Source organism: Ipomoea nil, unplaced genomic scaffold, assembly GCF_001879475.1.
Source record: "Ipomoea nil cultivar Tokyo-kokei standard unplaced genomic scaffold, Asagao_1.1 scaffold1043, whole genome shotgun sequence".
Classification (NCBI taxonomy): domain Eukaryota; kingdom Viridiplantae; phylum Streptophyta; class Magnoliopsida; order Solanales; family Convolvulaceae; genus Ipomoea; species Ipomoea nil.
Window position 1 is genome coordinate 4,423,051 of NW_017617471.1, and position 116,109 is coordinate 4,539,159.

General features: G+C 36.0%; 17 protein-coding genes across 29 annotated transcripts; 9 read left to right on the plus strand and 8 right to left on the minus strand.

The window, feature by feature from the left end:
- Positions 1-5,626: 5,626 nt before the first annotated feature.
- On the plus strand, positions 5,627-6,283 carry LOC109181159 (uncharacterized mitochondrial protein AtMg00810-like). The gene has a single exon (XM_019330913.1). It carries the CDS (start codon positions 5,627-5,629, stop codon positions 6,281-6,283), a length of 657 nt encoding a protein of 218 aa, XP_019186458.1.
- A 4,881-nt stretch (positions 6,284-11,164) lies between these two features.
- Positions 11,165-12,984, minus strand: LOC109180921 (F-box protein At3g07870-like). Its single transcript, XM_019330640.1, has one exon. It carries the CDS (start codon positions 12,699-12,701, stop codon positions 11,400-11,402), a length of 1,302 nt encoding a protein of 433 aa, XP_019186185.1. The 5' UTR covers positions 12,702-12,984; the 3' UTR covers positions 11,165-11,399.
- Positions 12,985-20,285: 7,301 nt separating this feature from the next.
- Positions 20,286-21,980, plus strand: LOC109181160. The gene is made up of 3 exons (XM_019330914.1): positions 20,286-20,463; positions 20,562-20,668; positions 20,902-21,980. Exons 1-3 carry the CDS (start codon positions 20,286-20,288, stop codon positions 21,955-21,957), a joined length of 1,341 nt encoding a protein of 446 aa, XP_019186459.1. The 3' UTR covers positions 21,958-21,980.
- An 883-nt stretch (positions 21,981-22,863) lies between these two features.
- Positions 22,864-25,962, plus strand: LOC109181355. Of its 2 annotated transcripts, none has more exons than XM_019331104.1 (6): positions 22,864-23,334; positions 23,595-23,765; positions 23,939-24,079; positions 24,257-24,460; positions 24,828-24,992; positions 25,306-25,962. In XM_019331104.1, the coding sequence occupies exons 1-6, from the start codon at positions 23,128-23,130 to the stop codon at positions 25,720-25,722; spliced, it is 1,305 nt and encodes a 434-aa protein (XP_019186649.1). In that variant the 5' UTR covers positions 22,864-23,127; the 3' UTR covers positions 25,723-25,962. The 2 variants fall into 2 exon arrangements, with proteins under 2 accessions (XP_019186649.1, XP_019186650.1); XM_019331105.1 differs by having other exon boundaries at positions 23,604-23,765.
- Positions 25,963-26,351: 389 nt separating this feature from the next.
- On the minus strand, positions 26,352-31,271 carry LOC109182154 (RING finger and transmembrane domain-containing protein 1). Of its 3 annotated transcripts, XR_002054337.1 has the most exons (11): positions 31,003-31,271; positions 30,760-30,913; positions 29,876-30,573; positions 29,090-29,166; positions 28,728-28,896; positions 28,527-28,615; positions 28,229-28,393; positions 28,034-28,111; positions 27,397-27,500; positions 26,614-26,770; positions 26,352-26,583 (listed from the first exon to the last, which is right to left on the minus strand). XR_002054337.1 is itself a non-coding variant. In XM_019332239.1 (10 exons), exons 3-10 carry the CDS (start codon positions 30,540-30,542, stop codon positions 26,665-26,667), a joined length of 1,455 nt encoding a protein of 484 aa, XP_019187784.1. In that variant the 5' UTR covers positions 30,543-30,573; positions 30,760-30,913; positions 31,003-31,271; the 3' UTR covers positions 26,352-26,664. The 3 variants fall into 3 exon arrangements, 2 of the variants coding, with proteins under 2 accessions (XP_019187784.1, XP_019187785.1); XM_019332239.1 differs by having other exon boundaries at positions 26,352-26,770; XM_019332240.1 differs by having other exon boundaries at positions 26,352-26,770; positions 30,997-31,271.
- A 2,275-nt stretch (positions 31,272-33,546) lies between these two features.
- On the plus strand, positions 33,547-35,036 carry LOC109182092 (protein RETICULATA-RELATED 3, chloroplastic-like). The gene is made up of 2 exons (XM_019332140.1): positions 33,547-33,658; positions 33,757-35,036. The coding sequence occupies exon 2, from the start codon at positions 33,810-33,812 to the stop codon at positions 34,866-34,868; it is 1,059 nt and encodes a 352-aa protein (XP_019187685.1). The 5' UTR covers positions 33,547-33,658; positions 33,757-33,809; the 3' UTR covers positions 34,869-35,036.
- Positions 35,037-36,184: 1,148 nt separating this feature from the next.
- Positions 36,185-39,211, minus strand: LOC109182093 (serotonin N-acetyltransferase 1, chloroplastic). The gene is made up of 8 exons (XM_019332141.1): positions 39,050-39,211; positions 38,847-38,935; positions 38,369-38,432; positions 37,744-37,927; positions 37,379-37,478; positions 36,982-37,082; positions 36,788-36,881; positions 36,185-36,612 (listed from the first exon to the last, which is right to left on the minus strand). Exons 1-8 carry the CDS (start codon positions 39,112-39,114, stop codon positions 36,533-36,535), a joined length of 777 nt encoding a protein of 258 aa, XP_019187686.1. The 5' UTR covers positions 39,115-39,211; the 3' UTR covers positions 36,185-36,532.
- Positions 39,212-43,603: 4,392 nt separating this feature from the next.
- LOC109180883 (BTB/POZ domain-containing protein At3g08570) lies at positions 43,604-46,571 on the plus strand. The gene is made up of 5 exons (XM_019330587.1): positions 43,604-43,709; positions 43,839-44,057; positions 44,548-44,614; positions 44,710-45,861; positions 45,947-46,571. The coding sequence occupies exons 1-5, from the start codon at positions 43,657-43,659 to the stop codon at positions 46,469-46,471; spliced, it is 2,016 nt and encodes a 671-aa protein (XP_019186132.1). The 5' UTR covers positions 43,604-43,656; the 3' UTR covers positions 46,472-46,571.
- A 51-nt stretch (positions 46,572-46,622) lies between these two features.
- Positions 46,623-48,440, minus strand: LOC109180884 (V-type proton ATPase subunit E-like). Of its 2 annotated transcripts, XM_019330589.1 has the most exons (7): positions 48,289-48,437; positions 48,066-48,208; positions 47,713-47,813; positions 47,482-47,638; positions 47,157-47,353; positions 46,962-47,061; positions 46,623-46,824 (listed from the first exon to the last, which is right to left on the minus strand). In XM_019330589.1, the coding sequence occupies exons 2-7, from the start codon at positions 48,165-48,167 to the stop codon at positions 46,789-46,791; spliced, it is 693 nt and encodes a 230-aa protein (XP_019186134.1). In that variant the 5' UTR covers positions 48,168-48,208; positions 48,289-48,437; the 3' UTR covers positions 46,623-46,788. The 2 variants fall into 2 exon arrangements, with proteins under 2 accessions (XP_019186134.1, XP_019186133.1); XM_019330588.1 differs by lacking the exon at positions 46,623-46,824 and having other exon boundaries at positions 46,833-47,061; positions 48,289-48,440.
- A 1,271-nt stretch (positions 48,441-49,711) lies between these two features.
- LOC109181051 (acid phosphatase 1) lies at positions 49,712-52,418 on the minus strand. The gene is made up of 3 exons (XM_019330809.1): positions 51,938-52,418; positions 50,771-50,983; positions 49,712-50,077 (listed from the first exon to the last, which is right to left on the minus strand). The coding sequence occupies exons 1-3, from the start codon at positions 52,333-52,335 to the stop codon at positions 49,900-49,902; spliced, it is 789 nt and encodes a 262-aa protein (XP_019186354.1). The 5' UTR covers positions 52,336-52,418; the 3' UTR covers positions 49,712-49,899.
- A 17,310-nt stretch (positions 52,419-69,728) lies between these two features.
- Positions 69,729-73,520, plus strand: LOC109181593 (mucin-5AC-like). The gene is made up of 6 exons (XM_019331439.1): positions 69,729-69,786; positions 69,871-70,173; positions 70,501-70,606; positions 71,441-71,564; positions 71,705-72,601; positions 72,989-73,520. Exons 2-6 carry the CDS (start codon positions 69,993-69,995, stop codon positions 73,379-73,381), a joined length of 1,701 nt encoding a protein of 566 aa, XP_019186984.1. The 5' UTR covers positions 69,729-69,786; positions 69,871-69,992; the 3' UTR covers positions 73,382-73,520.
- A 5,263-nt stretch (positions 73,521-78,783) lies between these two features.
- On the plus strand, positions 78,784-82,715 carry LOC109181592 (probable inactive receptor kinase At5g58300). 4 transcript variants are annotated; one of them, XM_019331434.1, is made up of 3 exons: positions 78,784-79,315; positions 80,295-81,802; positions 81,906-82,715. In XM_019331434.1, exons 2-3 carry the CDS (start codon positions 80,425-80,427, stop codon positions 82,532-82,534), a joined length of 2,007 nt encoding a protein of 668 aa, XP_019186979.1. In that variant the 5' UTR covers positions 78,784-79,315; positions 80,295-80,424; the 3' UTR covers positions 82,535-82,715. The 4 variants fall into 4 exon arrangements, with proteins under 4 accessions (XP_019186979.1, XP_019186982.1, XP_019186983.1 ...); XM_019331437.1 differs by having other exon boundaries at positions 80,314-81,802; XM_019331438.1 differs by lacking the exon at positions 78,784-79,315 and adding an exon at positions 79,973-80,058 and having other exon boundaries at positions 80,314-81,802.
- Positions 82,716-82,985: 270 nt separating this feature from the next.
- LOC109181594 (golgin subfamily A member 6-like protein 22) lies at positions 82,986-89,634 on the minus strand. Of its 6 annotated transcripts, none has more exons than XM_019331442.1 (14): positions 89,415-89,634; positions 88,762-89,017; positions 88,594-88,638; positions 88,412-88,474; positions 88,184-88,246; positions 87,994-88,056; positions 87,841-87,903; positions 87,601-87,663; positions 85,780-85,842; positions 84,919-84,981; positions 84,731-84,790; positions 84,382-84,516; positions 83,870-83,959; positions 82,986-83,750 (listed from the first exon to the last, which is right to left on the minus strand). In XM_019331442.1, the coding sequence occupies exons 2-14, from the start codon at positions 88,975-88,977 to the stop codon at positions 83,223-83,225; spliced, it is 1,515 nt and encodes a 504-aa protein (XP_019186987.1). In that variant the 5' UTR covers positions 88,978-89,017; positions 89,415-89,634; the 3' UTR covers positions 82,986-83,222. The 6 variants fall into 6 exon arrangements, with proteins under 6 accessions (XP_019186987.1, XP_019186985.1, XP_019186988.1 ...); XM_019331440.1 differs by having other exon boundaries at positions 88,762-89,036; XM_019331443.1 differs by having other exon boundaries at positions 88,762-89,039.
- Positions 89,635-96,288: 6,654 nt separating this feature from the next.
- Positions 96,289-98,834, plus strand: LOC109181597 (thioredoxin H9-like). The gene is made up of 5 exons (XM_019331447.1): positions 96,289-96,320; positions 96,636-96,763; positions 97,576-97,725; positions 97,975-98,097; positions 98,302-98,834. Exons 2-5 carry the CDS (start codon positions 96,722-96,724, stop codon positions 98,446-98,448), a joined length of 462 nt encoding a protein of 153 aa, XP_019186992.1. The 5' UTR covers positions 96,289-96,320; positions 96,636-96,721; the 3' UTR covers positions 98,449-98,834.
- Positions 98,835-99,434: 600 nt separating this feature from the next.
- Positions 99,435-101,039, plus strand: LOC109181161. Its single transcript, XM_019330915.1, has one exon. It carries the CDS (start codon positions 99,435-99,437, stop codon positions 101,037-101,039), a length of 1,605 nt encoding a protein of 534 aa, XP_019186460.1.
- A 318-nt stretch (positions 101,040-101,357) lies between these two features.
- On the minus strand, positions 101,358-104,995 carry LOC109181591 (receptor-like protein kinase FERONIA). The gene is made up of 2 exons (XM_019331432.1): positions 104,780-104,995; positions 101,358-104,440 (listed from the first exon to the last, which is right to left on the minus strand). The coding sequence occupies exon 2, from the start codon at positions 104,403-104,405 to the stop codon at positions 101,760-101,762; it is 2,646 nt and encodes an 881-aa protein (XP_019186977.1). The 5' UTR covers positions 104,406-104,440; positions 104,780-104,995; the 3' UTR covers positions 101,358-101,759.
- Positions 104,996-110,291: 5,296 nt separating this feature from the next.
- LOC109181596 (serine/threonine-protein kinase STN8, chloroplastic) lies at positions 110,292-113,722 on the minus strand. The gene is made up of 5 exons (XM_019331446.1): positions 113,667-113,722; positions 111,991-113,458; positions 111,737-111,910; positions 111,261-111,665; positions 110,292-110,996 (listed from the first exon to the last, which is right to left on the minus strand). Exons 2-5 carry the CDS (start codon positions 112,564-112,566, stop codon positions 110,649-110,651), a joined length of 1,503 nt encoding a protein of 500 aa, XP_019186991.1. The 5' UTR covers positions 112,567-113,458; positions 113,667-113,722; the 3' UTR covers positions 110,292-110,648.
- Positions 113,723-116,109: the final 2,387 nt, after the last annotated feature.

Sequence of the window (116,109 nt, forward strand, 5' to 3'; positions counted from 1 at the left end):
GGTTATTCATACTCTTTGCATGTTGGTTATTTAGTTATCGTGATCTTATTATTATGTTTCTGTATTCTAGAGTCTAGACACTAGAATTTATTCTCCAATCATCATGAATTGATCAATAATAAGATTATTTTCAAATTATTATTCTCATATGGTATTAGAACCAGACGCACCTATATTGTTGCGCGCTATGGTGGGGTCCTCAAGGGGTGCACGTGTTGACGACGGCTCCACCTCGGTGGTCTGTAGGAGCTGGCTGCCAACTTAGTCGGATTGCTTTGCAGGAGCGGTCTTGGCGATGCGGCGCGTAGGTAGTATAGTACAACGATCCTTGAGCCGAGTCCTTCTCCCCTAGTACGAGGACGTGATATATTTTAGATGGCGGAGAATGTCATAGACTGTTTTGTGTGACTTGCCAAATGGGTAAAAGGGGCAACAATAGCATTAAGGATTGTTTTGTCTTAAACGCTAAGACATGATCGAGTTAGACATTCTATCCTAATTGAGACTCTTTGTATTATTATAAATGCATCTCCTAATTGAGACTCTTTGTATTATTATAAATGCATCTCTTCATCCTGTACTTCAAATCATCATAGATTAATGGCACAAGTGTCAAATAGGCCTATCTACTACTGTGAAGTGCTCAATTTCCACCACGAACTAAATTAAGTGTCAAATAGGTCCATCTACGAGTTAAATTTGTTCAATTGACTTTTTTTACAGGTTAATAACAGGTTACCTATTTAATTATTAAAATAAATAAAATAAAATAAAATAAAATAAAACAATACAGCCACCGGTTGTCCTCGCTGGACAGCCACGGCTGTCTTTGAAATGGCAGTCATCGGCTGTCCGGCGAGGACAGTCGATGGCTGCATTCTTTTTTTTTTTTCTTTTTTTTTTCTTTTTAAATAATTTTGAAATTATTTTTTAAATAATTGAATTGGTAACCTGCAAAAAAAAAGTCAATTACCTGCAAACAAAGTTAATTGAACAAATTTAGTAGGTAAGTGTGGTTAATTAGCCTTTAATTTAGTTCATGGTGGGAATTAAGCACTTGACAATAGTACATGAGCCTATTTAACACTTCTCCCTAGATTAATTAATAATAGGATTATTTCTAGAACTATTGTTCTCATCGTTATTGCAATCATTAAGCTTGCGATTACAAAAATTTAATGGATCAAGATATACTTTGGAGTTCAACATTACTATTTTTTGTTTTCATAATGTTGCGTGATCAACTACGAAGTTCTATTTTATTTTGATGTGATTGTGGTATATATATATATATATATATATATATATATAGAGGGCCAGGTGCAACACTTATATCAAGGTGAAACTGGATTCAAAATACACAATTTATATACTGAATGTTCATAATTAAAATTGTGAACATTTAGTATGTAAAATTGTGAACATTCAATATGTAAATTGTGAACATTCAGTATATAAATTGTTTATTTTTAGATTTGGGTCCATCTTGCAAAGTGGACACGGATCCACAGAATAATTTGTCGTTTAGGTGTGGACCACATCCTAGGTGTAGACGTCTAGATGAATTTGGTCCGTCCATCTAAATAAGACCAAAGGTTGAAAATCAATGAAAGGGAAAAAATGCGGTGACATTTTGTAATTTTCACCATCAAATTCATCCTCATGTCATTACGATTGTGTATTTAGAAATGTCTGGCAGTGCATTTGGAAATACTTGACAGTGCACGAAAGTCACCACTTGATTTTTATTAGGACTATATTATTCATATTAGACTAGGACTATATTATTCATATTAGACTAGGACTATATTATTTGTGTTAGACTAGGACTATATTATTCGTGTTAGACTAGGACATTATCTAGTATCTATATATTTGTTCTCTGTACTCTCAGACATTATGATAGAATACAATACTTTTACATACATTCTCATCTGGTATCAACTTCCAGGTTTTCTCTAATGGAAGGTCTCGGTCTCCCTGATGATGGCTCTGTTCGATCTTCTGAACGGACCATTACCGAGACTTCCCCTATGCCCACCGGGAATAGCCTCTCATCGGCTCATTACTTTGTTTCCTTGAAACTGACCTCCCGTAATTATCTTTTTTTGGCGGACGCAGATGTTACCGTTTCTAGAAGGGTCAAGGTCTTTTCGGCTTCATCGATGGTAGTATACCGTACCCGGTCACAGTGCCGGTCGCTGTCGCCGACGCCGTTGCTTTGACTGCCGACAGTCTAGCGGTGGCGGGTGAACTCGTGGCTCGGCAAGTGGCTTGGAGGAGGCAAATGGACAAACCGGCTTCATCGATGCGGTCCGCCGTTGGTCGTTCTACTTCACGGTAGGGGTGACCGCGGTTCCGATTCCGCAAATGGATAAACCGGAACCGAAACCTTATAGTAAGGAACCTTATAGTAAGGTTCCGGTTCCGGTTCAGAACCGACGGTTCTGGTTGGAACCGCCGGTTCTAACCGGATTTATTTTAAAAAATAATAAAAAAGAACTATAATTTTTAATTTTTTTCGATTTGGAACTGGAACTGCCAGTTCCGGTTCCTTGTCATCTCGAACCTTAACCCGGAACCATATTGGTTCCGATTAGGATCCGGAACCAGAACCGGAACCGTATGGACGGTTCGGTTCCGATTCCGGTCAACAATGTACAGTTTCGTTCGAACCGTGGTCATGCCTACTCCACGGCAACTCTGGCTCATCATCGAACCATCTCTCGCCTCTTCCTCGCGTTCTCGGGCGTTGCGGTTATTCGGTGAGTTGCAGGCCCTTCCGCACGGTGATTCCTCCATCACAGATTATATTGATCGTGCACAGTTGTTGATTGATGATCTAGCTCTTGCCGGTCACGATGTTATGTTAGACGATCAGAACTTATACGTCATTCGTGGCTTGCGGTCTAAGTTTCGTCCGCTTGTGGCAACCCTGGCTCGGGGTGCTGCGGTCCCGCTTGCAGAGGTGGCGGATTTCTTGGTGTCACAGGAGTGGATTTGTGCTGGCGATGGAGTCGGCGGCGTCCCGTCGGTTGCGATGGCTGCTGGCTGAGGCGGTGCGGCCCCTAGTCATGGTGACCGTGGCAACGTGACACAGCAGCAAGGTCGCGGTCGAGGCTCAGGCGGCGGCAGACGTGGTCGCTGCCGTGGCTCGGGCACGGGTTCTCGGTGCCAAATCTGCAACAAACAAGAACACGGGGCTCTCTCGTGTTGGCATCGTTTCTCAACCCCCCTGGCTCCTCAGGCGAATGTAGCTGTCTCTAGTGAGAATAGTGACCATAGCGGTCCTCATGAGTGGTTCCCGGACACTGGTGCTACGAATCATGGTACCCTTGATTCATCCTTGATGGCTTCCGCGACAAGTTATGATGGCCCAGAAACTCTGCGAGTCGGCAGTGGTACAGGTTTGCCTATTGTTAATGTTGGTTCCGCTTCGTTAGCCACTGATTCTAGGTCGCTTAAGTTGCATGATGTTTTGCATGTCCCTGGTATCTCTTCTTCTTTATTATCTGTTCAGCGTTGCGAAAGACAATAATGTTTTCTTTGAGTTTCACCCTCTTTGTTTCTATGTGAAAGACATTTTGACCAAGAAGGTTCTTTTTAAGGGACATGCGTCTGGAGTTCTCTACACATGGCCTGCGTCTTCTGCCTCCCCTGCTGCGTTTGTTGCTACGCGATCCTCTTACGTTTGACACATGCGATTGGGGCATCCTCATTCTCGAGTCTTGTGTCAAATTCTAGCATCTTCGTCTGTTAGTACATTTGATTCTAGTGATCTTCCCAATGTATGTTCCTCTTGTTAATTGAAAAAATCTTCTCGTTTTCCTTTATCTCATGTTGAAACTACTAGTACGCATCATTTGGAATTAATATATTTAGATATATGGGGCCCTGCGCCATTACTTTCTGCGACTGGGTTTAAATATTTTGTATTGTTTGTGGATGATTACACTCGTTATATGTGGTATTATCCAATGTGTGCAAAGTCTGATTTGTATGCTATATTTGATAAGTTTCGGTCACTTGTTGAACGTTCTTTTTCTCGCAAGATTATTTCTTTTCAGTCTGATTTAGGGGGAGAATATAAAAAGCTTGGTTCCACTCTTGCTTCGCTAGATATTCATCACAGGCAATCCTGTTCGTATACTCACGAGCAGAATGGTCGAGTGGAACGCAGGCATCGTCATGTTGTTAAGACAGAGCTGTTTGCTCAAGCATCTGTACCGTCTCGTTTTTGGGACTATGCTTTTGAAACTGTTGTGTATCTAATTAATAAAATGCCTACTCGTGTTCTGTCTGATGAGTCTCCTCATTTTCGTTTGCACCCCCCGTCCTACTCTTACTTGCAAGTATTTGGTTGTTTGTGCTTTCATGTCCTTCGTCCATATAATCGCAATAAACTCTAGTTTTGTTCATCTCCCTGTGTTTTTCTAGGTTATCCTCCGTTTTATCGTCGCTACCGCTGTTTGGATACTAACACTAACAAGGTTTTTATTTGTCGCCACGTGCGATTCGATGAGACTGTGTTTCCCTTTGTTTCTCCTGTTGCCTCGCAGGTTGTTAGACCATGATCCGAACCTTGGGCTGCTGCACCGGTTGTGACGTGCCGAGGTAGTGGTGTCTTGGCCACGGTTATTGATGGCACTCGGCTGTCGAATGAGCCCCTGTAGGCTTCTGGCGATGGTAACGATAATGGTCCCGAGTAGTCCGCATCGAGTGAGCAGACTGTCTCGGACCAGCAGGTTGAGCAGTGCGGACGTCCTCAGCGAGCCACTCCTCCTCCTCGGTCGCATGCTATGAACACTCGTAGCTCGGGTCCGCATCAACATGTCGCCTTAACCACTATTTCTACCATAGCACCTGAGCCTACTTGTTACTCTCAGGCGGTCAAGTTTCCTGAGTGACGTGATGCGATGGACGCGGAGTTCAATGCCTTGGTCCATAATCATACGTGGCGTCTTGTTCTGTTTCAACCAGGTATGAATGTTGTTGGTTGCAAGTGGGTTTTCAGAACCAAACGGAATTGAAGCATGTGCTCCATCTCAACTAAAAGCCTAAGCTAACAGTTATGGGTAGCGGTGAGATTCGAACCCATGACCTTTGTTCTGGCTCTGATACCAAATTGAAGCATGTGCTCAATCTCAACTAAAAGCCTAAGTTGATAGTTGGATTGCACATTAATGGCTCAACAAACGGAAGGCCGATGGTTCAATAGAATGTCACAAAGCTAGGTTGGTGGCCAAGGGTTTTAATCAGGTTGCTGGAGAAGACTTTTTTAAGACCTTTAGTCCTATGGTTAAGCCCACTACGGGACGCCTTCTCTTATCTTTAGCCGTATCTCATGGGTGGACTATTCGCTAGTTGGATATTCACAACATTTTTTTTAAATGGTAAGCTAGTTGAGACTGTTTGTATGCGACAACCGCCTGGTTATGAGGACAAGTCGTTAACTGATCATGTGTGTTTGCTTAAAAAATCTCTATACGGGCTCAAGTAGGCTCCCGCGTGCTTGGTTCCTGTCTCTGTGGGCTTCTCGCCTTCAAAGACGGATGTGTCTCTCTTTATCTATTCTCGTGACAATATTCGTCTTTATTTCTTGGTGTATGTTGATGACATTTTGATTATGGGTCCTGACTCAGATCGTGTTACTGTTCTTATTGATAAATTAGCCATTGAGTTTAAGGTTCGTGATATGGGTGTGCCTCCTTTCTTTTTGGGTATTGAAACTGTCCGGTTATCTGGCGGTATGCTTTTATCACAACAACGGTACACGAAGGATATTCTCAAACGTGCTGGCATGGTGGACTGCAAGCCAATAGTCACGCCCGTCACTGATAAAGTTGCCGTTCTCTATGCCGATCCTACACAGTACAGGAGTCTTGCAGGTGCTCTCCAGTATCTTATGGTAACTCGTCCTGATTTATCTTATGCTGTTAATCTCTTGTGTCAACACATGCATTCTCCCACTACTACAGACTGGGCCTTTCTAAAAAGAGTCCTGCGGTATGTCAAAGGCACCCTGAATCTTGGTTTGCGTATTTCTCGGTCTACATCTATGGATATTCACGCTTATTCTGACTTAGATTGGGTTGGTGATCTGAATGATCGCAAGTCTACTAGTGGCTTTGTTGTGTTATTGGGCAGTAATCTTATATCTTGGGTTTGTCGGAAGCAACGGACTGTTGCGCGTTCCTCAACTGAAGCAGAATACAAGGGACTAGCTTGTGTCGTTAGGATTGTACATTTAGAAATTTTTGATAGTGCATTTAGAAATGTTTGACTGTGCATTTTAAAATGCTTGACAATGCACAGAATGCACTGCCTAATTCTCATCATCTTCCTCCCCTGGGTCATTAAGATTGTGCATTTAGAAATGTTTGACAATGCATTTGGAAATGCTTTGAGTGCACAGAAGGCACTACCTGTAATAGGATAATATTTAGGTTTGAGTATTTGTGTCTCATTAGGACTCTCTCTCCTAGATATATCCTATCAGTATTTCTATCGTTGTATTGTGATTCACTATTATCTTGAATACACATTATCGATTCACTCATCTAGTATCATACGCCAAATACGATCCCCGGTGATGGCGTCAATTGTTCCCCAGACCTCTGAAGCTTCCTCCGAACGTACGACCACCGTAGGGTCGCCATCTTCCACCTTGCCGGCAGTGGCTCCTTTGTCTCTCTCGTCGGCACACCACTTCGTGTTGATCAAGCTCACCTCCAGGAACTATTAGTTCTGGCACACCCAAATGGTTCATTTCCTTCATGGCCAGGGCTTACTTGGTTTCGTCGACGGTACACACCTTTGCCCTTCGCCGATGGTGGAGGTCTTGCCCAACGGCGCCTCCGTGATGACAAAAAATCCGGCGGCTCTCTCCTGGGTTCAGCAAGACCAGACCATCCTATCATTGCTAGTGGCGTAGCTGTCGGAAGAGGTCATGTACCTCGCAGTCGGGCACTCCACGTCGCGGTTGGTTTGGCAGGCTATCTAGGGGGCGTTCGGTTCGTCCACTCATGCTCGCACGCTAGGTCTTCTCAGCCAATTGCAGGGGTTGTGTCAAGGAGATAGCACGACGGCAGATTATCTAGGGCGTGCGAAAGTGATCGTGGAGGAACTTGCGATGGCCGGCCGTCTGGTCTCGTTAGACGAGCAAAATCTATATGTATTCTGGGGGTTGCGCCCGGAGTTTCGCATCATGGCCTCTTTGCTGGTCACTACAGGTACGCCGGTGACTATATCTCAATTGTCGGATTTCCTCTTGGCCTAACAGTTCATTTGCAACGACGACTTTTTGCCGGCGGCGGATTCCCAGCCGGCTGCGATGGTGTTGCAGCGAGGAGGTGGTGGTCGCGGGAATGCGAGGAATTGTGGCGGCCGGTCTACCCGTGGGGGTGGCCGTGGTCATCGCTGTCAAATTTGCCAGAGTCACGGCCATTCTGCCGTGCACTGCTACCGGAGTTATTCTGATCCTCCTTCGCAGGCTAACATGGCGGCGTCATCAACAGGTGGTGGTGAGTCAGTGTCCTCGCTCTCATGGTTTCCAAACACTGGGGCATCGCATCACGCTATGCCGTCGGAAGCTGGTTTGACCGAGACCGAGCTGTACCACGGTTCTAACATGCTGCGAGTTGGCAGTAGCGAAGTTTGTCTATTACCCATATTGGGCATGCACTAGTTCCGTCTTCTTATTCTAAACCTCTTAAAATGTCTGATGTTCTAGTTGTGCCTGGGTTATCTAATTCCTTAATGTCATCCTCATCACCCTCCCTTATGTCATCACAAGAGTTTCTAATTGCATCATAAAGCATTTTCAAATGCACAATCGTAACTACAGAAAATTATAAAAATACCATCGTATTTTCCTCCTTTTCATTGATTTTCAGCTCCTCCTGTAAAAAGTGATGACTGATCCCAGTTGTCCATCGAAGTTTATCAATGGTTGAAGGTTTTAATAAAAAAAAATACGGGGTCAATTTTATATTATTGAAAACTTTTAAGAGCGGGATTCATTTTATAATTATTGCGAACTTAGATCCTAGTCTTTGATTTTTCAAGATGAAGGGTGTGATGCGTCCATACTTTTTATGGGGTCAGTACATTTTTTTTTTTAATTACTTAAGAACTTTTAGATCTTTTCAAATGAACAGTTATGATTGCGTTTTAGTTCTCTCACAGAGAGTGGTCATCACGTGAGCAACTAAGCACGCTCCTCTATATATATGTGTGTGTGTCGTAGGGTTTTTTCCTTATACTTTTTCCTGAGCGCCGCTGCCCCCTTCCAAACTCCAATTTCCCCTTTTGCTCTTTTCCTTCGCTAGATTGTTGTACTCGTTCTTGCTCACTGGCAACGACATCACAACATTGTGGTAAATTTTATTCTTTAATTGTTTTAGACGAACTGGTAAATCGTAAATTTCGTAGTTTTATTTGTGTAATCTAATTCATTTCCCTTCTATGTTTCCCTGATCGTCGCACATCCCTTTCCAGGCATCGATTTCCCATTTTGCTATTTTCCTATTGTTGCATCCTCCCCTTTGTTTCCCTTTCGCCAATTTGTTGGATCATCACGCCCTTTCTTGCTCACGCCTCTCACCGGTAGATCGGTGACTGCGTCACAACACTCGGGTAATTTTTATTCATTATTTATTTTTATTTTTCAAATGAGTTGGTAAATGGTGAATTCCATAATTTTGTTTGTGCAATTGTTCTAGCATTTGTGTTAATTTAGATTTTAGTTTATTTTCCATGTGGCTTCCATTTTGATGTGTGAATTCATTTTAGATTGGGGGTGGAGGGGGGGTTAGTATTTGGATTTGTGTTGTGTTTTATATATATTGTACCAAACTGGTTTTACCATGTCATGGGCTCTGATAACTGCAATGACTCCCGACTAGTTGTGCCCTTCGAATTGCTTTGGCCTCCTTCATAATCAAGTCCAGGACTAGTGACAAGCTCCCTTACGGGTCAGTATACCTAACTCTGCTAGACCTTAGCATCTAAGACCCACTGACCTTGACACTATTGTCTCCCCCTACCCATTTTATGACAAGCTAACCAATTGACCCGTCCATTCATTAGGTCTAACACAGTAACACAATTTGTATGTGACACCATGGTTACATAACTCTTAAATGTCAAACTTGATTTTGATATTATTCTTGCCAAATTGGAGGGGTATGCTCAATTATAAATATTGAGATTTGAGAATAGATAACCCTCTCTAAGAATTCTCTATCCCTAATAAAATTTATGCCAAGACGAAGATGAGAAGAAGGATTGGGGTGAGTGGTTAAGGTCAAGCCCTCAAGGGTAGAGAATATGTGTTCATTGCTCCATAACCATCCTTATAAATTTATGAAAATGAAGAATTTATTTAAAAGATATTTACTTTTCTTTAAAATTAAATTAAAGAAAATAAACAGGGTGGTTGAGATGGAACCATTGGTTCCAAAGTTGCCCTTGCCCTGTACCTATTAATCACTTTCTAATACTCCCGATCCGGTATGGGAAAAAAGGGAGACACAAATTTCACTTGGTCCAAACACTTCCACTCCAATTTTATCGTCATTACTGCAATCTCACCTCTCTCAAATAAAGCCTTAGCCACTATTGTAATTTTACCACTTTCCTAAATGAAGCCTTACACCTACGAGCACATTGATCCTTCTTCTAGTGTACATTGTCTCTTCTTCCACTACATATTGTCCCTCCTTCTAGTGCATAGTTTCCTTCTTCTAGTTTATATTGTTCTCCCTTCCATCCAAGAACCAATGTTCATCTTGGACACAATAACCAAACATTTATCAAATTATAATTTCATTCAATTACATTAGAAATTGGTATTGTGATCCAACTCTAAATATTATTCTTTAATCATTCTAGTTTATTACAAGATATGCAATACATATAATTCCTTGTGCATATATATGTGCAGTAAAGGTTAAAGTGGATATTGTTCCTTCTTCAAGTACTCATTGTTCATTTTTCCAGTGCACATTGTTCCTTTTTTCCAGTGCACATTGTTCCTTCTTCGAGTGCATATTGTCCTTTCTTTCAATACACATTGTCCCTTCTTTCAGTTCAAAACCCCCTTGATTAGCTCAAGATCTCTGATGAACGCTATAGGCATTGGATCCATCCATACAAAACAATTTTTACATACACAAGATCATTGAATTGAATTGAATTTTGGAATATGATGGAATTCACAGTAGAATTGAATGAGAACGGGCTGGGAATGATCGCGCAGAGAATGATCGCACAAAGAGATTGAAGGAGAATGGGCTTGGCTGAGAATGATTAGATTGAAGCTTATATCAATTTTTTATTTTAGATGTCTAGATCAACGACTTAAGTCTCACCCCATTTTTTACCTAGAAAGTCTTTTGCACCAGATCTTAAGCCTATATATATATATATATATATATATATATATATATATATATATATATATATATATATCGAACATTGTGTTCAGTTTCTTTACCCAAACCCAATAAACTCAAAGACTGATTTCCCCCATTTTTTTCAATGTTGCCTCATTTCCTCTCATTGATTTCTCTAGAGGTTTTTGGTTGAAGGATGGATGTGGATCCACTGTCTCATTGATTCATTACCTTCGAGTTCTGCTGTTCAAGATTCCCTAATTTTTCTTCTCAGATGAAACCCTAATTTCATGTTTTGTTAGTTTTCCAAGGCGTGTTTAATTTGGATTCTACGGAATTTTTCAGTCTATTGTAATCTCACCACTCTCTCAAATGAAGTCTTACATCCCCGAGCCACTAGTGTAATCTTACCACTCTTCTAAATGAAGCCTTACACCTCCGGCCAATATCGATCACACCATATATAATAGGAGCAGCAACAGCTGCAAGAACCATTTTCCTCTAGCCATGGCATCAAGAGATCTCTGGAATTATTATGATTCCACATCAAAATATCTTCTGAAGTGGCAAAAACCATGTCTTTTCCATTTCATTTTTCCTGTCCTATAGAAAACACTTGAGATTAAGTGAAAATTTTCAGCTAGTGTGTCACCAACACCTGTGACCAAAAGTTACCATTACTCAACACATTTTGTCATCATGTTAAAGATGAAACTTTATGTAGCAAACAGAAGCAAAGATTTTGCAGGTAGTGAAATCAACATCCATTTGGATAAAAGATGAAAATCTTATAATGTAATATCTGTTTCACAACAACAAAGTCTTGGAATTCAAGACCAACCAAACTTCCTATTTCTTTCTCTAGTATCCAAGACGTTAGAAGATTTAGTACATAGGATTAGAATGCTACACTATCAGACATTCGCAACTAGTGCAAGAACTCAATATGTAGGATAGACATATATCATCCACTGCCATGGCATCAGTTAACCAAGCAGAATATCATTCAATATTATCTTCATCTTCAGTATCACTTTCTCTTTCACTTCCACTTGATTCCTCAGTATCACTTTCTCTTTCAATTTCAATTGATTGCTCAGAATCACTCTTGCCCGAGTGCTCGGCATCACTCACAGCCCTGATTAAAAGCAACAATTCTTGCCGAGAGACACTATTGTTGGTGGCAGAATCATTAAACTCACGACCCTTGTCCAAAAAAACAAGGGACTCCACATAAGGAGTTCCATAGAAAGAAGACCGTAAAAGATAGGAGCTTGTGAAACGGCGCAATTCAAGAAATTTGGATTTTAGGGTTGTAGGGTTAAAAGAATCCCAGCGTCCGTATGCCTTCATAACCTGAATGTGACCATTTTCCCTATATCCAAAATGCCACCCGGAGTTCTCATGATGCCCAAAAGATACTTGCTTCGTCCATGACTCTTTCAATATCCATATACAACTCTCCCACGACCCAACCACAATAACAGCAAGTGATCCCATGTATATACCAACAGAAACATTACTACCTGTAAAATTCCCCCTCCATGCCATGTTCTCTGGCAAATCCATTTCCCCAAACCTCTCCTTGCTCAAGTCAAATGATACGATCTTTCTCTCCTTGGTGTCATCAATCTTTCCAAGCCAATACACCATCCCATCTAGATATGCTTGTTCAGGTTTTAGAAAATTGTATTTTGCAATGGTGCTATCACTAATGTTCTCCCACATATGTGTGCTTAACCTAAAAATCTCAGCACAACAGCCTCCATCCACCATTCTCACAACTCTCACAACCTTATAGTCCTCACTAACCGGGTCAAATCCAAACCCTAACGAGTGTTTCCCGTTTCCACAAGAACTCCTAAGATTTGCCCTGGGTAGGCACACAGATTTTCTCACAGATGGGTTCCAAAGAATCACGTTACACCCACACCTGCGGTCCTCATCAGAGAGGCACAACAACCCATTACAAGTACCAACAATTTCAAAATGCTTGTCCAACACAGAGAAAGGAGATTCAATCTCACAAAATTTAACCAAAGAATTCCGATCATCATGATAAAATTCATACATCTCCTTCCTCGGATCAATACAATCACGTACCAAAAAACATGAATTCTGCGATTCATCCTCGCGCTTAAAACGCAGTTGCGCGGCGATGAAATACGGGCTTTTGATGAGAGCCTTCCAGGACCGGCAAACGGCAGTGCAACATACGAGGGACGTCACTGGGAGCCGGACCAACACATGAAGCCACAACTCTTCAGGCAGATAGTCAGACATCTTTTGCTTTGCTGCACCCATCTATCGGTATAGGGTTTTGTATATCTACAATTTCAGAGAAAACAAGAAACTATAGACCAGTAAACCCTGTAGAATCCAAATTAAACACCCCTTGGAAAACTACCAAAACATGAAATTAGGGTTCATTTGAGAAGAAAAAAATTAGGGAAGCTTGAACACAGAGGTAATGCATCAATGAGACGATGGATCTATATCCATTTCTCAACGAAAAACCTCTAGAGAAAAAGATTAATTCAAGGAAATGAGGCAACATTCAGTTTCATTGGGTTTGGGTAATGAAACTGAAAAAAAAAGTATATACACTTTTAACCAGTATGAACAGAATACCCCTAATGTGAAACCGTTTTATTACAAAATGGATTATATGATGTAATGATATTATATATATATTAGTATAGTATGTCTAATGTGATATTATTTTTGGAAGCGTTTTATTAGTTTCTTGGTTTTAGACTTTTAGTATTTGTGTAATTTGTCGGCTAGATTCACAATATAATATTTACCTAATGCATACCTTCTAATAGCGCAATTACGAATTTCTCTCGTCACTTAAAAAATATTATATAATCTAATGATATTAATATTATAAATTTTTATAAAAATGTTTACGATGGCTTTTGTTATATATCCCATCCGTCTCATTTTAGATGTCTTGTTTACTATTCTTTTTTCTTGTTTAATTTCAGTCAAGTCTCATTAATATAACCAAAAACATAAAATGAGATAGAGGAGATATATTATTTTGGTTGCATCGAATATTATTGACACTTCTCTATTTCAATTGGTGTAATCAAACATATTGTGCATGGTGAATTTTATATTCAGTATAATTTTAAATAAAAATTTATACTTTTTTTTCAACCACATATTTTCCCTAGCAACTATACATGTGCCATCTCATCCTCATCAGAAGAATTTATAATTTTAATTGTTTTTAAATTACTTCCAAAAATATATAAATCTAATGAAAATTTCCTTTGATCAAGATAAACAAATTAGAGATATTAAACTTTAGTATTACTGAGATTTTATTACAATTATTTCATAAAATTGTAATAAAATCTTCCTAAAAAATATATGAAGGATGCCGAATATTTTTTAGTCTGGTGACATTAACATGTAACTTTATTAGAGATTATAAGTCTGAATTTTTATTTAACATGTCTTTTATAGATATAATATAAAATAACAAAAGTAACAAAAAAATTTAAACGGTAAATCGATTATAATCATTACTATTCCAAAGTAAATGAAATCTTTGATTCATATCGAATACAGAGTCAACATTATTCTTATACTTTTTAACGTTAAATTTGTAATTATTCCTATATTTTTTAACGTTAAATTTATCGGAAAGTAACATAAGAGATATATATTCTATATATATATATATATATATATATATATATATATATATATATATATATATATATATATATATATATATATATTTATATTTTGGAAAGAAGAGCTTAATTCATTCTATATTTCTATGTAACTTATTTTTATATTCCTTTATATTAGTTTGGTTTGAAATTTGACTTTTGTGAACGTTATGTTGAAAAAGGAATTGAAGTTACTAGAATTTGGACTGAATTTGCCGCAGCCACTATTGGGTATTGGGGTGTTAGTTGTGTGGGTTGACAAATGGGGTAAAGGGAAGGTAGTTATGATTACAAAATAGAAAAAGAAAAATCAAAGGAAAATATAAAATTTTAATAAACATATTTATATGGAAGATGGAAAAATATCGAGTAGTTAAAATAGAAACACATTGTTGGGTTTGTTTCTTGTTTCTAAATGTGAAAAATACTTCCTTAAAAAAAATGTGAAAAATATATATGAACAATATCGTGTGTGTACTACACCCATATAATGCACATTAGTTCCTTAATTTCAACCGTTGATTTTATTATTCACTTGATATGAAGTATCAATCTAATTTTTATTTTCTCAATCAATCAACGATTGAGATTGAAGGAATAACAATTGTCAACTATATTTGCTCTATCTTCATGTGAAACCTAGATATAGAAATAAAATGAGAATGAATAATCAAATTAATTGTTTTGATATATTTATTATATATGTCGATCTCATCATGTCAAGTAAAATTTATATTTCATAAATAGAAATAATTTAATTTTTTTTAGGGATAATATTGATATAATTATATTGTCACGTTATCTTAATCAATAAGTAAATAACAACGGTCAATTTCAATTTTTTATTTTTTACATTTGTGTAATTTGGATTTTGATTTGGTATTTTAATAAATGAATGAATTATATATTTGGTAAGTCATGATACATGAGATTCCTCGCCTCGTTTTTTTTTTTTTTTAAAGAGTCAAATAAGTCCTTGAACTTTTTTCAAAAGAGCAATTAGGCCCTTGACTTTTACAAAAGTGCAATTACACATTCGAATTTGTGAAAATTAATCAAATAAGTTCAATTTACGGGTAACCAACAGGTTACCGATAAATTATTAACGTTGACTGCCGTTAACCTTCGCTAATTACTGTTCACCGTCGTTAAAAAAAAAATTAGGACGACTATTTCTACTGGAGAAGGCGACCAATCTGGTCGCCTTCTCTATTAGGAGGACGACGTGCTAGTGGACTTCTCCATTGGAGAAGGCGACCAGATCCCTCTGGTCGCTTTCTCCACCGGAGAAGAGGATTGGTCGGTCGTCTTCTCCGGTTACCATATGATTTTTTTTTAAAAATTTTTGTACTTTTCGAAATTTTTATTTGTCAGAATCTTGAATGGCTGGTTATTCCAGGTGAATAATTAGTCACTGGGGTTATATGTCTCAAAATGATAAGTTTCAATGTGTAATTGTAATTTTGTAAAGTTCAAAGGCCTAATTGCCTTTTTAAAGAAAGTTCAAATGTTTATTTGACCCTTTTCTTAAAAAAAAAAAAAAAAAAAAAAAGCGAGGAATTTCATGTATAATGACTTACCAAATATATAATTCATTCATTTATTAAAATACCAAATCAAGATCCAATTACATAAATGTAAAAAAAAAAAATTGAAATTGACAGTTGTTATTTACTTATTGATTAAGATAACGTGACAATATATTATATCAATATTATCCCTGAAAAAAATTAAATTATTTCTATTTATGAAGTATAAATTTTATGACATGATGAGATCAATATATATTAAATATATATTAGGAATAATAAGGGTCAAATAGGTCATCAAACTGCACACAATAATTTAATTAGGCCTCTGAACCTAAAAAGTCAACAATTGGGTCCCTAAACTAAACAATTTCAAACAATTCTTCCAATTTAAAAGTTTCCAACAGGTCATCCTTCCAAATAAATTATTTTTTAAAAAACAAATTTTTAAAATTAATTATTAAAAAAAAAAAAAAAAACAGGACCTGCCGGAGACGACTGGTTTCTTCGTCTCCGGCCGGAGTATGTTTTTTTTTTTTTTTTTTTTTTTTAATTTAAAAATAATTATTTTTTAAAAAATAATTAATTTGAGAGGATGACGTGTTGGAAACCTTGAAATTGGAGAATTGTTTGAAATTGGTTAGTTTAGGGACCTAATTGTTGGTTTTTCGGTTCAGTGGCCTAATTGCATTATCGTGTGCAGTTCGATGGCCTATTTGACACTTATTCCTATATATTAAAACAATTAATTTGATTATTCATTCTCATTTCATTTCTATATCTAGGTTTTACATGATAGAGCAAATATAGTTGACAATTGTTATTCCTTCAATCTCAACCGTTGATTGATTGATAAAATAAAAATTAGATTGATCATACCAAGTGAATAATAAAAATTAGATTGTAAAGTTCAAGGGCCTAATCTTTTTTTTTTTTTTTTTTTTTGTATTTTGTATTTTTATTTTTTTGAGTACTATTAACTCTGTTACAATGCAGTATCTGTTCATAACTACTTAGTACTACGACTCTGTTATCGCCTCCACTGAAGCTTGAACCTATGACCAGGGCCGTTCCAATAAAAATAGGGGCCATGTGCGACATCGTAATTCAAGTCCATTTTCAACTATTTCATATATATAAATAATATATAGTTGTTCAATTGTATAAATACGTTGCACTACTCTAAAGGATCGAATCTCTTACTTTGCCACAACTATTTGCAATATCACCATAATCGGTGGTCTAGGCGGCCGACTAGGCCGCCTAAGTGCCACCTCGGCCTCCTAGGCGCCGACAAAACCGCCTAATCGGCCAATTAGCTATTATTTCATTCTTTTTAAATTAGTTATTTCACTCACAACGACATCATTTTGAGAGAAATAACCCTAAATTGTTCAAACTCATCTTTTTAAGTTAATATTTAATATTTTAGTATTAACTATTAAAGTATTAAATAGTTTATAATTATCAAGTTTTAAAAAAATTAAAAAATTAAAAAATTTTAAACAAATTTTTAAAAAATAAAATAAAAAATACATAAACAACGAGGTGCCGTAGACGCTAGGCTCCCCCGAGTGCTCGAGGATTGCCTAGCGATTTTTTCAATCATGTATATAAGTATACACTTTTTTTTATTCTTTTATTATTTTTTTTAACATTTGTGCTCTCAATTGAAAAAAAATTATATATATAACTCATATAATATATGTATATAAGTAATTTTTTTTCTTTTTATAATTGTGCCCCAAATTTGGGGGCCAATTGTAAAAAAAAAAAATAAATAAATAAATAAAAATTAATATATATACACATACTATACAGCAGGCAGCACTGCCTGGTGTATAGTATATGTATATATGTTTTAGTATATGTATATATGTTTTGTAATTGGGATATGGGGCCCCCAAATTATGGGGGCCCTGTGCAAGGTCCCTGGGCAAACATGCCCAGGGATGGCCCTGCCTATGACCTTTTAGGAGAGTCACTTCGTGTCACTAGACCACAAGGTCATTGACACGAATAGTAAGTTGATATATATATTTTTCATGTCAAGTATATAAGGGCAAAATTGATAGAATAGACTGCCAATTTTTATTTTTATTTTTTTGCCATTTCTTTATTGTGTATAACATATGTATATATGCAATATGTATGTATAGACACATAACCAATGATGAACTTGAGGCCCTAATCTTGAAATTAAAGTTAATATTTGTATGGAGACCAATTCTGTGCGATATAAATTTTAGTTTATATTTAGGGAATTTAACATTAAAATTACACTTGAATCGAATATGTATTGACTAATTAGAATGAAACAAATAATGGTACGTACACTAATAATAGTTATTGCAACCATAGGGTGTGATGAAATGAGTTGGTTTCGGATTTGCTACCTTTTAGGTTTTACCTGACATAAATATGATTAGTCTTAGTGTGTAGTTGCTAGTCTACTGGCTAAGAAAATCTGCCGTCAAACAAAAAAACAAAAAAAAACTATTGCAACCATGAAAGTTTGGATGAGAACAAGGTCTCTTCTAGTTTATCCAGAAGTCTTGGGTTTACCATCCTTGGGATCCTATTTAGCATGAATAGGATTAGTCTTATGATCAGAGGTCATGAGTTTACCACCCTTGGGATCCTACCTAACATGAACATGATTGGTTTTAGTGTGTGATTACTAGTTCACTGACTAAGGAAACCTATAGTTAGACCAAAAAGTAATAGTTATTGCAACCCATGAGGTATGGATGAGTCGATGAGATGAGTGATCTCTTCTAATTTAACCGAGAGGTCTCGAGTTTGTCACCTTTGAAGTCCTACCCAGTATGAATATAATTAGTCTCAGTGTGTAGTTGCTAGTCAACTAGTTGAGGAATCCTGCAGTTAAACAAAAAGTAATTGCTATAGCAATTCGGAACCCATAGGAGTGTGGATGGGATAGCGTGTCTCTTCCAGTTTAACCAACTTGAGTTTGTCACTCTTAAAATCCTACCTAGCATCAATAGGATTAGTCTTACTAAGAGGTTATTAGTTCATTGACGGAAGAAACCTATAGTTAGACCCAAAAAATAGCTATTATTACAACTCATGGAAGTGCAAACGACGTGCGTCTCTTCTAGTTTAACCAGAGGTTTTGGATTTGATACCCTTGAAATCCTACCCAATAGAAATAGAATTAGTCTCAGCGTGTGATTGCTAGTCGACTGGGCCTAGAAACATATAGTCAGACCAAAAAAATAATAGCTATTGCAACTCTTTTGCTCATATCTATCATGCATAATAATGATGCCAATTCCTGATCTGGAAACTAATGATCTCCTTGCTCCAAATTAAGAAAATGAACCATACAAAACTCATCCAAACCAAAGATTATCACAACCCATATCTCTCTTTTCAATTTGTTTCCTCTTATCATTATACACATTCTCTCATGCCTTTTGCAGAACATTAAACAGGACCAAACCAGCACTTAAATACACAGTATCTGTTTTCGATATGAGGATTGAAGCTGTTGTGCTAGGTGAAAGTGGGGGGCAAATGTATGGGCAGAGCAAAAACCAGGTAAGGAGAAACAGCCCCCGGCTTTCGGCCTTAAACGCGAGCAAGGAAACACGGCAGAAGAAAGCAGCTTCTGAGGGAGCATCTGAGAAGGAAGAATGCCATGGGGAGAAAAAGCAAGGGCAGTCCTCCAAGACAAGGGTAGGGGTCAAGAGAAAGTTCTCCAGCTTAGCAGCCAAACATGTTTCTGAGGTTGGGTTTAACAAAAAACCAGACAGTTTTATGTGCAAAGTTAGTGCAAGCTCAGTGTACCTTTCAAGTTTCTGTCCTTTTCCTATGATTCTGTGTTTTTCTCTTTGGTTGGCAGGGTAGTAGCAGCCGGCAGCAGCCCGGAGATCAGCCCACGAATAACGGTCAGTCTTTCGTTCGTTCATTTCTCAAAGACCAAAAATGTTTATGCACATTCTTGAAATCTCCACTATTTGCAACTGTCTTTCAGGTATACCAACAAAATTGCCAGAAAAACGCATACTCGAGCTGATTCTAGACATACTGCAAAGGTAGTTTACACAGAATAACCATATACAGATCGTGTTACAGATGTTTCTGTGTTTGACAATTCGCGTTTGGTTGACAGGAGAGATGCCTATGAAATATTCGCCGAGCCAGTAGACCCCAATGAGGTTTTAATCTTATTATAGACTTCAATTCAGTTCTTCACCACTACAAATTTTGACAATGTTTTTGTTTGTGAAGGTTAAGGATTACTATGAAATCATCAAAAACCCTATGGATTTTGGCACCATGAGGGCTAAACTTCATGAAGGGATGTATGAGAATCTTGAACAGTTTGAGGTATCAAGAATCTATCTGGTCTCCATCGTTTCGTCTTAACTAAAAGTCTAAACAGATAATCGGAACTTGGAATTTTTTTCATATGCAGCATGATGCATTCTTGATCCCAGATAATGCAATGAACTTCAACTCCCCTGGCACCATTTATTTCAGACAGGTATTTTGAGTTTCACTTCTTTATGCTAATATATATATATATGTTCTTGTATAACAGTTAGCTAAGAAGCTGCTCCGGGGTTTTGCAGGCTCGTGGCATATATGATCTTGCCAAGAAAATTTTCCATGTCCTGAAAACTGATCCTGAGAATTTTGAGATGGAGTTCGCAGGGACAAAACGAAGATCCATAAGGAAACTGCAAAACGAACCCAAGGAATCATCAAAAGCCCAGAAAGATGCCAAACCTGATAATATTGCTGCAAACAGTTCACTGTTCTGCCTGGGTTCTCCATCAACACTCGCGAGGAGCAGCAAAGGGAGCCCGCGATTTGGTGGTATGGTTTCCAGGGAACTGCGTTTACTTCAATTCTCCAGTTTTTCATTTCTCGAAGTGTTTCTGAATCCACTTCTTGGCCTCATTGTTTGGCTGCAGGTAATGGAGATGCTCCCAGGTCTCCTTCTGCTGAAGTTAGTCGTCGTTCTACATACACAAATTGGAAGTCCTCCCTCGAAAACGAGTGCCCCAAACCATCAATTCCGGTGAGTTTTCTCATCTGCAAATTGAAACATGTGCTCCATCTCAACTAAAAGCCGAAGCTGATAGTTAGGCTCTAATACCAAATTGAAGCATGTGCTCCATCTCAACTAAAAGCCTAAGCTTATAGTTGGATTGAGCATTAATAGCTATATACTCAACACTGCAGATTTTAGTCCTCCTTTCTTGCTGTGCACCAGAAAAGACCAAACTGATTGTGGGTTTTTCTCGTCTCTAGATTAACGAGCTGAACATAAGCTACAGAGAGAGCCTGACAAGATTCATGGAAGGCTTAGGACCGACAGCGATAAGGGTTGCCAACAGGAAACTACAAGCTCTCGAGGCGAACAATGCCCCAGTAATCCAGACACCATCATTTCAAGTTCCAACAGCCTATGCCACATTCCAAATGCCCTCCATTTCTTCAGCTGCCCCGGCCTCTGATCAGACCCTGCCTGATTCGCTAACCGGATTTGGCCCTCCCATGAATCTGCCCATCATTGCAGAAGAGGCCAACAAGCAGAAAAGCTCGAACAAGACTGCCCCGGGATCAGTTGTGCAGTACAAGAGGAACACCAGAAAAGCGTCTGAAGCAGAGAAGAGAGCTCAAAATCGAGGTAAAATTTGTGAAAAGCAGCCCGAAGATGCAGCATCCAAGAAGATGAGCAGCAATTCTAAGCAGCAGCCTGCAGGGTCATCAGTGATAGTGGACACCAGAAAACCAGATGACAGCAAATTCCGCCCAATCGTCTTGGCTCTCGAGCAATCCTCCCATGCCAATCCACCCCCCGAGCTGAAGACGAGGAACAGGAGAAGTACTAATAGTAATAATCCATCAACATTCCCCCCGAAATCTCACAACAAGTCCACCCCCGCCACGCCTTCCTGCAAGGCAGATAAAGGCGGCAGCAGCAGCAAGGCCGCCCTGCAGCCGCCTCCTGAAACACAGCCAACGCCGCCAAGCCTTCCATTGCTCTCGGGCTCGGCCTTCATGTTCAATATGCCATTCCTGAAAGCACAGCTAAACCAGATGAATAATCCATCTGGATCTGCTGCTGCTCACACATGGGACACAACACCCAGAATTGCTCCCACAGATTATCTCAGGTTTGGTAGTGTGAGTTCTAGTGCTCTGAACCTTGCCCCCCACCTAGATGAACATCAACAAATCCCACCACCACCAAGGCCTTGCCTTTACGGTAACAATACTACTGCTAACAATGCTCAATCATCTTCCTGGCAGTCCTTGGACCCTCCATTAGACTCTGATTTGTCCCTTCACCTATATAAGTAAATTGCATTTTGCATGCTATGAATTGAAAACAACATTCTTTTGAGGATTTATTGTTGGGTTCATGTTTCTTTGCATTTACAAATTTGGCCTACTATTTGCATTTGATAGGATTGGTATACTACTTCTTAACTGGTGTGTGCAGTACACGTGCAAGTTGTGTGCTTAACTACTTCTTAACTGGTGTGTGCAGTACACGTGCAAGTTGTGTGCAAATGATGCAAATGATGTGACGAGTTCTGATAAGCTATTGTTGTTATGTGGGCCTCAATACAAGTGTCTACATCAAGATTTTGTGTGCGAATACAAGTTAAGAATAGAAAATGAGAGTACATATAGCATTTTCCGCCTCTCTTGATGGACCTCACAAAAATTCACACTCATCGGACGGACCCAATTTTCTAAAACCTCTTCCTCCTTTCGTCCCCTTACTAATGGTCCCACCAAATAAAAAATGAATAAATTTCGAAGTTAATTTCATTTTAGTTTTAAATTTATAGGTGACAGTTCATTAAAAAAATCAAAATGTCCTTGTATTTAACGATATTTCAATAATTTTATTGGCGGAAGATAAAAATGATTATAATATTACAATCAAATAGAAATGTTCTGAAAAAGAATGACTAAAAGTAAACTGTCACTTATAAATATAAGACCAAAAATAGAATTAACTCTAAATTTCATTTTGTAAAAGATTAAATAGTTAATAATACTCACGTTAACAATTAAAAGAGTAAAATCAAGATTTGAAGTAAATATAGGAAAGGAAAACAATATATTTTGTCTAAAATAAAATAGAGTAAATAAAAAACGACCATATAACGGAATTTTGGAAGAGACAAGAGAGTAACTGTACTGAAAAGGAGGAGAGTTCGTTAAAAATGCGCGCTTTGCCAATTTGCCCCTCTCTCTCATTCTCTCTCTTTCTCTCTCTTTCTCTCTCTCTCGTGGCGAATGAGAAACGAATTCGAACGCGATCGTATTGATAGTGGTGGTTTACGGCCGCGGACGGTGGATTGCCGGTGGTTCTGTTGTCTCTGTGACTCCGTTTTTCTGCTTCCGAAGTGCAGCGATTGCGTGAGGATCGAATAGAATTGATTGATTCAAAAAAAAAAAAAAAAAAAATAGAAGAAGAAGAAGAAGAAGAAGAAGAAGAAAAAGCGGACGGAAAGGATGGCGTGCAGGCGTAGACACGGGATCACGAGGGCAGCCACATTCAAGGAAGAGATGTACCGGCCATCTATGGACGATGACGACGGCGAGTCGCTCTCCTCCGCGTCGCAGTCGCTGGCCGCTCAGGCCATTAGAGCCTCCGCCGCTCACCGAGACTCCTCCCTCTCCTCCGCTTACGCTCAGCAACCCCTCCGAGATCGACCTAAGGTTCTCCTTCTCTATCTCTGCTCATTTCTGCGCGTAAAATGTTCTGCAGCGTTTGTATCATCCACGATGCCTAATCGATTTTGCTTTCCGTAATTAAAGGACTTCTGTTTTCAGCATATCAATTTTCCCTAAATTATGAGTAGACTGATACAATTGTCATTTTTTAATACACTGAATTTGTCAATGACTGGTTTAATCATCGAGAGAGAGCAATGTCCGAAATGTGAATTAATATCGAAGGTGACGTTTGCTTTTATTAGGCGCTGCAGAATCAGGGAGGTCCTACCTATGACTATACATCGATGAAGAGTACAAATGAAGCAGGCGGTTTCTGGGGTGTTCTAGCTAGGAAAGCTAAAGCGATTCTCGATGATGATAACATGTCCAGGCAGTTTGAAACTCCAACAGTCAGTCCTCCAAAAGCCAGCCAGGTGATTATCAGGCTCCCCAAGCTTAATTTGTTACATAACTATGCATAAACCTCCTGATTCTACACATTGTAGTTGTGAAATGAAAATTTTCAAGTTTGGAAAAGGTACATTATATGTTTATGGATTGGCCATTGCTGCTTCTAATTGTGTACCCTTTGTTTCTTACTTCTCAGACTTCCCAATACCATGATTTCCATAAGCCATTTCAACCCTCTGATGGTAGAAAAATGGAGAATCCTGCAATTCGTAAGGGTTTGGATGCACTCACATCTTCACTTAACCAATTTGGTGGTAGCCTTGGAACTGCTTTTGAGGTACACCTGTCTCTTCAATTAAGTGCCTTTTGTTGTTTCTTCCTTTGTATTCTTCTTATTCATTTAATTCTCAGAATGATTCCATAAAGTATAGATTGGCTGAAGATCTTGGGTGGTTCTGACATGATTAAGTTGAATATACTAGTTCAATAAACATATCTTTATTTTACTTTTTAGGAGGGGCGTAATATTATTGAGAACAAGACTTCAGACATAATTCAAGAAACACGAAAAGTGCAGATCAGGAGAAAGGGGTCCGATCTCGATGAGGAAAATCAGGTCTATAGTGTACGTAGCCAGTGGCAGCAAGTTTCACCACAGCCAAGTCATCAGATGCAGATACAAACTAATCCAGAAGATCAACTCAAGGCATCTCGCGACGTAAGGTGCCAACTTGTGTGATAGGCATATTTTGGATTATGCCCCCATGATGATTTTGAATTTTCATTTGAGGGATTTCTGAAATTCTTAATCTAGCTGAAAAGTAATGAAACCACTTAAACCAAGATTAATTTCTGCAAGGAGCTCAAATTTGGTCAGTGTGGACCATTATCCAGGCTCCACTAAATAACATATACTAGCAATAATGATAATATAAACGTGACTGCAAGGATGGCCATGAAGGTAACCATGGCAAAAAAAAAGAGTCTTTTGCAGCATTTACATATTTGGTTTTAATTTGATTTTATTGTTTATTTGTATCTCCTTGCTGGTGAAGTGCATGTTTGTCCTTTGGTTGTGCCTGCAGGTGGCAATGGCAACAGCTGCCAAAGCTAAACTTCTTGTGCGAGAACTGAAAACAGTTAAAGCAGATCTGACATTTGCAAAACAACGGTGCTCCCAATTGGAAGATGAAAATAGGATCCTTCGAGAGGCTCGTGAAAAGGGAGGCAACCCTGCAGATGATGACATGGTAATCTCCTACATCTGTGTTTGTTTGTAAGCTTTGAAGAGTAATGTGGAGGTAGTTGTGTATTAAATTAAAATTTAAAGGGGAAAAGAAGAAAAAAGGTATTGAAGTTCACAGTAACAATGAGTAAATGACTAATGAGATAATGTACATCCAAAACTTCTTTCAAGTTTCACATCTTCCTAGCTACACTAAGGCAAGATGAAGTCAAGAAAGTTTATCTACCTAGTGTCCAGAAGTGCACAATAGAATGACCATGCTAGCTTTAGTGTGCAAAAACACAGTATCCATTCTCATATAACTTTGTCTTGTGCAGATACGCCTTCAACTTGAAACCTTACTAGCTGAGAAGGCTCGGTTAGCAAACGAGAATGCTGTGTATGCTCGGGAGAATCACTTCTTGAGAGAAATTGTTGAATACCACCAACTCACAATGCAAGATGTTGTGTATTTGGATGAAGGCATTGAAGAGGTGACAGAAGTTTACCCCATTCCAGGAGTCTCGGTGCTGTCTAGTTCCCCGCCATCGCCTGCATCCCCACGGTCACTACCTGATATTTCATCACTATCCACATGGACCACATCCTCCTCTGTGACCAACACGTTCCCAATAAGGAGAAGCTCTTCTGTGTCCAAGTTTCCAGTTCCACTTTCACCGCAAGTAGTAACAGATTTTCACAAGCTTGAAGCCCCACCAATTTTCAAAGCCGAAGGTTCAAGAAAAAATGACTAACTTATACCCTCTCCCTTTTTATTTGTTTCCCAGAAGCTACACTCACTTGTTATTCCCTTTCAGGGCTTTTTTTGTTCTTTTTAACTGGAAAAGTAGTAGGTTAAAAGAAAAGGTGTTTTTTGTGATTAATTAATTACTTTTCCCTGTATTATGTAAATTTTCATGCTTAGCTTTTTGGTTTAGTACTTTAATAAAAAGCAGAATGTTTGAGCAACTCTAGTTAAATTAGTCAGACTATTAATTTGGTAATTGCAATGTTACAAGTGAGGGCAGCCTATTGACTTTCTTAGTTTGAGACAATCAGCAATGAACAATGTTTTATTTTAAGTAGCGGCTGCAGGTTTCCCTCATCGCTAAAAACCTCTCTTACTCAAAAGAAATCAATTATTGATTGAAGTCTCTGACTGACTTGTAGCTGAACTGAAAGTGCAAACATTTTACTCCTGGGTACTTGAAAGAAACAGGTTTCTTCATTTAAAAAATAACTAAATTCTCTGAATCAATGGCATTGGAGAAGATGAATTCAAATTTATTCCTCGAGAAAAAGATGAATATTATTTGGAAATTTAGAAGTGGGGGCACTTAAAACAGTTCAGTGGGGTGTGGAGGAATGAAGGAAATGGTTGGTACAATTTGCAAGGCTTCTTTTATGTATACAATATATTATATATATGGAAAATGTGGTGTTTAATACATTGTCAGACCTTAGTAATTCTGTAACATCATACACCTTTTCAGTTACAAAACTATGAACAATGGCTAGAGTAGTTTGTATTACATCATTTTTGCAATTATATTTTCCGGCAGTAACAAATGAGAGAAGTGAATTGAGTGTTGAATCTTTTTGTGGATCAGGTTACCAGCAAGCAGAGCTGCTCTTGGGGAGGATTGCAATTTTGACAGCAGGAACCTCCTCCTCGTGTGTCAACAATGGTGGCTGATTTAGAATAACTGGAAAAACAGACTAGTTGATCCGTCCCCAAATGACTTGAGATCAGCCGGTTTTACTAAAGCCCTGCATAATGGGCATGTCCTTTCCCTCTCAAACCTGGAAATAAAATAGATTAAGTGATCCACTAGCGAATATTGACACAATAATACTCTCAAGGAACTATTTATCATGAAATTGCAACTATTTCCCGTACATTTTCTCCTCTTTTTTTTTCTGGGTAACGAGGAAAACCCGCAGCCACTACCAGAGGGTGTGCACTCTGTAAATCCCATCACGTCTTGTGGCCCTAGCTGGAAAAGGACCACAAGGAGGTAAAACTAACCTAAGTTGCCCAAAGCCAACCGGCTCAGACCAAGAAGGCCAATAGGCCACTCGCATTGGAAGTCGAGCTTGTAACCTTGTGGTTACCAAGTCAACAATCTGACAACTTGATTGGGGTTGCTCCCTTGGCATGCTAGTTTGAAGGAGAGGGCATTTTCTCTAGAAGAGCAAACAAGCAACAAAGCACGGGCTTTTTTTCCTCCTGGAACACCCAATATTGACAGGCAATATTAATCACATAACTCCATTGTTTCGACCTTCTAATGGCTTTTTTCCCCTCTAATTGGTGCTTAGGGTGTATAACATTAAGTTTAACTACTAGATAGGAACACAATCAATGATCAATCTGAATCTGGAAAGTGCACAAGCAAGTATAATATGTTGAATAGGGATAAACTAACCATTCAGACACACAATCTTCGCAAAATATGTGTTTACAGCGTAGCAAAATTGGTGCATGCATCTTTTCCTGGCAAATAGCGCACAAATCCCCTGCTGCAATCACCTGCAAAATATAGCATCTTCCTTTGAGATTAAATGTTTGATGATGGCTTCATCTACATATTGGACTATGTCACCTGGACTTGCATATCAATGTTGAATGCAAGGAGATGTTCAACACAATATACAAAATGTGTGGTAATTTTCAAATATATTTTGAGGTATCCAGATGCAGCACTCATGCCATGCCAGACATGGGACTATGGGAGTATTATGGTATAACGAAGGGTCCAGCTGTCCAGGCAACAGTTTTTGTAAACACAAAGTCCAAGGTTCAAATATATATAACTATTAACGTAACTGTAAGTTTCACACACTAAGCTTAAGTACACTCATATACAAAAGATTTGCAAATACTATTCTGCATTTTCTGGCATTTGGTATAAATAAAACTTTGGCAACAGAGAAAATTTTGCCAATGAACTAGCTTTGCAATACCTAGAGGAAGAGCCCTAATAAGACCACCTTGACATCATACAACTCAAAGCCTTTTCAGGTAAAGAGGGTGAAGAATTATTTTTTTAAAAATCCCATTACCTGTTCAGATGTTGCATAAGCTCCATAATGGATCTCTCTACGCGAGAGAGCCTTCAAAGCACTGAAAAATGATTGCACCTAACAGAGAGTAACAGATACCCAGGAAGGAGGACAAAATGTGGAAACAATTTAGATTAATGATGATGTCAAATTTTAAACTTAGAAAGAGATTACTGGTTATGTGGAAAAGCATACCTTCTCAACAACAGAAGTGAGCTTGAAAGTTAAATACAACCCAGTCATTAATGACGAAAAGAGACTTCCATATTCCTTGTTCAGAAAGAAACGGTACCAAACTGGAGCGGGCAGCAACACGCGATAGAGCAGCACAAGATACTCAACCAAAGTTAACATTTGTCCCTATAAACAAATAAGCATCCATTATTTTGTCATGGAACAGTATGAAAGGTAATGGGTCATTACTAGTGGCTATCCAAAGAATCTTGCAAACTATGAGTTCAAATGGACATGTAGTTTCTATATAATTCTTCACCTGCTTCCGATAGTTTCTTCCCTTGCTATTCTTGTAATATATTAATAGAAAACACTTGGGAACCATTGCTGCTTGACGAACCAAAGTATCTACATATTTTTTTTTTAAAAAAACATAACTTTGAATGAAATAAAGATAACATATGTAAACACCAATATATATGATTAGGTATATTTATGTTACATCATAACAAGAACACACCATTCACCATGATTATAAAGATAGCATGCCAAAATGGTGGTATGGCATTTGGTGGAAGCATCACCAATGGGTATAGAAGTTCATCTTTCTGAAACCACCAATAAAACCCAACTACATGAACTGTAAACAGAATAGAGACACCAGCAAGAACAGATATTTTCCTCTCACCCTGCAGGAATAAAGAGAGATAATCATTACTTGCATTTCAACAATAATAAGGTTACAAACAAGAGTAAAGAAGGAGCTGTAGGATATATATTACTTCCATAACTAACTTGATTCCACTTTTTTTTTTTCTTTTGGGGCAGTTAGTGTTATTGTTGGAGGGATGGGGTGGGTTTGTACATGGCACTTTGTGTTACCTTAAGAGCTGTTTGCTTTCGAACAATATCATTAGACTTGAACATAACAGCAGCAAGGAAAATTGTAACAAAAAACCCTGCACATTATTACATAAGACCATGAACAATATTTAGAAACACTCAAAAGTTCAATAAAATTGAAAGGAAAAAAAGTACTGCAACAAAAAGCAATACTTAGAATTCCAAAATATGCAGAAACCAAAGAATAGAAAACTAGAACACCTCCTGAACACAAGCAATCTTACTGTAGGAGAAGGAAAAAACAGAAACAAAAGCTCAGTTGGAGAGAGACCAACAGAATAACATTGGGGGAAAACAAGCCCTCCTTATTGTATTCGACATTCCATCATGTAAATGAAACAGCATTGTTCACTACAGCAAACCCATTATATATGTTTCCCACATTAAAACTCCGAGGCAAGAAACCCAATAAGCAAAACAAGAAGACAATCCTTGAGAAGAAATGGCAATCAGCACACTAGCTCAGATCTAAGCCATGAGCATGATGATGATTTCCAATATATAATGAAGTTGATATATAGTAACCAGTTTACAACCAATACATATTTGGGTTACTAAAGACTCATTGACACAAAACATCTACTCTTTGTAAAAAGATACAATTGCTTCAATTAAATAGCTAGTCCTCTACATCATAAGATCTGCAGAGAGTGTTGCATCAACAGCATCTTAAATAGTGTATGAGTGTGACATGAAATCAATAACAAGGTTTGGCAAAAGTCTAAATAGCCCAATTAATACACAAAGGCAAGAAGAAGATAATACCTTGCAAGTGCTGTCGAATGAAAACAACCAAAAGCAGCAAGGAGAAAGGAAGAACTTGTTCAATCCACCGAGCAGCTTGCTGTATATCATATCTTTGGTAAGAAGAATCCCTGTTGGAAGCACCAGCTCCATCACTAGCGCCCATTTCGGGGCTGCCATTTGTAGCTTGATTGAACCCCTCTCCTCCTCTATCACTTCTCAAGTCAGTCTGACTCTCAAAAGCTGATGCCATGGAAGATGCAGAACCTGACCTTGAAATTGGCTGCACAAAGACCTCATTTTGCCCACTTAGCTCCCTTAATGGTCCAACAGTCGGTGTAGACAAAACTGTCCCAACCCTATCCTGCTCTTGCTCACCTGCACCAATGATCCGAATTGAGACCTCCTCTGCATTACCAAGATGGGTGGTGGATGCTACAGAATCATCAGGTCTTGACTGAAAATGTTCTCGATATCCGACAGATGCTCCATGATTAATCAAACTATCTGTCTCTGATTGACTGGACCTTGTTCTTAAGAGACCAGCGTATTCCAACAAGCTAGACACTGGGGATCGAAACAAATTAGAGGCTGAAAACTGCATTCCATATCTCCTAGAATGAGCACTAGTACTAGTGGAAGATGAAATCCCTCTTTGAGCGTCCGAGTTTCCACCGGACGCGTCCATCCTTGAGGATGACCCAACTCTAAACCTAACCCTGAACAATAATGCATTTTCATTCGTTCGTTCAGCAAACCAATTATTTAAAAAGAAGTAGAAGCAGCAGCCAGGAAAAAAATGATATATTCCATACAAGAGAGTCCATCGTCTCTATTAAATTTTTTAAAAATAAAAAATAAAAATAAAAATAAATAAATAAAAAGAATGTTAAATATGAGAAAACCTGCGAGATCGAAAATCCGTCGAAGACCCCTTGCGATGATGATGACGACGACAAAGACGATGACGACTCCCTTCGAAAAATCAAAACCCTAAAACGAATCCATGAAGGGGAGGCGAAATGTCAAACGGAAGAAAATGACCATAGCAATCGGATCCTGCACCGCGTAAATCAATCCCGAGTCAAAACAAAACACGAATCGATACCATACACAAAATTAATTCATTCATTCACGCATACACATACTCATACGGCGGGCGGAGAATAGCCAAGGCCGGAGACGGAAGGCAGAAGCGGCGGTGGACGTGATCGGCGAGCGGCGAAACCGTGAAAGGGAATGGGGAAAATTGTGTACGGATTGTTTGCGTTTATGCAGTGCGGTTTCCCTTTCTTGGTTTCTGGCTACCTCCGTGGGAGAGAGCGAGGAAAACAAAGAGGAGGGAAGGGAGAGGGAGAGGGAGAGGGAGAGGGAGAGGGAGATGGAGGCGGAGAGAGAAAGCCAATACGACCGTGACATCTATCTTTTGCTACTCTTTTTCAATGCCACTCTTATTTTCCTACTCTCCCTTTTTCTATTTTTTCTTTTATTTTTTGTATGGTAGACTTTTTTTTTTTTTTTTTTTTCTAAATACTACTAACTCTATTATAAAGTAGTACTCCGTATTTGTTATATATTTTTTTTTTTTTTACAATTCAAAGAATTAATATTCTAAATATAGACAGCATCAGGGTTTAATCTTATGACATTCTATCAACTACAAAAATATCATATGAGAACAAGGTATTTGCGTATGACAGACTAAATGCTCGTGTGTTATTATACACTTTTATAATAATAATTTTTATACATCAACCTCGTGCTTGCTTACCATCATCCAACCTTCATACCCAAATTTAAATAATTATATATAAAAATATCCCTTTCAAAAAGATATAAAAAATATCAAACGTTATAATTTATGGATAATAGGTCAATTTGTAGTTATGTTTTTGGTGAGGCACATGAGTTAGCCCGGGAAGAATCATCACTTATGAAATCAAATTCATATTATTTCAAAATTATTTTTTACAAAGAGAATTTATTTGTCACTTGAACTACCCTGTTAGGTTGTAATTTTTGTTCAGTCTGTATGGTAATCTAAATAAATAAAAACATAATAAGCGTGGATGAAGGTTATATCCTTCATTTATGTCCGTTTTTTCCATTAAGTTTTATGATACATTATGCTATAAATGTTGTACTATACAATATTTTGAACAAACGTACACATACCGTTATAACTTCTGTTATCTTTTCCACTATTGCTACCATGCACATGCATCCACCATATATTTTCTTATTTTCAATAATAATAATAATAATAATAATAATAATAATAATAATAATAATAACAATATACCACATTATATATTGAGGTTATATGTTAGTTATTTCTTAAAATATAAATATTAAATTTATAGAAATGTTTTAAACATCATTATTATTATTATTATTATTATTATTATTATTATTATTATTATTTACAATAATTTAAATATCTAAAATCTAAATAAATTTAAAATTTTAATATAAAATATTAATATTTGGCACATATTTTTTTGCGCATAGCGCATAAGAAATACTAGTAAAAGTATATATAATGTACTTCAGCAATTGATTTGTGAAATTGAAAATGCAGGTAAATAACTATTTTATGCTAAAAAATCATGCAACTAAAATAATTAACCAGTTGAAAGCATTTGTTATTGCTTATTTGTAAGGTTGATATAGTATTACTAAAATTTTTCTCATCATACATTGTTAACGTGACACATTTATCTTTTAAGTTATGGCAAAAAAAAGAAAGGAAAAACAAAATTAAATGTCTTCTTGTCAATAAAGGAGACAACAACCATAACGATAAATCAAAAATGAATATAACCATCAAATTTGGATGCAAGTGGCAAGTGGGGCAACAACGAAGTGTAAAATAGACATTTGAATTCCATGCATAAATATGTTTTAAACTTGTCAATTATCAATTATTTACCTATTATATTCCATGATTTTATTTTTTTTCTAATATGTTTGTTTTGGATTCCTCTTTTGTTTGGTTTTGTATTTTTTTTTTTTTTTAAAAAAATTTTGCCTCCCTTTGTACTAAATCAATGAAAATGTATGAGATGTGGCTTAGTTGATTAATTAAACAATGTGAAATTTGTAGTAAAATGACTAAATCACAATAAAAATATAACAATAATTTTTAATACTAAATTCTAGAGCGGTCAAAACAAGAATGCCATTTAACCCGCATTTGAGAAGAGTTGGGTTAGAAAATTATAACCCGTCTAGAAATACAGGTTATACGAGTTGGTCCATGAATTATACGTGATAACAAACGACTCATAGATAAGCCTATTAAAGGCTAAAGATGGTAGGGTTGACAAGTTGACAACCGACCAAGTGAGAGGAGTTGAACAGCATTTGAATAAGTGGATCCTTTATCCTTAACATTCAAATTAATGAACACATCTAAAATTTAGAATGTTAGTTGTTTGTTGATAACAATAAATAAATTAGAATATTGGTCGGGTTGATGGGCCAGAAATAATGGGCCTTAATTGTACTTGTTCAGAATTGGGCTGGGTAGTAAGAAAAGTGCTAAGAGTCCAAATCCAATGAATCTCGGCCTTTCCGGGCCCACTTAGAATTGATGCTGAAAGAGAAAGAAAATAATGCGTTCAACGGCATCCCTGTCCCCCTCACCTAACCCCTTTTTTAATTAGGGTTTAAACTTTTATAAGCATTGGAAAACCTCCAAAAAAAATTACGGCGTCGTTTTTTCTGATGGTCACTTCTTCGTATTTGCTTCTTCTACGCTAACTTTGATGTTTACTCCATTTTGCGTAGCTGATAGAGATCGTGAGTTCTCACATTTTCATCTTTTCTGCGATTTCTTTTTGTTGATCGTGCTGTTTTTTTCCAACTTTTTGTTGTTTTTTTTGGTTGTGTTTTGCCAGTTTAGAGAAGGAAAGATCGCGGCTTGTTGTGTTGGATCGCCGGAGTTGTTAAGATGGCGGCGATGTCGCAGCTTCATTTCTATACTACTGCTGGCTTGAATCGGACGCAGAACTCTCGTTTGAGCCCTCCGAGTCGGCATCTTTTTTCTGGTCATGGTTCAGTGTTTTCCGGTGATTATACGGTTTCCATTTCTTCGAAGAAATGGGAGTCGGATTCGCTTCTGAAGTTGCCTTCCCTTTGTGCCGGCGGCGGCGGGAGCGGCGTGGGACGAGGTGGCGGCGGCGGCGGAGGAGGAGATGGGGATTGGAATGCAGGTGGTGATTCCGGATCTTCCGGGGACAGTTTCGGTCCGATCGGAGCTTTTCTCAGTGGGTGGAGATCTAGGGTTGCTGCGGATCCGCAGTTCCCTTTCAAGGTTCTTATGGAGGAGTTGGTGGGCGTTTCCGCCTGCGTCCTCGGCGACATGGCTTCCCGGCCTAACTTCGGCCTCAACGAGCTCGATTTCGTCTTCTCGACTCTGGTCGTCGGCTCCATTTTGAACTTCGTGCTCATGTATCTCTTGGCGCCAACCGCTTCCTCTGTAAGCCAGGGTTTACCTTCCATTTTCGCGAGCTGTCCCACAAGCCACATGTTTGAGCCCGGTCCTTACGGTCTGATCAGCAGGCTTGGCACTTTCGTGTACAAGGGCACTCTGTTTGCTGCGGTTGGATTCGCCGCAGGGCTGGTGGGAACCGCCCTCTCGAATGGACTGATCAAGATCAGGAAGAAGATGGATCCAAGTTTCGAAACACCAAACAAGGCTCCACCCACCATCCTGAATGCAGCTACCTGGGCAATCCACATGGGTGTTAGCAGTAATCTGCGCTACCAAACGCTGAACGGGATCGAGTTCTTGCTGGACAAGACGGTTTCTCCCTTCGTGTTCAAGAGCTCGGTTATCGTGTTGCGATGCCTGAATAATGTCCTCGGGGGAGTGTCGTTCGTGGTGTTGGCAAGAATGACAGGCGCTCAGAGCGTAGCTGCAGTAGAAGAAGATGAATTGGCTGCAGAAAGAGTGAAGTTGGTGAATCAAAGTGAGAATTTGCAGAATGAGTCTGCTGTCTCTAAGTGATTTGGGTTGTAAGCTATATTGTCTAGTTTGTTTTCCTCTTTCTTATCCTTTGAGCTCTGAATAAAATGGAAACAAATTCTGTTGCTTTCAAGGGACAACTAGTTTAACCCTTTCTGGTAATGCAGGGAACCAACATCTCTCTACTTCTAATGCCTTCACTTTCATTCCTCTTATTGCATTTGTCCAATATTGTTTTGGAACGTTTTAGCTAACAAAAGTTTGTTTTAAGACTGTCTAAGATTCACATCTTAAACATATAACTTTTCAGCAATATAATATTTGAGACAGGAGTTAATATCCCAAAAGTTATCGACTATAATGGTTTTTCTCAATTTCGCTGTTTTTCTCAATTTCGTTTTCGTTCTAAGCGACTCACCAAATGTATTCCCAAACTTTTATGTTTTTGTTCAATTTAGTTCTCTGTTTGTTATTTCGTAATCTCAATAGTGGCTTCTCTTTACTCACCTGCGAAGTGCGAAAGAGGGATGTTGCACACCAAATGGACGGGATAGGGATGTTGCACACCAAATGGACCGGATAACTACATTGAGCAAAAACAGCAAAAACACATGGACAGGATAACTACTACATTGAGCAAAAACAGCAAAGAGGGATGTTGCACACCAAATGGACGGGATAACTACATTGAGCAAAAACAGCAAAACACATGGACAGGATAACTACTACATTGAGCAAAAACAGCAAAAACACATGGATGGGGTAACTACATTGAGCAAAAACAGCAAAAACACATGGACGGGATAACTACATTGAGCAAAAACACATGGACGGGATAACTACATTGAGCGAGCAAAAACACATGGACGGGATAACTACATTGAGCAAAAACACAAAAGTACAGGACTACATTAGGTCACCAAAGTCGTCCTAATGAGAAAACCATTATAGTCAATGATCATTTTGGATATTAACTCTATGAGACAGTCTTGTACTACACCTAACTATTTAGCAATACATACATATTTCAGTGATGATGAATAAGTTGCGTGAGACTAAAAAAATACAAAAATGAGAAAACCATTATAGTCCAGGATCATTTTGGATATTAATCTATGAGATAGTCTTGTACAACACATACTCTGTACTAATTTTAACTAAAAAGTATTACACTGAAACGGTCTCACAAAAAAATTGCAATTTCAATGATATGAGAATAACTAGATAAAAAAAATCAAAGAAAAACTCCTAATATTTGATGAGAAGGCTGAAAGTGTGCACTGCATACCATTAAAACTTGAGTGACTAACTCTGTGCAATTGAAATTTATGACTAAAAGTGAGATAAATAAAATAAAATTAACTCCCACAAAAAATTATGGTAAACTATCTTTGATTTGAATATCTGAAACATGAGAGTATGACAATGGTCACAAAACAATACTTGATGCCACCAAAAATATGGAGGATAACAGAAAATATCAACTGAGAAATTTTTGTTGACTGCCTCCAAAAGATTTAAAGATTTAATCTGGAAATAATATACAACTTTGTCTGCACCTAATGATGTACATTTCTGTTACAATGGGACCTTTGAAAACCATTGGATAATCATGTATATAATCTCAGAATTCCCATGCCACTTGGACTATGAAATGCCATACAATTGTTGCAGAGCTGCAAGATGATTGATCCAACCATAGACAATTAATACCTCGGGTACCAGAACATACCTTTGATGCCCTCAGGGTCAGGTTCAAAACCTAGATTCTGATAAAATTCAACAACTGCAATCACAACGCAAGGAAATATACGGATTAGCAACATAAGGCAGTTCTCTGTATAGTCCATAATATTTGTGCCCTATCAAGAGATGTGTCACTTTTTTTTTTTTTTTTTTTTTTTTAAATTCCTAATCTTTCATTTACAAACAAAAATTCTCTGATCATTTAGTCCCAGTACCTTGACTATCAGCAAACAATGAAATATTTCCAATGTCCCTTTGCAAAAGTGTCCTTATGAGCTTTTCAATAAGTGCTTTCCCAAGCCCTTGGCCCTACATCAGAAGATCCATGAATACTATGAGGATAACGAAAATCAACTTTAAGAATTTCAAATGCTCCAACAATATTCTAAGGTTTATGAGAAGGGCTAACTTGATAGGAAGGATCTACTAGAACATCCCAAATAGTAGCATTGAAAGCATGATCTGATGTTGCACGAGCCATACCAATCAGCTTCTTTTGGACATTCACCTCTGCCAAGTAACTAACCCAAGTACATTATGCCGTTTGTCACTTTCTTTAGAAAGATAAAGGAAAAACTTAGTAAAAAAAAAAAAGATTGAAACATGAAAAGGATTTTAAAAATGTGCAAAAACTTTCAAGTGCCTTCTATCTTTGCCATCAAGCTCACGGATAAAATTAATAAAATGTCTTTGTTTAAACATTAGCTATCCACCTCTTTTTATTCTAACCTTCTATTAGCTCTAATTCATAAAAAGAAACACATGCAATAGTTCAGACATGCAAATATTGTTGTTTTAAAAAATACCTTCTTCAGATGATACTATTCTAGAATGCAAAGTTGCTACAATGTAGCTATTCTTTAGAGCTGCAGCAAGCTTAGTCAGTGGCCTTCGAGGCCAACCAACCTGTTGAATGAAAAAAAAAACACAGATTAATTCCAGGAGGCCATTGATATTGCTATATGCTTTTCAAATTAAACATCTCGAGAATGCAAAGTTGCAGCAAAGTTTAACACAGTACTGGACCAACCCATGAGCACATTACACACAACCTGTTGGATTAATGGAATGAACACAGATGAATTTAAGAATAATAGTATTCCACATGGAATGAAATAAAGGAAATAGAACAGGACTACTATTCCCTAAGGACATGGACAAACATAATCACCTTATCACATAAGGCCTGAAGATCATATATGTCCACATCTCCTCCTGAAGAAAAGACGATTTGTTCAACTGCTCCATCAGATAGTGGCTTTTCAACTAGAACAAATTCTTCAGGCAATGGATCTTCCTCTTCTTGGATGGAAGATGGGGGTTCAACAATCTGCAAACTATTATCCTTTGCAAACCTGAAACATTTGAAGTTATTATAGCAACAATTTCATACTTAATGAAGGTGAGACCAAAATTTTGGTCAAACTCCTCTCTTGTTATAACCAAACATTGGGCCCTCTCATTTCTTTTGGTCAACTTAAGCCTACTTTCAATTTCTTCAACTAAAACCTGCTAACACAATTCACTAGGAGAACTTACCCCAAACAAGCCAATTTCATAGACTAAAATATACTCTAGAGCAAAATCTATAGCTTGAAAGTACTAACTAACGAAATTATATTAAAGCATTCCAGCCGATTTAGTACTAAAGTCCATAGCTTGATAGTACTAAAATGCACTCAGGATCAGGCACGAATAAATTTTGCATAAACAAACTACGAGTTGGTCTATAAAAGCACATGAGTAGACATGCTGGAATTTTTTCATCAGTCAGACAATAGTAAGGTGTAGTGTACCCGGATCTAATTGCATCCCAGAAGCCACCAGCCCTCAACCGAGAGACCTTGACATTCCTGCTACCTGTAAAAATGGTAGAAGCCAATGACTTAAGCTAAGTAGAGAGTGTTCCTTTTTTTCTCTTTGTTCCATGAAATATCAGCAAGTATATCTCGTATTCATCATTTATATAAGTTGCTTGAATGTAAACTGCAGATTGACTTCTGAGTAAAAAGCATTCTAATAAAGAAAACTCTAAGAACCAGAAAAGCATACCTAACAAGAAGAGTTTAACTTGTAATCAAACCAAGGCAGTAGAATTAAAAGATTTAGAGATATATAATCTTCAATTGACACTGTATTTAAAATGAACTTATCCAAACCAGCACCCAACTAACATTTACTTATACAAACCGGCATATTTTCTTAATCTTTTCAATTTCTGCTAGCACAATTAAGTTCTATATTTAAATCAATGGAAGAGCCAAAGCAACCAACCTCTGACAAACTCAGAGTTGAGTTTGCAAGGAAATGAAATCTCGTTTCGTACTTGAAAACGGGAGCAAGCGATAGAAACACCAGAATATCTGCAGCAACACAATAATCAAAGCATCAAATGCAAGAGCTAAAGGGGAAGGGGCAAAGCTGAAAATCCAAAGTATAAACCACTGAGTTGAGAATCAGAAAGTGGTAAACCCTACAAGGAAGACGAATACGAAGACGAAGAAGAAGTTGTCATAGAGGAAAGCAGAGCTCCGGTTTCCATCTCTTTTGAGTTTTCGGAGCCTTTTCCAGTAAATCTGATATCAAGATTTTGCGATCTTCAACGGAAGAACAGATGAATGGTCGATATTCTGCAATGATCTCCGGTTTGAAATCGGTCGGGTTACTACAAGCCCAGTCTTCAAATTTGGGCCATTTCAAAATAGCTTCTGGGCTTATGAAAGGGCTCTTTTGGGCTCTTATAAGAGCCCATTCTTTTGAGTTCAAATGCTTTTGTGCTTTTTTAATTTACGGAATATTTATTTTTTGAATGATGAGGAAAATTGGCAACTTTATCATAAGTGTACACGAGATAAACATTGTTCATGTGTAATTCACAGTATGTTTGGTTCACATAATGAATTTGAGGGAATAGGAATGCTATTTCACATTGAATGGAATAGGTAAGGAATAGAATAGGAATTGTATTTTATTGTTTGGTTGGCTGAAGGAATAGACTTTATAATTTTATTTCAGTGTTTGGTTGGTTAAATGAATAGAAATGGAATAGGTTTTAAAGACATAAATACCCTTATACAAAATAATAATAATAATAATAATAATAATAATAATGAATATGATTATGATATACTGAATGTTATATACATACATATATATATATATATATATATATATATATATATATTTATTTATTTATTTATATTTATATACATGTATATGCATATCTGTGTAAGAGAGAGAATAACAACAACATCGATTGGAGAAGTGAAGAATGGAGCCTTGAGGCTCCTATAAAAGGAGCATCAAGGCTCCATAATTTCAATTGCAATGCTCATCCGCTAGGCAAACTTGCAATGCCCATCCGCTAAGCATGCAGATGGATAGGCTACTTAATTTAGGAGCTAAGGCTCCATAATTAAGGAGTCTGACACAGTTAATTATATATATATATATATATATATATATATATATATATATATATATATATATATATTTATTGATAGATTGATAGATAAAAATTAATTAAATATATATAAATATATATAATACATTATATTTATTAAATAAATATAAATATGTTATAACGTGCAAAGAGTATTTTTGATATTTGTGACATAGGAATATATAGCTAATACCAAGTCTCCGCCCCCCCCCCCCCCCCCCTCCCCCTTCCCCTCTAGGAATGACTATTCCCCTTGCGGAGGTAATAGCTCATTTCTAGAAATGTTACTCCCATGACAAAATGATCCAACCAAACGTTCAGTGTATACGAGATAAACATTGTTCATGTGTAACTCATGATTTACTGGTACGAGAATTATACTTCATCAACTTAGCCATCCCTTTTCATATGATTTTTTAAAAAAAACACTATTAACTCTATTACAAAGTAGTATCTATTATATACTTTCTCTATCTGTTGCAGTTCAAAGAGTCAATATCTCACCACCTCGTTTCTATTCTATACTTTCTTTATATGTTGCAGTCCAATGAGTCAATATCCACCACCGGAGTTCGATCTTGTAATCTTCCCTCAATGAGTCACAGAGGTGTTATATGAGTATATGGTATTTCGCATCTTATCACTAATTTTAATTATTCTTGATTTTAATGATACAATAATTATTCATAATTATCTAACTATACTAATTATATCCAAATAAAGGTAAGTCCCAAATTAAAATATGATCTTGTAATTATTTCACACATTTTGCAATCCTTTTAGATCGTATCACTTTGCTTGTCACCTGTCGTTGTTGTTATGGCTACCACCACCATTGTTGACCATCACCATCTTCCATTGCTAACGCTACACCACCTCTTCTCTAATTCATTCATCATCATTGTGGTTCATCCATTGATATCTTTATATATGGGAAAAACTCCAAAAAGTATAACTTTATGATTAAAAAGCAATTTTTAATGATTGGTTTTGCATATTGGATGCTCTTGAAATTGATATTCATTCGCTTAATTCAGTTAATTTAGTACTCTGTACATTTTAATTTTTTAAAAATCGATAACTGATTATTTTTTAAAATTTGAAATTGTTCGCCGAAATTGATATAATTACGTTATCAACTAAAATTGTTTAATTAATTTAAAAAATTAATACAAGGACAGATGTATTGTTTAAGCACTTTTAGTTGAGAGGGACAAATTAAGTTCATTTTATACGCTTTCAAAAAAAAAAAGTTCATTTTATACTTGCATTTATCACTTATAAATAATCACTTCCCGATATAATAGTTAGGGTGACATTTTACCATATAGATAAACATTTATTTATATGATAATTATATAAGTGTTTAGTATTTTTGGGGAGGATAAATGAAAAACTGAAAATAACCCAAAAGAAAAAGTGAGAGTCATTAGTGATGGAGGGTGGTTTGGACTTTGACTAGCAGTCGGCCACCCAAATAAATGGGCATTGGAGCTTTCGTTACAGATCAGCCGACACAAAAGCTCCTCAGGAAAAGATTATAATATTTCTTATCCTTTCAATTTACTCAACATGTGTGTCTATTAAACACAATGCTTGTATGTTGGTACCGATCTGATTTATGGATTATTTTATTATTTATAAGTGTGATTTAATTAGTGCATTGTATCTAATAATAACACTAAAGTTTATTCCCGAACAATATTTTGGATCTAGTTAGGATTCTCTAGACTAGAGTTTATGTCTTTGGACTCTTCAAGTTGGCGGGAGAGTGGAGATGGATTCTTTGTGCACAAAGTCAATGACATAGAATAATTGTGAGGTTGTTTAGACGACTTGTGATTTAAATCATTCACCGACTTTTGAACAAGGGTTATGGGGCATAAAGTTAATAAAACACAAGTTGGGAAACTTGATGTATAAAAAATATTACTAGATTATAATTTTTTAATTTTAAAAAAATTATTACAATACTCAATATAATAAACAAAAAATTATTCATTCTTGATTCCATCAGGGTGAGAATCGAGTTTCTCCATCAAATTTAAATTAAATTACTATTCTAAATCAAATAAGTACTTCTCACAAAAAATTAAACTTGAAATTTTGTATTTATTAGATTAACTGCTTGGTCAATTAAGGTGCGTTTGAAAATTCGAAAATAATGTCTGAAAATTATTTTTTGCGTTTCCTGGGGTTGGCTAGAAGGTGAAAATGGGAGTCAATGAAAAATATAAGGGATTTTCAGGAAAATGACTTCCTTTTTTTTTTTAGAAAGTTATTTTCCGTTTGCAGTGAAGCAGTCAATCACCCGCCGTTGTTGCCAACACCACCACCATTGTATATTTTAAATATCTAAAATTAAAAATAATTATATTCATTTTTCAAAAAATAACCAAACACACAAAGATAATTTTCTGAAATGCAACTAAACACGACAAAAAAATATTTTCCAAAAATAACTCCTTTTCCAAAATTTTTTTTTTAAAAAACTCATTTCCCTGCTCTCTAAACTCACCCTTAAGTTAAGTTGGGATTTCACGTTTTGAAAGATGAATATTAAGCTAGGTTAAAAAAAAAAAAAAAAAAAAAGAACACAAAAGCTGCAGCGATTGTTTGTTTATCAGTCAGTCTAATAATTGCATTCTTTCTCGCATTTCGGGACAAGTCCACAGCCCCCACACTCCTGACTCCTGACTCCACATTTCCTTTACCTTTTCTTTTTTCTGCTTATTGCTCATCTGTCAATCGCATCCGGCCACGCCCCCCATTTCTATTTTGCACTAACCATTGAGTTAAGCCCCGCGCAAAGCATGTAAAAATATAATATGTGGCATGCTCACACGTAATATTGTAGCATTAATATTACTCCGTAATATACAAGTGTTGATGTATCATGTACCACTGTATATATTAATATTATCCACACCAATATTAATTGTATTTAGACTTGTTCTTATTTTGAAAACTACAAGATTTTGAATTTGAATCCTATAAAAATTTTTTATTAACTTTTTTTTTTTTTTAATTTGAACTGGTAAACCATGAACAACCTATATTGATTTATTTCTTAATATCTTTGTTAGGCTAAGATCACAAGGAAAGTTTGACTCATAAAGTTATAATGATGCATATTGGAGTAACAAATACAAAATTTTCCGTAAATTAATGTATATTATATATATTTGTATTTGATATTATCAACACCATAGTTACATTTGCAAGTTAAATTCAAAGACAAAAAATCAATAATTTGGAACAAATGGTAAGCCCGCAATCTAGATTGAATTCAAAATAATCTTGCAAGATACCAAATGACATATTAAAAAAAAAAAAAAAAAAGACAGGAAATTCAACAACTAATAGTAGCTCAAGAATTTATAGCAGCTAGCTGTAAATTGAATACGTTTTTGTAACATCTGAGGATGTTGAAAGATTCAAAATTTTGAATTCTTGCTTTGAATTTAATACCAATTAACATGAAATCGAAATAAATCTGTGGGTTATTAATTAACATGAAGAGCATGCATGGCATCAAATAATACTATTATCCTTCAATTCTGACAAGAAATTAAAAGAAAAAAACAAAACAAAGTGCTTAAAAAAAAGGGAGTTTTCGAGATTGGTGAAAGAAACATTCCAATGCTACGAGACGAAGGAAAGAAAAGCAAAAGCCGAATAAGAAAGGGGAAAAGGTAATTTGGTGAGCGTAGTAGACTAGTAGTAGTTGCAGTTTTTAGCTATGGCGACGAAACCTTCTTTGGGAGAGGATTCGGTTTAACGTCCACTTTTCTCTTCATCCTGCTTGCATTTGGGAGCAGCAGCGTTGCGGCATTCCGGTGCTGTTCCAGAGTGAAGGTGAGAGCTTCGGTCGTCGGCCGCGGCGGCGGTGGATGCGGTTCCGGCGACGGTGCAGTTCGAAGGAGAAGAAGAAGAAGCGAAATGTTGTCGCAGCAGCACTCTCCCTCCACCTCTCTCCGCCGCTCGCCGCCCACTACCTCCTCCCCCAAGCTCTCCGGCAATCCCAACACGTTCGCCACACGGTACTTCAACTTTGGAGATTTCTCTGTGACCCGCATTTATAGGAACGGATTTTTATGGGAGTATTTGATCTGAGTCTGAGATTCTAATTCGACATTGTTCTTTTGTTTCTGGAATTTGCATGCTTAAATGTCTACCACTTTTACCTATTTCCTTCACTTTTCTGTCTCCGTTTCACCATTTTTATCTCACATAATTGTTTCATTAGATCCATGGCTGAAAATATGATTATTTGTTGTTTGTGAGTTGATTTTTCGGGCAAACTTCAGCCAAATTGGTCAGACTATTGACGGGTAACTACAAGATGAACGGCTTATTGGTCTTTTTGGTCTGAGCCAGTTAGCTATATGCAATATAAGCTAGTTTAACTTGTTCTTACCTAGTTCACACTTTCGGGTAGTGGTTGGTGGTTATCCAAAAATAAATAAAAAGAGATTGATTTTTTGCATTTCCACAGCATCATCACTTAAGACTAATCTTATGTATGTGCAGTATATTTTCTGATGTTGCTGGGGATATTACTATTGTTGTTAATGGAGAGCCCTTCCTCCTTCATAAGGTAGTTTCCTATGGTATATCTATCTTAATAATGGACTTGAACATCAATTGAATATATGTTTGATTTTTTTTTTTTTTTTTTTTAAATTATGAAAGTTTCCTCTGGTATCTCAAAGTGGGAAGATCAGGAAGATGGTGGCAGAAGCCAAGAACCCGAATCTCTCAAAACTGGAACTCAATCACATACCTGGTGGACCTGAGGCGTTTGAGCTTGCTGCGAAGTTTTGTTATGGTATGAACTTTGAAATCACAGCTGCAAATGTGGCTCATCTACGATGTGCAGCAGAGTACTTGGAAATGGCTGATGATTTTCGTGAAGAGAATCTCATTGTGCGTACAGAAACCTATCTGAACGAGGTTGTGGCTCAGAGCCTTGAAAAGTCGGTGGAGGTTCTGTCTGCCTGTGAGACGTTATTGCCTATTGCAGAGGAGCTGGAGATTCCGGAGAGATGTGTTCGTGCTATTGCCAAGGTTGCTTGCCAGGAGCAACTGGTATCGGGCTTATCGCATTTAGAATGTGATGATAGTGGACCTCTGGAGCTTAAGGAAAGGTGCCTTGAATGGTGGGTTGAAGATCTCTCCATTCTCAGGATTGATTTTTACTGTAGGGTCATCACCGCCATGGGGCAGGCTGGGGTGCGTACGGATACCATTGTTGCGTCTTTGATGCATTATGCGCAGGTATTCCTAAAGGGTATTGGGAAGGCGCAAATATGGAATCCAGCCAGGGCATATCCTCGCTTGGCAGAAAACAACCAGAGAATCATTGTTGAAAATCTCGTGACTCTTTTACCTCCAGAGAAGAGCTCGTCTATTCCACTAAGTTTTCTCTTCGGGATGTTGAGGATGGCGATCATGGTGGACGCAACACTGGCATGCCGGCTTGAGCTTGAAAGGAGGATAGCCAGTAGATTAGAAATGGTCTTACTAGATGACCTGCTCATTCCTTCTACTCAGGCTGGTGATTCTCTGTTCGATGTTGATACAGTCCACCGGATCTTAGTACATTTCCTGCAACGGGTTGAGGATGAAGACAATGAAGATTGTGGATATGAATCAGAAGGAATCGGTTCTCCAAGCCATGGCTCTATATTGAAAGTTGGGCGGCTTATTGACACATATCTAGCTGAAATTGCTCCTGACCCATATTTGAGTCTCGACAAATTCATTGCTATGATAGCAGTGCTGCCTGATTATGCTCGTGTTATTGACGATGGACTTTACCGAGCTATAGATATATATTTGAAGGTGAAGTTCTAACTTCTGAAAACCTTTCACTTGAAATCTGCATACTTCAGTCAATCTTATGGTTTATTGGTATTTATATCTACAGGCTCATCCAATGCTATCTGAGCAAGAAAGCAAGAAGCTATGCAAATTCATAGACTGCCAAAAGCTATCTCAAGAAGCCTGCAACCATGCTGCACAAAATGACAGGCTCCCAGTTCAGATGGTTGTGAAAGTTCTATATTTTGAACAGCTCCGTTTGAAAAATGCACTGTCGGGAAGTTCTGGGGATGGGTTTCTATCCCAAAAGATCAGCAGTGGTGTCACAAGTGCAGCCATCTCTCCCCGAGACACCTACGCTTCTCTAAGGAGAGAGAACCGAGAATTGAAGCTCGAGATATCAAGAATGAGGGTGAGGCTCAGTGATCTAGAGAAGGAACAAGTGTTCATGAAACAAGGGATGATGGAAAAATCAGGACACGGGAGAACATTCTTAACCTCGATTTCCAAAGGCATAGGGAGGATCGGTATATTTGGCGGTCCTAATGGAGGGAAACAACACAAGGCTGGGAGGAAGTCGAGGGCACCAGAAGGAAAAACTGGTAGGAGTAGGAGATTCTCTGTTTCATAGCATAGCTGTTTTACATTTCATCAGATTATACTTTACTTCCTGTAAATGAGGCAAATAGCCTATGAATTTCAATTCCTGCAATGCCTATATATGGTGATTTCCAGAATAGTCTCATCCAATTGCAGATATCAGCAGTTAAAACACAAGAATATGAACACAACAAGAAAAATCATTCATTTATTTATCCATGATTAGAAGTGTGGCAAAATTGCAGAGTAATTATTAGCTCTTACAGTAAGTTGGGCAAAAGAGAAGCAGTCTCTATGAAATGAAACCTTCTGAGATAGAAATGTATTTCATGGCTCAATCTTGGATGATCATGCATTAATTGCAGAATAAAGCTGCTTCCTTATCTGCATAAAATATCATCAAAGAAACAAACAACTCTACTTGTAATCGCATCCTCACAATCGAGTGCATTTTTAATGCATTACCTAATAAATTGCTTTCTACTGATTTCTGGAGTGCAATCTGATATGAATATCCATACCTCAGGAAGAAGTCGTCTGAACATAACATCCAATCGAGCATTCAGTGTGTTCTCAAACACAATCTTCCCATCTTGAGACGCCAGAACAATCCCTCCAGCGCTTTCATTCCACGTCATCAGAAAACCAATCAATCCAAAGTTTCCAGTTAAGAAAACTACAACCAACCTGAAACAAGTTGCAGAAAGAGATCTTACCAAGAGGGACCATGAACATTTGCACCACTTGGAGGAGGGGGAAGATATACACTGTCAAGAGTAATGTTAGGGATGCGACGCGTTTTGTCTTTCTCAACGTACTCCCTCTTAGCTTCTTCCACCACCGATTTCACCAGTGCAACATCCATCTCCCTACACCGCAGCAACACTGATGGCTCTTGCAACTTTAGCAGACTCTAGATAGATGTTACAGAAAATGCATTCTCAGTTCTCTCAGTTCAACAACCACTATGGAAAGCAGAAATCAATCCATTTCATTAAAAACTCGTAAAATGTAGCTTGAATCTTTTCAAATCCTGAATACCTGAACAATCAACCCCTTGAGAAGTTTCTTATAGGCAATCTTGTCTTCAGACACGCGCAGGAGTTCCTTGCTAGCAGACTCTTTCATGGCATTGACAACATCGTCTTGAGCTTGGAGAAACTTGATACGAGAAGCATTTAGCTGCATAGAATACTCGCTGCAACAGTGATAGTTTTAGCCATTAAAACCCTAGGTAAACTCAAACAATGAGGAGTAGTATGTGGAACTCACATTTTCCTGCGAACTTCAACCTGCTTGGTTTTACGCTCGTACTCCTGCCTGATCTTCTTCTTTTCTGCTTCAACTAATTGCAGCTTTTCAATGTTGAATTCCTGCAACCAAAAACCAAGTTTATTCATATTCACATACGGAGAATTATTGTAAATACAAAAATCAAACAGAAACATCGATTTATACGACTAAATTCAATCACACAGACGAATTTGCAACGATCATACAGATGAAATTCACATCCCTCGCAACGATCAACGATCACATGGATTTATCTGTATATTTTTATTTTTTCACGTTGAAATCGAATGAAAATAAAAAACTAAAGAGAGAAAAGGACGAGGGAAGAAAACCTCCTCAGCAGATACAGAAATCTCATTGGCTTTTTCTTCGGCTTCTTGCCGGATGAATCTGACCATCTGCTGTATTTGCTTCGAAACATCGGCATCGTTCATTTTCGGTTCTGTTGCTGCCTACTTTGTTGATAATTTTGGTCCTGTGAAGTGGAGAAAAAAACAATTTCAGTTGGGAAGAGCAGAGCGAAATGTATAGCCGCGCGGAAATGGCTTTACATACATGCTGGAAATACAGTGGCGATCGTGTTTTGATGGTTGCAGATAACAGCGGTCGCAATCTCATCGCTGAAAATGGCGAATTTCAGGCCTAGGTAAATGCTCCGGTAAGGTACTGGCATTCCTACTACCTGCCTCCGGCATAGTCTCCTATTCAAACGCGCCAATTTTTATTTTTATTTTTTATTTTTATTTTTTATTTTTACTTTTCTCCATAAAAGAGTAAAAGATGAAAAATATATTAATTTTATCTCTATAAATCAAATTTTTTGTTCTCGTTCTCTATCTCTCTCTTTTATGAAATTTAGCTACGGCATATAACTATGTTTTCTCTTCTTTACATTTTTGGAGTTTCGCACTTCATTTGAACCGAAAAAATAATTTCAATATAGCCTTGAGATTATACTATTTTATTTACAATCTTATATTTCACGTGTAACATATTAAACAATTTCAATAAGGACAACTACAAATAAAAAGATCTAATACACATGTACTCAGGATTTCGTAAAAAACTACAATCCAATATATACCCTCCAATCAAATTATTGTGTGTTATATAAATCATATATCAATACTAAAGATTTTTATAATCAAATGATTAATGGGCCACACGTTTAAATAAGATAGAAATTTAAATATTCAATACTAAAATTTTATAATCGTTATACCCTAAATACTAAAATTTTATAATCGTTATACCCTAAAGCACGGCGGCGCGCCTCCCAAAACGACGTCGTTTTGGGAGGCGCAGTAGGAAGTTGCTGTGATTATGTATATTTGTTCACACAATTATGTATATTTGTTCATACAATTATGTATATTTGTTCATACAGTTATGTACATTTTTTATACAATTATGTACATTATTTTTATATAATTATGTACATCCGAATCAGAAAATTTGTGCGTATTATGTTAAGAGTTGATGTGTATTATGTTAAAAGTTTATGTTTATTATGTATTATGTTAGATTATGTGTATTATCTTTTAAAAAGAGTATGTATATTTTGTTATATAATTATGTACATTCATGTATACGATTATGTGTATTCTAGTATAACATTATGTACATTTTTGAACAGTGTTTTTTTTTTTTAAAAAGAAAAATTAACTGCCATACACTGGGGCGAGAAATTTCAAAAAATAAAATAAAAATTAAAACGACGTCGTTTTACATCTAAGCGCACAGTGCAACGCACGCCGTAGTATAGGATATAAATTGCCAATAAATATACATAATAAAATGTCCAATATTGGGTGCTAAGATAGCCCAATAAGCCCAACTCAATAACTAACATTATTTTGTTACAATCCTTACAAACAACTATACTCAAATTTTAGATCAAAACACTTCCTTTTTGACATATCTAAAATATCTAAATACTTACTCTAACATCATATAATTTACTTAATCGGCGAACCAATTTCTACTAAAAGAAAATATATATATGCCACATATGTACAAATTGATGAGATTCTTCCGATTAAATAATACATTACATGTTCTTTAATTAAGACATATCTCGTACCTCCAAAATTAAAGAGATAAGAAATTTTTGAATTTAGAGTTTAATCTTAAAATGGCATGCCCCATTTAGTAAAACATTAGTTATCAAGGAACAAAGTACATAGGATTGGGAAGTTTAAATGTGCGATTGCCAACATGATCTCCTTGAAGGTCGCTCCATTGGTCTCCCACGTTTCCCCATATTTTGTATCCTTCTTTTACTAGCTGCTTCCTTATCTTTGATTTATATGCCACTGCGCTTAGGTTCTTATTAGCCCCCGTCCTGATATACACATTTAAATCATAACATTAATTAATGATTTAGGGCGTCTTTGGAAATCCGAAAAATAATTTCTAAAAATTATTTTTCGGGTTTTTAGTGTTCGACTAGAGGAGAAAAATGAAAGTCAATGGAAAATAAAGGTATGGTCAATGAAAAATAAATGAGATTTTTTGGAAAATGGCTTCCCCTTTTATTTGGGAAGTTATTTTCCGTTTGCAGCAGTGGAGTAGTCAATCACGCACTGCCGCCACTACCCCCACCACCATCATTGTATATTTTAAATATTTAAAATTAAAAATAATTATGCTCCATAAAATGAACCAAACACACCAAGACGATTTTCTAGAATGTAACCAAACAATGGAAAAGAAAATGCTTTCTGAAAAATACTCATTTTCCAGAAGTCATTTTCCTGTTTTGCAAATGGACCGTAATTCGGAGGAGATATGTTCTTGAGTAAAGCTCATCTTTTAATTATAACAACCTAGATTGTTCATAACTGATTAGGTTGACCAGTTTAAATAAAAAAAAAAAAAAAAAAAAAACTAATAGACAGCTCTTTCAGATAATTGAACTTAAAATTTTATAACTATCAAGTCAATTGCTTGACCAAATTAGATGAGTGACACCAATATTATGTCCAATTAAACTAATTCATCATCAATACTTTTTTCATCTAATAATTAATTGTACCTTAATATTAGGCGTTCATAGCCAATGAATCCTTGGTTACGCAGATTTTTGATAGTAGCACGTTCATAGGCATCTTCACTTCTACCCGTGAGGAGAAAAACCTTAAAGCCACTTTTGACCAACTTTTTGAATAGGCTCAACACTGATGGAATGGCTGGGCACTCTCCTTTTGTTGCCCATGCCTTAAACCCTGCAGGGTCATATGGGTCACACCTACATACACATAATCATTCACCATACAATTATAAACATTTTAAATATAAATCTCAACTACTTTTAGTTAAATATAATAACTCAAAGTTTGAATTAATATACATAATGAAAAATCGAGTGGCTGAATCATAATTCTGGTTAAAAATATGAAATTTCTTATCTTAAAAATTCTCCACACTCGACCCAACAAGATGGTGGGGAGATAAGGTATCGTGACGATTTAGTGGTCTCTTAGGTGAAGACCAATGTCTAGTGTTAATATGATGGTGGATGTGTAATCAAGTTAACTCAGTGACTTTTTAGGTAAGAGGACTAGTGCCCCAAAAAAGCTCACTATATTGGGTGAAATTCCCATATGGGTGACTGCCAGGTCTCTATTTGCATCCTGACATACAATTTCATCGAGTACCAACTGAGCAGTCTGTGGGCAGACATAAAACATGATTCTCATCCTTGAAGTACTATAATTATTATATCGGTTAATACCGTTTGAAGTCCTCCGAGTATAGTGGTTTTGCCACGTTTAGTCCTAAACTTTCAAATTGACCATCTGTGGTCTTTCGACTTTCAAATTTAACCAATTGTGGTCCAAGTTAACCACTCATGGTCCTTCAAGTTTCAAAACTTAACCAGTTGTGATCCTCTTGAAAGGACCATGGTTGGTTAAAATTTAATAGTTGAAGGACCATGGGTGGTTAACTTGGACCACAAATGGTTAAATTTGAAAATCGAAGGACCACATGTGGTCAATTTGAAAGTTTAGGACTAAATGTGGCAAAAACACTATACTCGGAGGACCTTGGATGGTATTAACTCTTATTATATTTATCAAATACCCAATACACACCATCAAATAGTGATGGTGAATTTCCCTTGGGTCATAAAAAAAAAAAAAAAAAAAAAACAAATATATCTAATTAATAACATTGAGTTGTTATGTGATAGATATGATACCCGAAGCGTTTTGTTTGGTAGTAAATGAGATTGGAGATGCAGGTGTCGTCGACGTCGAGGATCCAGGCGTCGAGTCCGTCGCCGGAGAGGGAAACCTCGTTATCCACGAAGCTAAATATGGCGTCGACGGTGAAGCTGAGGTCGCGCTCGTACTGCCCGCCGGTCATGTAGCTCTCGATGTGGCGGAGGCACTCCTTGGGCACCGTGCGCCATGCACGCACATTGTTCGCCTCCACCGCCAGCCTCCAGCTCTGGCAATACGGCCCGTCGCCGCCGTCCTCCGCCAGCTGCGCCGCCGCCCTCCACTCCCTACTACTACCGCTAACTGTTTTTGAGCACAGGGCTAAAAACACCACCACAATTATCTCCCTAATCCTTTGCATCATCTCGCAAATCATAAGACCTGTGAAGATTAAGGAATGGGAATAGAGACAAATAGAATAGATTATCTTATAACAGAATATAATGAAGGAAATGATGAACATTGGTAGTAATATGCACTTGTATATATATAAGCAGCTTGGAGGCCCTACCTTATACCACCTTTTTGTCTTTTACTTTGTCAATATATAGTAAAAGGGAAATTAATTAAAAGGGAGAAAATTTGAATATCGAGTTGTAGCCTTCTCAATTTGAGTATATCAATTATAAGTAAATTAAGTTTTCGAGTACCGTAGACCAAATAATAAATAAAAGTCAAATTCGATTGGAAAAACTGCTAGCTCGATCAGCACGCAAGTTCATAGAATTTGTAGAATTCTGCAAATTTATTATATTATATATTCATTTTCAATATGTAATATAAAGTTTAGTGCAATAATATATGGCGTAAATAATTAGGAGGAGCACCGAAAGATGAAGACAATGGTGGTTGGAAGTAAAGTACACACTGCCTTCCTCTCAGGGGTACGCATGGAATGGCAATTATATTAGATTCATTTAGTAAACTCCACAACCTATATTATAATCTAAAATACGAACATATAATATATAAAATATAAATATTTTTTAATTTGATATCAGAAAGTCACAAAAATATCATTAAATTACAAAGTACTTGGCAGTTAAATTAATTCATTAGTTGCTTAATTTTAATTGATATTTGTCGGCCAATCCCTATTTCAAATTTCGATGTATATCTGAAATTAAAAGTAAATTTCTTAACTTTTTCTTCAATGCCCCCAAAGAATAGAAGTAAATTTCTGTTATACCAGTGATCTTTGTTTACATTTTCTTGGAGTTGTTTGAGAGATTATGCAATGAAATTGATACTTTTTGGTAAGGCACATATTTTTGTTTAATACTCCGTAGTTTTTATTATTCTCCTTGCATATTTTTAAAGAAGCAAATTTTCTTTAATTTATATAAATTTGTGGATGTTAAATGTAAATTTGTGGAAGAAAAATAGCATTCCACGGGTGGTAGTGGGAGCAGCGTCAGATATCATAAACACGCACAAAGTGGATTATTATTTCATGGACCATTATCCACACATTTGTATAAATTATAAATAAAAAATACATTATTCTAACACATAAAGTACATTATTTGAAAGTACTTTCTTTATATATTATCAAATAATGTACATTCAGGACACAAATAATATACTTTTAGGACATTTTTGTCTCTTCATATTTTTATTTTGTTATTTTTTCCGGTTTCAACCGGTTTAATTGGTTTAGGACTTTATTAAAAATCAGTTGAAAAATATGGCACTAAAATCTACTTACACTAGTTTCATTTATAGCAATACCAAAGTATCATTTTAAATCTACCATAGTTTGATTTGACAATATGCATTATTGCATGAGCTCTATTTTTTTGTTTTTATTTTTCACACACATTAGTTTAATTATAGTAATGTTGAAGTATTATATTAATTGCACTTCAAGTTCATTTGATAATATATAGTATTGTATGACTCTATCTTTTAGTTTCATTTTTCACATACACTAGTTTCATTATAGCAGCACTAAAGTATAATTTTAATTAGGAAAAATGGTCAAATATGCTATCGAATTTTACCAGGACTATGTGGTCTAATGGTACTCGGGTTGGACTTGCATTTGGAAGGTTGTAAGTTCGAGCCTCAGTATTTCAGTAGGTTGAGAAAGTATATGAACAGATACTACAATGTAATAGAGCTAGTAGCATTCAAAAAATGCGATCAAATTTTGCCTAAAAAGTCAATTAGACCCCTAAACTTTTTAAAGTTGCAATTAAATACATCAACATCTCATTTTAGTGCAATAAAGTCCAAAAATCAATTAGTGACCTGCTACTATAGGTCACTAAGGTTCCATTCAACATTCCAGCAACCTCCAGCTATTTTCGGCGACATTTCCGACAATAAATCAATCGACGACCATAGAGACAGTTGCCTTCTCCAAGAAGGCAACCACGGGGTCTATTACAATTTCATTAAAGCAACACTAAAATATCATTTTAATTAAATTACAATTTTATTTGATGACTATGATACATTATACACATAGCACTGTGTGGACTATGATCCAATGTATAACCACTGGAATTCCTTCTTACACTAATTGTATAGCCGCAACTTGTGATGATCCTTCACATCAATCTTGATTTATCTGTTCTCGAGAATCCTTCAAAAGATATTTAACTACTAAGTTTTGTTGATACTACGGCCTATATATGGGCATCACTTGGACCCGTTTTGTGTAGATTTTAATTCTTTATTTCTTTTCACCCTTTGTATCAAGAAAAGAAAAAAGAAAAAAATTGTCAAAAAGCAATATTATTATACAACATACACTTATTGGCCATCCCTCTTTCATAAAGCTTTCCATTCTCTAGCTTTTGACAAATTAAAATTGTAATCTGACACGACACAACCAAATATAATATAATGTTTTCTTTATTTCCATACAATTGTGGAAATTAACGTACGGTGGTTGCTTAACTTCTATGAACCCTCCAATGGGGTCGATTAGGGTCAATTTTTAAATTAACAATTTATGTGGTGGGGGCAAATATTGTGAAGGAGCTAGTTGATGACGATGTATATATAGCTGCTTCATTTTGATTGTATGAATAAATAAAATTTACTTTCTCAAATAGAAAAATATAATCCAAATCCAATGTGATTTGACTCAGACAGGTAATGGACACCACTCACAGGGCGTTTGGTTGGAAAGAGGGAATTATGTGGGAAAGGAATTGTAATTCTATGGGAGTTGAATTACTGGGAATAAAGTGGGAATTTAAATTCCAGTGTTTGGTTGACAGGAATAGAATTACTGGGAATTTCAATTCCAATGTTTGGTATACATGGGAATTGAAAGGGAATAAGTAGTATAAAGTCAAAAATGTCCATTATTGTTGTTAGACATTAATTTTAGGTTAAAAAAGGAAGGGATAATTTTGACTCATCACTATCTTTTTTTTCCCAGGAATTAAAATACCAGGGGGGACATGGGATTTTAATTCCATGAAAATGGGGGAATTGCAATTCCCTCCAACCAAACTACGGAATTTAATGGCCTTTGGAATTAGGTAAGAATTAAGTGGGAAGGGAATTTAAAATTCCTCTAACCAAACGCCCTGTCAAAGTAATACTTTACAATGACTATTCATATGTCAATACCATGGACTAAGACCCATCTTGTATTGTAGAACATGGTCTAAAACTACTACGTGTAATTACCATATTATGTACCTTTAGTTAATAAATTATGTATATATTATAATTGAGTTAATACCCAAAATCGTCCTCGACTATAGTGGTTTTTCTCAATTTCGTCCTAAACGACTTTAGTGACCTAATATCGTCCCAGACTTTTGTGTTTCGCTCAATTTAGTCCTCCATTTGTTATTCCGTCAAATTGGTGTTAAATAAAGAGACAATTCAGTAATGTCAATATTGATCTCTCTTTACTTTCAACTTGTGAAGTGCAAAATTTTTCTTTCTTGTACGAATTACACCCAGAATTACTCCCGGACCTACAAATCAAATTTTATATTCGCAGTTTTAGGAGTAATTCTGGGAGTAATTCGTAAAAAAAAAAGGGATTTCGCAGTTCACATGTCTATGAGTAAAGAGATATCAATATTAAAATTACTGAATTGTCTATTTATTTAACACCAAATGGACAGAATAACAAATGATGGACTAAATTGAGCAAAAACACAAAAGTATGGGACTAAATTGAGCGAAACACAAAAGTCTGGGACTATATTAGGTCACCAAAGTCGTTTAGGACAAAATTGAGAAAAACCACTATAGTCGAGGACGATTTTGGGTATTAACTCTATTATAATTAATATATTATGTCTACGCAATTAATTAATAATTGGTGCACTTAAAAACCACTGATATATCACCAACATATTAGGAAACAATTGGTGCACTTAAAACCACCACAAGGAAGAAATCGCCAAAATATTAGGACACGAATCATCTTCATCCTTGTAGGCAATGTGGCACATCATGAGATTTCCTTGACTTCAAAAAGGTTGGCATATAACCAATGACAACATCCATTATATATATAAATCTGAATCTCACTGTTAAATTGTATTGATTGCAAATCTGAAGAGATTTGCAGTACTCACCATGTACAATGTAACGAAAACGACAACATCGTCAAGTTATAGTTCAGTTGGTTTTTGGGTAGTAAATTAAAGATAAAGACGCATAATTGAGTTTTAATAGTTTCGATGTAAAAGTTCCATGTACCCTCTTGTGGGATGAATTCTAGTGGACACAGACACTAATTCTTTCACTTAATGGGTTACAGAGTCATAATGATTTACCCTTACACAATCTTATCTGGTCAACAAGCTAGGGGGCAAGTAACTCACGTCGCCATTTATTGAGCATCATGTTTCACCTAATGAGCTGCTAAATCACACTAATTTGTCCCTCTGCAAGTAACTCACGTTGTCATTTACAAACCAACCAATAAAACTAAAACAATTCCAAAAATGGTGCACTTAATTTAATAATGCATGTCAACGCAAATCTAATCTTGGGTATGGTTTAAATACCATATATATCTTAATTTATTACAAAATTGATCAATCTAGTGGTTTGACCACTTTGCTATAATGCTTCCAATCTTTTATATCGAATCTTGTATTATACTTCATATATGATATGATTAGCCAATCAAGTTACTAATAATACATGAATTTTAAAAATGATAGTATTTATCACTAAGAATGAAAACGAGTCAAGTTGAGCTCAAACTTAAGTTGGTTCGAGTTCGAGCTTAAAATATTTATAGTGGCTTGAGTTCGTGCTAAGTTTGATCTAGTTAAAAAAAAATTTAAACTCAAATTTGACTTATTAATTTTTATAAGACTTGGCTCGTTAGTTTTTGTAAGACTCGAACTCAATTTGATTGGCTAGAATTGGCCGATGATCCATGCATGCACCAAAAGTTTTGACTTTTGAGTATTGAAATCGATCGAATTTGAATAAATTTTTAATTGAGAAGCTCACTATTCGACTCGTTTGCAACCCTATAACCCTATTTATCACAATTAAGATAATCAAATTATAAAACATTTGATACAATATGATTTGAGAATCACTTAATACTCTTTTTAACATCTTTTCCCTGTATATATATGTTGAGTGTGTGTGTATATATATATTGAGAGATAGATCTCGATAGAGAGAGAGAGAGATAGCACAACTGCACAGGGTTAATAAGCAGGGATGGCAATTTCAATCCGCCCCGCGGATATCCACCCGAATCCACCCCGCGTGGGTCGGATTTTTTTGGGTGGTAGTGGGTGATGGGTCGGGTGTGGGTCTTAACAAAGTAAACCCGCGGTGGGTCGGGTTGGATTTGGGTTTTATGTACAAAACCCGCCTAGAACCCCACCCGACCTACCATGTAGTTATTTATAAGAGTTTCTATAACTCTATGTAAATTTTTACTATTTTTTATATCTAAACTACTAAGTTTATTTTTAAAAATTAACAATTTAGTTATTATATTTAAATATTTCTATTATTTTATGTTTTAGTATAACTAATAAATTTTATTATTTTATTATGTGTAAGTAATTTAAATATTATTTTTTAAAAAAAAATAATAAAATTATAAGTGGTGGGTACTCGTAGTGGGCACCCGCACCCGGTGGGGGTGGGGGTGGGTTTTGAAAAAGTCCACCCGATGAGGGTTGGGAGTGGGGAGGGTGGAGAAAATATAAGGTGGGTCGGGTGATGGATGTAGCCCTCCCCGACCCATTGCCATCCCTATTAATAAGTGAATAATATAATAGCTACGATTGACTTTAGATATATAAAATCATTAAAATATATTTAGCAGCCAGACAAAATGATGCAAATTTTCTAATTCATCCATTGAACTTAACATAATGCTGCCGTCATGGAAATTATTCAAGAAAATTACAGATTTTTTTTTTTTTTTTTTAGAAAATCAAGGTGGTGGGGAATGTGTTTAATGAATCGTAGGCATGCGCTCATCATCATTGTGCTACATTTGTGGAGTTGACATTCAATTTTATTTAAATATATAAGAGTGTCACCCACACTTACTAAATTTTGTTAGGTTTATTATCAATTAGTGGAGAGAGGAACGCGAAAAAAAATTAAAAATTTTGTTAAGTTTATTGTCAATTAGCATAGAGAGGAACGAGGAAAAAGATAAATAAACCCAAAAATAAGAAAATAATAAAATTACGTACTAATACGTCCGTCTAGGGGAGAGGGTTAAAGGGTCTATGAGTCTGGGCTTGTTTGGTTATCAGCGGTAGCGGGTTGTGTTAGTGGTTATCAGATAGCGAATTGTATTAGCAGGTTTGACCAGCAGATTGTATTAGCGGTTTATAAAAAAATATTTGGTAAAATTAGCTGTTTAAATTAGCGGTTAACATGTAAAATGACCATAAGGGTATACATTATAATTTATAATTTATAATTCATAATAATAATAATAAAAAAAAAAAGAACGAAAAAAGGGAGCAGCACAAGCTGCTCCCCTCTTGTATTCCCACTTTTCCTACCGTCCCACAAGGCTCCACAAATTTGTTGCCCATCCCAGATGGTCAAATCGCCAAAAATGGCGGATCCACCAATAACCAAACATGGCCTCTATCATTTGAAAAGATCTGATTAATGTTATCGATCCGATGGTCTCATTGATGAGCTAGCTCATCCCATTAAAAGGTCTATCTCAGAAAACCTCACTAGAAGGTCCGCTATCCGATTTTGTTCCATAAACATACACATGACACAACTCGATTTCTCACTCTTTCAGTTTTTCCTTCGGCTAATCTTTACCCCCTTCAAAAAAAAAGTGAAAAAAAAAACTAAATTTGGTCAAATTTTATTAACCACCACCTCCTCCTTATAGCTCTCTATCACAATTAATCTTCTACTAAATTAAGCACTTTGATTATTCCTTTCGTTTTAGGTATCATGTGTTAGTATAGTATCACTCCAAACAAAAAGGGAACATGAAATAAATTTTATCTAACATGATGTATTGGCTAAATGTTAAATTAATTTAAGAGATTCATTGATTTCCAAATTAATCAATTAAAGTATATTAATGGGTTAGTGCTATAATGTTATATATTAATGTCATATTAATTTGCACTCTAGCAGTCCTAAAATACAAATAAAGAAAATAGAAAGAAAGAAAAAAAATCTAAAAATCTTTTGGTCCAAACCTTGTGGACTCTTGAGTGATAATAAATGTTGAAGTAGGGTTGTAAATGGGCCGGTCCAGCCATTGATAAATTAGAATGATCAATTACAAAAGATGCATGCAATGCTCCATTAAAATCAGCAATACTGATGTGACAAAAATACGAAAAAAGTATGTACCGTGATAATGACAATGTTGAGATATTAAGTAACAAAATACCTTATCGGTCTTATTTTATGTGGCGGGTTCATTAATGAGGCTTGAATGAAATTATTTACTCCGTATAATTTAATTTTTCATAATATTAAGTTTAGAATTAGTGTTAAAAATTTATATATTTAGAAACTACATTAAAAGTACGATTGAACACAAAGAAAATTAAATAAAAAAATAAGTAAAGAAAAAAGAGTTAGTTTGACCAATAAATAATAAATATGACATATAAAATGAGACAGAGTGAGTAATACCGAAAAAAATATTCATATTTGAAAAAAAAAAAATTAGAAGTATCTCCATTGATGAATATGGACTTGTCCAAGATTTCAAGCCCCAAAAAGCTTGAGAGTCGAACCAAGGTTGTTGGCTCCAGGGTTGGACTATTGTGGACTAGTATAGGAGGTTGACTAGAGAAGATGGAGTCACGTCGACACGCAGGGTTGGAGAAATAAAAATCAATTGATAGATGTTACAATTGTTACGAGCACCCACTTCGCTACGTCTGGGTTGCAAACAATGTTACTAAATAGTAAAGGAGTCATTAAATTTCTTCTTGTATAAATAGGCTGATCTTTGCCTTGTTGAGAGACCTTTTGTCTTATTCACATACTTACTAAAGAGTATTATGCTTTCAAAGCAATATTTGCAAATACAGCAAGTTATTTGTCTCGTTCCTTTTACACTAAAGTATTTCCTCTTTATAGTTATTTTGGAATCAATTTCCTCTGTCGCTAGTCACATTACCTCCTCTCTTTATTGCAATATTGCAAGAAAATTATAAACACTTGCCAGTCTCAAAAGTTAATTTGCATTTAAACAAGTTTGGAAGATCACATATTGGTTAGAGAAAATAAATAAACAACATGTTCCAAGATACAAACAAACAAACCACTCAATCAAACATGGATTTGAATGTAGGTTGTTGTATTCAATCATATTCAATGTCATTAAATTCTATATGATCAAATTATGCCACAAAGACACAATGGTAGATGTACCAAACAACTCAATTAAGTCAAGACTACTTCAAGTAATTAATGTGAAAATGGAGATAACAGTTAGATGTTCCAAATCAAGGCAAGACAATTGTGGGCACCAAACAACTTTATTTATTAACATCAAGATATAGATTAATTGGAAGTGGATCTCTCTTGGTTCATTTCTCAAATTGTGCATGTTATTTTTGCACAATTTAGAATCAAGTTAACCGATATCCTTTTTATTATATTTCAATTTTATCGGATGTTTCCAAAGAGATACCCCTTTTGGTGATTACTTACCTTAATTAGTTCAAATTACGTAATTTTATCTTTCATGTGTGATTTGTGGATTATTACACAAGAATATAATGTATCCAATTTATACTTTCTGTAATACCTACAAGTTTTCTTCGTCACCTAGTAATTTTACTATAAAATGTTAATTGGAGGATAAAATCAATGTCAATAAATATTGCCTCATTGGTGGGATGACTAGGATCAATGACCATATTCCTAGTTGAGTAGATCAACTAACATCACCCATAATTGATAGGATCCATACTATCCACGCATCAATATCACTTTTACAACCATCATCTCTTTGTAGCATAGTGTGTAATAAATGTTTATACCATTTGAAAGAGACAATTCATATACTTGGGATTTTGGGATGCTTAGTTATTAGCATATATTGATAGATGATTATATTACTTGTTCTTATCGATGTGTAGTACAATATTATTAGTGATTTGTAAGAAATGTTTGGTATATTAGTTGTTTATTATATTTAATTTTACATAATATTAAGTTTAGTATTAATATATAAAATATATATATTTAGAAAGTATATTAAAAGTACTATAAAATACAAAATGTCAATTTAAATATCATTAAAAAAATATTAAAGAAAATAAACAAGAAAAAATAGTTAGTTTGACCAATTAACGCGTAAAATGATTTATAAGAAATTAGTCTATTATTTAATTTATTTATTGAATTATCATTAAATTATTTTTAGTTTTAGATATAAATTTAAAAATAAATTTATTTTTAAAAATGATTTATTATAAATTATTCACTATTGTTTTTGTTAATAACAACAACAACAACAATAATAATAATGTCATAACTATAAACTATTAGTTCAATTCAGCATTATAAACTACTATATGTAATAATTTCATTTTTAACTCATTAGCGTCAATAAATTACATCAAATAGCTACTTATCAAATACTTATTTTAGTTGTTTAACCAAGCTAAATACTTAAATTAATTGATTAGTTTTTTAACAAACACCTCCTTATAATGCATTTTTGACAAAAAGTAATCTTTCTTACATTTAATTTACAACTCTAGAAAATCAAAGGATATGAATATTTAATTTAAAGATAAATTACAACTCAATAAAAAAGGGTGAAAAATCAAAAATGATATGAATAACTTTCTAAATTAGTTTAATCTCTTATAGAATCATATTCTAACTTGATCAAAAATTAAAAAAAATCATTTTCTAATTAATAAATTAGCGCGATTACAGAACCACTTCACAACTAAGTTATTATCATAAAAAAGAGTAAATACACAAATTGGTCCCTCGACTATAGCTAAATTCACAAATTGGTCCTTGACTTTCAAATCGTGTTAAAATTACAAAGTTAAGAACTTAATTGGTTAAAATTAAAAGTCGGGGATCAATTTGTGAATTTAGCTATAGTTGAGGGACCATTTTAGATATTTACTCATAAAAAATTTATAAATAGTTGATCAACTTTACATAGTTTTTTCTTGTTAAAAAAAAATATAAAAATTCACACACAAAAGAGAAGAGAATAATTAATAACGTAAAAATAGAATATTATTGAAGTCCATAGGAATCATGTGAAGGAAGAGTGGATGAGGCCTACCATCACAGGCCACTATACTCATTGGTTCATTGGTTGTCACATCTCTTTCACTATCCTGTGCATGGATTAATGTTATCTCTACTTTGCTATCTGCATTTAAACATGTGAGTTGAGACCTTTACAAAATTTAAAATATTTTTTTTGAAAAAATAAATAAATAAAAGGTGTGATTGATTACCTTGCCTTCAAAGGAATTTTTGGATGGTATAGTGGTGGCTAATATTGATCAAGTGGGGATACACACACATATATATGTGTGTGTATTAATGAGGAATGGCTAGTAGTTCAATGTCATAACTTAATCAATTAAAACCATACAACTCAATTTCATGAATTAAATTGATGATAATGATGCCTAGCTTAATTGTCATGCAGTCCTGCTAATTAATTAATATGTGCGTGCACTCTTACAACAATTAATCAAATCAGTTAAGTTTAACACGGACAGCTGAATTGGTCACATAGGTAAAGTTTGAGAACAATGATTCGTGATCGAGTCTCACCAGCGGCAGTATGTGAGCAACCTCTCAAAGTGAGGGGGCTCCTTGTGCGCAGTAAGCAAAGGTCTAGAGCTGAGTTACCATCGTCTTCTTAGATACTATGTCGGGTCGGGGGCGTTGGGGACACTTACAGGGCGTTTGGTTGGAGGGAATTTAAATTCCTTTCCCACTTAATTCCCACCTAATTCCAAAAGTCATAAAATCCCTTAGTTTGGTTGGAAGGAATTGCAATTCCCACATTTTTCATGAAATTAAAATCTCATGCCCCCCTTGGGATTTTAGGAAGAAAAAAAGCTAGTGATGAGACAAAATTACCCCTCCCTTTTTTTTAATCTAAAATTAATACCACAACAACAATGTGCATTTTGGACTTTATACTACTTATTCCTTTTCAATTTCAATGTATACCAAATATTGGAATTGAAATTTCCAATAATACTATTCCTGTAAACAAAACACTGAAATTTAAATTCTCACTTATTCCCAGTAATTCATTTCTCATGGAATTGCAATTCCTTTCTGACGTAATTTCCCATCTCCAACCAAACGCCCTGTTAGAGTTGGGGATTCAATGTTTTTGGAGAAGAATTGAAATGGGGTTATCTATGTAGAAATTAAAAAGTCTAGACATTATCATATTATCATAAATTCATAATCAACTTTGGTACTAAACTTATTATTTATTTTATGAGTTTGACCTACCATTTTATGCACAGTATTTTATGGATTATCCAAAAGATCATGGTAGTTAACTAGGTAGCAATTGCAACCTAACAAAGAAATTAAATAATCAGATTTGGTACTCCGTATATATGAATAATTAATTTGGTATGTACATGTGTAGTGTGTGTATATATTATTCTCATTAGACGTCCAAGGTGCTGGTTAATTACCTAGTAGCCTTTTGACCAGACAAATTATGTAACAAATTAAATGATTATGAGTTTATGACTAATTGTTTCATAATTGGAACAAATATAATCATAATACTGTAATAATAACATTATAAATAGTGCTAATAGTTATATATGGTGGTCAGTATTATAGATAAGGAATTTTCTCGATGTCATTATGTCATTTTTGGTCAAAATCTGATTGAAAGTGTGGTTATTGACAAAAAATTATCAAGTTTCGACCATTTTTAGGTGGTCGAAAATATGATATTAGCAGTGTTGGTTCAAGTTCTACTATTCATATTTTTAAAAAAGACAACGAATATATGATGTACAGATTATTTAGATGTTTTTATCAATATGAGGCCTCATGAGACAAAGAGGAGTAGTGTTAGATCATTCTTTGTTTGTTTGTTTGTTTTTTTTTAAGAGTATTATTTTCTTCCCCAAAAGGTTGAATTTCTAATCTCAAGGGTCCTCCATACCCCAGCCCGAGAGAGCATTTGGGAGGATGTAAATCACGGTGACTCAATGACTCAGCAAACGGGACCAAATGTCAGTGCACACAAGTGATCTGCTTATTTAATTTGAACATAATCCCCACACTACTGCTGTTAATGTTTGAACCTTGGTTTCCTCTTCCAAATATTACTTACTGAACCAGTGAACTAAGCTCGTACTGATATTAGATCATTCTTTGTTAGAATGAGGTATTGATTGTACATTTTATTTCTTGGTTTGGAATTTGTTTATTAGGTTATGACGTCCCAAAAAGAAAATAATTGTCACATGTTACAAGGTTTCAATGCATTAACTTCTTCTCAACACTATGTTCCCAAAATTATTTTTCAAAATTTGTAATAAATATCAATCTCAACATGAGTTAATTAAAATTACTAAAATACAATTATTTAGAGAAAAAATTGATAAATATATTTGAGGAGTCTAGAATTATTACAGATTCTAATTTGAATGGTTTGTAACGCAGCGCCGCAATTGATGGAAGACTTCGGTGGCACGTCAACTAATTGGGGCAAAATTTTTGTTAGGCCTTGATCCAACCACCTTGATTAAATATTTAAATGAGACATCTCACTTACACAACTTTATAAATAATCAATTTTTTTGTGACGAAGAAAATTCACAATTATTACTTAAGACTTAAGAGTATACTATATAAATTTAGTTGTGATAAAGTTGATTGAGAGGGTGTTAGTAAAAATCAAACTTGTAATATTCAAGTACAAAAATCATGTTCCACCTAGTTAGCCACCCATTCCAGGACATCTTAATTTAATTATATTTTAATTGATTAATGAATACCTTATATATAGCCCGCATGGACATCTCAATTGGTCATATGGTGAAATTTGAAAAGAATGATGTTGGGCCAGGGTTGGGGAGTCAACGAGAGTGAATTGTGTTTATAAAGAACGGTTTATTTTGTTACAGAAGTATATGTTTAATTTATGTGACGACATAAGGTGATATGTGATGGAACCTTATTCTTTTTTCTTTCATTTTTTATAAATATATACGTTCCAGTTTCATCGGACTAATCTTAAGTCCACACACCTTTTCTCTAGAATTCATGCAAATGTAAATTGTAAGTATCGCAATCGACTCATCAGTCAGGCTCTAGTCTTTATGCGTGCATAAAAGATCCAATCAACACCTTCTATCATCCTGATCGAGCTTTTGTCTTACTGTCTTCAGTCGTGCCATCAAATTAGACGATGAACTACTACACTAAGATTCAGGGGCAATGGAACCCTATTCTTAATCCAATTGATGTATGCTAAATAAAGACAAGACAATTGTAGGAGGCTCGTTTAGGGCACATTAGAATTGAATCCTAATAATAAGATATTACAAGTGAATAACTAGTCCTTTGGTGTTGGTGTACTAAAATAAAATGTTAACATAATGTATTTAATTGTAACATTTAAAAGTTTAAAGATCTAATTTTTTTTTTTTTTTGTATAAAATTTATAGGCTTATTTGTCCACTTTCACTTAATTATATTTAATGCTCGTAATTATAATTGGATGGATATATATAAATACTTTGTGTGTGAGAACCGTCATGCATATGAGTTCATGAGAACCAATTAGGTGCATTAAAAATTAGATTTATGGATGAGATTAGTTGGGGGTTCAAAATTCGCGCGTGCATATGGGGCATGTGATTATGCATATCTTATGTTGCACACAACACATGCTTAATATGCACATGCAAATTTTGAATCCCCCAATCGCACACAACACATGCTTAATATGCACACGCGAATTTTGAAACTCCAATTGTGCACATCACATGTCCCATATGCACACGTGAATTTTGAACCCCCTCAATTATATTGATCTCATCCATAAATCTATTTATTTAATGTAACTAAATTGGTTTTCATGAACTCATTAGAGAGTGGTTCTCATAGGAACATCACCATATATATATTTCTATTCTTTTAATTTTGCCATATTACATCCATGACTTTCATTTGATTGCCACCATTATATTAGTATTTCAACGAAAGACTAATAGTGGCATTCAAATGAAAGTCATAAATGTAATATAACAAAATTAAAAGAATATTACTAAATATGACAGCACCACAATAGTCGATAACTAAAAATGAAATTTATTCAAAGTCAAGAATATAATATGACAAAATTAAAAAATTAGGACTAAATATGACAATACCATAATAATCAAAGGCTCAAAATGAAATTTGCTCTTTAGTTTATTCTCAATTCTTTCTCACAAACCAAACAATTGGTTAGGAATTTTTTTATTGTGTCAATAATAGTTAGATATAATTAAGTATACCATGTTTGGTTGTATCAGTTACTATGAATACCAATTTCAATACGACAATACGGTAAAAATTTATTTAAAATTATTCTTGCTAAGAATTGTGTGGGAGCCGCAGAGGGATTGTATACTTGTATAGTTGTATTTGTCCTAAAAATTTTAAGTAGCAGTACGGCCAGTACGTACCTTTGCGAAGTGCATATTGCATAGTCAAATTTATGGAGTGTTTGATAAATGGCTGTTGGCTGATTTGGATTAATAGGTACAACTAGTTCATAGCACTAGCTGTTTGTAAAAAATTATTTAGTAAATTAGTTGTTAGCTGTTAATTTATTGCAATTAAATGGCTTTTTAAAAAAGTTAATTGAATAAACTACGCTTTTTAAATTTTAGCATTTTGAAACAAAAAATTAATTAATCAAGCATTTATATTGATTATTTAATCAAGTCAAACAACTAATAATGATCAAATAAGTTAATATTTGTTGATAGACTAATTATTTTACCAAATAGGGCTTATATTTAAGATGACATATTATTATAGGTATGTAGTTAAAGTATAGAGTAAATGGACAATGGTAATTTAGAAACGTCGCACGCATATGCACGAACGGCATTATTATCGTATCACACCGCCGGTAGCCCACAAAGATTGAATTGTGCTCGCGACAACGATTGTTCGTTTCAACCCATGCCATCATGGCCTAGCTACAGAATACTGTCCGTACGTCAATCGAAACGTTGAAGCAAAATATCCGAATGGTAACTCAAGAACGGTAAACTTTGTATTTTTTTTTCTTTTCGTTCTACTCCAAACTAATTTTAAGCTATTTAATTCTAATTCCTCAAGACCCTTGCTCAAGAATCGATGGAAGAGATAAATCATAAATCGCTCAAGCAATAATTCAATCAGTTCATATCGTTTACTTTGCACACAAGATATCCATTTGATTCATACTTTTGTTAACTTGGAGAGTTCTGCTAATTCAAGAACGGTACAAAGTGGGTTGACGTATTATATTATTATTTTTTTTTTGAAAACATCTCTAATTCACGACTAGAGTCATATGTCTTCTTCAATTGCAACCCGCGCCTCCGCAGCAAAGCCTCCACAACCTGAGCCTCCACAGCAGTTGAATGACACATATAAATATATATGACTATATATAAAAAAAATTAACACTTAGAACTAAATAGACTAAAACGCACACATATTTAAAGCCATTTAAATAGGTTTGTTGATGGAGGACAAAAAATGATCATACCATAATAATACTATAATGATCTAAGGGCGCATTTTGATTTTCAGTTCAATTTTTATTTCCTGGGTTCGATTTTTTTCAGTTTTGAAAAAATGAAACCATTCAATTTCAATTTTAGTTCGGTTTTGGCTCAGATTTAGTTCGCTTCGTATTAGAATTCGATTTGAAGACTCAAACATTCCCGAGTTCTCTCGCGCATATAACCATTTATTTATTTTTACTAATAATTTATTAAATTTGTAAAAGCTAAACAACAAGTCCACAATGCATATTTTAAAGGGAAAATGACACTTTTTCCCCCTGAGTTATATACTTATAGCACTTTTCCCCCCTGAATTATTTAAGTGGCTCTTTTCCCCGCTAAAATGTTAAATGGACATATTCACCCTTAAAATAAATATTTAAAATAAGTATTTCATTTATTTTTCTTCTCCAACAAATTATTACTATAATTTGGTTCAAACCAAACAGATATTATAGCAACCAAACCAAAATATTCCAATTACAATTTAGAATCAAAACGCGATATTTAGAGTTTATTAAAATCACAAATCGAAATGGTCGGTTCATGTTCCGAACTGAAAAAATAAAATACATTTATTGTTGAATTTAGACTATTTTAAAATAAAAAATAAAATAAAATTTAAAATAAAGACGGTTCAAAATCACAAACCGGATCCGAAACCGCCGGTTCACGGTTCATGATCCAGTTTTTTTGGTTCATAAATTTAATAAATTGAAATCTAAATATTGGATTCTAGATCTGAATCATAACCGGAAACTTTTAATTCGATTGCTATAGTGTCCGGTTCAGTTCGAACCGAACCGTGGTCATTGCTACATATACACAATAATTTGTTGGAGAAGTAAAATAAATAAAATATTTACTTTAAGGGTAGAAATGTCAATTTAATATATCAGGGGGAAAAACCACCACTTTTAAAATAATTGAGGGGGCTAATGTGCTTACATAAATAATTGAGGGGGAAAAAGTGCTATAAGTATATAACTTAGGGGGAAAAAGTGCCATTTTCCATATTTTAAATTTCTTAAACTAAAATAAGTCCAAACCAAATCGACATCTTTACATGCTTCTGCCGTCCAATAGCAACATCATAGACTCACAGAAAAAATTTGAGAACAAAGAACACTTGTGAAAATTTAGGTTACGAAGTTGGAGATTTTATATATATATTTGTGTAAATTTATAAATATAAAAATTGTGGATATAATATATATATCATTTGATTTTTCGATTCGATTTGATTTTTAACTGAACAAAAATTGAATCGAACTGAACCAAAATCATCCCGTTTATAAAATATAGAACCAATCAATTTTTAATAATAAACTAAAATCTAATCCTTTGATTTGATTTTGATTTGATTCGGCTTGGTTCGGATAACCCAAACTAAAATGCTTACCACGGTAGAATCAATCAAATAGTGAATGTTTTTTAAAAATAATAAAAATGAAATGATCACTTTTATAAATCCAGACTAGAATAAAAAAATGAAATTAACTCATAAATTCGTAATATTACTGAATTAAACCCAAGAAATACTCCGTAGAAGATGAGGGAAGAGAGAGAGAGAGAAAGAGAGTTGTCTTCCTTACCTGCCTGTCAGTTGTTAGTATGCGTAACATGCTTTTGCCTCCTTCCCCTTCCTCTTTCCAAGCTCCCTCACATTTTTCTCATTCTCACAGATCCAATCTACAACCTCGCCGGAGACTCGGGCTTCCCGGTCCGTTCGGCGCACTAGCCGAGCCTCACAAATTCTTCTATTACTCATAATGCTGGAGTGATTACCGCCACTGATTGATACGAGATGAATCGGAGCTTTAGGGACTCTATGATCGGAGGCGGGAAGAGTTTTCCGGTGGCACCGCAGCTCCGGCGTGGCCTTAGCGTCAATGGAGCCTCCAACCAAGACCCCTCCGATGACTCCTTGGATCTCTTCTCCAGAACTCGCCGCAGCGTCTCCGTTGTCAACTCCGACGAGTCCGACGGTACCTTTCTTTGCTCTTGTATATATTTATCGCGTGTGTTACTGTGTACGGAGTATGTATTAGCTTCAGCTGATCGAACTACATCGTGATACCGTCTTCCTGGTTTCTGATTTACATCTACATGTCGTAACACTAAAACAGAGACGCAATGCTACCTAATAATGAGGCAAAACGGCGTCGCTGCATTCAGTGATGCAGCGACGAAGGGTTAATAATTGAAATTCCAGTTCAAATAATGAGACTTATTACTGCTGCATATTTAGAACATCAAGTATTTTGTAGTTTAGTTTTGATTTGTGATATCTCTTGGTTGCTTATTGAGAACAGTTTCCGTTAAACTGGGAAGACTTTCAGTTGGATCAGCAAAGGTGGGGAAGAATGGATTGGATGATCTGTTATCATCTACTGAGGGAGGAAAGAATGATTATGATTGGTAAGAGTTGAAGATCTCTTATTTTGCCAGCTTATCTTCATCTTTGAAAATCAGATCAACCTCCATAAATGCTATGCTAGTATGCTAATACTGAAACAAAAATCTATTTATATGTTGTTCCATCGGTGCTAATTCAATAGTGACAATGAAGGTTTTTGTTTTGGTTCTTCAATCATTCTAAATTATGATCCAGGCAAATTTTTACTTTGCCAAGTTTCTGAATCCTTTGCTGTGAAATAGCTAATGGTCCCCTAACCTAACCTTCAAATACGGGGAGTCTTGTTTAAGGACATGCCTTGTCCTGTTCATTTTTCAGTGTCATGCATCACCGTTGTTTGGCTTTCAATTGCCAGCATAGTAATTTTCTAAGTTCTATAATTGTGCAGAAAATTACATTAGTAGCTAAAATCAGTTTGCTTTTACCTGGTACTTGGTAAAATTGATCATAATAGCTGTATTTGTGGGTGTGTGTTGTATTTGATTTGGATAGTCTAGTTTTTGTTATTCTCGCTTTTAGGTGCTCCTTGAATGTTATACCAGTACAATATATAATTCTATCAAATGGATCAAGGTTCCAACCAGCAGCCGAATGTTGAAGCATTGGATGTTAAAGGGAAATGAATGTACTTAAAATAAATAAATAAATAAATAAAATGAAATGCATGTAACAGTTGTCCACTAAACAGCAGAGATCTCTTTATTGTTTGCCCTGTCATTTTTTTAAGCGAAATTCTTTATGTGAGACTATTATAGCTTCAGTAGTTATCTTTTTTGTATTTTGAATTGAATAACTAGACATTGTTGACCTATAACTCGTCTTTTTGATACCAATAGGCTTCTAACTCCTCCAGAGACTCCTCTAGTTCCTTCATTGATCGGAAATGAACCTCAACGGGTCCAAGTAGCTCCAAGAAGTAGCTCCTTGGCCAGATCAGTCTCCACAACTAAGGCTTCAAGGGTTGGTTTTCTGTTTATTCAAATACGGATTCAGTTATTTCAGCAAAAAAAATATATATGGATCATATTAAATGACTAAAATCACTAAATTTTGGATCCAATAAATTGACATCTTGTTTCGTAAAAATCATTTCATTTCAGCTTTCAGTTTCACATTCAGAGAGCAACCATAATGCAAGACCAGCACGCAGCAGTTCAGTAACTCGTTCCTCTGTCTCTAGCAACCAGTTTAGTACTTACTCAAATAAATCAACTAATATTCTAAACACGAGCTCTGCTTCTGTGTCATCCTATATTCGGTCCTCTACCCCTTCAAGTCGCTCTTCATCTTCAGCAAGAAATTCCACCCCCACTTCGCGCCCAACATTATCAAGGCCTTCAACCCCTTCCAAGGCCTGTCCAGCCCCAAACACAACTTCTAGACCATCTCAAAACTCAAGACCTTCTACTCCAAGTTCTAGGCCTCAAATTCCTGCAAATTTGAGTTCCCCCTCTCCTCGGTCTACATCGAGGGCTTCGACACCTACTCGAAGGAATACAGGACCTTCAATATGTCAATCTCCTGTAATATCTGCATCCTCTAGACGTACTGTCACCAGTGGGAGAACTGTGGCTTCGATATCTCGTCCAAGCTCACCTGATCCACCAGTTAGGCGAACACCTCAACCTATAGTTCCACCTGATTTTTCACTTGAAACACCATCAAATTTGAGAACAACACTGCCAAACAGACCACTGTCTGCTGGTAGGTCCAGGCCTGGTGCTGCTGTCTCTGTCAAGGCTAATATGGACACTCCAATTGCTGGAACTTTGCCTAGGCGGCAACCATCACCTGTTGTTAGCAGGGGAAGACTCACAGAATCCTCTGCTAGTGGGCGGGGGCTTTCAAACGGGCATGTGGCTGATACACTTGATTCTCGCAGAGCTTCATTTCCCTTGGAGTTGACTACAAGGAAATCTATAAAGACACCTACAGAAAACATGGGATTTGGGAGGAATATCTCAAAGAAATCTCTTGATATGGCTATCAAACACATGGTAAGAATAAACTTTTTTCCTCGTGCAATGTTGTTATGTTTCAAAGACATTGGTTTGTGTTTCTGTTCTCAGTCTATGGACCTAAACTGATCCTAATTAAGTGTTATGTTTCAGTGTCGTCACTCATTCATTTATATTTTCAAGTTTGTCTTAATCCTACTGATTCATTCACGAGTGTCATTGCTGCTTTTGTCAGTAGCTATCTTGCTTTACTTCTCTCAATGATTATACCCCATTTAATAAAAGATTCATAATAGCCATTTACCAGCTGCATGCTGTTGTCATATCTTCATAAAGCAACTAAATATTTTAGGAATGAGTTTCGAAAATTGACAAATTTTCTTCTTACTGGTGTACATAACCACTAGATGGATCTTTCTTTTGCAGGATATAAGAAATGGCCCTAATGGTGCTCGCCCACTTTCAGGCTCAATCCGTTACCCTCACAGCATTCGATCAAATGGTGTTAAAAGCCATAGTCACAGTGCAAGTTCCCCAGCATCTCTGAATGGGAATATGAACTTCAGCAACAATGGCCCTACATCTGAAAATGGAAGTTATCTTAGTAGGTCTTCTGAAAATGGGAGTGAAGACGACAGATCTCGATTCTCAGCAAGATTGACAGATACTGACATCTATGAGAGTTGTCGTTACGACATGATTCTACTCAAAGAGGATGTCAAGAACACTAACTGGCTGCACAGCATTGACGATAAGCTTGATAGTACCATTTTTGAGAACGGATTCGAACCTCTCCCTGAACCTTTCGACCATTTGTAACATAAGTTCATTGGTGCTCCATGCATTATTTTTTATATTTATTTATCTATTTTTCAAATTTTGATTTGCTGCCTGAACACATAAATGAAAATTAAATGTGTTAAGTTTGAAGCATATAGAATTATAGATATTGTGGAAGTGCTAACGTTGAACCTTTTTCCCTTTTTCTTTGTTTTTTTTTTTTTTTAATAACCTAGATTTCTCAGCTTTGTGGGGCATTGAGCGAATTTAGGTTTGAGATTTAACACCAGATTGTATATTTTTGCACAACGCAAGATTAAACCCCAATGTCCCTGACAATAACCGAACTACCACCCTGTTGAAATAAGTCTTAAGTTAGTTTTTACATCCACGACCGATGCTATGAGGTTTTTTCTCCCCAAAATGGCCATGTTTTCATTTCATAAAGTGTAATGAGATATGATTTCTAAATGTACATAGTTCCCCTTGAGATTTTAACAATACTAACAAACCGAGCAAGACCACATCTTTTTCTCTACTTTTACCAATCGTTATACCCTACACCACGGCGCGTGTAGCACTGTGCGCCGCGTGCCTCCCAAAACGACGTCGTTTTGGGGTTGTTTTGGGAGTCGTGGTAGGAAGTTGTTGTGATTATGTATATTTGTTCACACAATTATGTATATTTGTTCATACAATTATGTATATTTGTTCATACAGTTATGTACATTTTTTATACAATTATGTACATTCTTTTTATACAATTATGTACATCCGAATCAGAAAATTTGTGTGTATTATGTTAAGAGTTGATGTGTATTATGTTAAAAGTTTATGTTTATTATGTATTATGTTAGATTATGTGTATTATCTTTTAAAAAGAGTATGTATATTTTGTTATATAATTATGTACATTTTATGTGTATTCTAGTATAACATTATGTACATTTTTGAACATGGGTTTTTTTTTAAAGAAAAATTAACTGCCATACACTGGGGCGGGAAATTAAAAAAAAAAAAATTAAAACGACGTCATTTTGCATCTGGACGCACAGTGCAATGCGCGCCGTGGTGTAGGATATAAATTGCCTACTTTTACCATCCACTTTCTCCAGAAATGCAAGAAATTGACCAAACTCACCCGTCAATAATAATATTTCATATAAAGACAAACTTAATAACGAATTAGTAACTTTATTTTTTATTGTGCGTAGTAGCTAACATCACACTTTAAAACTATCATAACGATTGAACGCTAACTAGCGTATCTTTATCAAATAACCAAACATGAAACATGCATTAAATGGATGTGGTGAACGGAGATGCCAACTCAAGGGTAGGCTGGCAACAAATAATAATGGAATAAATAAGCAAAGCAAAGCAGTACGTGAGTGAGAACGTAACTAATATTAGGGTCGTACCAATACAAATTTAAGTGCAACATGTGGAAAAATGGACCACTGACAAACTAGCCCTTAATTGTGTGATACCATATGAATTGAAGGTGTTCATGGTGGTCGCATTATAAAACTAGAGCTTTAGTTATATGTTTTGACTCTATGTACGTAGGAATTTGCTATTAACTATATATAACTTAAGCTAGTTTATTTTATTACCGTCTTTTGGTAGCTATGATCATAAGACGTGTTTTACTCAAAGCACACATTCTGATAACGGTTAAGGGCTTGAAAATTAAAATATCTTTAGTTATATGCCTAAGTTTGCTAATTAAAAACGAGTAGGTGAAATAGTACAATAACTTCCAATTAACAAATTTTCATTTTGAAATGAAACGTGTATTATAAAATGTCCGCATATGTATTTGACCTTGTTGTCGATATTAGTGTACAAGCATTTGGGAGGTTATAAGTCGTTTGAGGTACATCCTCTGATTTATCTCCTTCATTAGACTTTAGGGCAAGAAGGGTGAGGCAAATTGTACTATAGACCATGGTCCATATTGCAATATGAATCACGAATAAATATCCATTTTTAATATACTGAAAGTTCATTTCTTTATAATAAATAATGAACATTTAGTAAATAAAAAATGAATCTTTAAAAAATAAACATTCAATATACTAAAATGAACATTATCTTTCTTTCTTTTTTTTTTGGGTGCACAGGAGGGGCCGGAAAGCCCCAAAGGACTAAAAAATTCTTCTAGTAGTCAGATTCATAGCGTCCCGCTCCTGGATATCCTTGGGTGGTTTAGAATGCACGTGCCCCACTGACTGACTTGACCCATGTTAGCAAGGTAGTCAACACACTGGTTGTCTTCCTGGAAGGTATGGTTGATCTTACAATCCTAAAACTGCCCCCTAAGCAATTTGCAATCAGTTATTAAAGTGTCCACTTCAGGTCTGGAAGTCGTGCCCTTACTCACGGCTTGGACCATTGTATGCGAGTCCGTTTTAGCGATCACCTTGTTGAAGCCCTAGTTTTTAACAATGACCATTATCTAATGTTACACAAGGTGAACTACAATCTAGAGTATAATGATTGGAATGATGAGGGACTTTAAATTCAAACTTATAAAATATTATTATTAAAAATTCATTATTATATAACGGACCATTATTAATGTGGAAAATTATTAAATTAAGCTAAATTCACTAGAAATTGTGAAGTAATGGATCAAAAGCTGGGCATGTGCTATTACTGGAATGCATGTGGATAATATATGACTACTTATATAGTAATGAGGATATATTTATTAGGAATAAGGTTCAAATTGGCCACTGAACGTAACATGAAAATGCAATTAGGCCACTGAACGAACAAAAAGTGCAATTAGGCCACTGAACACTTCAAAAACATGCAATTAGGCCACTGAACTCTCCAAACGTATGCAATTTCACCGGATAGCAGGTTACCATCAATTTTAGCAGGTTACCTGCTTACGTGGCAGCTGAGTTGGCATTTTTAATAATTTTTAAATAATTTTTAATAATTAATTTTAATAATAAATTTTATAAAAAATTGAAAAAAATTAAATAAAAAATAAAATAAAGTCGTTTTTATTTTTTTTAATTTTTTTAAATAAAAATTTATTATTAAAATTTATTAAAATAATTTAAAATTTATTAAAAATGCCAACTCAGCTGCCACGTAAGCAGATAACCTGCTAAAATTGAGGGTAACCTGCTATCAGGTGAAATTGCACATTTTTGGAGTGTTCAGTGGCCTAATTGCACTTTTTTTCGTTCAGTGGCCTAATTGCATTTTTAGGTTACGTTCAGTGGCCAATTTGAACCTTATTCCTATTTATTAAGTATCACACTTGTACGAGATGTCTCACAAATTCTTATTCATAAAGCGAGGTCGAGTCAATATGAAAATATAATATTTATATTGAAAAATATAATAATAATTATGAATAAAGTGTTTGTTACTTATAAAGAAAATTGTAATATTTTTATGACGATAATTTTATATTTTGATATAAAAATATTACATTTTTCATAAAAAATCAAAATGAGACAAGAGACTCATTTTATAATAGCTTATAGGAGTAAGTATTTGAAAAGCATTGAGCCAACTGATCTGATCAGAGGTCAAACATTATTATATTATTTGAAGTAATTTAATTAATAGCGCATGCAGAAATGAATTTGTTTGATTAGCCACAGTACACATCACCAATCCCATTACAGATTAGATTTATTCTAAAGATCAGATCAGATTCCCCTGCAAACTACCTCTCCATCAAGTCTCTCTTCGCACATAATTTTTTTAATGCAATTTAAAAAAAAAATAATTTACAAACTATTATACTGAAAGAGAGTTTAATTATTCAACAAAAATAATTACTCCTCTACCCGTGAAATCATATGTTATTATATCACTATCACACTTTCTTATTGCAATTAATCAAACATGTTAAGTTTCCAACTTTCCATACAATAACATTTGCATAATTGCATATATAAATATATTACACCCAATTTCTCCTTACTATTTTATTTACTTTAATAAATTAAAGTCAAACCAACATGAGTTTACAAACTAATAAAAACTCTATTGAGGTAGAATGTTTCGGCAACGTTCACTTTATTATCCAAAAATAACGTTATTAGTCATCCAATTATGAGAAAATAGTTAAAATTATTTACTTTTTTAATCAATTAAAATATATCATGTTAAATCATTAACCAAAAAAAATAAAAATGATACAGTATATAAAGTACCAAATTTAGGGTTCTAGAAGTTCCGGGCTCTGTTTCCTGACCCGACAAAAATGTAGTACGGATTTGTTTGGTTTAGGTGAGAGAGAAAAAGACAAACACATAACACAACCCAATTAAGTCCCAACAAACCCACCTGTCAATCCCATTTCTTTGGTCAACGCCTTAGTTTATTCCCCACAAGCTCACACCATTCTCCATAAAATATTCTCAACATTCATCTAAACTTTTTCGATTTACGAAAAAATCAACAATTATTATTTAAAAGTATGGTTTAGATAAAATATATCTTATGATTCTACTCGATAAAAAATTATAAACAAATAAATCAACTTAAATTATTTATAATTAATCGACAAAAAATTACAGTCATCTAAATTTATGCACCTTCTATTATGAATTGCATCGGGTATAGATGAGCTAACAAAACTTATGGAGATTTTAAGTGTGGCATTTTAACATGTATTACAAGATGATACTTTAATCTTTGTTAAATTGCACATTATGTTTGAAGTACAACTTTTATAGCACAAAGTACAATTGATTAATGGATGTAAATGCTTTGCATGGCATTTTAAAGTTTGTTTTAATTAATTTTTGTTTAAAATCTACGCAATATAAAACATTTTATGGACTAAATTTAAATACTTCCTCAAATATTTTTATAACAAAATCTCGATACTAAGGGTAAATCTAATCAAGTTGATCATGCTATTGACTTTGTAACTATAAAGTTACTAGTCTCAGTGGGATTGATCTATTTGCTTTGTTGATTTGAGTCGTTAATCATGGACAATCTCGAAAATCTATAATCCTTAGAGTATGTTTGGTTGGATGAAAAAAGTTTTCTACAGAAAATGGTCCTCCGTTTGGTTCATGAAAAATATTTTCCTTAGTTTTGAGGTAAACATTACCCTTATTACTTTTATTGTCATTATCATTATGTAGGTACATCTCAGTCTTTATACCCATTATTTTTTACCATTTCAATCCCAACCAAACAGCCAAATCAATATCTCCAGTCTTTTTTTTTTTTTTTTCACTAATCAAACAATAAAATTAATATTCCTAGTAATTTCTTTTCCATGAAATTTCAGTTCTATTTCCCCTCAAATATTTTCGTGAACCAAACGAGAAATAGACGAGATTTGTTTCATCCCGGGGGTGCTGAGTATAAAATGTACCTATTGAATATTTAAATGAAGTGTTGAGTATACGGTAAACATTAAAGTAATTGAAAATTAGGATAGATTAACATGGAAATTCTGGTGAACAACTCCCCTTAGCCATTGCTGATCATAATACTTCTTCTCTCCAACGTAGACTTTCTTCCCAATCATACACAGTTGATAATTCTCTCCAAATCTGTAAATGGGGCATTGAGATTCGCGTCACATTTACAGCTTTCGTTTGCTTCACGCAGAAGCTGGACCATTGGACCAGAGAAAACATTTTTTCTCTTCTCCATTCCAAAGTCCAAACCACCACCGGCTACCTCTCAGAGAGAAAGAGGAAAAAGGTTTCTTGTCCCGCTGAAGAATCTTTCTTTCTTTCTTTCTTACTTTCTTTGGTTTATCTTCTGATTCCAAAGGGAGAAAAGAAACCAAAATGCCGTTGGAATGGGAAGTGAAGTTAGGGAAGAAATGTAAAGCGCAAGACTCCGCCTTTTTTTCTCCCTCTACCCGTTTCACTATTAAGCTCCTCACTTTCTGTATTAAAGATCATATGTGCTAGCTGAGCTCACTCATTGCTTGCCCCTGCATTGTCCTTCTTGCATTCTTCCAAGGTGCCCTTTCTGAATTTATATGTTTCTGGTTCTAGAATTATGCTACTTATGTGAATGTGTTTGTTTGGTAGTTTTTTGTTGCAATTGCACTCAAGGTGTTTGTGATATGGTTTCTGAGCTGAAACTTGATTGTGTTTTGACTTTTGAATAGTCTGTGTTTGCTGCCAATGCTGAGTTGTACTAACATTTACAGAGCCACAGAGGCTGGAAATCTTGGATTCAAAGTGACCCAATTCAGAATTAGATGTGAACCATTTCAAGATTGTTTGACTTCGTTGCTTTCTTTCAAGTATCATGATCTTAAAAGGATGTTTCAAGAAAGTGTTATAGTCTTGTAGTTTAGCTGGGTGTAGGGGACTTAAACTGAAGAGGTTTCCAAATTTAAGAAATTAATGTTTTGATTACATCTTGATCAAATAATCACTGACAATACCATTTCTAAGTGTTTCAGCCGAAATTCCGGTGTTGAAATGATTTGGTTTTGTGAATGATAGTACTAACTCTTAGCTGTTCTTTCGATTGTCATTTATGTCGTGGTGAGAAGTGTCTGGGCCTAGACAGTGATGTGAGGTAATGACTCTCAACTACTTCTAATGAGAACAGGAAGACTAGCAGCCTCTATTTTAGCACAAGCAGTTCCTATATAACTCCTGATCTGTTACAGATTACAAAAATAAGGGAACTTGGAAGCTTCGGTTCCTTATAGGGGCATTTTGTTCAGTTGTTTCCCGGTTTCCTTCAATGTATTGTTCATACGTAGCAGCAGTCTTGTGTTTGTCTAATTGTCTTACACTTTCCAAAAAGTCCTCTAAGTGAATAAAGTGATCTGAGAAGAGAATTCAGTGAAATCTTCTATTTTCTTTTTCTTTTCTGTGTTTCTTAGGAACATTCTCGTCTGTTATGGTGTTGTATTGATTCAGATATTAATTTGTTCTAAGCATCACTTACTTTTCATTTTGTATATTTATTTTGACTATAGGTGTTACCACTGTTTCTAGGTGATGAGAGTGACAATGGTTAACAACTCAACATTAGTCTCCTATTGCTAGAAGAGTAAATACGAGGAATGTTGAAAGTGCTGTTCTGAATTGTCCCGAATTTGCTAAAGGATGAAGCTGTATACATCTTTTTCTACACTTCCGCTCGTTTTATGTGTGCTCCTCTTCCAAAAAGTTGTCTCGGACCTGAAGGCAGACAGACAAGCCCTTCTAGACTTTGCTTCTGCAACACCGCATGGCAGGAGGCTCAACTGGAGCATGAAGGCCTCGATCTGTACTTCTTGGGTTGGTGTCACTTGCAGTGAAGATGGAAGTCGTGTGGTTGAACTCCGGCTTCCTGGTGTTGGATTTAGCGGTCCTATACCAGAAAACACGATAGGAAGACTGGATGCGCTTACAACTCTCAGCCTGCGATCCAATCTTCTAAGCGGGAGTCTTCCATCGGATGTATTGTCTCTTCCTTCCCTGCAGAACATCTATCTCCAGCGTAATAACTTTTCTGGGGATATTCCTTCCACTCTTTCTCCAGAACTCGACTTCATTGATCTCTCCTTCAATTCCTTCACAGGCAATATTCCGGTAAAAGTTCAAAACTTGACACACCTTACTGGTTTGAACCTTGAAAATAACTCTCTTACAGGATCTATACCCGATCTCAACCTCCCGAATCTTAAGCAATTGAACTTGAGCAACAACCTTCTTAACGGCTCAATTCCACCATCACTTAAAAGGTTCCCTTCTTCATCATTTGGAGGAAATTCTTTGCTATGTGGGCCACCCTTGAATCGATGCCTCTCTACTGCACCTTCACCTTCTCCTTCTCCCTCGCCTTCTCCATCTCCTTCGCCTTCACCTTCACCTTCACCTTTACTATCTCCCTCTCCTACGCATTCCAATTCCAAGCCACCACCTCGTTCACCAGGTCAGCTGCCATTGTCACCAAAGGCTCCCGAAAACCCAAAAGCGAAGTCAAAGTTAAGTAGTGGATCTATCATTGCCATTGCTGCTGGAAGTACTGCAGCAATCATCTTTGGTTTCATTCTGGTGATGGCCCTATGTTGTATGAAGGGGTTTTATACTAAAAAAGGTGCTACTACGGGAAAGAACCTTAATGCAGAAAGAGCTGCCCCAAAGGAGGATTTTAGTAGCGGAACACAAGAAGCTGAAAAGAATAAACTGATTTTCTTCGACGGCTGTTCTCACAATTTTGATCTCGAAGATCTACTAAGAGCCTCAGCAGAAGTTCTTGGAAAAGGGAGTTATGGAACAACGTATAAGGCGATACTGGAGGAGGGTGTTACAGTAGTCGTGAAGCGGCTAAAGGAAGTAGTGGTTGGCAAAAGAGAATTCGAACAACAAATGCAGAGCATTGGCACATTAAGTCATCACCCTAACGTTGTTGCTCTTCGTGCTTATTACTACTCCAAGGATGAGAAACTCCTGGTTTATGATTTTGTCACTCGAGGCAGCTTGTCTGCTCTGATGCATGGTATCAAATCTCTAACTGGAGAAATCTGCCATTTTATGAAACACACTTTCTGTTTTCAACAACATTAACATTCATTGCCATGTTTCTATGTTGATGATCACAGGGAACAGGGAATCAAGAATGGCACTCGATTGGAATACAAGGTTAAAGATCGCAGGGGGAGCTGCAAGGGGCGTTGCCCACATACATTCTGTTCCCGGTGCAAGGCTAACTCACGGCAATATAAAATCTTCGAATGTCCTCCTCACTCAAGACCTCAACGGATGCATATCGGATTTTGGCCTCACGCCACTTATGGGCTTCACCACAATCCCACCAAGAAGCGCGGGATACCGAGCACCGGAGGTGATTGAAACAAGGAAATCCACCCAAAAATCAGACGTTTACAGCCTCGGGGTTCTCCTACTCGAACTGCTGACAGGAAAAGCGCCAGTGCAGTCAGCAGCGCAGGAAGAGGTGGTGGATTTGCCAAAATGGGTTCAGTCTGTTGTTAGAGAGGAATGGACTGCAGAGGTGTTTGATGCAGAACTGATCAACTATCATCAGAGTATGGAAGATGAGATGGTGCAGTTGCTTCAGGTTGCAATGGCCTGTGTCGGAAAGGTGCCGGAAATGAGGCCTAAGATGGATGAAGTTGTGAGGATGATTGAGGAAATCCGGCAGCCGGATTTCGACAACCGGCCATCATCTGAAGATAACAAGTCTAGGAGCCCAAGCAGCTCTGCTGTATGATGACCATAGCTTTTTATCATTTCAGATTTTCAGTCCATTTGTATGTCACCTTTTTAGGTTCATCTCAATTTTTAAAAATCCTTTGTCTTTAGCTTCTTCCTTTTTTTTTTAACCCCTTTTTTCATGTAATCTTAATATTTATATGAAATGAAAATGGTATGTTTGAACATTGCTTTGAAAATTATAATGCAACAGATCTTTACATTTTAATTTCATTAAATTAAACATATTACATTTATTTCTACTTGATTCGAAAGTTGCTATCCACATTCATATTATTTGATGGATAAAATTAATCCACGTTCATATTATTTGATGGAGAAAATTAATCCGGGGCAACCAAATGCTCCATAATTTAATCTGACATCAAACTATTTTCGAGTACCCTATAGAAAGCTCTCCAAACATGTTTCATTCACAAGATGACAATCTAAAACTTTATTTTAAAATATATCACATAATCAATAAACAAGTTATATTTATCAAAAACTTGTCTGAAGCGATGTTTGTCTAGTAAATATGGTACAGAAATTCCTGTTTAGTAAACTGAAGACTCCTCAAAATTGGGCTATGTATGGCCTCATGTTTTGGCTTTGCATTCTTTCGAGTACATCAATAAGTTACTATCGTTACAGACTAGAATGAATGGTTTGTATAGAGCTATACCTAACTGGTGAGAAGTGAGGACTTACCTGGTGGCTGTGGCTGAGTTTTTGTCAACCAAATCGGCACCGCTAACGTATCTAGCCATGAATGATATTAATCGGAATGGAGCGCCAATCAAAGGTGCATCCGAGAGAGGAACCACCTCGGCGGTGGTTTTCTGATCATCAGGAATGATTTCAGATTCTGTAGCCTCTTCAGCTTCAGTCTCGTCCAGAGGAATTTGCACTATCTCGCTTGTCTCAACCTCGGAAGAATCTAAACCCATACTGTCATCTTTAGCATTCGCCTTGTCATGACTGTTCATTTTGGCTTTGTCGTTCACATCTTCTGTGGATTGAATCATGCTTTTGGATACAAGCGCTGGATTGTCAGCACTAGTGATTTCACGACCATTGGCCATTTCAGACATCGGCTCTAACCCAAGAGCTGAACTATTGGTAATGTAAGTAGTATTGGTATTATAAGTAGATTCAGCATTTCCAGTCATAGGAAATGAAGACACTTCCATCATTGAATCCCTCCGCTGAAGCTCAATGTATAATTCATTCACCTGGGAAAATAACGAGAAACACTTGTCATTATTTTTATTAATAATCTAGACTTCGAAACAAAGCAGAAAAACTCTCTAAGAGGACTACAGTTTCACCGCAGCAGGTTGATGTGCTTTACCTTCTCAACAAGCTCTGAGTTCTCAGCGAGAAGTTTTTGGACCACTGCATGAGCAGCCTCAGAATTCACATCTCCATTTTCAGAAGTATGCTACATGTAGAAGAAAGTAAAATATTAATGTAACAAGTAAAATACTGTTTAAAATGCCAAAGGGAAATAAATTCGACAAGATAGGCTTTTTAGGTTCCCAGGTTTCCATAAGGCATAACGAGGACAAGATTGCAAGCTCTAAAGAAGGAAGAAGCGAAACACATGCAACCTTACTAGTTACTACAGAGTACAAATACATAAAAATAGCCCTAACATGTCGACAATCTAAGGGCACGCTAGCTACCACCACTCCACGCTCCAAAATAAAAAGGCAGTAAAAAGGAACAGAACAAAATGCCGGCTGATGGAGTCTGGAGAAGGGGCACGCACAGGTTCTCAGTAAAGATAGAACCCAATGCGTAAGGCTCTAGTGTCGTGCATGCATCATGCGGAGTCCAAAATATAAGATGTAAGCAACTTACCATTTTCCCCCCAGTTGATGAACTGGTAGCGCTCTTCTCAAGGCCCTGTACTTGCGACTGCAAAGTATTTACAGTTACTTTCAGCAGCTGATTTTCTAGTGCAGTACTGTTCCGCAACTCTACAAGCTCCTTCACCTGACATAGTTTGTTTTTAATTCCATATAAAAATAAATAAAAACAACTACTATCATGTTTCGGCCTCAGTTGTTTATATTTAGCAGCAGTAAACATAATGAACAAAACTTATGATTCATTTAGTTAGGTAAAAAACAAAACTATACCATCTGGCTAAGAGGAAAGCTTAGAACAAAAAGATGTTTGTGTCATAAGGATCATTTAGATGTTATACCTCTGTTTGTAAGAATGCATTACGGGTGTTCAGGCTTGAAATTCTTGTTTCCATCAAGTTCTGTAACATCAGGAAAAACTTTGGTCACAGTTACCTTCTGGTACAACTATCATCAAGACATCAAAAGATCCATCCCGGTAACCTACTTGAAGAAGAAACCAAATGCATCAAGAAAAATTAGTGTTTACCTCCTTCTGGATCCAGGCATCTCTTTCCTCCTCCATCTGTTTTATTTTTTCCTCCAATCTCACCTGATTTCATGATAGGGTCAGCTTATTGAAAAAAAGATCATATTATCAGGGAGTGAAAGGAAAAAGATACATTCTTAAAAATGTAACTATTTCTGCTTTTATTCCTATTCTATAGTGGTATTTTACTTTTAGTATCCAACTATCAATTTGGAAGAAAATGGTCCCCCCACCCGTTGAAAAGTGGCCAAAAGGATCCTCATGACAGAACCAAAATGGAAGGGCCATTTTTCTTCAACTTTCTAATAGTTGGAGGACTACTGTTGAACTCAAAATTGGATGGCAATTGCTCCCTAGGATTCAAAAGTGGACAAGAATGGTTCTCCCAACAATTGAAATTGGAAAAAAATAGTCATTCCATTAACATCTCAACAGAGGATAATTTCTGTCCAGTTTCAAATAGTTGGTGGACCAATCTTGTCTAAACTAATAGTTTGGAACTAAAAGTAAACTATCACCATAGTTCTGGACTAAAGCCATAACTAGTTCAAAAATTAAATAGATATTTCATAAAAGTTCAGGAAAAAAAATTCCCGGTTATCTAATTATTTTTTTGGGTATACCCAGGGTTTCCACCGTCGCACACAGTGACTAATCCCTCGCTGAGTTGTAGGCACCTCTTTTGGGTGGGACAGCTGGCCTGGAGATTTAAGGCTGCTCCATTCCCAAAGCCAAGGATCGAAACCCTTGACCTTTGGTTAAGGATGGATGAGTCCCTTCCACTCAACCACACCCTCCAAGTTCCGGTTATCTAATTATAAAACTGAAGCAAACCACATCTATGTATTCTCATTCAATTACCCTTTTCAGATTCAGGGTTGCTGCTTCATCAACCAACAGACTAATTCTTTCCTCATAACCAGCCTGCAAGGAAGAGCATATATTTAAAATAAAAATAACAAGGCAGAGTCTTTTTTTTTTGTTATTTACTTTTTGGGTGAAAGGTCAAGAAAATTCCTTGCAGGCTGTGCAACCTATTAAAGGCACAAAGGAGGTGCAACCTATGCAGAGTCATCAGGTAGAGGACTACCTCCCAATCTACTAATAATACAACTAATTAAAAATTCCCACACAAACCTAGGAGCAATGTACATCATAAAAGTTATCTAACACCTAGCTATTCTATACTTGTTCTTATAGGGCACTTGCAATTCCAATCTCTTCAGTTCTCTTCACTGTTTTGACCTTGACCTTTTTCCGATTCCAGCATTCTCCTTCCTAGCCCCACCCTAGCCCATTTGGCCATCTATATTGCTGTTACCCTGACCCACAAACTATGCCCAAAAATACTGAAATTTTCAAACTCTTCCAAACCTTTATTTGGGTCCCATCTAGGTGTTAAATTTGTAACAAACAATCAAAGATGGTTTACAGATAGTGGATGATTCAGTTTGGCTGTCCCCACTTCTGAGTTGCTACCCCAAATTGTCCTAAACTGCTCAATACCCAGAATATAACCATCTTCTCCTTTAGAGATATCTCCACATTTCATCAAGCATACTGTCTCCTCCTTTGAATCTGATTGTGTAGAAACAAACCTTTCAAGCACATTTCAGATTGACTAGCTCCCTACTTGTGGACAAACTCAAATAACAGTTTAGAGTCTGATCTAGCTTGCAGAGCCATGGGAAAGGGTGTAGCATATTACCTTTGTAAAACCTTGAAGGCATTCTTAATTTATCAGTGATTGCAGCCAAATTCCCATTTACTTCATCCTTTCTGATTCTACTGATAGGGATGGGATGAAGCTGAATAAGGTAATTTATTAATGCTTTTGGGTTATTAACACTACAGTTGGCCTGCCTTTCATTTAAGAGAGCAGTGTAAGGCTGCTCACCAAATCCAGATAAGTTCCAAGAAATTGGGCCTAGCCATGGCTCTTTAATTTATCTCAACCAGAAGAATGAAGGGCAGAACCGCAATTTCCACCCATCCTGTCTAAAGGAGATCTTCCCCAAACCTGTTCCATCACACCTTGTCTCTTCTGAATCTATTTATAACTTTAACCTCTCATAGCCACTCATGTCTCTTTTTCTGTCCATTACAGAATCTTAATACTTCTAGTCAACCCCTCCTCTTTGGACTCTGTCACACAGGAATTGCCCTGAACCTGGTTATAGTGGTGCCTTCCATTTTTTTTCATACAACAACTTACTAACCCAGTCAATTTCACCCTTTGCGCCTCCAAGTCAATGACCATTACAAAACATGTCCACCTTTTCCACTGGCTGGAAAACATTTTGATTGAGATACTCCAAAGCTGATAACTCAACAATTTCATTTCTATCTGGAAGGAATAGCACACTTGACACTTCCCATGATCAATGAAAGTATGATAACCTATTGTTGAAGCTTTTTGGACCCATAAGAAGTAACTAGATGAAGGGATCGGGGTAAAGAGAAAATAAACCCCCAAAAATTATTGAAAGTCTATAGAGAACTCTTAATGCATAAATGATTAGTTCTAGACATAATTGGCCAACTGAAAAGGAAAGGCTAAGTGGATCTAAAATGTGCAAAGTTGAAAGTTCTCAAAAAAGAATGCCCAATAATGGTACAAAACAAGGTATCAATTTAATTCTGAAAAACTTCAGTATTTTACTGTAATGAAAGAACCATCACCTCTTTTTGAAGCCAGAAGTCCCTTCCATTCTGTAATTGTGAAATTTCAACCTCAAGAACAGTCTGGAGACCCAAAAAAAAAGTATGGAGTTTCAATTACAAGAAAGGAATTATAAACATCCCTATGAAATAAACCATCTCTAACCAAGTAAATTTGCAGATTATAAATGAAAAAAAAAAGAGGCAAAAAAAGAAAGTATTTCAACTGCAGAAGCCATTTAGATTGGGATTTTATATTACCATTTGCTGCAACAGAATGTCCTTTTCCTTCTGTAATTGTAAATTTTTCTCTTCAAGACTAGCCTGTACATCCCAACATCAAGACAGAAGTAAATAGATAATATTCTCAACATGTACAATATCTGAACCAACAATATGTAGTATTTACATTACCCCTTTGTGGATGTGCATGAACTTTTCATTTTCTAGTTGTCTAATTCTCTCTTCAACTTTAGACTGCAAAATGAAGAGGCCACTACATGATTATAAATAAGTAAAATGATAATATTAGAAAGGAAATTCATCAACGGAAAATACACAAGCAGGTTAATTAGTTGTATACTACAATAATTATCATTCTTACCTCTTTCTGTAAGGTTTCATTCTTTTCACTAAGCAATTGTTTAATATTCTCTTCTAGAATAGCCTGTGAAGGGACAAAAATCACTAACGGCATCAATTTGAAACACATAACATAAGTAAACACCAGTACTACATATTAAATTATGGAGTAATAAAATACTCAAAGACAACTGACTAAAAACTCTTAAATTTTTAGAATGTAATATAAGAACTCACATCACATATTTACCTCTTTCTGTACATGCACATTCTTCTCATTCTCTAGTTGCTTAATCTTCTCTTCATAAATAGCCTGCAGATACAAAACGTTACAAATTGCTTCACAAAATTATGGAATATCTAAAAAGGAACTATAGAATCATTATATAGATAACAAAGAAACAGTTAAGAGGAAGAAGGCATTATCTTTACCTCTCTGCCCATCCAGTACTGTTTATCACCTTCAGCTAAAGTTGGCTGTAAAAGCAAGAGCATAAGAAATTATTAAACAGCAACTAGTGCAATGTGCCATTAACTCATAAAGTAGAAGGAAAAAAATCCAACTTGAATTAATTCCACGAATTCAAATCCTAAACCTACATGATTGGTCGAGAGATGTCTATTTGGATCCCTGTCTATTTTTGCTGCATCATTATTCTGCATCTCTCCAGTGTCTGTAGTATCCTCTTGCGATTCAGAAACATGGTTCTGATCATGAGGAGCCACTTGTCCAGCACCACTCGAGGCATTCTCTGTGGTTCTATTCTGCTTATTCTTCTTTTTCTTATTTTTCCTCTTCTTCTTCTCTTCTTCCATTATAGGACACTAGGACTTCAAAATGAGGACTTGGCAAGCTCTACAATAACGAGGACAACCTGCTAAGGACTTAGAGTCATCAAAATGCTTCAAATGAGCCCCAAAAACTTCTAATTCAACACTTCAATCGTAAGCCATTATGCTAATTGGAAACAAATACGACAAGTGCAAATTAATCCAAATAGCTTCCCAAATTTCATAATCCTGCAAAATATTATGAATAAACTATAGAAATTAGACCTAATTCAAGTCTCGAATCCTCCGTTTTTAAATCAAGCTCTTATTATTTTAAACCAGATATCTTATACCAAACACGCATTGAACAACACCATTTCTCAATAACACATACCGGCATTGCTAAAATTACCCCCAAAATAAAGGAAAATGCACAAATCGCATAATTGAAGCTCGAATAATCAAATTCGGCGTAAAAGTACCGAAATCGTTAGGATTGATCCGGAATCCGGATAAGCTGATGTGCCTATAAATCCACAGATAAAGGATCCGGGAAGTGTACGAAGGAGCGAGGTCGTACGACGTCGTTGTAATCCAGGGGAGGAGAGACGGCTCTTTGGTGAAGAAGATTGTAGCTTTGAAGTTCAGAGGGGGAGGGGGAGATGCTCAGATGCGGTTCGATCGAGTGTAACGGCATTCAATTGAGGGTGGCGCTTTCTTAAATACTTGTCTAATTTGAGGATATTTCCGGAATTTCCTTTCGGTAAAATGTTTAGATCCTTACTGTCCGATGTCACGCGATCTTATGATAATGAAAAAAATACAAACACATGTTTGAACAATTTTAGCTAACATTACAATTTCTTTATTATTTTCTTTACATTCTTCCCTGTAATACTCTTTCACTTTCAAATATAATCTCACATTCATATCACGTTACAATAAAATATTTATAAAAAAATACAGAAAAGATTCTGCATTTTGTCATGCGATTTTTTTTTTTTTTTTTTTTTTGTAATGTGCAAGATTGCAATACATATAAGCAATAACAACTTTTTTTAAAAAACTCTTATTTTCGACTTGTATAGTCACAATTGAACCGGGAGTTACGAATACGTATATTTGCAGACAAGTAGAGATGGTGCTCGTAGGTCAGTCGATCGGCCGGTCTACCAGAGGTCAATCTATCGGGTGACGACTGAGCGATCCAAGGCTTAGTAGTATTACAAGTAGTAGGTTGCAATGTACTAGCAGGTGGTGTTACACGAGGTGTAGGCTACAGTATAGTAAGTAGTAGTTGTAATAAGATGAAGATATGAAGTGAGGGGCATACCCTCCTATTTATACTTAACTAAATCGGTCTACGCATTTAATGCGCCTGCTACAAGTAACTCGACGTGGCGTCTTCTCGTTGGCTTAGTCAGGCAGTTGCTCTGCAGCTATGCGTAGTTGACTAATCGAGGAGGCTGAGCCGTTTACTTTTGCAAGTTGTCAGTCGTCGCTCTGCAGGCTCAAGTTCGCCCTTATAACTTGTCGTGTAAGTTACATTTTGGCTCGACAGGCTACGTTACGTTGTAGGTAGACCGACTGCTTTCCGTCGGGGCGATTCCAAGGATGATCCGAGAGCATATTCTTTTGTCATGAGGTCTATCGGTACGAACAGTACGATTGACCATCAGTGATAACCGTAACGAACCGGCTATACGAATCAGTCTTCTATACGTATTTACTCATCATAAGCAATAACAATTTTTAAAAAAAATTCTCATTTTCCACTTGTATAGTCACATTATCTCTCAAAGCCACATACTTTCACTAATGAGGTTAGCCTAAAGCTATCTGCACCTTTGCAATCTTCTTTCACTTTTAAAATGTTCTATCTCTAAATTTGTAATTACACTCATCAATTTTGCTTAAAGGTCAATTAAACTCATTATGCTGGAGAAAGCGACCTTGGTCTCTTTCTCTGTGACCGACGATCGTTCGTCGATCGTCGATCACTTTGCTGCCTAAAATTTTATCAGTATTTTGTCGGAATTCTAATGACATGTGATAACAAATTACTAATAGGTTTGTGGGCTTCATTACATCAAAATAAATTATTTAATGAATGTAATTGCACATTTACTAAATTTAAGAAGTTAATTGATATTTCACTTAAAGTTTGACCACTTTTACCATTTTCTCTAACTTAATTTTACTTAGGTTTCTATTTTTTTTTTTTTGAATACTATTGACTCCCTATTACAATGTAGTACTTAGGTTTCTATAATTCACACAACATACAACAAATTGTATAAATCTTAAGTTTCAAGCCCTGAGCATTAGGGCTGTGCATAACCCGTCCAACCCGCCCAACCCGAACCCGTCATACTGGAATGGATCGGGAACCGAACCCGAATAGCCAAAACCGATCCGAGGCCGAAAATGACGCCGCATTAGTTGGGGCGGGGAGGGGGTTATATTTTCCACCCGAACCCGTCCGATAACCCGAACATTTCTAAGCCTACGTATAACCCTATGTAATACGACGTCGTGTAGCCTAAGTATAAATAGAAGAAGAAGCGGAGAAATCGCAAACCCTAGTCTCATTTGCGCAGCTCTTCATTCCCTTCTTCCAGAGAACTCTCTCAGTTCTCTCTTCTCTCTAGTCTCTACCCTAGTTCTCTCAAAGTCTCTTCTCTCAGACAGTCTCTTTGAGTCTCTGAAACGCTGAGAGCCTGAGAGTGTGAGTGTCTGTAGTGTGGAAGCTATTATTCTCCGGTGGAAGCTCTCAAGAGTCAAGCCCCATTCGTTTCCGGTAGCCCTCAAGCCCCAAGCGAGTCTCCGGTGGGAGCGATACTCCGGTGGATTGCAGTTCGCTGGCTAGGAATCGAAGCCCTTTGTTCTCGGGGGTTTATTTTAGAGAAACGAAGTAATCTCTATTCTCTAAACCCTAGTTTTTAAGATTGTTAGTTTGATTGTTTGATTAGGGTTATTCTGATTGTGATTTTTTGATTTGTATGGACTGTGAGGACTGTGATCTGTTGAGAAGTTCCAGATTACTTACTCACTTGTCTCTAATTTAAGATTGATACTTTGATTGTTTGATTAGGGTTATTCTGATTGTGATTCTGTGATTTGTATGGACTGTGAGGACTGTGATCTGTTGAGAAGTTCCAGATTACTTACTCACTTGTCTCTAATTTAAGATTGATACTTTGATTGTTTGATTAGGGTTATTCTGATTGTGATTCTGTGATTTGTATGGACTGTGAGGACTGTGATCTGTTGAGAAGTTCCAGATTACTTACTCACTTGTCTCTAATTTAAGATTGATACTTTGATTGTTTGATTAGGGTTATTCTGATTGTGATTCTGTGATTTGTATGGACTGTGAGGACTGTGATCTGTTGAGAAGTTCCAGATTACTTACTCACTTGTCTCTAATTTAAGATTGATACTTTGATTGTTTGATTATGGTTATTCTGATTGTGATTCTGTGATTTGTATGGACTGTGAGGACTGTGATCTGTTGAGAAGTTCCAGATTACTTACTCACTTGTCTCTAATTTAAGATTGATACTTTGATTGTTTGATTAGGGTTATTCTGATTGTGATTCTGTGATTTGTATGGACTGTGAGGACTGTGATCTGTTGAGAAGTTCCAGATTACTTACTCACTTGTCTCTAATTTAAGATTGTTGGTGGAAGCTTAATCTGTATGTGTGTAACTCACTAACTGAGTTAAAGGCTTAAAGGGGTAATTGTCCCTAATCTGGTGGAAGCCCTAGCCCCTTTGTGTGAAATCCATATATATGATGAGCATTATGAAGTGGCATACATCCACTTAGCTTGAATGCCTGAATATGGATTTCTTTGTAAATTGTAAATTGTATTAAGTTTATGGATATGGGACCCTTAAATTGTTTATGTGCAATTCTGCATACATGATGACATGTGAAATTAACTGAAAGTAAATAAGTAATATGTAAATATGTAATACTTCTATGTATGAGTACTGTATGGTGGAAGCTTTAGTATGATTGGTTGTCTGCTTTATTTGGATACTGATGCCCATCTTTATAGATGGAAAGCATCAGTGCAACTGGACACCCTCCAACCTCAACTGATGAGGAGCATGGAGTAGAAGCTCAAGGTACTGAGAGAAATCCTCAGACAAATCCTATGCCTTCTCCTCCTGTTGTTCCTACAAAGAAGAGGAAAGAGGTGGAGTCTAGATCTATAGTATGGGATCATTTTGAAAAGATCCGTGCTCCACCTGCTGAAGGTGAAACTGAGGGACCAGTAGTTGAGGGCAAATGTCTTTATTGTGCCAAAATCTATAAATGTGAAAGTAAAAAGCATGGCACTTCCTCTTTGAAAAACCATATGAAGGCCTGCCTAAAAAATCCTCATTGTAAGGACACAAGGCAGTCTCTTCTCACCTTTAATGCCTCTGGAACAGAAGCTTGTGAGGGGGTTTTGGGGACTTGGGTTTTCAACCAAGAGGCTATTAGGAGGGCATTGTGTGAGATGATCATTGTTGATGAACTTCCCTTTAGGATTGTTGAGGGAAATGGCTTTAGGAAATTCATTTTAGTTGCTTGTCCTAGGTTTCAAATACCTTCTAGGTAGACCATTTCTAGAGACATTTATCAGATTTACCTAGATGAGAGACTAACCCTAAAGAAGTTGTTTAAGGTGAGCACCCAAAGGGTCAGCTTGACCACTGATACATGGACCTCTGTCCAAAGGATCAATTACATGTGCATTACTGCACATTTCATTGATGATCAGTGGAAGCTAAACAAAAAGATCATTTCCTTTGTCCCAATTTCTTCTCATAAGGGAGAGTATATAGCCAAAGCCCTTGAGAGTTGTCTTCTTGATTGGGGGATTAGAAATGTGTTCACTGTTACTGTTGATAATGCCTCTTCAAATGACACAGCTTTGGGGTTTTTCAAGAACAAACTTCTGTCTTGGGTGGGTCTTCTGTTAGGGTTCAATATATGCACATGAGGTGCATAGCCCATGTGTTGAACTTAGTGGTCCAGGATGGGTTGAGATATGCAGGTCCTTCTGTTAAGAAAGTTAGAGATGTTGTGAGATGGGTGAGGAGTTCTCCTGTCAGACTTAAGAAGTTTAGAGAGATTGTTGTGCTTAATGGGGTGGAAGCCAAATGTGCATTACAACTTGATGTTCCAACAAGATGGAATAGCACATACATGATGCTTAACACTGCCCTTCAATACCAGAGGGCCTTTGAAGCTTATGAGAATGATGCCTCATTGAATGCTGACTTACCTGATTCTATTCCAAACTTTATGGATTGGCTTTCTGTGCAAAGCTTAGTCCATTTCTTGAAAGGCTTCTATGAGATGACTGTGAGAATATCTGGTTCTCTATATGTCACTTCAAATACTTTCTTTTCTGAGATTTCTGACTTAGGTTGCATGCTGGATGACATGGTTAACTCTGTTTCAACCTCTGAAAAGGTAAACTGTAAACTGGTATCATTTATCTGAATGTGTTTGTATGCATCTCTTAATTTTTTCTGTGTTATGTCTGTTTTATAGGATATGGGGTCCCATATGAAACAAAAATTTGAAAAATATTGGGGAGATCCTGAAAAAATGAACTTCTTGATATTCTATGCCAATATTCTGGATCCTAGGGATAAGATTGAGTACATGCCTGCCCAATTTGCTCAGTTGTATGGTGATGAAAAAGGAAAATCATGCTTTGAAAAGGTTCAATCTTCTATGGTTGTCCTGTTTAATGATTATACAGCCACCTACAGTGTGCAGTCTGCATCCCCTACTGTGCAATCTACCCAATCTGAACCAGTCCATTCTCAAACTTCAGTTGGAAAACCTCAGGGTAGAATGAAAAGCCAGCTTAAAAAACAGAGAATGGAGGCTGGTGGAAGCAGTAAACAAACTGAACTCCAGATTTATCTAAGTGAAAAAATAGTGGAAGATGAAGAAAATGTGGACTTTGATGTTCTAAGATGGTGGAAGGTTAACAATGATAGATTTCCTATACTCTCTAGAATGGCAAGGGATGTGCTGGCTGTTCCCATTTCAACTGTTGTCTCTGAGAGTGCATTCAGTACTAGTGGTAGGGTATTAGATCCCTTTAGGAGTTCATTAACTCCTAAAATTGTTGAATCCCTAGTATGTGCACAAGATTGGTTGAGGGCACCCAATCATCCAATCTCTGTGGAGGAAAACTTGGATGATGTTGAAAGATTAGAGAAGGGTACTGTTTTTATTTTATATCTTTTGTAGGTTTCTACTTTATAAATTGTTAATTGTTACTTACCTTTTCTAAACTCTTTTTTGTTTTTCCTTTTTGTGCAGAATTGTCCACTGGAGCTGCTGGTTCTTTACCAAGTACTGTTGGAACACTCCCAACAATTGCTGTAATACTTTTATATAACATTGCTTTCTGACTTTCTGTTTAGTTTGATTGATAAATGTGTGGACTCTTTGAGGCAAATCAGGTAAGATTCCAGAACTGCTAATTGCTAAGTGGCTTGGTAACTTTTTTATAAATGTTGCTGCCCTTACTCAGTTACATCTCTGGTATTCTGGAATTCTGGTATATCACTTCCCTTCCTCTCATATTCTCATTTCTGTTTAGTTATGGACTTATGGCTATGATGATGCTTCCACCATTTGTCTGAATTAAAAAGAGTTTGGATGTTTGGTATGTTGTTCTGAGACAAAACTCATGAAGCAATTTGCCCCCAACTCTAAAATGATATGAAAAAAAGCAATCTGAGCCTTTCTTATTAAGTATTATTAGTTCCCTACTTCTCTTTGTCTTTATTGGCTTTAAAGTTTAAAGTCTTTACTGGTTTTGTAATTGAGCAGGAAGATGAGGAATGGATGAATGCTGATTGCTGAAGGCTGATTGGTGACTGCTGACTTGCTGACTTGCTGAGTTGCTGACTGCTGACTTGTTGAGTACTTTAGTAGTTAGTAGTTAGTAGTTTAGTGTTGTTTGAGTATTGTAGACAAAACTCATTTTGTGGACTTCATTTTTGCTTTTTGAATTTTGAACACAAGTTGGAAACTGCAATATGTAATTATGTATCTAAAATCTAAATGCCTACATAGCTGATAGCTTTGGTAATTTAGATTATGGTTATTAAGTTTGAACATTGTTACAGTTTTTTTTTTTTTGGTATGTTTTATATTAATCCGAGTTCAAACCGAAATCCGACCCCACCCGACCGTATCCGAACATGAGAAATCCGATTTCCCTCTTAATTCGAACGAATTGGAGTAGTTTTTCCCAATCCGAAATCCGAGCGGATGAACGGTTTTCTAAACCGATCCGCCCGAACCCGTCCGATGCACAGCCCTACTGAGCATGACTTCGTTTTCGCATATTCAAATGTAAAACACAAATGTCATCTTTTTAATCCTTTTAACAATAATAATAATAATAATACTTTCGCTTCCCTCCATTTTCTGTATATTTGATTTGATGCCTTCATTCGGTGAAATTTTCAATTGTTGGATCCGGGGTTTTGCTCGTTTGATCTGACAATTGAATTCTTTCAATTATTTCCAATAAATAAACGATACGTTATTTTGCAAATTCCTTAGTTCATTTACTGTTTCCTGAAAATCTGAAATTTCAAATGATTTTCTGTTGGATTCGTGAATGGAATTATAATCTCCTCTCGTTTTCCTTGATCTTCTTTCCAGATTTTAATAAGTGGGTGTTGAATTGGTGCTAGTTTTTTAATAGTGGTGTCTGCACAGAGGACAGAGGAACCCGAGCTTCGTGGTAAATGACAATGGGGAATTTCATCCCCAAGGTGTGCATTCCCAAGGTTTGTCTAATTATCACATTTATCATATGAAGATTTTCTACTTTTCTCGATGACGAGGTAACCCGCACCCACTACTGAGGGTGTGTATGTGTACGTAAATTCGGCTTTTTGACCTAGTCTGCAAAGAACCAACTAATTTAATTTAGTTTGTCAAGTTGATCAGCTCAAATCAAGAAGATCAATAGGCTGCTTCTAAGAGTCGAACTTATAATATTGTAGTTACAAAGTGAGTGCTAGGTAAATCCGACCTTTTGACCTGGCCAGCAAAGAACCAAGTAAAGTAGGTTGTCAAGCTGATCGACCCAAATCAAGAAAGCCAATAGGCAGCTCTTAGGAGTCGAACTTGTAACCTCATTTGCCCTTTTGACCTGGCCGGCAAAGAACCAATTAAACTAGGTTGTCAAGCTGACTGACCCAAATCAAGAAGGCCAATAGGCAGTTCCTAGGAGTCGAACTTGTAACCTTGTGGTTACTAAGTCAATAGCCTGGCCAGCTTGGCTAGGGTTGGCCCAAGATTTTCTACTTTGCTCCTTACTGCTGCTTATTGTTTCAGTTAGTATGTAATCTTCTTCACTGTGATATCACCTTCCTGGGCGAGTGGTTTTACCATTGGACATGGCCTATAATCAATGTCTTGATATTCTAGAAGTACAAATGATGAAGTTGATAGTTCTAGCATCCTAGGACTTTTCTAGTTTCTTGGTAAGCCATCTGTCATTGAAGAGTAAAGACCATTAAATTGGTCGACAAAAAGGGTGATCACTGAAGTTTTATTTGGTATCTCTTTCAATGACCAAGTATTGGAATTGCAGTTTTTGTTAAAGAATGTTGTTGGTGATGGTGATGGTGATGATGATGAATCTTGGCACACTGTTGATTATTCTGGCAAAAACGTGCACCTCATTACCACAGAAGAAAGTTGGGAGGAGAAGATGGAAGAAGCGAACAAAGATGACAAAATTGTAAGTCATGTAGCCATATCGCTTCTCTCACTCTCACTAATCTCCGTCTATTATATAGCAGCATTTCAGAATTCGTTAGTAGTTTGAATGGAAAATAGTAAAGTAAGAAGAGATGTTCATTGTTTGTGCAGAAAGACCAACTTTGGCATTTTTACGCGTATTTTCTGTAGTATATGTTATGTGTGCATCAGTGTATGTATATCTTTCACGGTGCCTGAGTTCTCTGACAACATGCACAATTGTTTGCAGGCCATTGTGAACTTCAGTGCCTCATGGTGTTCTCCGTGTAGAACAATTGCACCATTATTCTCTGAGCTATCTATGAAGCATCTTTCTTGGATGTTTTTGGTGGTCGATGTTGATGTGCTTTCGGTAAGTACACAAAAATTGAATAAAATGTTGAAGTCCAATGAACTGTTAGAGATAGAGTTCTTGATGTACACAAAACAGAATTTGTATTCTAAATGCAAGACTCGTATCTCTGAATTGAATTTGCATGAAGAGGAACCTCGTGCATTTTGTTCAAATGTGCACTAATCTGGCAACGCGGATTATCTTTTGTGTAATTTGGATCAGGACTTGAGTACAACCTGGGACATCAAAGCGACACCGACCTTCTTTTTCCTTAGGGGTGGAAAGCAATTCGAGAAAGTGATAGGGGCCAACAAAGAAGAGCTGCAGAAGAAGGTAACTGAGGTTGTCGACTCAGAGACATCGAGCTAGCCATAGCTGTTATGGTGATGCTTTCATGAGTGGCATCGAATGACCTTTTCTTTCGTTCGAGTCTGTGATTGTAAATGCAACTAACGTTTTTCCAGTCATGTATTTGAGATTGAGAAAGCTTGAAGGTAGCGTTTGCAATCCCCCCGCCCGCCTATTTGGCTCTTTGAGCTGTGAGTTAGGTGAGCTTCACAGCTTCATATTGAGCATTGTAATGGAAAAAGGAATGGTTTTCTTTTCCCCTGAAATGTGCTGAATATCATCAACTGCTCCTTGGTTTTGTTTCTTTGCAACATATCACCACATTGGTTGCCCCTTCCTAAACCAATTGGTTCTGCTCTTTTGAGGGATCATTGCAACTTATTAGCCAGCATCTTTGACACTGAATCATAATTATTAACATTTACATGTTGATATTATTTTTATTTTTAGTTTTTATCAATGTTGAAAAAATCGCTAGGCGCCTAGGGACCGCCTAGAGCGCCTAGGCGCGATTTTTGCAACACTAATTTTTATTGAGGAGCCATGAATTCATGGGGAAGAAGCTGGGGAAAAGAAGGGTATGTGAACCATGGCTGCCTCGATCTTCTTTGAAATTTTTTTAATTTAAAAAAATAATAATTTGATAATATGGCATCATATTGAAGGGTAACTTGGAAGTAACTTGTAACAAATGTTATTTGTACAATTTTTGAATTTTTAATGGTTTAATTGTACACTTTTTTTGTTTGATAATTCAATTGCACAATATGTATAAGTTCAAAGGCTTATTTAACATTTTTTCCTTAATATAATAAAATAAAGTAAGATTATCTAAATAAAATGTTACTCCGTATCTAATTAGTTCTATACGTAGTTACGTACCTCTTAAAAGGATTAAAAGGAGTATCCTAGTCTAATGAAATGTCTCTTCCTATCTATCAATCCCATCATCTTCGTCTAGTCGTTCCTCCATAGCCAAACAACGTAACTCTCAAATTACTTCAAAAATGGCGAACCCTTTTTCAGTTTACAGAACCAAACCCGAAAGACTTAATCTTTTTCGTCAGATCATTGATGCCGATTCCCCTCTCTCACCTACATCCGAAAACAGAGTTCTGGCAACCATTGAGCATAATCTCAAGTTAGTCGAAGATCTAACCACTAAGGAAACTCGTCAAATCCGTGCTTTGGCGGGTAAAGTGACAGCTGAACCTTGGCCCTTGATTCCTGAAGCCGGAGAGGAGAATATTCCAGTGAAGATTGAAAAGGTTTCTGGTTTTGAAACTGCTTCGGCTAAGCGAAAACTTGATGGCTCTGATGATGGGATTTTTGTGTCTGAAACCAAACGTCGCAAAAAGAGTGGCTTTTCTGTTCCTACCAGAATAACTCGGTCCCGGGCTCGGGCTTCTTTTGTTCCTTCATCTATTCCAGTTTCTGCCCAGAAAAGCTCTAAGGGCTCAAAATCTAAGTCCTTAAAGTCTATTCTTTTGAATGATGACCTTATGGAGCTATGGAAAGTGCATTCTAAAAGAGAGCTGTTGCTTGAAAAATCAATTGATGAGGATAATCTTCTTTCGAATTGCAATATTTTGTCCCTTTTGCGTGACCAATATCTTCTCCGGTCAGTTCAGAAAATGGGTCCCTATTCTCAGAAATTAACTGCTGAATTTTACACGAATTTGTCGGGCGAATCTTCTACCAGGGATTCTTCTCATTATCATCAAGTCTTTATTCGTCATAAGTGGTATGATTTTGGCCCCGAAGAAATCAATGCATATTTGGGCCGGTCCAATATTGTTGATGATATTGATGATGCCTCTGATCCGGATCTCAATCTGCTTGCTACTACATTAACTCACAATAACATTGTTAAATGGCCAAAAGGAGGTTTTCAGTCTCAGAAGTTGACTACAGTATACTCTGTTTTGCTCCGTATTGCTGCCACGAATTGGCTTCCGGGTGTCAATAAAAGTATAGTTTCGGACAAAATGGCCCTACTTCTTTACAAGGTTCGAAATCGAATTGATGTTGACTTAGGATCGATTATCTTCTCTCATATTATGTCCTTTACAAAGAAGAAGGAGGCTAAGGTGCATCTTCCTTTTCCAAGCCTCATTTTTGGTGTGTTGACGAAACAAGGCTTTGAGCCGAATGATTCTGAGAAGGTTCTTGAAAATAAGGGTGTCTATCAGTTTGATCCTAGATTGTCTCACTATTTTCATTACGATGATAGAGCTGAACTTCTCCTCACCTCGGCTGAAACGGTGCCGTCTGCCACAACTCCTCCTGTATCTCCTGCTGCCTCTGATTCCACTGCCCGAGCTCATGCCGAGCCTTCATCTCTCATTGCTCACAGGCAGTTTGCTGATTTTGTTCAATCCTCGTTAGATCAAATGCACAAATCTATTGCGGCTCAACAAGAATCAGCTGCGGGTCTTCAGAAGATTCTTCTTCAACATCGTCGTGAAATAGCCCGCTTGGAGAAGTTGCACGCTGACTCAGATACTGCTGATTTTGATCCTGATCCAGCTGATGCTACCGAAGATTCTGCTGAAGACTCCGTTGCCTCTGATGATGCTACCAGCTCTTCTGGCACTCAGTCAACCTACTGATGTTCACGGTTGTTAATTTTTTGGCAAAAAGGGGAAGAGTAAATTAAGGGGGAGCTTCTGTTTTTGGTGGTTATAATCTCTGTTTTTTGGTGATTTCTGTTTCCCCCTGTTCTTTTGACTGTTTTTTGATATGATTTCTGTTTTCCCCTGTTCTTTTGATTATTAGTCTGGATATTATCTTGGTACGGTCTATTGGATATTCTCGCATACGTTTGGATGGTTTTTCCATTCATGTCTTTGAGATCAAGAAAGAATATTTTAAAGCCTTTGAAGTTAACCTAAACCATAGAACATTAGCACCTTTTAAACAGTCAAAAATCAACAACCAGAAAGATTCAGATTAAGATTATAAAATAAAATAAATCTCACCCTTAAATGATAGCAACAACTATCTTTAAACTAAACAATGACAAGTTATTTGGACTGCCTTCCATGTTTTTTGAAGGTAAATGCATAAACAGAATTCTAAGTAGTACATTCATATCACCAACAATGCCCTATACAAACAGCTAATCATTTTACAAGAAGCTTAAGATCAAAATATCAAAAGGACGAGCTCTTCATCAAATCATCAGTAATGGCTATATACTTTAGACCTCATTACTGCGGAGAAAATATCGAGATATCAAAAAGCAAAATATGAGTAAAAGAACGAGACAGTACATGTTGGATTCATGACTCACATCGGCAACTGGTGGCGGGGAAAAGCTGTTTCAGGACTCAACGACCCTTTGGATTCATGATCTGAGAGAAGACAGCGCTAGGTGTCAACCCATCGGAGTCTTGACTAGCAAGACTCCGACCACCAATACTCATTGTCATCCCGCTGCTTCTTGAATCAGTTGTGCTTACATCGAAGCCTGGGGATGCATTTGGATCCCTCTTTGCTTCATATGTGACATTGAAGCTGTCCTCAACGTCCATTCCACCGAGACCATTGCCACTCTCCTCTGAACCCTCTTGAAGTTGTAGAGCGAATTCAAGGTTCCAAAGAACATCCCCCATTGATGGCCTATCTGGTCCAACATCTGACAGACACTTCACTGCTGTCTCAGCAACTTTTTTGAAGCATTCTGGAGCAATCTTGCCCTTCAAATAAGGATCCATAATCTGATCAAGAATGCCCTTCTTATGGCAATGTAAGGCCCATTCTGCTAAGCTCACTTGTTCCTTGGGGAGTGTGGGGATCAAAACTGGACGGGCACACAAAATCTCAAAAAGTACGACTCCAAATGAGTAGACATCGGATTTCTCTGTGAGCTGCTGCCTTCTGAAGTACTCGGGATCCAGGTACCCAAAACTACCTTTGACAACAGTGCTTACATGGGTGTGATCCAAAGCGGGACCTGTTTTTGACAAACCAAAATCCGAAACCTTTGCCACCCACTTCTCATCCAAGAGTATGTTAGTTGTTTTAACATCACGGTGGATAATGGTATGCTTGGCACCCGTGTGAAGATAGTGCAAACCACGGGCAGCACCAATGCAAATCTCAAGCCTTTGCTTCCATGGCAACGGGGGCTTTTGGGTCTTGTACAAGTGCTCCCGAAGAGTCCCATGAGCCATGTAGTCATAGACAAGAATCATTTCACAATTCTCTTCACAATACCCTATCAAAGAGACAAGGTGACGGTGGCGAAGTTTAGAAAGCATTTCGATTTCTGTTTGGAATTCATGAACACCTTGTTCAGAGAGTGGGTTTCCACGCTTAATAGCAACTTTCGTACCACTGTCAATCTCTCCCCGGTATACTTTGCCAAAACCTCCTACTCCTAGGACGAGAGTCTCGTCAAAATTTTTGGTGGCAGCTTTGATCTCAGCAAAAGAGAAGTGGCGACAGAGGTTAGAAGGAAGAGAGGAAGCATAACTTCCAGTAGTGTGTGTCTTTTCAGTACCAGACGAATGAGAATCCCCATATAAAGAAAGAGGAAGCCAACCCGATGGTCTGTCATTTGGACTTGAGTCCGTTTTTTGTCTAGGACGACGAGAGGCAAAATAAACGGCTAATCCAATAAGAAGGATGGCACCAATTCCACCTCCAACTCCTCCAGCAATAGCTGCTGTATGATTCTTTGACCGACCTGATAGTGAAGATGGATTAAATGGGTCAATCTTTCTTTGTTTTGGGCCTGGGATTGGATTGGGACCTGCAAGATTTCCATCACTAGTGTTTACTTTAAATATTTCCAGGCCATTCAATATTGCATTCAAATATTCGGACCCTTCTTTTGGATGTAGTGCAAGCCAAAGATCCACCTGTGGAGCCCCAACAGGAAAAAATACCAAATAGTCATGATGTGTGGCAACTCCATTTTTACCTGCCCAAGCAATTACATCAGCATCTGGCTCAGTAGTTTGGTTGTTCAGGTAGACATGAAATGCCCTCTGGTTGATTTTAGTAATAATGTTGGTGACCTCGCAGAAATGGAGCCTGACAAGGTAGTAGAACCCCGAGTCAACGGGAAAGAACCATGTTAAGTTGTAATTCACATTAACACTTTTATTTGGACCCATTGATCTGAGAGTTCGATAGACATCCACAGGGGCAATGGAAGCGGGTGTTCCTCGAGGATAACTGATTGTCAAATTGTAATCATCTGCAGTCTCGGTGGCCCCATCGCCTCCAAATATATATTTTGAATCTTCATCCCATGACCTAAACATGCCAGTATCACTCGATGGCGATATAACATTGCCACCAACGTTCAACCGGTAAACACCCTCAAGTGCAGTGGTATTGCCAATGAAGAGCGGAGAAGAAGATTGACCAACAATAAGAGCATTTCCATCCTCAGTATTATATATATCAGGATGCCCAACGACCTCAATCCCATTCACAAACGCAAAAGAGTTGGAATAGTTCCCAGAAGGCGTGAAAGTCACATTCAACACTCCAGACGGAACATTGATGGAGAACTCCTTTAATACGTAATCAAAGAACAGAGCTTCAGTGGTTTGTGCTGCACTGAAGTTCCTCAGAAGGGTATACTGACCAACCCTAACTGAGAAGATCCCATTGTAGGGATTGAGCTTATTGTAAACTGCAGGATAGAAATAGAGGCGAAGAAACTTCCTTCCAGATGATACTGGGAAACTATAGGTGAACTCGGATTGGAAAACCCGGGCATCCATGCAAGGGACTTGAGGAACAGAGGGCTTTTGGGAATCAGCAGGGGATGGAAATGACTTTCCACTGCTCATTAGGAATTTAGACCCAATATCTGTACTCCATTCTCGGCCATATTCATCAGTGCTCCGATTAGGACCTCCACAACTTAACAGAACCTCAATCTGCCCAGACACTTGAACCAGGGCAAGTAACAGACAGCTCAAGATCAAAAGAACAAACAGTTTATAGGCAGCCATTTACCACGCAGATTATCGCGGAAAACACGAAATTTCTGAAAAAAGACAACAAAAGTTGATCAAGAATTTATGTTTTAAGTTTTAACCCTCCACGATCGTACAAGCAAAATTCATCAAAAACATCAAATACAGTCACCATACATACATTGGAATATACACCATACCATACACCAAATTATACAAGCAAGTAAAAGATGAAATTTTCTTTTACAATTTACTAAAAAAACAACTCGGATATTACAAGGGAAATAAAAGACCAGATTTTTTTATTTCAAAAACGATCTTTGAACTCAAAAGAAACATGCCCAGAAAGCAGAATGAGCTAACGCTGAGATATATATGTTCAGAGAAACAGAAGAAAAGGAGCAGAATACCTGAGGGAAGAGCAAGGATAGAAGTAGAGATCAAAATCCCAATGAAAAGGCAAACTTCAAGCCACGATAGGGCTCATCCCTTAAACTCAATGCCGTATTACAATCAGACAAGAGCTGGAAATGGGGAGACAGAGTCAGATTAGCTTTACAGATAGAGCAGAGAGTTGAAAATGGCAAAGGAAAGAGAGAACGGAACTTCAAGAAAATGTTTATAGTCGCTTTTGTATTACGTGAATTTAGGCGTCACATAAGATTACAAAATTAGTTGGACCAACGAAAAGCTACTCCTTAAATTAAAAAATAAAAACGCGTTTACCTCACAAATTTTTTTATTTTTTTATTTTTAGTTTTAGATGATCTTTGCATTGATTTAATTTTGATATTAGATGTAATCTCAACTAAAAATATAAATAATACATGAATTACACATTTATATTTTATAAAAATATATATTAAAGCAATCTCATATTGTTCGACTGTTTGGATTAAAAAAAAACAAAACAAAAGAAAAGATAGATAATCGTCAATTGGCGATCACCCTCAACATGTCCGGTTGACACTTGAACTCCATTGGGTGTTGTTGGTTCACATTAGGTGCATCAATATTTTTTATGGGTCCACTCAAAAAAAAAAAAAAAAAAACACTATAATAATTTTTTCTTCTCTCTCAAACCTCTCTCTCTTTCGTATAAGCAAAAAAAAAAAAAAAAAATGCACAACCTCCGAAAAAATTGTTGTTGGCATCCTTTTTATGTTAATCAAGTTTAATACATATTAACCTGCACGAGCTTAACTTACTGGTTTAGTATGCAGCATTTAGGAGAAGAGACTAATGTTTAAATTTTGACAATGACAATGCAATGATTATGTTCAAAGTGAACAGATCCCTTATGTGCACCAACATTTAATCTTGCCTACTGAGTCATCAAGCCAAAATAAGAATTTAATCTTTTTTCAATATTTATATCAAAAGATAAAAGATCACGCGTTTGATTATTGATTAAACCTGTTGCACAAAGAAAACTTCCAAAAGACCTTATTATTTAATCTTTTAACTTATTTATAAGTGGATCAAAATTTAATCCGTCTACATTAATCTATAATATAAAATGGGCGTGTTAAGGTTTAAAATGCCAACATGTCACATCTACACCTCCCTAGAAGTGGTCAATTTTTTTGATGGTTTCCATACCCATTAAAATATTTTGATAATATATATGGTGTAAAATTTAAACCTAAAATATTGTATTTGTTCTAATACTATATATTGCCGTATATGTTTCAAAATTAATCTTATTTTAATCACACAATTAAAGTGACATTTTTACATTTAGTTTTAAATTATCAATATTATCAGTCAAGTACCTTGTGCTCAGATGGCGTGTAGTGACCTCTCCCATGTGGAAGGTCATGTGGCTTTGTGTACTTCATTAGGTTGAGAAAATATATTTGAACAGAACATTAAAAAGAAACAATGTGATCACATTTAATTCTTAAAATGGATGAAACACAATCCCAAAACAAAATAAAGTAAATTAATGTGATTACATTTAATTCTTAAAATGGATGAAACACAATCCCAAAACAAGAATGTGTGAAATATAATTCTTGTATATTAATAATTATGAGTTAAATTATTGTAACACTCATTTAGTCGAGTCAGTTACACATAGTACATTTACAAATTCTTTAAGATATTTCTTCTTTTTTTCTTTTCCTATCTAAATTGTTAATGAAATGAAATATAATAATTTAACTTATATATTGTTTTTACAATGTTGTACACTTTTAAATTCATCCCACTTTTATATCTTTTATTTATTTGTGACGTATTTAGTATTTCTCTCCCTCTCTTTATAATTCTACACCCATTTTTTTCTCATGCATTTTGCATTTATTCAGTCTAACTTATATATTTATTATTTGATATTTATACATACTATTAAAACACAAGAACTCAAGAAGTCACAGGTGATTGGGATGACAGTTGTTGGCATGCAGACGGGAAAGCGCCAATGGCCATCCTGGATGCCATTTCACAGCCGCCCAAGCATCAAACCTTTAATAAATAAATAAATTTTAATAAATAAATAAATAAAAGTAGTTATTGTGTATTCATGTAAAAATGACCTTGTATTCCTTCAAAAGTTTGCTGCAGGTTCGCATTTGAACGATATAATTTTAAATATATTTTTTGAATTTTATTGGATTATTAGTATTGAATATATGATTATTTAGTATAATCCATTTTTAATTTTTTTTAAAAAAAAATAAATAGATACGACATTGGCGTCATATCTATTTTTTAAATAAAATAATATATTCCATCGGTTTATGCAAAAAAAAAAAAAAAAAAAAAAAAAACTTAGTATATTCTATAGTATATAATTATATATGTTGGTTCAAAAATTGACACTATAATTTAATATACTATGTCACTACTTTATATGTTGCTTTAATAACTGATGTTAAATCTTATAATTATTGTAGTAGTGCATATTATTAATACATAAAATTTATATATTTAGAAACTACATTAAAAACACTATTAACCCAACAAAAAATAAAAAATAATAAGAAAATATTAAAGAAAATAAATAAATAACAAATAATTAATTTGACTAATGAATAATAAACAATAATGTTAAGTTTCTTATAACTTACGAACAAAATTTGTCATTAAGATATGTCTCGAAAACTACAAATATTTCTCAAATTTTTTTAAAAATAAATATGAAAATAATTTAAATATTGAATTTACAATAAAAACATAATTAAAATTCTGAATAATGATTGGGCGTAGAAGATTGGGGTTGGCATGAGACATTTTGCAGAAAACACAGATTTGGTTTCACACTCTCATCTCAATCAACATGCCGTGAAATATGCGTTCAGTCACCGGTCAATCTCCCCAGCTGGATCAAACATTTTGCTCCTTGGCTCATTTTTATCTTTTATCTCTTATAAAGTTTTTTAAAAAGTAAATAATTGTTGTTATGAAACAAAAGAAAACAAAAGTACATATTACTATCATTGTTATTATTATTAAATTCACAACAATTGTAACATTCTCTCTTTTGTTAATTTTTTATACTCATTCTTTATTAACCTTTAACCTTTAATCCCGCTACAAGTTAAATAAAAGACATATTAGATTGTTTCTTCTTGAATGGTTATTGTGACTATCTCACGGGAGTGAGTATATTTCACTTATCTTGTAATGGGTTTGAATTATGAGAGTAATTATTTTCCTTTTGAATGCAATCATCCACACTTGTTTTAACCCAATTAAATATTTTCACTTTAGATTGGTACTATGTGATTAAACACTTGATCCCCCAAAACCACACTCTTTACTATCTTGTATTCCTCAATTTGCTTGCATTGTTTTTGTTAATTGCTTATACTTTTGTAGTCATCTATCCATCGGATTCATTAGAATAGCTTCACAAGAATATATTAGTAACTAGTGTTTAGTACGTCCGGCTTTCCTGTGGATCGATATTCCGGAATACTCCGAGTATTTGTTTGTCGTTTTGTACTACAACCAAAGCTAAGTCAAATCAGACTCATGTAAAAAGTGCCAAGATAATTTTTAAATATAATTTTAAAAATATGGAGTATGTTTAATTTAATAATCCACGTAGGCACCACCATGACGAGGTAACCTGTTGAGGAAAAGATCAACCTGTTAATTCGTATAATTGAAAAAATTTGGCTAGTTGATGAATGTAATGGCACATTTTTTTAGTTTAATAGTCTTATTACATTTTTGTGTTCAGTTTGATGCCCAATCTGAACATTTTTCCTTTTTTTTTTTAATGTAAAAATCGTAAAGTTAAGAAACTATGACCACTTCTTGTACAACTTTTATATATATATATATATATATATATATATATATAGAGAGAGAGAGAGAGAGAATTATGTACCTCGTCATTTTAATTCAAAATTTATAATACTATGTGAAACTTGGTCCATGATATAAATTTACCTTCCCTTCATGTTCAGGCCCAATTGCATTCCATTATATCAATCACCCTCATGCAATTGGGTCAATTTGTATGCCTATAACCACTAATCAAATATTGTGTAAATACATACTCCGTATCTAATAAGAAAAAAGTAACAAAAGTATAATGAGAAAAGTAAATAAAGGAAGAAATATAAAATCTGCCAAAAATATTTCAAGTATAAGAAAAAGCATAATGTATAAATTATTATATTTAATGGTATTATTTAACAGTGTTAATCACTTACACGAAAAAGAAAAAAAGGGTAAAAGCAAACACAATGTAGAAATTAAGGCCCTGTTTGGTAAAAAAAATTGGCCTATAGGCTAATTTTAACTTATTTGACCACTATTAATTGTGTGATTTAGTTAAAACATCAATATGAATGTTTGGTTAATTAGCTTTTTGCAATTCCAAAAGGCTAAAATTAAAAAAGTTACTCCAGGTAACTTTTTCAATTAGCATTTTGAGAAAACAAATTATACCAAACAGCTATCAGTTAACAGCTAATTTACCAAACACTTTTCTACAATTAGCTAATGTTCTCAACTATTTAAACTCTCTAATTAACACAATCAACTAACAGCTAACAACTATTTTACCAAACAGGACCTTTAAGTACAATTAGGTACACCAACACATTGTTTATTCTTGTTATACCCTAACCATCATGAATACTTAAAAACAATATAGAATTTGTCCAAAAGAATGATTGAGTTGAATAAAACATAATTCTTGTATCTAGCTAGTACACATCATATAGTAATTGTGATTTTTTGTCAGAAAATACTACTTCTATTCTTAAATTATATTCCCAATTTTTACTCTATTTCTCAAAATTTTAATGTTGACATTTTATTGAGATCTACAAAATAAAGATAACTTATCATATTTTATCATGTCAAGTAATAAAAGTAATAGAGTACAAATAGAGAGTTGATGTAGTATAACTCTTTTTTGTATTAAGAAAAAAAAAAAAAAAAAAAAAAAAAACTGGAATAGAAGTTTCATGTTTGAATGCACTTATGCACCTCACCTGCCATTGATTGGTTTATTTAATGCATTCAACTTCTTATTATGAATTCCAATTTCGAAGTTCAGTCTATGGTGAATAGTTGAATTGTAAGAGGAAATTGTGGACCCCTGTTAGGATACAGCTTTCAACCTGTTCAGACATGTAGAGTAGGAGTAGGAAACTTTTCTAATGTAATCATGGTTTCTGATTCAATCAATTTAACTCTCTCCTCAGATAACACTTTTGTAGTTCTCATTAAACGAAGATCACAGGATCAAGTCTCGATGGTGAGATGTTGACTCTTTGAACTGCAATGATTAGAGAAAATATATGACAAATACTATCTTATAATAAAGTCAATGAGAGGTCTTCGGATTTGAGATTCGACCTTTACGATATATACTATATAGAGTGATTGGTTAATGGTTGTGAGATTGAATAAAATTGCAAAGGTGATTTGAATTTTTGGTCACAATTGGAAAAATCATTTTCAAAATATGTTTCATTTGTAAAATTTGAATACATAATCTTGCCAAGGCAAAACCATCTAGTTTCTATGCAAGTGAAAACTATAGCAGAGAACTATCAAATATGCCTATTTCCTCAGGAGAAACTCCCTTGATCTAAGATCATAAAAATAAAAAGTTTTTGGTGAGATTAATGTATTTAGCCTCCCCCCAGGAGTTGCATCCCAGCAGACAACATTGTACCAACAACAGATCATCTGCCAATCCTTTCCTCATCTTTTGTGCATCCAAAACTTCTGTGACAATTCATTCTGTCGAGCATATAATATATAAAATATAAACGTGCAGTCTCACTATCGTTTTTTTTTTTTTTCCTACTTTGTGAAGCTGAATTTGGAGAGAACCGCGGCGGCTTGATCCCCGCCTAGCAAGAAATAAGGATGCCTTAGAGCAGCAGAAGCAGAAAGGCGGTTGCGCCTGAGGGAGCCTCGATCCGAGATGAGTTTCGTAGCGAGATCCCAGCCTCTCCCGGAGTCAAGATCGAGAATGCTGAAATCGAACCTCGATCTGCACCTCTCCCGCCACGTATTCAAGTCGTACCCGGCCTGTTTCAGCTCCAGATTGAAGTTCTTCAGGCCTGCTGTGGACCTCAGGCCCGGAATCGCCATTTGCAGCAGCACTATCCCAGCAGAATACATGTCAAAAAGATCAGGACTGTTCAGCTGCAAATTCAAGAACCCAAAAAAATGATCACTTCAAAATTGAAGCATGTGCTCCATCTCAACTAAAAGCTTAAGCGGTGAGTTGGATTGCACGGTTATGGTTATATGCTCAACACGCCCCCTCACGTGTGCGGTGGGTTCCAAGCAACACGTGGACCGTAGTCGCTTATGGGGTGAGTTGGATTGCACGGTTATGGTTATATGCTCAACATTCAATTCTGCAGTTTTGGAAAAAGGCAATTGTGCTGTGCTTCTTTACTTTACCTGCCATAAAATCGGGGAAAGCAGTGCAGCAATGGGCTCCGGGGGAGGGTTCGGAGTCTCTTCGGGCATTACATAGAGCTCGGGAGGGCAGTAATCGGGATCAAGAAGGCCCCGGTTTGGGACATAGTTTTTCCCAATCCTGAGATCTGTGGCAGCTCCAAAATCTATCAGCTTTATCTGCCCCTTCTTTGTCACTACTAAATTCGATGGCTTCACATCGCGGTGGACTATCCCCGAATCATGAATCTTTTTCAGGGACGCGATAATCTGCCTCATTATCTGCTTGATTATAAGCGCATTTCGCTCGATGGAATCCATCCCTTGCAACACACGGCCAAACATTGCAGACTCTAAGTTCAAAGGGAAGGCGCGGTCCTTCATGTAGTCAGCCAGGTCTCGATCGCCCTGCAACATCGAGTTTTAGCCCCGAGGGGGAATGCCAGGATAGACTGATAGAGATTATGTTTTTGGAGTACCTCAAACTTCCAGACTAGCCATTTCTCCCCCTTTGTGAACTGTGAATTGGTTTTCTCGGCAGTGAAGCTTCCGAGGAACTTGGCACAGGTCTCCGGTGCAGCCCGAGACAGTCTGTAATTGAACCATTCCTCGAATTCGCCACACTCGACGGCGCCCTGGACACCGAGCTTTACCTGTTGGCGATGACACAAACAGATGAACCAAAATGTACCAGAAAGGAACACAACTACAAAAGGGAATGGTTTTAATGTACCTTCTTAAGAATGACCTTTTCTTTGAACCTAGGATCAGAGGCCAGGGCTCTCTGGCTTCTACTTTTCTTGATTCTTTCATCAATTGTGACATTCTTGGGCACAACCACACCAGAATAGACCACACCAAATGACCCTTCTCCTAGTTTATCACCAACCAAGAAATCTGTCATCTTCAAGCTCCTCCTCCCACTCAAACTGTCCAATCCAACTTGCAGAGGGGCAAGAATGTATGCATCAATGGCGCCGATGAGGACACCTGGCCTAGCAGTCAAGTATATCCAACTCAGTCCTGCAAAAACCAGCAAACCCCATCTCTGCCCTTCTGGCAGCTCCTCAGCCACCCTCTGAAACTGGGTGTACCCGGATTCGAACCCGGGGAATTGGGACAAGGCAATGTCTAGATATGAAGAACTGCCATCAAAGAATGCATTGAGGCACAAGGTTTTCCTCTTGGAATGGTGGGATAAGGGGAGGAGAAGGGTGCTTAGTGTGGGTTTTGAAGGGGAGAAGCAAATCAGTTTAGGGCTTTTTTGGTTAAATGGTGTGGCAGCAGTTGGGGAGAGCAAGGAAGCCATGGAAGAATCTTGATCTTACAGCAATTAGCTCCTCATCATCTCAGCAAGAATCTGTACGTGCCTTCACAAAAGTGTCAGCAGAGGCCAGATTTCCTCCACGTGGCACTGTTCCCTTTATCCACTACTTGTGTGGATGTGTGGATCTTGACAAAACAACAATGCAGCAGCCACAGAGATGTGATTAGTTGAATCCCAGATCATAAAAACGACAGCTTTAGGCAAAATATGCTTGCATAGGGTTTTCAAGATTGTTTAGAAACCAAATCATGAAACTGAAAGAGGGATCTGGTGAATTTTGCTTCAGCAGAGATTCAAGAAACCAAGAAACTGTAAAGATTGTTATCTCCATGTTTACAATATGAACAGCCCTGAATTCCAGAAACTAAAAGCATAATCTTCAATTCAACACAGAAAATCAAGAACCCAGATTATAAATTCTAGCAAATTGCAAAATATATTGGCTGCAGAGGTTTTTTGAAGCATGGTAAATCATTGGTTGTGTTAGAATTGAGGTAGGAATCAAGAGAAGAAAAAAAGTTCAGAATTTCAGATTCACTTCCAACATAATAATGAAGATTTACAAGACAACAAAAGTACTACAAGAGACAAGCTCTAATGAAGCTTCTTAGCTAACAGTGTCTACACCTACAAAGGATGTGCACATTCAAAACATCCTAGTACAAGCTAAGCAGCTGCCTCCTCCTTGCAAATCTCACATGGATTTCAAGAATGTTTTGCCATTAGCATAATAGCATTGGAAACAAGAGAATCCAACACACAGGACTAGCTCAAGTGGTCGACCACCGGACCTAAAGTGAGCACTTCAGCAGCAAGGAGGGAGCTTGGGCCCTCGGGCTTCCTTGGGATTAGTGGTTGCGAGTTTCCCTCGTCACTAAAAAAAAAAGAATGCACAATCAGTTATATATATAAACAAATAAAGAATAAAAAAACACCCTCCTAAAATGAGTATTGGAGATGGTTCAAGGGGTAAAAGTAAGTTAGAAAGATTTTGGCATGTATCAAGTTTTAACTAGTCAAAGCAGGAAGCAGAGAAGAAACCATATAGGCAACATTGATTGGTAATGCAGATGGGCAGATACCTGCAAATAGTACACCTAAACCTTTCTAAATGCTTCAATGCTTCCAACAATCAATGATCCTACCAATACCATAAATCAAGGACAAGTTAAGGTGTGGTAATAAAGAACCAAAAAGCAAGGAAACCAAACTCCACCAAAAGAAGATATCCTTGTTACAGACAACCCAGTCAAGTTGGTTGGACTGTTGTTTTGATAACCACACAGTTTTAAAGTTCAATTCTAAGTGAGAGCAACCTATTAGTCTTCTTGGTTTGAACCGTCAACTATAGACAACATATGCTGATGTACCTCGTAGTCCTTTACGGGCTAGAGTCACACGACTAGATTTATAGCGTAAATTACAGACTATCGTATTACATTATTACATATCAATTGCAAACCAACTTCAATACAGAGTTCAGAACAAATATTAAAGTAACCAATTCCACTATCTCAAATTTGAAATTTTCACGGAGTTAATAAAGTTGGGATCTTTAATTGTTAAAGTACATTGTTGTGTCAAAATGGCACCGCAAAGTTAAAGAAACATGTTTCCTTGTTAAAGAAATAGCAAAAATATTGATAAAGAAAAGGAAAAAGAAAAAAATTAAAAGGACTTCCTGCCCTTTGAAGTTCAGATTTCAAATGTTTTCGTGCTTATTGGCGAAGAAAACTTCACGGGCAGAACAAATCCCCCTTGAGAGGGCACCGTTGCGTGCAAGGAACAAGAATGAAAGAAAGAAAGAAATCTGCATAAAAAGGAAAAGCTTTAGAGGGGAAAAGTGATTTTCTTTTGTCCCTTTAGCTACTACTTCGTATTTGATTTGGTCATTATTTAATAGATCATGCAGATATCATATTTGAGCTAATACTCAATTTAGACATCTCACTGCAGTGATTTTTCTTAATTTGTTAATAAATATTTTGTCATTGATTTTAATAATTTTATCCAATTGAATCATATGTTAAGATAACATTATAATTTCACTTCTATTAATACTCAATTTATTCATATACTTTAGTAATTTTACTCAACGTAGTCTTTAATTATAGTATTTTATTCAATTTAGTCATTCGATTTAGTCCTTTATTTTAATAGTCGAGGACTTAATTCGGTAAAATCATGGTCTTTCTATGTCTGTTTAAGGGTTATCCAAGAATTCTCCCTCACAAAGAGAGTTCATTTGCCACTTGAACTACCATGTTGGGTTAATGTCAATGATCTAATTAAGCACAAAAATATGTATATGACTAAATCAATAAAACCCGCTCTAAGTTGAGTATTAATTAACTCTATCATACTCCATATTTGATTTGTGGGAAAACCCATATCAGTTAATCAATAATACACTCTAAATGAACCTCATCTTGTAACATTAACTCAATTGAGGATTGTGATCAAACTAAACTGTTTATGATTTATCAGCTTAAATCAAAAAGATTAATAAGCATTTTTTCACAAGGAGTCGATTGAACATTTTACATCTATACTATAGCTAAGTTGTTTCTTAGCATAAAATATACGGACTATTATTGCAAAATTAAGAGACGAATTTGATAATAATGTGAAAGATTATAGATAAAAGTTTGGGTTTATGTGATAAATTTTGGTAAAATATGTTATGCAGCTAACATTTTCTCCTTTTAATTGGATATCAAACACTTTATGCTACTTTTGTTATTTTTAGCGTTAGTGATAGGGTTTATTTAAGAAAAATATTAATTATCCTTAATTTTATCACTCACAAATCAACCCTTTTATGATGTGTCAAAATTTTAGGTATTAATTTTTGCTTTTATTTTACTAAAATGTCTATGATTTTGCCTTAGAACGATACAATCTTAGACATATAACATGATTCTTTAAGTGATACAATTAAATAAAGTGATGTTTATGGAAAATTGTGATTAATATTGTGTACTTATTTTTACTTTTCTATTGACAATGTCACTCATACAAGGATTATATTCCATCCACTCATCACTTATTTTATGACACAATGTTAATCTTTTTACTACAACTTATAATTATATTAAAAATTTAAACAAAATATTATATATTATTTATAATTAGTGTTACAATAATAATTATTTTTTTTTTGGGTAGACGAAAGGGGGAACCCCATAATCGGGCTAGTACCCGGTTATTACAACAGGAATGAAACACCCAGTATCTCTTATATCGAGCTCAAGGTTCCCCAAAATGAAACCCAATGGTCTATCAAATTCAATCCACTCACACTTTCGTTTCACCACTTCCTTAGCCAGAGCGTCAGCCACAAAATTCTGCTTACATGGACAATGAGAAATCTTCACCTCCCAGTCTTTACCAATCCACTTTTTGCAAGCACGAACGATGTTTTTGGTGGGGCCAAGCAAGATAACCTCGTCATGAGAGCATCTCCAACCCATTTAACACCAAAATACCAAAAATCTCCACCAAATGTCACATCAAAGATAATAT

What these genes read in the sequence shown, in the direction of transcription:
- LOC109181593 (XM_019331439.1), top strand. Translation starts at nt 69,993, where the DNA reads ATGAATCGGAGCTTTAGGGACTCTATGATCGGAGGCGGGAAGAGTTTT. An exon ending in CAACTCCGACGAGTCCGACG is followed by an intron (nt 70,174 to 70,500) that starts GTACCTTTCTTT and finishes TATTGAGAACAG; the next exon opens with TTTCCGTTAAACTGGGAAGA. An exon ending in GGAAAGAATGATTATGATTG is followed by an intron (nt 70,607 to 71,440) that starts GTAAGAGTTGAA and finishes TGATACCAATAG; the next exon opens with GCTTCTAACTCCTCCAGAGA.
- LOC109182092 (XM_019332140.1), top strand. Translation starts at nt 33,810, where the DNA reads ATGGCGGCGATGTCGCAGCTTCATTTCTATACTACTGCTGGCTTGAAT.
- LOC109181355 (XM_019331104.1), top strand. Translation starts at nt 23,128, where the DNA reads ATGGCGTGCAGGCGTAGACACGGGATCACGAGGGCAGCCACATTCAAG. An exon ending in GTCCTCCAAAAGCCAGCCAG is followed by an intron (nt 23,766 to 23,938) that starts GTGATTATCAGG and finishes CTTACTTCTCAG; the next exon opens with ACTTCCCAATACCATGATTT. An exon ending in GCCTTGGAACTGCTTTTGAG is followed by an intron (nt 24,080 to 24,256) that starts GTACACCTGTCT and finishes TTTACTTTTTAG; the next exon opens with GAGGGGCGTAATATTATTGA.
- LOC109181051 (XM_019330809.1), bottom strand. Translation starts at nt 52,335, where the DNA reads ATGATTTGCGAGATGATGCAAAGGATTAGGGAGATAATTGTGGTGGTG. An exon ending in TACCAAACAAAACGCTTCGG is followed by an intron (nt 50,984 to 51,937) that starts GTATCATATCTA and finishes ATGTGTATGTAG; the next exon opens with GTGTGACCCATATGACCCTG. An exon ending in TATGAACGCCTAATATTAAG is followed by an intron (nt 50,078 to 50,770) that starts GTACAATTAATT and finishes TGTGTATATCAG; the next exon opens with GACGGGGGCTAATAAGAACC.
- LOC109180921 (XM_019330640.1), bottom strand. Translation starts at nt 12,701, where the DNA reads ATGGGTGCAGCAAAGCAAAAGATGTCTGACTATCTGCCTGAAGAGTTG.
- LOC109180884 (XM_019330588.1), bottom strand. Translation starts at nt 48,167, where the DNA reads ATGAACGATGCCGATGTTTCGAAGCAAATACAGCAGATGGTCAGATTC. An exon ending in TCAAGGGGTTGATTGTTCAG is followed by an intron (nt 47,354 to 47,481) that starts GTATTCAGGATT and finishes ACATCTATCTAG; the next exon opens with AGTCTGCTAAAGTTGCAAGA. An exon ending in AATGTTCATGGTCCCTCTTG is followed by an intron (nt 47,062 to 47,156) that starts GTAAGATCTCTT and finishes GTGGAATGAAAG; the next exon opens with CGCTGGAGGGATTGTTCTGG.
- LOC109181591 (XM_019331432.1), bottom strand. Translation starts at nt 104,405, where the DNA reads ATGGCTGCCTATAAACTGTTTGTTCTTTTGATCTTGAGCTGTCTGTTA.
- LOC109182093 (XM_019332141.1), bottom strand. Translation starts at nt 39,114, where the DNA reads ATGGAAACCGGAGCTCTGCTTTCCTCTATGACAACTTCTTCTTCGTCT. An exon ending in AATAGTATCATCTGAAGAAG is followed by an intron (nt 37,083 to 37,378) that starts GTATTTTTTAAA and finishes GTTACTTGGCAG; the next exon opens with AGGTGAATGTCCAAAAGAAG. An exon ending in TAGTAGATCCTTCCTATCAA is followed by an intron (nt 36,882 to 36,981) that starts GTTAGCCCTTCT and finishes CTTCTGATGTAG; the next exon opens with GGCCAAGGGCTTGGGAAAGC.
- LOC109181594 (XM_019331442.1), bottom strand. Translation starts at nt 88,977, where the DNA reads ATGGAAGAAGAGAAGAAGAAGAGGAAAAATAAGAAAAAGAAGAATAAG. An exon ending in ATGAAACCTTACAGAAAGAG is followed by an intron (nt 88,057 to 88,183) that starts GTAAGAATGATA and finishes TTCATTTTGCAG; the next exon opens with TCTAAAGTTGAAGAGAGAAT. An exon ending in ACATTCTGTTGCAGCAAATG is followed by an intron (nt 87,664 to 87,840) that starts GTAATATAAAAT and finishes TTGGGTCTCCAG; the next exon opens with ACTGTTCTTGAGGTTGAAAT.
- LOC109181160 (XM_019330914.1), top strand. Translation starts at nt 20,286, where the DNA reads ATGGAGTTCGCAGGGACAAAACGAAGATCCATAAGGAAACTGCAAAAC. An exon ending in AGGGAGCCCGCGATTTGGTG is followed by an intron (nt 20,464 to 20,561) that starts GTATGGTTTCCA and finishes GTTTGGCTGCAG; the next exon opens with GTAATGGAGATGCTCCCAGG. An exon ending in GCCCCAAACCATCAATTCCG is followed by an intron (nt 20,669 to 20,901) that starts GTGAGTTTTCTC and finishes TCTCGTCTCTAG; the next exon opens with ATTAACGAGCTGAACATAAG.
- LOC109181161 (XM_019330915.1), top strand. Translation starts at nt 99,435, where the DNA reads ATGGCGAACCCTTTTTCAGTTTACAGAACCAAACCCGAAAGACTTAAT.
- LOC109181596 (XM_019331446.1), bottom strand. Translation starts at nt 112,566, where the DNA reads ATGGCTTCCTTGCTCTCCCCAACTGCTGCCACACCATTTAACCAAAAA. An exon ending in AAAAGGTCATTCTTAAGAAG is followed by an intron (nt 111,911 to 111,990) that starts GTACATTAAAAC and finishes CATCGCCAACAG; the next exon opens with GTAAAGCTCGGTGTCCAGGG. An exon ending in GGCTAGTCTGGAAGTTTGAG is followed by an intron (nt 111,666 to 111,736) that starts GTACTCCAAAAA and finishes TCGATGTTGCAG; the next exon opens with GGCGATCGAGACCTGGCTGA.
- LOC109181592 (XM_019331434.1), top strand. Translation starts at nt 80,425, where the DNA reads ATGAAGCTGTATACATCTTTTTCTACACTTCCGCTCGTTTTATGTGTG. An exon ending in CTTGTCTGCTCTGATGCATG is followed by an intron (nt 81,803 to 81,905) that starts GTATCAAATCTC and finishes TGATGATCACAG; the next exon opens with GGAACAGGGAATCAAGAATG.
- LOC109182154 (XM_019332239.1), bottom strand. Translation starts at nt 30,542, where the DNA reads ATGGACGCGTCCGGTGGAAACTCGGACGCTCAAAGAGGGATTTCATCT. An exon ending in CATTCGACAGCACTTGCAAG is followed by an intron (nt 29,167 to 29,875) that starts GTATTATCTTCT and finishes AATAATGTGCAG; the next exon opens with GGTTTTTTGTTACAATTTTC. An exon ending in TCACTTCTGTTGTTGAGAAG is followed by an intron (nt 28,112 to 28,228) that starts GTATGCTTTTCC and finishes ACTCTCTGTTAG; the next exon opens with GTGCAATCATTTTTCAGTGC.
- LOC109180883 (XM_019330587.1), top strand. Translation starts at nt 43,657, where the DNA reads ATGCTACGAGACGAAGGAAAGAAAAGCAAAAGCCGAATAAGAAAGGGG. An exon ending in AGCCCTTCCTCCTTCATAAG is followed by an intron (nt 44,615 to 44,709) that starts GTAGTTTCCTAT and finishes AAATTATGAAAG; the next exon opens with TTTCCTCTGGTATCTCAAAG. An exon ending in CTATAGATATATATTTGAAG is followed by an intron (nt 45,862 to 45,946) that starts GTGAAGTTCTAA and finishes TTATATCTACAG; the next exon opens with GCTCATCCAATGCTATCTGA.
- LOC109181597 (XM_019331447.1), top strand. Translation starts at nt 96,722, where the DNA reads ATGACAATGGGGAATTTCATCCCCAAGGTGTGCATTCCCAAG. An exon ending in CGAACAAAGATGACAAAATT is followed by an intron (nt 97,726 to 97,974) that starts GTAAGTCATGTA and finishes AATTGTTTGCAG; the next exon opens with GCCATTGTGAACTTCAGTGC. An exon ending in TCGATGTTGATGTGCTTTCG is followed by an intron (nt 98,098 to 98,301) that starts GTAAGTACACAA and finishes AATTTGGATCAG; the next exon opens with GACTTGAGTACAACCTGGGA.
- LOC109181159 (XM_019330913.1), top strand. Translation starts at nt 5,627, where the DNA reads ATGGGTCCTGACTCAGATCGTGTTACTGTTCTTATTGATAAATTAGCC.